The 144,179-nt window shown below is 32.9% G+C and overlaps 3 protein-coding genes across 4 annotated transcripts; 2 read left to right on the plus strand and 1 right to left on the minus strand.

Annotated features, from left to right (window-relative positions):
* The first annotated feature begins 5,513 nt into the window (after positions 1 to 5,513).
* Positions 5,514 to 91,505, plus strand: LOC132732356 (uncharacterized). Its single transcript, XM_060718770.1, has 5 exons — positions 5,514 to 5,607; positions 37,434 to 39,851; positions 56,310 to 56,408; positions 83,923 to 84,072; positions 86,858 to 91,505. Exons 2-5 carry the CDS (start codon positions 37,535 to 37,537, stop codon positions 87,097 to 87,099), a joined length of 2,808 nt encoding a protein of 935 aa, XP_060574753.1. The 5' UTR covers positions 5,514 to 5,607; positions 37,434 to 37,534; the 3' UTR covers positions 87,100 to 91,505.
* Positions 44,651 to 48,745, minus strand: LOC132732357 (pantetheinase-like). The gene is made up of 2 exons (XM_060718771.1): positions 48,314 to 48,745; positions 44,651 to 46,288 (listed from the first exon to the last, which is right to left on the minus strand). Exons 1-2 carry the CDS (start codon positions 48,518 to 48,520, stop codon positions 45,002 to 45,004), a joined length of 1,494 nt encoding a protein of 497 aa, XP_060574754.1. The 5' UTR covers positions 48,521 to 48,745; the 3' UTR covers positions 44,651 to 45,001.
* A 4,130-nt stretch (positions 91,506 to 95,635) lies between the features above and the next one.
* LOC132732346 (cytochrome P450 4F6-like) lies at positions 95,636 to 113,683 on the plus strand. Of its 2 annotated transcripts, none has more exons than XM_060718752.1 (11): positions 95,636 to 96,071; positions 98,536 to 98,686; positions 101,909 to 102,090; positions 103,263 to 103,390; positions 104,121 to 104,307; positions 105,243 to 105,372; positions 106,203 to 106,332; positions 106,951 to 107,078; positions 107,976 to 108,126; positions 109,770 to 109,835; positions 110,700 to 113,683. In XM_060718752.1, exons 1-11 carry the CDS (start codon positions 95,886 to 95,888, stop codon positions 110,803 to 110,805), a joined length of 1,545 nt encoding a protein of 514 aa, XP_060574735.1. In that variant the 5' UTR covers positions 95,636 to 95,885; the 3' UTR covers positions 110,806 to 113,683. The 2 variants fall into 2 exon arrangements, with proteins under 2 accessions (XP_060574735.1, XP_060574736.1); XM_060718753.1 differs by lacking the exon at positions 98,536 to 98,686 and adding an exon at positions 98,750 to 98,897 and having other exon boundaries at positions 95,638 to 96,071.
* The last annotated feature ends 30,496 nt before the right edge of the window (positions 113,684 to 144,179 follow it).

The following is a 144,179-nucleotide window of genomic DNA, read 5'->3' on the forward strand; positions in this document are numbered from 1 at the left end:
GAAATCTGATAAAGGTAATAAAATCTATGTTGTCTTGTTTGTATAATTATGCATTTATTGTTATTGGTCTTAAAAAAGTATAATTATCATGATTGTATCTTTTATCAGTAATTAAGTATATGAAGAAATAAAATCTTATTTTTGTTTCTCATTGCAATGACTTGCATCTAGTTTACTTACTTTTGGGATAAAGTTTCGTATTTGTATTTGTTGTTTTAGGATCAAGCAGTTATATGTTATCACGTGTAGTTGTTATTCAAATACATACTAAAAACAATTGTAATAATATGTCGGAAAAAAAACTGATGCGGTGTGATATTTCTGATGGAAATCTGAGTTTCTTGCATTATTTATAGTTTGATTTGGATTTATGCAGTCACGGTGGATATGAAATCTGATAAAGGTAATAGATCTATGTTGTCTGTTTGGTATAAGGAATGCATTTACTGTTATTGTCTAAAAAGTATTACAGTTTGGTAATTTTATCAGTATTTTTTTTTAATGGGTTTATTTAAGGTCGCCGCCGGAAAGCCCACATGGGCGACTGTACACTCAAGTCGGGCCATCCTAGAGCGTCCCGCCGAGATTTTTTCGTCGATTTTTTTCCAGCTTTTATTGGTGGAGGAAGACCCCAGGTGCCCCTCCGGGCATTATTTCAGGCACGAACGGGCACCCGGGTAGAAGCACCGACCTTCCGTAAGCCAGCTGGATGGCTTCCTCACATGAAAGATTTCGACCAAAGTGAGGATCGAACCTACAGCGATGAGGGACCAGTGATCTCAAGTCAGCGACCTTAACCACTCGGCCACGGAGGCCCTTATGGCTCTGTTTAAGCCTATACTCGTATTTATAATACGACACATTGGATACTCGTGACGTTAATATAGTTTTATATACATGACTGCTGTCAGTTTTAATGAAATCTTTTTTGTCCTTAACAAATAAAGTTTATTGAATTATCTATTCGTTATAAAGATTCTTGACATGTTATATGGCCGTACATATACAGATGTTTGCAATATAACCCTCGCATAGCGGCCCAGGTTATATCTACAGTCATTTACATAGGACCATATAAACTGTCAAAACTCTTTATAACTAATAACATATATTATATAGGCGATTGTTATATTGCAAACAATTTGTCATATAACATATCAGATTTCTTCTTAATTAAATAATTGAGCCATAAAGTTATGTTCCTGCGTGTTTAATTTTTGTACCATTGTGTGTGATTCCTTGAATGTCAAATAGTTCTCTTTTTTTATAAATGACATTTTCCAAGATGAATCAGTAAATCATCGACAAAAAGTCACATTTTTCATGTAAAAAAATTCAGTTTGGTTTAATGTATCTGTCTGTCATTGTCGAGAAAACTTTGGTAATGGATTTTATGAATTATGCTTATTTGCTTGGCTTTTATGTATTTCTTTTGTTTCTTCTTTAAAAACCTAGCTAAAATATGTAATTTTAAGTACCGCTTTCACTGATTTTTGCCATATTTGCTGTCTAAAATTGTTGTTCTGAAATTATTTTACTTATACACACCATAAGGAGTATATGGCATATATTCGCATTTGTTTTTCAACATTTTTGTATAATTTTACCTTGATAAAAAAAAACAGTTATTACTATTAAAGCATATAAATTTTAGTGAAAGACATTTCTTTACAAATCAGATAAAAAAGCAAAGATGGATTGTTGCAAACAAGTTTTAATTCGGATTAAGAGTTGGCTTCATATATTGGATATAAATAATAAGATATTCCAAACAGAAACCCTGATTGACTGCTTGATTAGTTTCAAACTATATATTTAAAAGTTTGTATAGATTCGAACAATATTAAAATTTAAGACTTGGTTTTAAATTACCACATATATTGCAATCTTCTCGGGACAACCCTCTTAGAACATTTTACTTATTAACTTCTTTACAACAATAGTATGATTTCGTCCTACTATAACGACTCACAGCATATCTTACCTCTCTGGAACAACACTCTGTAAAACAATAACTTCTTTACAACAATACTATTGGTATAATAAGGACGCATAGTAAATTTTACCTTAAATACAGTTACACTCTTTAGAACAATAACTTCTTCACAACTACAGTATTATTTCGCCCTATAATAACGACCCACAGTAATTTTTATTTCTAGAACAAACACCTCTCAACAATAACCAAATCGTTGTATTCCAAAGGGTGTTGCTCAGGAGAGATTATACTGTATCGGAATCTATGTGTATATTACTGTACTGTTACACATTCTCGGTATTACTTTAACCTGACAAGATATTAACATATTCCTAAACCATTGTACAGTTTGTAGACATTCTTATTTGATCGTTTTTACATTAATTTTGTACTTTATGAAATTGCCTTTGTCACTGAAAGTACTTATATTTACGTCATAAGCAGGGAAATTGCAGACGATGCCAATGACAATTTTGAATTGATTTTGGAAAATGTCTGTCCTTTTAGTAATATCAAGATTCTTTTTTTTCCATACTCCTTAAGCGAAACCTTAAAAGAGAGCATATTGTTTTTGATCTGTTTGTTTGTCAGTTAGTCTAGCTAATTTGAGGCCAATTTTAAGCATTATCTATGTTACTTTTATTGAGATGTCTGTATTCCACGTCTTTTTACTCTCATGATTACACAATCTAGGGAAATATTGAGTTTACACTGTTTGTCTGTATCTCTGCAGGCAATTTTAACCTAAGCCATATCATCTTTGTATGAATTTCAGCCTACATAATCATACGAAACATGTTTTTTGTTCAGATCTTGATTTGGACGCCGCTTACAGCGATGTCATGAGTGTTTAAATTACTTATAAAAACATCAACGTGAACTATAGCTTTCTTTTTCCATCATTTAAGAGGGGCGTCCGTGGCCGAGTGGTTAAGGTCGTTGACTTCAAACCACTTGCCCCTCACTGCTGTGGTTTCGAATCCCGACAGGGACTTTGGATTCTTTCATGTGAGGAAGCTATCCAGCTAGCTTACGGAACGTCGGTGGTTCTACTCATGTGCCCGTTCGTGCCTGAAATAATGCACGGAAGGGCACCTGAGGTCTTCCTCCACCAGTAAAGCTGGAACGTCGCGATATGACCTATACTGTGTCGATGTGACGTAAAACCCAAAAACAAAAACGAAACATCAATTAAGGAAAGCAACCCAAAGTAGAGATATGGTTGAATGGCACAACATAATAATTTGATTAATTTCCATTATCCAGTTAATAGGATAGTCATAAGAAACCAAAAAGTGAGTTTCAGTATGACAGTTTGAGATATTATGCTTTCAAATCGGTGACTTTTCTTGTCTTCTGTTAACAAAATATGACAATCATTAGGGTATTATATTGAATATTTTATGCTTACGTAGATATTAAAAATACATTAAAGGGACTCCTGACATGACGAGAGCGGAAATAATTATTACCGTTTCGAGATGAATATTCATTAATGTCACGACTCAATAACTTCTGTTCAAAATTTTAGAATATTCGCTCAGTTCACTTTTCCGGAATAATTGTTCAAATTAAAAAACGTTGCAACTCTTTTGCATATCTTTCTGCCTTAAGTGACCCAGTTTATCTCTTTATGTTTTTAGACTTTTCGACCTCAATGGAGTTTGTTTATTTGTGTTGAGTTCTCCAAAATGCGTTAACAAAAGATTCATGATTATTTGAAATGGGTTAAAACAATATTGAATGCGTCTAATAATGGTGTACGATATTTTGACTTTTTGTTGGTAGACAAGCATTTCCCGCTTATATTTCTCAGGGGTAGTCTGTGCATAATTTCAGGCATCAGCACGCACCTGAGTAGAACCACCGACTTTCAGTAAGCAAGCTGGATAGCATCCTCACAATAATGAATCATCCTTAGTCCTTGGCGAAACTGGAACCCACAACGACGAGGGGCAAGCAAGTAGTTTGAATGGAACTACCTTAACCACTTGGCCACGGACGTCCATAACAAAGTCAAGAATCAAGGATTTTCTTACATAGAAGTGTATATAGACGGGTGTAAAAACTGAATTCTCATATGAAATATATTAAGGCAGAATACAGTTTAACACGCGATGAACATGGAATATCACTTTATCTAGATGCTTGGCTCATGGGTTGGCTAATTAGCAGTAGGTCGATTTAGAAATATTGTAAGAATCAATAGTTTATGCGCTTATTAAGGTATTAAAAATGAATTCATTTTTTTATTGTTAGTATGACAATTTTATTCTGCTTTAAGATCACTTAATTAAACAAGTTTTTATTATTATGCATGGCCTAATTAAAATAGTTTTTAAAGGTTCTTATGAAATTGTCATAGAAAAATAATGCAGAAAAGGCATATTAAGCTATAAAACAAAAAAAAACATAAGGTTGATGAATCCAATTAGCAAATGAAATATTATTTTTTCTTTCGGGAAATTTTTAAAAACTGATATCATCTATTCCATGTTATTCCATTTCATTGTTATGTCAAATTCATCATCATACTTTTTTGTATTAAAGGTTCTGTATTGTATACAAATGTTGAAATATAATCCGTCAATATTGATATCTAGTGATTCACCAGTTGATATCTTGATAAAAAATGTTTGTATGCTACTCGTTTATTAGTATAATACATATATCATATTCCAAGATTGTATGTATATAAATTAATCAAATGTATCATCACCATAATTCATTAAAAAGACATTTCATTTCTTTATGAAAGTATGTTTAATAAATTCTAATGATAATAAATATTGTTTTTATTAAAAGCATGTTCAACAATTTTATATAAAAATTGTTTCTATAAAAGTATCATAATTATTGTTTCTATAACAAGTATGTTCAACCACTCTAAATTGTAATTGTTTCTATAATAAACGTTTTCTAATAATTTAATAGCTGAAAACATACTAAAATTGGCTTCCGTGGCCGAGTGGAAATGGTCGTTGACTTCAAACCAATTGACCCCTTACAGATGTAGGTTCAAATCCCGCCAGGGACTTTGGATTCTGTCATGTAAGAAAGTCTTTTCATTTGGGTGCTTTTAAAAAAAAAACATTTTTGAGTGTGTTTATCCTCACTATTCGCTTATGTAAATAGTCCAACAATTATCATTGTTAAGTTATATTTCATAAACACTCAGAAATAAAACATACATTTTCTATGAATTTCGCTTAATATACGCTAGCATGTTAACCATTTCTCAATTATGAAACAGATTTGGTGTTAATATGTCCTGATTTGAGTTTTTGATCTATTAAATCAAAACGAAAAGGAAATTTGCATACAAAACATTAATGAGATCGGTGCATTCGAATTTAAAATGCATTTAGTCTTGTTTATTGCGTCACTAATACCATCGCTGGCTATAAACATGTGTTCAATAAATACAATTTGTGTAGAACCGTCAACTGCAGGAGTGTAGAAATCGTAAAACGTACTAGGCGAAACAAATATTTCCCAATGAATTATTAAACTATGCTATGCATGTGGAAGATATCTTCGATAGACATTTCTGTCTTGTGAATTATATAACAGAATATCTGTGTTTATTAAAAGATTGGATTGTCTAAGCGGATATGTTTGGATAAGAAGTAAGTCTTTGTTCCGATGACAAAAAGCGAGCTTTTTCTTGTTTTTGTGTATGTTATATTTCATAAAAGAACTATAAACGCAAAAGGATAAGAAGTACTATGTATTGATTGCATTGTCAGTTGAAGTAAGTTAATTTGTTTTTCGCTGAATAAAAAACCTTACTTTTATTGTTAGTATGTGACTATTACATCATATAAACACTATAAACACAAAAAGGTTCGTCTTGGTATTGTTGATATTTGTTAAGATTATTTATTTTACTATTATTTGAATTATATCTTATAACTTTTCATACTTATATTAAAAAAAAAACAAATGTTCTAAGAGCATAGTGTTCAATAAACATATGCATAAAATATACATATAAGTTCTTCTTACTTCATTGCAATATGTAGAAATAGACTGAGGTCTCAATAAATGCTAACTTATTGTGTATTACATGTATATTTTTTTGTTTCTTGACGTTTTTTTTTTCTTTTTAGGGGGTGAAATGTGAGGTGGGATTGGCGGAGGTTCCCTTTTTGGGGGGTGTAGTTTTTTTTTTTTATGTTGTTTTTTTTTTTTTTTGGTTTTTTTTTTTTTTTGGTTTTTTAATTGTTTTTTTTTTTTCCTTTTTTGTGTGTGTGTTTTTTTTTTTTCTCGAAATGTTTTGAAAAGTTGTACAATGATTTGCAGATTCGAGAAATCATTTCTTTATCTCTTTATCCATTGTATCGCCATTTTATTTCTACGCAGCACTTCCATTGAATCGTGCTGATAGCTCATCTCCAATTACCAATTTCGGAAATTAAAATAAAAAATAGGGACAGTTTTAGTGGCAATCTCCTTTGACGTGATTAAATGGATTAACCCAGAATTTCCTGAAAGCAATTAACAATTATTTGCAGTTGTCAACACTTTGCAAAAGTACAAATCTATGTTTTAATAATTATATAATTTTAAATGAGTTTCAAACTAAATAAATCTGAAAAATGTGTATGAAAGTATACTATAAGACTTTAAATTACCTAAAACTGCACAGTAGTAAGGTGATTTCATTTTTATTGATATATGATATATTTCATAAAGTATTTATTTATTTATTTATTTTTTTATTTATTTATTTATTTATTTATTTATTTATTTATTTATTTATTTATTTATTTATTTATTTATTTATATGTATAGGGGTTATAATTAAAACAAGTGAAATGTATTGAGAAGAAGAACTATTTAGGAAAAAAAACAATTACTTATTAATGGTTCAATATGATTACAATAGTGTGATACAGAAACAATAGCTTTAAAATACGAGGTAAATTAACAAATGGGATGATTTAATGTATACCATATAAACTATATTTCATAATAAGTGGTAAATTAACAAAGGGGATAATTTAATGTATACCATATAAACTATATTTCATCAAGTTGTTGCTTTATTCTACTGGTCCTTCGGGATCATTGAAACCAAAACAACTACTGTCGAGGATTGAATAGCGCTTAAGCCGGTGCTAGGGGGCATGTCAGATTTTTCACTTTCCATTATCTCTCTTGAAGAGACCCAATGTAACCGAATATATGGATGTTAACAATTCGTTCTTGCTGTCATTAATCTCGAGGGATTTTCACTTTCATGTTTTTTTTCCTTTCAGTCATGTTTTTGTTTTTTATTTACACCTTTGATAAGCTATATGTTACATATTTCTGTTTAAATTGGGTGTATGTTAAGTGTCATATCAGATAACTTCCGATCTTTGAAAATTGTGGGGTTGTATTCAAGGTGATTTAACTATCGCCTTAGCTCTCGTAAACGATAAAAAATAATTCGAACGTACAAGCCTTTTTTTTTGAAAGAGTAGAAATCGTAATATTTGTTTAATAAGAATATATCATTACTGTTACTTTTAATGTTTTAGAGAAAATACATAAGAACTTTAGTTCCGCCTATTGTTTTCTCGTTTAGGGAACACACATTTTTTAATACGCCGCTTTTAATGGAATGGCACTAACGTATCACATTGGAGGGTCCATGATTGCAGATTTTTTTTTATTATTAACCTATTCACTTTAAAAAGAGTGTCAAAGTAAAGTGAAATAGAGTGTCAAATATAATTATGAAATGTCGTATAATTGATTGTCAAATATAAGGCTCATAATAGTATATAGTAAAATAGATTGTTAAGGGTGTAAAACATAGTTCAATTGTCAAATATTGAAAAACAGTAAAAAGTGTAGTAAAAAATTTCAAATATAAGAAATATAGTAAAATATATCGTCAAAATTCATAAAGTATAGTAAAATGGATTGTCAATATAAGAGATGTTGTAAATAGATATCTAGATATGACATAATTGTCCCCAGTATACCAGACTACGGGATATTTTTTCAACGTGAAAGAAATAAAACATTATCCGCAGGCTTTCGCAGCAGACGACATTGCGAATTAAATTATGTGTCGCGACATGCAATGATATCGACTAGAACACGCCGCATTATTTAATTCTGTGCAAAATTACGGTGCATTATTTACGTACAATTGTGTCGTAATGCTCAGGCTCACGCGCGGCTATAAATTCTCAAGCAGCAGTAAGTTTTAAGAGTTTATATATAAAATGATTTTTTCAGCAGTAACAAAACAATTTTAACTTTTTGGAATTTTTCTGTAATGAGTTGTTACCCCGGAAAGAAAAAACGCACTTAAGCATTGTTTGTTTTGACATCTATGCAAATCACTAAATTCTAATAATTCTAAAAGTACAGACTTTTCAGAAAACAATGAAATTACACAAAAAAGTTAAAAGCTTTTACATAACATGTTACCCACTTCGCACATTGTGTAATGGACATTGAAACATATTTCTCATATCGGGATAACAGAAATAATTTACATGTACATGTAAATGGTCAGGCAGATCAATATGTTAATTATAAAACAGGCGGCAAAATGTCCCTGTGCATATTTGCTTATTTTTGATATTCGGATATAATCACCGATAACAGTGTTTCCATTGTTGTGGGAAGTAAAGTCGACAGGGGCATCTTTGATGATCGACAACTTTATAACGAAATAGTAGTGAGCAAATATATGGCAAAATCTTTACTAAACTTAAGTTACGATTTCCAATTTACCCTGGTGTAGTAATCTTATTTTTCAATTTTTGTAAATTTTGTAAATTTAAGTTGAGCATTTTTTACAAAATAATTGCTTTACTTTAGCATTACCATTTATATACTTCGACAAATATCTTGTAATAGATATCTTTCTTGTTATTGTGTGTTATATAATCATGTAGGTACAGCAACCTTTGCTGAAACGTAAGATATTGTAACGAAATACAGGCAAAACAATACTCCCAAATCCTGGTCAAGCTTTAATTTCACCAATATTAAAAATCTAGACCATGCATGTGTGTTCACATTCATGTCAAAATCACTATCGCATAAAAGCGTTAAAATATCACTTCACTGCAAAATGAAAACAACATGCATTAGTTTTATACCCTTATTGCATGACGCATTATCTAAGACTTGGTTTGAAAAGAAAATTATAAATGTTTACAGTCTTTATGTCCCTAATTTTGGAAATTGGTTTCACTTTTAAGACATGAAACAAAATTAAGGATACTTTTACGTTATTTCAGGTAGTGTAGCTTATATTGTAGATAATATGAAAAGTTTATAAATAATTGGGTTTGTTTGTGTTTTGAGTTGTATTTTTTTTAAATATTATTGTTGGTGTTGCTGTTCTTGTTTTTGATGATGATGCTGATGATGATGATGATGATAATAATAATGAAGTTAGTGGTGATTTTATTCCCTCGGGATCATTTTTTGGTTAAAATTGAGTAAGCCTGTAAGGGGAGGGGGCAAGAGAGATGTTGCACTATCTTTAAATTCTCAAGAAATGCCTCAACACGTTTGCAGTTTGTTACCATTTTTCTCGAAGAATCTTCCTTAGCAGGTCTTTACGCCAATATGAACATTATGTGCTTCAATACATATAATTATTCATTAGCGTTAATATTGTTTGTCCGAAGTAAAGATAAGAAGACTTTATGCATTCACGAAAGTATACACACAAGCTTATTTGTCAGCATATGTCTATACCCTATAATAATTATACTAACATAAGTGTCAAACGTTTATAACTTACAAGCAAACAAAAATTTATATCGAAACATCGGAACGATTTACATATGTCTAAAAATTATTCTATCTATTGCAAATACCAACCAGAGTTCAGCGTAGTCATTTTTCAAACCAAAACCGATATATGACAATATCCTATTTCATTCCAATGTATCACGGCTCTTGTTTAATTAATTGCGTTGATAGCACCGATCATATTACCAATTTAGATATGAGAATAAAAGCATTGTCGAGACATTTTAATTGCTCACTTTTTTCTAATGGTTTGTAATGTAGAGCTCCATATACAACAAGAGAGAATGTTTATCGTTTGGCAACACACGTGTTTTAGTCAAGGTTAAAAGCAGATGAACTTTTGATGAAAAAGATAGTTGACCTTTAACATATTGACCTTTAAACATAGTTAATTTTGTATATAAGGTTGCTGATGTTGTAGTTTTTTATGTTGTTGTTTTGTTGTTGTGTTTTAGTTATTGTTGTTGTTGTTGCTATTTATGTTGCTGTTACCGTTCTTTTTTTCATGATGATGTTGATGTTGCTTTTTGTTTTTATCTGTTTTGTTTTTGTTTTGTATATTTATGCTCATGTTATTCATTGCAATAAATCGGCCGTAAATTGTATTTAAGTTTATTCGAATGTTATATAAAAAGTAAATTCATGTAATACATGTAATTTTTTACACTGTATCAGTAATTAACTTGTCGGCGACAACATAGAGAAGATAAATTTATTATAAACATTACATTAAAACAAAACTAGGCACATAATTACTTTCAGATACTAAGAGAACAATGTATTGATCAATGTAAAACCGACTTTGACCCTGCTGTACAAATGTAATACAAATTAAACAGCCAATGTAATTGCTTCTGATGCCAGCTATTATCTCTAACTATAGTATCATTTGTCAGTATTTAACAGTAATTTATCATTGATGTCAACCACATTTGCTGTATATGGTACAATAATGAAGGTTTTGCTCGAACAAAAACAGGTGTTAAGTTTTGTGTGGCAGCTGTAAAACGTTTCCGTGCTCGTTTTTCCTGTCGGTCATTGATTTCTTCAATCTTAGTGTTCAGCATTGAGTACAGCTTAAGCAAAGCTAAGCCGGTGTTAGGGGGCATGCGAGATATTGCAATTTCCATTATCTATCGGAAACAAACTCAATCGTAGTAAGATACGATTATTTTTTATTTTATATGCATGTACATTTAAGTGTATATTGGTAAGTATTATATCATCAAGTTTTATAAAGTTCATTAAATTATTAAAAGCAATGTTCAAAAGTGAATAAACAACAATAGAAGCAGAGAAAAGTGCTTTTAACAAGGTTTATTTTAAATATAGAAACATTGATCGATATATACGAGACTGAATAACACCACTTTGCCAAACTGTATTATTCTCTAATCGTCAAAGCGGTGCCTTCTGTATGGAAATTTTATAGCAGTAAAATTTTTAAATGACTATAATGATATATCATGCGATATAAAGCTTAAACAAGCATTATAATATCCGATGCTATGTTCACCTCTTACAGCAGCAACACTATTTTGCAACAATGAGCTACTTCATTATAATACTATTTAGGTTTAGACGTATGTACATTTTGATATAATACTATTTTTGGCTTAGACGTAAGTTCATTGCGATTAGATACTCGTTTTGTCTTAGATGTTACATTTTGATTTAATACTATTTTGGCTCAGACATGTGTAAATTTTGATTTAATACTATTTTTGGCTCAGACGTGTGTACATTTTGATTTAATACTATTTTTGGCTTCGACGTTATAAAACTATGTACATTTTGTTGAAATACTATTTTTGGCTTCGACGTATGTACCTTTTGATTCAATACTATTTTTGGTTTAGTTGTATATACATCTTGATATACACTGGTGCTCGTTTGTGCCTGAGATAATGCATGAAGGGGTACCTGAGGTCCTCCTCTGCAAGTAAAGCTGGAATATTGTGAAATGACCTGTACAATGTCGTTGTGACTTATAATCTAACAAAACAAACAGTTTGTTTAAAATGCTTCAGTTTATTTTAATTTTCTGTTTATATTCTTTTGCGTTATAAACATGCCAGCTTAATTGTTTTGTGTTAACGTTTGTAAAGTTGTTAGATGTTTGATATATGTATAGAAACATTGGCGTAACTTCACTCTCAATACCTTTGGGACTTGAATATCACCAATGTTATAAATCCAGACATTGTATTAAGCTCTTTTGATATTCGTGTTGTGTCTGCAAGATTTCAAATCTACCATAAATAAGTCGATCAATGTCATTGCTGAGAAACATTTATGTATGCATAATAACATGTTATTCCGTTCTCCAACAAAATGGCAATCATCAATTCGATTTCTTTATTGCATGGTCCATTAACCGATGTGCACGTATGGAAATTATAAACCAAATTATAGGTTAATGGAATGAAATGCTCTTTTTTCTAGAAATTGAAAATGTTTTTTTTTTTAATTCTGACTTTAATTACCAAATGATGACTCAGTGATGCGAAATGTGCATCGTTGCAACTTATTGAAGATGTCAGCACATTTGTTATTGTTTACATAGATCTTTACATTGACATTAGGCAGTGAATCCAGCCTGGTAATCTATGGTATTTGAAGCTTACAACATGGAATAAGCAAATTTTATGTGGTTTTATCGCGCACCAACACAATTTAGGTCATACTGCGCCGAAACAAGTAAGATGATTTTGGATAACTTCGGGTGTTACAATTTTAATGCAACACCAGGAGTCAAAACCATCTTACCTGCTGGAGCTAAGAGAAGCATAGAGTCCAGTCATTCGAACCCATTTAGTCGCCTCTTACGATCACGCAGGGATAAACAGTGGATTCAATTCTTATGCCACTACCCTTGAAGTCAAGCGCTCAGTGATATGGGGATGAAGAAAGTAAATCATGTCGCTCTTAATAACACTGTATCAATTACATGATTTTACCGTATTAATCTGGCATGTATCACTGGAGTAGAATAATTCAATAAATATTGAAATTTCACTCCCCGAATTTGTGTTTCCATTAATATGGCTTACGATACAATATGCAGATACTGTGGGATAGTACTAATGTGTCACATAGAAGGTGTCATAAAAAACCGCCATATGGACACCTCTGTAGATGTCTGCCAAATCGAAATGTCACCACTTTCTTACTGAAATGTTGAATTCTGCTTACGCCGGTATTAGCTGGCGTTGACGATAGCTTTGCACTTAACAGTACCTCCATGAACAAGCTTAATCAATTCGATTCTGATCAAATAAACAATTTTTGCCGTTTTGGGCGTTATTTAGAGGTTCCGTTTTTTTCCTCCATTTAGAAACACAAAGATGTATTGCATTGTTTCAAAGGACATATTTGATAATAAGTAAATGTTGACAACAATATTTCCAGTATGTCCATACTGTGAAATAATATTACTAGTTATTGAACATGATAACCTAAATCTAAGGTAATAGCTTCCATCACAATTTACTACATGTATGTGTGTCAACATTGGTATTTACCAAAATTGAGTATATTTTTAGTCCATTCGACAATAGCTTTGCTATCTACTTGTCTTTGTTTGTTACTGCATACCCAAGCCTTTTCTTACAATACTGTCACTTGGAGATACTTATAATTTCTTGATTAATTAAAGTTTCGGCTCTAATATCTTAAAACGTATGATGTTTGTCACCTTGTGCAATTACTTAACTTGACTGCAATTTACTCCTCTAAAAAGACAGTTATTTCACCAGACACAGTAACAAAACAATTTGAGTCACACGACAGCTGATAATAGTCATTTGGCTCGCTTATATAAAATTTTTAAACATGTGCGCTTTTTGTTTTGTTAAAATTGGTTTGATGGAAAATACAGTATAATGAAAATAATCGATAAATATTACAATTCGAAATATTTTCATCTAAACTTCAGCCGCTTCTAATTTTATGAATTTGTTTTTATCTTGATCAAAAATGTTGTTGTGAAGGAGGAGTTTGTTGGTCTGGTATTTAAGATATCAGCCTCGAGATCGTCGGTAAGAATCCTTCTGGGTTTACGGCCATTTTTGCTTCATAATACAGTGATTACAACAGTACAGGTCAATTCCAGAAAGGGACTTTATTGTATGACTCAAATAAGCTTCAGTCCTACATTATATTCGAGCTTAAACAAATAAGTTTAAACTAAATTGTGCAGTATTTAAAAAAGTGGTTATAAAGCGGCTGTATGCGGCTAGGGTGCTAGGGGGCGAGTACGATAAATTGCACCGTCCATAAACAGGCTCAATAAAACCGAGCCTACAATATTTTAAGCGTTCTTTAAGGGATTCCGGTTTTTTTATCTTTATTCAAAAAGGCTAAAAATCGCTTTCGTTTTTAACTTGTCCAAAGTCTTTACAGCTAATTTTGTAACTCTTATGAACCTGTTTGTAAGTTTATCACTCCAATAACATTTTGGTCGGCTCCCACTTAATACATAACAGCATTATACCACAACCTATCGATGTCTCATTTAGATTCAATAGTAGTAACTTTGTAAAACTAGTTCATTTATCACAGTTACTGTATCTGTGTTACTGTTAAATCAATATACAACTTGTCATATTCCCCTGTAATTCGTGGTAAAATGAAAATATATGGGAAAAATCCTGTCGGAGAATTCTATTCAATGCAATGACAGCTAATTCATACATCCACACATTAATTTTTGCTTCCGTTTATCTTCCTAGGTAATAGGGAATGGATTGGTTCGTGTTTCAGTTAAATAGATAGATATTTTGTTTATTATGAAAGGTCTGTCATGCAATGAATAATAACGTTGATTGTATTAAGTATCAGGCATAAGAACAAATCACGAAAGAATTATAAATGGAAGTTGTTGGCAATTGTGATGTACATGATTCATATAATTACATATATTTATGTCCTAGAACATACTTTTATCTCTCATGCACAGACTTACTCGAATCGAGTCTGAAATTTTCATATAATATTGTTGTTTTCGTTGCTCTTTCGATGGATTACGCTTTTTCCTGCTTTTTACTATCACCATTTCAAATTCGAACGAAAAGTGGTCACTAGCACTTTACGCCTAAAACAGTTTGCACTTATCTATAATTTAATTTGTTTTTATAGAACTAGATAATTGGCACGAAAGAAATCACGATATTTGTCTTAGCTTATAACACCATTTTAAGGAAGTTTTATATAATTGCTGACAAAACTAAAAGCATACAATCTATCAAAGTGACATTTGCATTTTGCGGGGATAAAAGTTGCTTCACCTTTTATAAAACTACTAACCTCAGCTTTATAGATAACAGCTAGACAAACGTGTTGGCTCAGGAAATGTGTATCAAACATCTTTTGTGAGAATTATTGAACGATTCAGAGGTATATTTGTATAACAGTCTGTTAAATATGTGCTCACATATCTGTATCGATGTAAGGATTAATTGTTTGTGTAAGTTGTTCTTTCATAGTTTTCCACATTATCTGTTGTTTTGTGTTGTTTTGTGATCTTATAAACACAAATAGGTAAATGTACAAATAAAGATAAATATATTCTAATACTCTTATGAAACATTTTTCAATTTAGTTAATATATTGTAGAAATATTATGTTTTATCCATCTTTTAAAATAAACCATGTTTTATGACGTTTATGCGGTGCCAGTTATGCAAGTTCTTTCGTAGAACAATGACTTGGGAATGAATGCAACTGCATTAAAAATACAGTAAAAGCATTGCAATAGATAGGGATATTGAATTTATATAGCCATCTGCTTCTGCTTAATTTTAAAACAAACTTAATGTCTACTTTTGTATGAAATAATCACTCATATTCATCTAAAGGATTTTACTGATATTAAATGATTTTGTAAATGTTTTGCACTGTTTCTCGGAAGTAATAATTTAAAACCTATGACGTTTTATATATGGAAAATTCCCATAGGAATAATTTATTCATTTCGCTGTCGTAATGAAAAATGTGTTTCTATTTGATATATTGTTTTCGTTTATTTAAATGTACAATCATGCACAAAAGTAGATGATCAGTGAATCATGTATGTTAGATATAGAATCATCAGAATATGAAAGTGAATTATTTAATATTTTTACAAATAAACAAGCATATAGAATATAGAGTTCTATGTTGCAATATTGATTTTTTTGTTTTATGATAACAATAGTTGTTACAAAAATATAACACATTTTTATTTATATTATATATGTATAAAGCAATTGCTACAGTTCATCACTAACTTATAATATTTATACTATGTTGTATGTTTAGTTTAGCTAGTTTTAAACTGAAAAAAATGGGGGAAGATTCCTAGGAAGCAGTGATAACAGCAAAAGTACATGAAAATTGCAGGCTCTTAAATTTGTGATTGAATCTATTCTTACCACATAATGTAAATGTGCAAAATCTCTCATGACCCACCCCAGCACCGGCTTAATGAGTATTCAAACTTCAACAGTAAGTGTGCTGAAATCAATGATTCTTACAGAACAGAAAAATAGAACAACACTGAAAATAAATCAGTTTAAAGATGATATATTTTTATAATCAAATTGAATTTTTTGTACTCCGCTTTATTTCGTTATATAACATCTTCTTCAAGAATCTTATTCTAGCGGTGCCGAATGAAAATGCCCCTTTCTGTGTAGCTTGTAATGAAAATTTTACTGTGAAACATTTTTTTCTTGAATGTCATGATTTTTCACAGGCCCGTAATAGATTTTATCGTGTAAACTCACTCAAAGAACTCTTTAATACAATTCCATCAAAAAAAACATCATTGATTATTTGAAAGAGATAAACTTGCACTCTAGGATCTAATTGACTCATTTTTATTGTCATTTACAAAACATTACATAATATTGTAAGCCTATTATAGCATTCAGCACGATATGGCCAGTTATGTGTTGACGTGCCGTTAAAATACAAAAAAACAAACTAGCGGTGCCATGCACCCAATGACATATTTGTTATCGATCATATTAGTGTACAAACTACGTTTTATTTGTTGCACTAGGTATATAATGAACGACATTGCTTGATAAGGCTTTCAGTATAATCAGATATATGTGTTCAGAGTTTGTCAGCAGATACTTATTGTCTGGATGCAAAACTATTGAGAGACTGGTAGATTTCAGAAGAAATATATCATCCAGATAATAGTTTGTTTTCAAGGCTTCTGCTCAAACTAACACCCAAGAAAAAAAACAATTTTGTAAATTCAGAGTATATCAAAAGCCCATTATGCCTAAAAAAGCTATCATTTTTATTTTTCAATAACTTTTCATTTTTGGTATCTTGTTACAGTTTTAAAAAGAAATAGTCATTTGTCACATAGATGAGCAATGTTTTAATTTCGTTGCTCTGTTGACAATTGTTTTTATTTATAGTGAATTAGTATTTTGTACGGAAGTCAAAATACTACTTTGTTTACATTTTGCTTCCTTTATGACACATTACTGCATGTTCAGCGCTACTTTCTTCTGTTGTAAAACATCTTACAAGCTCTAAATCTATTATAAAAGCATTATTAAACACAAGTTTGGCATTTTTAAACACTTTTTGAGATATAACTTACGAAATGTGCATTTAAAAATCAATAAAATCAATAATTGATACAGACATAGATATGCCTATTTCTCGCTTTTTACTTCGTACAACATTTCTATCACGTTTTGTTTTTGAAGATGTCGACAAAGCTAAAGAAATGCCGATTTGTCTGAATGGCATTTGCATTTTCTGTTGTTAAACTAAATAAAAGCCATGTCTGCCAATAACAGCTAGGCAAAAATATTTATTGTCTTGGGAATTATGTCAAGCTAGCAAACTATTTTTTTGAGAGGTACTGAACATTACAAATTTACTTATGAATGTTTTTATTGATAAAACGTCGGGGATAAAAGGCGAAAATTCGTCTAGGATTGAAGGCGAATGAAGTTTAGTTTCGTACAAATGTAGTTGTATTTTTCTAAAATTAGATTCTTGATAATCATCATTTCATTACAAATATACATATAAAACACTTCAATGATACACTTATTCCATATTATTCTTTAATAATGAAAATACTGACTTTTGTGCCTTTGACTTAACTCATTTTATAAACTGTAGAGAGAATTCATGTTTTTCCCTAGTATAAGTGTTAAACATGCTTCATTGATTCAAACGTGTAAATTCAGTTTATGATACAATGAAATAATGAACGTTTTCTTCAAGGAAATGTGGAAAGTCAAACCTTAAGTCAATTTAGTATTAATTAGTATTAATTATGTATATCATTCTAACAAGAGATTTTGGCAGTTATTTCCATATGCAGATTTATATAAGTAAACGCGATTTACGAATTCGTCTTTCTAAAAATAAATTTATTTAAATTGGCACATTATGAGGCACATTATGCCTCAGAAATCAAAGATTTATTAATTCTTTAGAAAGGTCAAACCAGTGTTTAAACATGTTTTAGTAACGGATTTGTCATTCTAGATGTTAAACAACTGAAGAATGTAGCACTGAATTAGCCGGAATGTATTGGTAGGGTAGTAAAATGTAAACAAGGCAGTATTTTGACTTCCATTCAAAATACTGAATCACTGTAATTTTAATAATTATCAAAGGCCAAAAGGAGCAAAAGATAAATAATCTATGTAACCAATGAGCAACGTTTTTGCAAACTGTAACAAAGGTTCAAGAAATAAATAAAATCTGAAAATAAAATTCTGAGGCTGAATGGGCCGTTTAGTATTGCTAAATTTGCAATGTTTTCTTACCTTTTTCATTTGGCATTTATTCATTGTTTTATTCGAATCACAATTGAACAAGCTGATATAGATTATAAAAATGGTATTATGGGATTTTATCAAATTTCTTAAAAGTTTTGCAATTGATTTTAGTGACAAACTTTAATCATTTTTAAGCTTTGGCCTAATGCAGATTTTAATTTCCGTCCTGCAATCTTATCATCACATGCGCCTCTATTCTGAATCATCATCATAAATATACATGTACATTCTTTCATTGAACATTGCATTCTAGGAAGTAAACAAGTTTATTTGTTTGTTTGTATAAAATTCCGAGACGGATATATGATATTACATCGCACTACATGTAAAATAATAAGCATATTTCTATAATTTAATTTGTTGTATAACCATGTACGGAATTGTACTAGCAGCTCTAATGGGACCGTTTATACCAAATAGACGCAGACGATAAATGTCTGGAGCCTTGAATTGCGAAATTATTTAACTCACTATGGGATGTAACTTTTGATTCAGCCAGTTTTTTGTTTTGTTAGTGTTGTTTTCTGTTGGATTTTTTTTTCTGGGGGGGTATTTATTTATTTATCTATTTATTTATTTATTTATATATTTATTTATTCATTTATTTATTTATCTATCTATCTATCTGTCTATTTATTTATTTCTTTATTAATTGCGGTACCCGCTCGTCAGCATTGTTATGGGACTTGTCTCTATATCAGCGAATTGCATTTTCATGTTTATGTAAGTGAACCGCTTTTCTGTTTATGTCGGCACTCTTCGTAATTTATCCTACGCAAATAATACATGTATCAGCTGTTTATATAATTGACTGCATTATATAGATACAATATTTTCATATGAATTATTAGCCGTGCCTTTGAACGTTATTTAATGGCTAGAATGACATGAAATGAAAAATATGGATATATAATAGCTTAAGTGCCATTTAAGTAATTTGATAATTAGATTGGGAAAAAAACTTATTTATATTTTTTATTCATTATCTAAAAACATTTGTGTTATTTTTGAAATTGTTTAATATTACCCATATATTGCTGGCACAAAATAGATACGTGAAAAGGCATCTTTTATACATCTGCAATGTAAAGTTTTGAAGGATTAGGGATAAGGAAAACGTATGTATTGTTTTTATATAAATAGTTTATATATTTATTCACATAAGGATTATTATAATAATTAAGTAAACACATTTCAATACATTGCATGAATACAATATATGCATTAATAACACTAAAGTTTTCTAATGTAAAGAAATCTCATAAACTGGAACAACATGGTAGTGTGCAACCTATAAATTTGTTTTTAAGTTCCAGCATTCCTTTTATTTTCAGTCTAAAAATGGTGTCGTTTTATGTGTACGTACACTTTGATTCTGAAGCTATGCCAATAAATATCATTTAATTTTAGGAACTCGGTAGACTTTTATTTTTTTTCTTAGTTTTACTCTTTTACTACTAGCAGATGACTTGCACTGACTTGCCAGTGCCATTTAGTATACATACAGTCATCAATCAGGCGTGTAATCTTAACAATGACAATATTCTTGACGGCTGAATTTTACTATTTTGATATTGAAATTCCTAAAACTCACAACTGGAAGTATCAAATTCAAAGCTTTGTAGTGTAATTTTTTATTATGTATTGTATTGTATCTTAAGAAAACGATTTATTACTCTGTATCGTTATCTTATCATGTCATATCTTTATCAAATCCTATCTTTATCATACCATACCACATCATATCATATTATATTATAATATCATTACTAGTAGTATATTATTATTCTATATCATAATATTGTATTGTATTGTATTTATTGTCACATTGTTTCATATTTTACAGTATTTTAAGATAATGAATATAATAGCAATGTATTGTATTGTTTTGTAGTATTGTATTGTATTGTACAAATAAATTTCTGTTTTCCCAGCTATCTTTAAAATGGAAAAGGTCGAAAGAACTAAATAGATTTGCAAAACAATACAATAACATTTCTCGTGTTTCATATTTTTTTCTCTGGACCGTATCAGTCAATTTCAGCCAATTCCCAGCTTTATTGTTGACAAAGCAAAAAGTTGTCGATTATTAAATGACATTTGCATGTCATTAAGATAATTGCTGCCCGGTTTTATAATGAGCGAAAAATTGTTTGACATATGTACTGGTGATTTGTTGTACATAAAACTTCTTGTGTGTTCATACTATTAACGGAAAGATAGTTCTCAAGGCAAACAAAAGGTTTTTGTAGGTTTGTTTCTTTCTTATTTTTACTTCATTTTTACTTCAATATTAATGATGTTTTATTAATACTTAGTGAATTTGTGGATCATACGCTTTTATTGAAATAGTTCTAAATAGAAATTCATTTACTCGTTGTTTCGCAGTGATTTATTTATCATTTTTATTTATTAAAGATTTTTCAAGTATAAACTTTGCGGCGTTAGACCTATTTGGTGTTCAGGGACAGAAATGTATTTGCTATATTTAATAGTTCGTTAAGATATATATTTTAATAAATGAAATATTATTGTTTTATTAATGAAATACACGATTTATTGACAATTATATAAACTGTTAGTATCCGGGCATTGCTCTATTTACGGCTAATTGAGTTGCATGACGTCATAACAACAACAACAATAACAACAACATAATAACAATTCTTAATTTACATAACCTAAAACAAATTATATAAATAATGGTTATTTCTCTACATTGAACGCAAGTTATATGACCAACTGCGTTCTTGCAATGGGATAGGCCTCCTTATTGTCTTTCAAGCATGATAACTATATATTATAATAATTTATATTGTTTAAAAGGAACTGTGACCACGATGTCATACTGTCAGGGTATCTAAATTTATTGTGTCAAAGTTTTAAAAAAAATACCTTACAGTTTGTGCTTTAAACCCTTAAATAAAAATGAACAATCTTGAAACAACATAAACATAAATAGGTGTTGATAAAGGAGATTTATAAAGTATGCATAAACGAGACAGGAACCCCCAATGTTTTTGTTAGGTCACTCTATTATTTCAAGTACAAAAGCGTACGTGTTTATTGTGAAAAGGGTTGACGTAAACTACATGTATAAGACTGACTTAAGCGTCAGTTTGACTTGATATATATTGAAAACAAATTATAAAATATGCATAACAGACTGTTTTTGTCAGATCATCCTATGATTCCCAGTACAAATGAGCTATTACATATTGCATACGTGTTTATTGTTAAAAGATAAACTAATTGGTTTAACAAGCAAAAATTCCTTCGTTAGAAGTGTTTATTCTCCAGTAAAGTGTTTTATTGTTACTGCTTTGGCGTTCAAACTTGCTGGGTTTTTTACTTTACCTTCTTGATTATATTTTCGTACAAAGTGATAACTGTTCTAAGATTATTGGATAATGCTTTGTTAGCAATTTATAAATTTACTCAATTGTTTTATTTATTGCTTTTTTAGTATTGAAATATTCCATAAAATTCAAATTCCTGAGACATGTCAAAACATTTGTTAAACTCGACGTAAAAAAATACAAATGAATAAACAAAAAGTTTTTTAAAATTCAAATTTAAGACAATTCAAAATTTCAACTTGATAATATTTTAATATCAATAATATATGAGCCGCGTCACGACAAAACCAACATAATGTGTTTGCGACCAGCATGGATCAAGACCAGCCTGCGCATCCGCGCAGTCTGATCAGGGCTTACATATCATATAACAAGTAAAGAAACTGATGGCGAACAGCATGGATCCTGATCAGACTGCGCGGATGCGCAGGCTGGCCTGGATCCATGCTGGTCGCAAACCCATCATGTTGGTTTTGTCCTGACGCGGCTCAAATAGTTTTGTTTCACATACATTTTCTAAAACAACCATCTAGAAAGAAAAAAAACAATTTAAATATTCTGAACTATTCTTGCATAACTTAAGTTTTCAATGCTTTGGCTAAATTTTCCATATGTGTTAAAGTACCATACACTCATTTGTTTATATGAGTGTTCATTTTAAATGTTTACAGATGTTTTGACTGTTGATTATCTTGCCATTATTGTCTCTATAAATGATTTCCCTATGGAGTTATGATGTGTATGGTGATGTAATAAATGACTGTCATGTTTGTCTTCATGAGCACACCTATCTTCTTTACTCGTTGACATCAAAATCGCCATGATTCATTATCAGTTTGGCTTTTTAGATATTGACAAGTACTTATATTTTGTAAATTACCAATCATAGTCTAGTCATACATTATTTACAACAATACATGTACATTTATATTTATATTCTTTTTCTAGCCTTTTTCTCAAGTTGTACTCATAAATACATACTACAAGCAACATAAATGTTCGTTTTGAGGTATTACTTCATCTCAAGTTATGATGTTTAAGTTATTTTACTGGTCCTTTGTGGTCATTGGTGGCAGTTCATTTATTCTTTAAGATTGGCGTCGGTGTGAGAGAAGTTGCATATTTGATGCTCTATCATGAACAAACCCGATCAATTTAAGCCTGCGATTTTCGCATATTAATTGATGCTGTAATTGCTCTCTAAGGATCACCCATGTTTCATAATTGCTTTACATTGGAATCATACAACCAAGTAAATGTCACAAAATAAACACCGTGACATTTTCTCCTTTTCCTTGCTGTTTCGTAATCTATACTTAAGGACAATGAAAACGCACGGTCGGGATAATTGCATTTTAACAAGGAAAATATATTTCTTTTAAATATTTTTTCACTGTTTCATAAAACCGAACGCATTCCGGTCATTTAGATACCAAAGTTATGAAATATGATTGCATTTTAAAGAAGTTATTGCATAATAAAGACAGTACCCAAAAAATCAAAAGTAACAATTTTGGCTAATTGTGATAAGATTACAACAGAAAACGTATTGAACCAATTTATGGTTACTTTATGAAATGATTTTTTAACTGTTGATTATTTACTTGTTTTTCACACCTTTCTAGAAATGTTAAATAAGCAATTAAAATCTTTATGAAAATGAATATTAAGCTATGCCAATGGTCAGTTTTAGAAATCGTAAAAGCTCACATTAGAAATTACATATATATGTACACACTTTTCCTCTATAAAAGTTGCTAAATTTCAAACACTACTGAAGACTTGCTAGCAAATTGTATGCAATGGTTCTACAAAGAAATAACCGCTGGGTAGATTTAGCACAGATTCAGACTGGTCTATCTTACAAACAAAGCGCCAACCTTTTTGGTGTCCATCGGTCTACAATTTATCGGCTTCACCAGCGTTTTCGCAATTCACTACCGGCCGAATGGCGTCAGATTCCACAGGCGACTATCCGCACCGTAAGGTCTATGAGGCAACGATGTACATCTGTAGAGACGCTGATGGAGAACATTGTCTAAGGATCCCGACGGTGACATTACGAAAAGACATTTATGAGTGACTTTTTTGATTTTCATTCTGGTTTTTGCCTTTGTTTAGTTTCCATTACTGTGATGAAAAAGTGTGATTTTGAGATTTTCACCTAAGGTTATTCGATTTACTGGTGTACATTTGATTTTAAACATTTTGAATTATTTTCAATTGTTATGTTTGCGTTTTGTATTAAAGTTATAATATATATATCTAATGGAGTCGCTAGTGTTTTGTTTTCATGTAATATAATGCATATAGAGCGAGCGTGCGTTTTCATTGTCCTTGAGTATATATCAGTTTACACACTATTTATAGAACAAGTTAAAACCTGACAATTTATGACATTGACATTTGCAAAATTATAGGGATAATAACTGTTCTTAAGAGTTTATATAAGGTTAAAAGCACTATTTTTTTAAGTAAAGTGAAGATCAAGCTCCAAACAGTAATGCAAGGGCTTTTCTTCAACGAAATCAGATAGATGTGTTTGAACGGTTGGCAAAAGAAAATGGTGTTTTTTTTAAGAAAATTCATACACTTTATACATGTATAGTGCTGTTTTTTATTGTGTAGCTTTTTGTTGTTGTTGTTGGGGTTTTCTGCTGGATTTTCTTCTTTTGTGTGTGTGTGTGTGTGTTTTTGTTTGTTTTTGTGTTGGGTTTTTTTACATTCCTTTCCATGATTATTCCAGTTATTTTGTTAATAAAATAATGATTTTTGTACAGTGCTGTTACTCGGCTCGAAGAGTGTGTTTGTTTTGATTCATGCTATTTGGCACGACAAAGCAAACTGCATCATTTTAACCGTTTGCCCTGCTTTCCAGTAACAAAATGCGAAATTGAGCTGCCATCAATAGCAAACTGCGTCGTTTTGACCCTTTGTAATGCTTTGAATAAACAATAGACCGTTTGAAGTTTAAAGGATTTCACAATCTAAAGGCGAAATTGAGCCTTTGCGATTCAGTTTCTATACGTGCAGTATAGGGCCAAGTTGTATGTAGCAAATGGTGGTCTTTTTCGGTTTCGGTAGATTAATAGTTAAGGGAAAACCTTTGTTTTTTAAAGGTCCGGTTTGCCCCAGAAATGCTTCTATTCTTACTCCTCAAAAGATTTTTTAATTTTTTGTGTACTTTTATCGTTTATAAAAAATAACTCATTGGCCTTCATGTGTTATTTTATGGCAATTAATACAGCTATGGAAGCCAAAATACTACTTCACTATTGTTTACACTTTGCTACTTGTATGACTAACTATTTCACATTTAACTCTAAATTATTCAGGTTACAAGCATAATTGATGTTCTGAAACCATAATATAAATGTTGGCCATTTCTAAAGGGGTAAAACTTCTTCCTTCGTTTCTGAGGCATAATATGCCTTTAAACAATAGCTGTAAATATATGTCAGTTTAGATAAGATGCCTGAAAATGTCGTGTAAACTATCAATATATTAACATTTACCCGGCTAAATATCATAGATGGCCTTGTCATTTTCTTCATAATCATGTTCATTTCAAATTATTTACTGACTGGTCTGTCCTGGTCGCAGAGGTAGAATAAATTGCCGCCAGCTTGCCCAGAATTAATTTCCCTGTAGAGAGCTATTGTTTTTCACGCTAATGTAATAAAGAAGTCTCATTTTGGTCAACATGTGTTTCATACCAGACAGACATCTAAATTGCTAGAATTATGGTGGTGAATAATGGAAAAGTTTAAGAGTAATTTAATCAATAAGATTTTTTTATATAATATTTTATTCTCATGGTTGCTTATTTAGTTTAAATAATTGAGTCTAGATCACTTTAAAATTTTAATAATGTGCATTTTATGTCATTGTTAACATTTTACATGTGCTTATTTGAATTTATGATCATAAAATGAAAAAAAAAGTTTAAATTTGAAACTATTTATGAGATTTTGTCAATGACGCAAAAATATCAATCTAAACAATATTAAAGATACCTTATGCTCAAATTTGATATTTGAAAAAACTGATAATTTCTATTTATACAGTCTCTTCTGAAATGAAAATATATATATTCTGAATACACACAGAAAAATATGTTACGTTTTAAGTTATACACACTACAGGTAATCACAGTAAGATTACATAGTATCAAAGAACTTGCAGTTTTTATAAGAAAAGACTCAATTACTTTGTCAAGTAATAGGCATTAAAGCTTCCAAAACATTATAACATTTTGTATTTGCAATGTTTGACATGAGGCAAAATATAGATATACATATATATTCAAACATTGACCCAAAGTGAATATGCATTCACTACATGTTTCATATATCTCGGTAGATATTTTATGATCTCTTCCCATTTTATTTCATGTCACTCAGTGATGATCAAGAGATTATTTGATCATATTATATGAGATTGCAAGTTTTATTATTTCGCCCACACAAACAATATTAGAACATAAAGAATAATAACAATTTCATTCCTCAAGCTCAATTTGATAAAATCTGTCGGATTTAACGGAATTTTTATTACTTTCAGCAAAAATTAGAAATAACAAGAGGGAAAGCCTCACTGAGTCTTTGAGAATCTTTTTTTTTTTTGTGAGAATTCATTTATTTTAGCCAGCAGAGTTTGTTGCTATAACGATGCATCAATCTAAGTTAGGCTATATTCTCATAAAATAAATCGTTTTATCACATTTTATTGGGCTGCTGTTTAACTATGTTGTCTTACTATGTAAAACAGATAATATTTTACATGCATACATAAGACAAACAACTTAAGAATAGGTTAACATATTACCACGAATGTTGTTGTTGTTTATGAAAACAAAATGGTCAGCAAAAGTTTAAATAACATTGGAGAATTTTCGCCCTTCCAATAAGTTTAAAGCAATGAATACATCTATTTAACATGGAAATTGCAGATAGATTCGGCTTGCTTGAGTCTATTCAATACAAATAAATTAAACGTAAAAGTGCAATATTCATCATGCCCCCTGACACCACCGGTTAATCATGATATGAATTGGTGACATGGATAGAATGGGTTGCCTCCAGCAGACTCAGGGTTAATTTAAAGTGTTAAAACCAAATAATTTCGGATTAGTCATCATGACTATGTCCAGAATACGTTTGATTTGAAAGTATACTTTTTTATACAATCTTTTAATAATTTGACGAGTTGCAAAAACTCATGTACATTAGTCCATACTATGCTTTATAAGGCAATGTAGTCTTAAAAAATTGATATTTTCAAAAAGAGATATTTTTCAAAAATGATCAAGTCATGCTGTACATAAAAATCTAATTACGGTCGAACTTGTTGTTGTTGCTGTTATTGTTATGTTTTGTTTTGTTTTGTTATCAATTATGAGATGGTCATTCCAGTGACGTTCATGTTGTTTACTCCACACAACTACTGCTTACAAAAACCAAACTAACACAATTATCATGGTAACACGCAACTACATAGCTGCATGCAAAAAGAATTAACAAGGTAACATTGAATTGTTTACGTAAAGTCAGTGTATCAATTTATGTCAGATCAATGTAACGATGTTTGATGTAATGTAATTATACAATTTCTAACAATTGCTAGATTTATGCGGGTGATTCTGGGGGAATTCAGAATTAAAACCTGTTTTGTATATATATGCAACTTGGTCAAAGCCCGCATATCAATATTATTAATATGGCTTCCGAAGATTTTTACTTAGTCAGTATGTTTTGAGGAAATCAATTCTTGAAACGAACGTATTTAAATAGTTATAATTTAGAACTACATGTATTTTACTTCTTCGATGTATTTTAGAAAGATAAAATGACGGGAAATATCATGCATTATTAAAACATTACGAGGTAAATGTATGCAAAAATAAATATATCAGTAAAGCAAATGTGTGACGAATAGGTTTTCAAAAATATGAAATGGACCAGACAATTACTATTTTACTTAGACTTAGTGTCCTGTGTGTAAGGTCAGTAATTGAGTAGTGTCCTATGTGTCAGTAATTGAGTAGTGTCCTGTGTGTCAGTGTTTGATTAGTATATTGTGTGTGTCACTGTTGAGTAATGTCCTGTGTGTCAGTGTTTGAATAGTATATTGTGTGTGTCACTGTTGAGTAATGTCCTGTGTGTGTGTGTCACTGTTGAGTAATGTACTGTGTGTGTGTGTCACTGTTGAGTAATGTACTGTGTGTCAGTGTTTGAATAGTATATTGTGTGTGTCACTGTTGAGTAATGTCCTGTGTGTGTGTGTCACTGTTGAGTAATGTACTGTGTGTCAGTGTTTGAATAGTATATTGTGTGTGTCACTGTTGAGTAATGTCCTGTGTGTGTGTGTCACTGTTGAGTAATGTACTGTGTGTCAGTGTTTGAATAGTATATTGTGTGTGTCACTGTTGAGTAATGTCCTGTGTGTCAGTGTTTGAGAAATATACTGTATGTCAGTGTTTGAGTAGTATACTGTATGTCAGTGTGTGGGTAGTGTCCTATGTGTGAAGTCAGTGTGTGAGTAGTGTCCTGTGAGTCAGTGTGTGAGTTGTGTCCTGTGTGTCTAGTTTTCTGTGTGTCAGGTCTATGTGTGAGTTGTGTCCTGTGTGTTGTGTCCTGTGTGTTGTGTGTTAGTCATGTCATGTGTACCAGGATATTGTTTGTGTAGTGTCATGGTGTCAGTGAAGTGTCCTGTGCAGGTCAGTGCGTGACTAGTGTCATGTATGTCACGTCTATGTGTGAGTTGTGCCCGGTGTATCATTATGTCAGGACAGGCTTTGAGTAATGCCCTATGTGTCAGGTGATTTTGTGAGTAGTGGCCTTTGTAATAGGTCAGTTTGTGAGTGTCCTGTGTGTCAGGACAGTCTTTAAGTAGTGGCATGTGTATCAAGTCAGTCTGTGAGTAGTGTCCTGTCACGTCATCTGTAAGTAAGGTCAGTCTTTAAGTAGTGGTCTTTGTATGTCAGGTCAGTGTGGGAGTAGTGTCATGTGTATGTCAGGTCTGTCTGTGCGTAGTATTCTGTGTATGTCAGGTCAGTCTGTGAGTGATGGTCTGTGTATCAGGTTCGTCTGTGAGAAGTGGCCTGTGTGTCAGGTCTGTCTGTGAGTAATGTCCTGTATGTCAGGTCAGTTTGTCAGTAGTGGCCTGTGTATGTAAGGTCTGTCTGTGAGTAGTGTCCTGTGTCAGGTCAGTCTGTGAATAGTGTTCTGTGTATGTCAGGTCTGTATGTGAGAAGTGTCCTGTGTAAGGTCAGTCTGTGAGTAGTGTCCTGTGTGTCAGTGTTTGAGTAGTGTGTTGTGTGTCAGTGTTTGAGTAGTGTGTTGTGTGTCAGTGTTTGAGTAGCGTGTTGTGTGTCAGTGTTTGAGTAGTGTCATGTGTGTCAGTGTTTGAGTAGCGTGTTGTGTGTCAGTGTTTGAGTAGTGTCCTGTGTGTCAGTGTTTGAGAAGTGTGCTGTGTGTCAGTGTTTCAGGTTAGTATTTGAGTAGTTTTTATTAATTAATTTTAATTTTTATTATTTCTTAAGCGAAAGATTGTTAGTAATTTTAGTGGAGTAGCGGGGGATCGAACTCGCAACCCCTAGACTTGTAGTCAAACAGTGTTACCACTGCACCACAGCGCCCGCTCTGATTTATAACTATTTTGGAAGTCCTTTATACATTATCGCATTAGTAAACTTGAAATTGAGTAATGCAATTGAATTTTCACACCTAAATAGTTAATATAGCTGTTAGGTCTAAAGTGTTTTACAATGGCTGACATTCGTGTCCTTGCTCGAGGGGTTATGATAAAGGACTTTACACAAACGAGTAGTAAAAGGAAAATAAGTAAGACTGTTGACAGGCATTGGCAATTAAGAACAATACCATAAAAAGCCATGTTTCGTTAATTGGAATCGCAGTTCTAATATTGACAATAAGTAAGCTGAAATTAATACTTGTTGTTAATGATGGAGGTTGGTTTGAGACAAGTTTAATCTAATTTTCACATGTTAAAAATATTACTGTTGGTGGAAATTAGGTGAAAAAAGGATGTTACAGCAGCAAACCTCCAGACTCATGCTAATTTTCATGAAAATTTTAAAAATCTAATCTAAATTAAAGGTAAAATATTTTCGAGTGAACACAGAAAGTAATTTACATATTGCAAACAACACTTTCAATCCACATGAATTACTGTCAAAATATGCAAAAAAAAAAAACAAACAAAAACAGATATATGACAAGATAGATGAAGTTTACCAAATGTTTTCACCTCGCAGTCTACGTCCACTAGGGGACACAGTTGGTTATTCTCGTGAATCCCCATGTACTAACCAGAAGGTAGTTGGTTATTCGAAACAGAAAGCACTTTTGCGGAATAAACATAACAGATATATAGCAAGATAGATGTGTTATACAAAATGGTATCACCCCGTACTATACGTCGACCATGAGACTCAGTTGGTTATTCGCATGAATCCTCACCTACCTACCAGAAGGTAGTTGGTAATTCGGATACTGTATGCATGTCAACGGCTTACAAATTTTACGGTTATATAACAAGATATGTGTTTTCTATAATATGGTAACATCCCTTCACTATAAATCGACCAATGATCACAGCTGGTTATTCACTACCTACTAGAAGGTAGTTGGTAATTCGAACTTTGCATGTTTAACCCTTAACACAGGTATAAATATCACGATAGATGTATTCTTACAAACTCCTCACAGTGATTACCTCCCTTGGCAGAATTGTAATCACTGCCTTCACAGACGTCACATGATGATGAAAGTCACATGACGTAACGTCGAAATTTAAATGTAAATATCGACCGTTACATAGAAAATATAACGTCAACTTTTCTATTTCTGTTCTATTTTTAACTTTACCTACCTACGTTCGTTATAGTTTATCAAAAACTATCAAAAGTATACAAAATAAAAAAAATTAATTCAAAAGCTAACAAATATCAAATATTGATAAAAATGTTTGTAATGGCAGAGATCTCTGTACTGATAAGGGGAGATCACTGCGTAGGAGATTGTTAGTCTTCAACATTGAAACACCCTGTCTCCCTATGTCCTCCAGGGGACTCAGTTGGTTTTTCATCTGAATACAAAACTACATACTGATAGGTAGTTGGTAATTCGGATAATACATATATTTCACAGAAAACGAATTGTTTTTCTGAAACAAATGTTACAGTTATATAACTAAAAATATGTGTTTTTCTATAATATGGTTACACCCCTTCACTATAAATCGACCAGGAGACTCAGTTGGTTATAAGCGTGAATCCCAAACTACCTACCAGAAGGTAGTTGGTTATTCGAAAATTCTGTTTGTGTAAAAAATTTGCCGAAAAACACAAAAAAATCAGTTTCTTAAATTTTGTGGTTTAATAAAGTTGAAGGGTTCCAACACTTCCATGTGGTTTTAATAGTGGAATCTGAATTAAAACCAACTAGGCCCCTTTTATAGTTGGGAATATCGAATAACCAACTAACGTAATGCTTTGTTGGTTATTCGAATATCCAACTACCAACTAACTACCAAATTGACCCTCATAAGTTTAAATCTCATATGAACAATTTACAATCTCTTGCCAATTATGCTTAGACATTTACGCAATATCATTTCTTTAAATTATTTAATGCCCTTACTGAAAATAGCCGCCAAACTTAATCAAATAATAAGTCATATAGAAGCAAACTTCTCATTGCTTTACATATTAGATGAATCAAGTGTTCAGACAACCCTCTAGGGGCAACTACAATCGGGTTATTGGAATACTATCAATTCATCTAATTTCGTCAGCAATAAAAATGGGAGTATGGTCTTGATCACTGAGCTTCGTTTCGTCTGATTTTAATGATGTTTCAATTTCTTAAGCAATGCATTGTATAAAATGCAATTTCAGTAGATCATTTTCACATACCAATTATTACCTCCCCTGGCCGCTATTTAAGAGTCAAAATCAGATAAAAAAATCATATTTTCCTTCATATGGACAAAAGATTTTGCTAATTCACCTAAGTCAGCTGTTAATAATGTTGTTTTTTTCATATTTTATATTACATTATACAGACTATTGACCCAAAATAGCTGCCACTTTGTCAAGGGAAGTAAATATTGTAAAAAACGAAACTATTATAAAATATTGAGCAAAGTACCAGTTATTGTAACAAAAGTCCCCACCCCCTGGGAAAAGTGAAATTGGGGGGAGAAATTTTCCCCGTTTATTCATTCGGATGTTCTCGGCGCAGGGCAGCCCATTGTTTTTGGCCAAACAGCGGAGTATTTATTTAACTTTTTTATTTGGTTTTTTTTAAAAAAAAGGCCCAAAACCATATTTTAAAATTGGCGCCTTGCTGGTCGTAAAAAAACCCACGTCAACAGCGACATTTTAACCTGTATTTCTTTTCTTTTCCTTCTTAAAAAAAGCTCTTTTCCGGGGGTTTCACCCATAATCTTTTTACAAAAGGCTTTTTTGAAAAAATTTATAATTTTTTTTTTTTATAAATTTTAACAGTCACATAATTCCGGTACCTATTTACTTAAAAAGTAATTTTTCTGTTAATGAAGTTTTCCAAGATTTCAATCAGCTTGTCTGGCTGTAAATACTCTATTGTTTTAAAACGGGTATATAAAAAAAAAATTAAGCTGAAAAGTACTCATATAGCAGACTATTTTTTATAATTGGTTTTTTTTTCAAATAAAAGATTAAATTAAAGAAATAATAAATTATAAATCCCAAAAGTTTTGGGAAAATTTAAACGGCGACAACTGGAAATATCTTTTCCAAAAACTTTTCTGGATAGAAAACCTCCAAAAAAATTATGGAAACCCGTTTTCACCTTTTTACATTTGGGGCTGGGAAAAAGTTTTCCCTACTTTCGTAGAAAATTTAAAAATAAAAAGGTACATTTTTTGGCCCTAAATGAGTGAATTTTTTTTTACATCAAAAGGTTTTAGTGGTTAATTTTTCCTTTTTTCCCTTTTTTTTTTTCTTTGGCCCTTTTTCCCATGTTCTTGGCCCTTTTTTTAGGACCCATTTTTCTTATTTAAATTTTGGGGCTTTTTATGGTCTTTTTTTTTAAAGAAACTTTTTCCTGGCCGGGGTTAAATTTTATTCCACACCCAAAAAAAATTTTTTTTTAGAAAAAGAAATTAAACAATCCTTTTTGAGGTTGGAACCAATTTTTTAAAGAAAAACTTTGATCAATTTAAATTTTTGAAAAAAGGCTTTTTGTTTTACCCCGAAGGGTTTTTTTAATGCTTTTAATTAAAAAATTTATGCCCAAAATGGGGCTTTCTAATTTTCATTTAAAATTTAAAATTAAAAAGGGTTTTAAAATTTAATTAAACACTAATCCCCAAAAAAAAATTAACAAAATTTTAAGGGTTTAAAAAAAACCTTTTTTTTTTAACTTTTAAATTAAACTTTAATACTAAAATCAAGTTAAAAATATTTAAAGGTCCCATGACCCTCCCCAAAAACCTCATTTTGGAGTTGGATATTATGAATAACCTCTTAGATTTGGGATACTGAATTGTGTGTTTTTTAAAAGGGGAAATCAGACCCAAAAGTTTCAGTGAAAATTTAGCAAAAAGTTTTTCATCATTGTCCCTCTTAAAAAACAAGTGAGAAAGTGTTTAACTCCCCTTTGCCTAGTATTTGGAATTCCCCCCTTCTCGGAAATTGAAAAGACCCTCCTTGTGGTAAAAAACCTTGGGAATTCGAGCAGGCTCTATTTGAACCATATTTCAGACTGACAATGGTTGTTGTTTGAAAATTGTTGTGCATAGACGAAAAACAAACTATTTAAAAATACTTTATCGGTTAATCAAAAGTAAATAAATTGTTCAATTTATTATATTGGCTGAACTTGGGGGTTACCTCCCCCTAAAATTAAAATTTTTGTAAAAAGCCAAATTTTATAATAAAAAATTTTTAAATTATATCTAAGAATATTTTGGCCCTTTTTTTTCTAAATTGTTGAAATTTTTAAATTTCCTATATTTACTGCAATTTTAAAAATCCCAAAACAATCGGGGTTATTTTTTTTCCCCTAATACGGTAAACTGGGAAAAAATCCATTTTGTTTGATCGTGTTTTCCCGGACGAAAACTTTCGAAAAGGGCGAAAACACGAAAAACACTTTGATTATGGGGGCATTTTCTTTTTCTTTATTGACTTTTTGGGGATTTTTTCCCTGTACAAAAAAGTGCACCTTTCCTGTCTTTGTAAATTAGGAGGAAAATGCGGAAAAGACGACAAAAAACGGAAAAAATCAAAATTTGGGAAAATTTTAATTTTTTTGTGGTGTTTGGGGTAAAAAAAAGTCTAAACCCGCCACCATTTTTTTAAGATTGTTATAAAAATTTCCTGTCCCTTGAAGTTCAAAACCCCCAAAAAAGGGGGCTGCGTTATATTTGATTTAAAAAAAAATTTAAATTTTTTTTTGGAGATGAAAAAATTTTTTAAAGGACATTTTTTAATTAAAAATCTTTTTTATTAGCAATTAACGAAAACATTATTTTATTTATATAAGGGTTTTTTTTAACCCTCATCTTACTAAAAGTATTTATTGATAAGTAGCCTTGCAAAATTTAAAACGTTTGATGTGTGTTGGGGAAATTTTTATTTGTTATTTCTTGATTAAAAACTTAACTTTTTTGTAACCAGAAAAACTCATTTGCCCAAATTTTGATCTTTTTTCTTCTTTTGCTCTGTTTTTTAATTAATATGCTTTTAAAAATTTAAGTTATTTAGTATTTTGCATAGAAGTCAAAATACTACTTTGTTTACATTTTGCTACATTTACGACACGTTACTGCATTATTAAAACATTATTAATCACATGTTTGACATAGCTTAAGAATTATTTCTGATGTATTATATGTCTTTAAACTGTGTAAAGTTAGTTGTGTCTACCAATATCTGAATATAGGCTTCTGATATGGCATTAATTGGCAATTTTTCTCAAAAAAAAGTTATTTGAGCTTTGAGCTGTTGCTAAGTGGTACGGTGCCTGGCTGTCTCTCAAACAGGGAATCATGGGTTCAAGCCCTAATACTGTCACGGCCACGTTTCCTCACATGACACCAGTACCGGTTAGTCCTAGGAAGCGGACTCAAGGATGGTCCAAATGAGCTGCAAGGTTTCTTCACACTCGAGCTTGAAGACATAAATAATTTAAACTAAATCAAATAATAAGGGCTGCAAAATGTATTTTCAGAAATACAAAGAAATGCATTAGCTTTCATGTTGCACATAATTTTCTTTGATCTTCCCAGATAATTAGTTATTGATGAAATTTGTGAAAATGAGATAATTTATATCTGAATTTTGTAAAAAAAAAAGAATCAAAACAGATAACAAATTTTGCTGGCACGTCTAATTAAATAAGGTCTTTTTTGCTTGGTAAAAAAAACTTCGTTACGGTGAGCGCAAGTTTTTGCTACATTTCTGTATAAATTTATATTGAAATCAGAGGGAATTAATAATTTTAATAACAACAACAAGGACAATCAAAGAAATTGAAAATGTGGATAATGTACATAGAAACTTTTCTGTGTTGATTTACTAGTGATATCAAAAAGCAACCAATCAACAGACGCGGCGATTCATATTTCTTTCTAGACATACATAAATTTAGGCAAATAACTTTATTTTATACATATGACTTTATTATACAGTAATTTCTATAAGGTATAATAAAGAAAACAGCAAATGTATGCTTGTCTCCGATGAATTATTAGCAGACGCCGCGGCATATTTTTTGGCGGGATGAGGTCGGCATGATATGGTATTATTATATAGATTAGTCAATTCCCTTGCCGATAGAAATTGTCATGGTTAATCTCATTTCAATCTACAGACACGTGCCGATGCTTGATTTAAATATTTCATGAATCATGCGCTGGGATAGGTCACGTGGGATTCTTATAATAGATTAATCCCTAACCTGCTGAATTTGTATAATGGATTTTCCCAGCCTGCTTTATGTTTGGAATAGTCCATTCAAAGTCAAGGGGTGATACAACATCAAAAAGTTACCAACGGAGTGCGGAGTCTGTCCGGCGGCGCTATACTGGTGGCAAGAATCAAAAATAGCATTCGTTTCTAGAAAGTTACGGCTTGAATACAATTCTTTCGGAAAATTGTAATTCAAAGTACTTTGATATATTAAAAGTGGAACAATGACTTTTTCCACAAGCATTTATAGGAAATTTTGAAATTTGATAAAAAAAATCTCCTTGAAAATATGGCATGAAAAAGTATCTTATCTAATTAATATTAAAGATTTATAATAATTATTAAAGTGCATGTAATCTGATATTGACTACACATGCATAAATAAAAAATGATTTATCGTTTATTTCACAAGAAACATGTATGCACATATCCATACGTGCAAAATCTAAATAAAAATGATGATGATATTCTATGTTATGAACCATTTATCCTATAGATAGTGTTATGCTATGCTATCCCATGCTTAATCTATGCAATGCTATGCTATGCTATGCTAAGCTATTATATGCCATGACATGATGTGTTGTGCTGTGCTTTGCTGTGCTTTATTTTGCTGTACTGTGCTGTGCTGTGCTGTGCTATGCTATGCTATGCTATGCTATAAAACTTTAATCCTAGAGAATTCTGACGATGATCATAATCAGATATTGATATGATAGATACGCACGTGATATGGTGTATACGCACGTGATCAATAAGTAACTTATATCATAGTTTATATTGATGTTAATAATAAGATATTAACCTGATGTCATAGAGAACATGTGATATTTGTTATATGCTATGACAAATATAATAATTATTATTGTTGATAATGACCTGGTAAAGGCCTGGAAAACACATGTTATATTTATTTTATTGTGTAGAATATGTTATTATATTCAAGATAACGACACTGATGGGATTAAAATTATTACAATATATTCTGAAAGTGTATTGACTTTTAGTTTAAGTGTGCTATTAAAATATTCAAATACAATGGATTAAACACCTTTCAAAAATTTATGAACAGAAATTTCAAAATTGAAACCTAATTTAACGTGTATTCTTGGGTTATTTTAAATAAACATCGGTATTTTCATAATTTTTCTCTCGATATTTATGTTGTATAGGTATTTTTCTAGATATTTAGGCTATAATTATATCTATATTATATTATATCTCTATTATATTATATTATGTTATGTTATGTTATGTTATGTTATGTTATGTTACGGTATGTTATGTTATGTTATGTTATGCTATGCTATGCTATGCTATGCTATGCTATGCTTGCTATGCTATGCTATGCTATGCTATGCTATGCTATGCTATGTTATGTTATGTTATGTTATATTATATTACACTACGCTACGCTACACTACACTACACTACACTACACTACACTACACTACACTACACTACACTACACTGTATTACATTATTCCGTCAACTTGTAACTAATGATTCCTTTTTTCTCTCTTTTTCAGGACTTTAAATCAACAAGAGATAAATCAAAATATTCTGACCGTCCTTGACCTTTATAAAACGGGCTGGTCACAGTGGCCAGTTGACCTTTGCTCTAGCGGACATGTCTACTCAACAACATCCTGGACGTCAGTTTGTGGAAAGTAGAGCATCTCCAAACAAGCCAAAAGATTATCATAGACAAAAAAGTCTAGAAATACAAGATCGTGAAAAACGTGAGTCTTCAGCTAAAACGGCAAGAAGTCTTGACAAAAGTAAATTAAGTAGCGGTAAACATACGCCCGAGGCGGTAATTCCATCAATTGACCAACAAAAGAACAGAGACAATCAGTTGAAAAGGAGGACTGAACAAACAACTGAAAAAGTTAAGCTCAAATCATATGTTGATGATAAGATTCAAACAGGCGTATCTCCTACTAAACGTGATTTAAAAGATAGTTTAGATACTGGCGTTAAGTCAAAGAAAAGGCCTTTGGTTAAACAATCAACTCATGGTAAATTTGAATTAAAGGCAGGTGAAAATGTAACTGAACAAGACAAATCACCACCTACGATACAGGTAAAAAATAACGAACCTATTTCCAAACCGAATCAGCCCAAGGATACTGTGAAATCACACCGTACTCTTCCGAATACCCCTTTTTCAATTTTTCGCCGGAAGGTATCGGCTGATGAGCAACCAGATGAGACTTGCTATGGATCTATGCAAAATTCAGGACCTATACTTAGTGTACAGAATAAAAGTGACCAGCCGCATGAAGAAATTGTGACCGCTAAGGGTGAGCACATTTTGCGAATCAACGAAAAGTTCGCAATACCTGATTTCCGGTCTAAGACTGATTTAAGCAGACGACAGTTTTTTTCTAGGGCTAATTCCGACACGTTGTCCGTTCACGAGTTTATCCCATTACGTAATATAAGAGCAAAGCAATTCCCGTCGCATGGTACTCTTAATACACGGGAATATGAGAAGAGGTACAAAGAGAGGATAAGATTAAAAGACAAATCATTTTCTACGGAAGACAGATACAGTGACAGGGGATACAGTGGAAGCAGAAGTGATTATCCTGACGGTAAAAAGTCGGTTGCATTCTGCTCAATACATTCTTCTAACAGCAGTTACGATGGAAATGATAAAACCAGCATTCCTGGCACAGAAAATGATTTTCTAAAGCCATTATCTAAGGACGTACAAAACAAACAATTTCTGTCCCCGGAAAGCGTTCCCATGCTTGAAAAGTCGAAGAGCCTACAACGCCTTGCTAACCAGAGTTCGACTGAAACTAGCGGTCTTGGTGAAACAGTTACATCAGGCCTGAGCTCCCAAGAGAGTATTTTAAGTTATTACAGCGGTGCCAGGACTGGTGTTACGGAACAAGCTTCTGCTCATCAGGATCAAGGTATCGATTTGCGAGAGGATACCAGGAATATACGCCACGAAGGTAATGGTACGTTTGGGACACGAAATATTGATTCCGATAATATAATTAATCATACAAATGAGCTTAAGAAAAGCTATAGAGATACGTATTGTGTTGAATCTATCGACAAGAGTGTTGTAAGTATATCGGTACTTGATACAGAGGGGAAACAGATAGAAAAAAGTCATGGTGCTAGTGGTATTACTAGTTCAGATGGACAAAAGGAGATAAAAGGTGTAAAAATGACTACAAAACCTCTTGATCCTTTAGGTAAGCGTGGCTACAAGCCACCCTTGGATTTTAGGAGCAATGATGTCAAGAAACCGGATAATCTGCCGATGTTTAGTGCGAATGTGGGACCGGATTTTGATTCTTTATTCACACAGAGCAAGAACCTGAAAGTTCCACCAGCTGCCGTTGGAATTCAAATTGATCAAATAAACAACGAATGGAATAAACACAAACGAAGTTCTTCCATAAAAAGTCGATCATCGCAGGGATCGTTCAGATCACGATCTGGCTCAACTCGAAGATCAAAACGCTTCCTAACCCAGTGCGAGTCTCAATGGATGAAATGGGGACGGGAGAGGCGCCAGTCTTTCAGACGGCGCATGGAACAATTAGAAAAACCACCGGAACCGGAAATACCACGTGCTTCCACGCCTGTCAAAAAAGCGCGCCAAGAAGGATTAATGTTTGTTCACCCGGATTTAGGTAGTAAATACATCTCTGAAGACGATATAAATTACATAAAAAGACATAAACAGGAGCGTTTAAAAACGTGTAAACTCATCGAAAAATCAAAAACAAAGCTTCATCACGAAGCACACGATATAAATCGTCTGACTCCAGACGAACTTATGACTTTGTCCCGCTTCTGGGAACATCGTGTGTTCGTGCGCACGAGATACGTGTCAATTCTGCTCAGTCTGGTGACGACAGTGATCTATATTCTCAGTATCTGCTCAACACAGTGGGTAACATACCCATCACCAGGGGGTAAGTTTGATCCTCATTTATTATCTTCTACTTTATATATATTTAAGCTACTGTTAGGATATCAATGAGATATATAACATATCACACTGTTTTTTATTGAATGACATGATTTTGTAAAATTTCGATTTATACATTTACATATCGAAATATTAAGCGCAAAATTACAAGTAAAAGCGGATGAATACATATTTGTATTTTGGCGTCACGTTTACGTCATGTGACGTGACTAATGAATAGTCTACACAATTCAGCTTAAAATAAAAAAAATATGTGTTTACCTTGAGAAATGGCTCAATATGGCTGAATATACGTGGCTTTATATATATTCAAACTGGCATTGTAAGAAAATGGTCCTTTTTAAATTTGGTATTGTTACTTTAAAACGTGTGTAACTAATATAATGCAATACTTAATGAAAACACGCAACATATGTGATGAATATATTTTCCTACAGCGTGAAAAAAGAAGATGTTGCATCATTTTACCTCATATATTATGATAAATCAAATTGATGACACTGACAATTTATCATAATTATGTAACAGTCATGGTTGCTGTGTCATATTACGCATTTTCATGAATAATCAATATGATCCAAGAACTTCTGACCACATTTTTTTCCATTTCTTTCTTTCTTTTTTCTTTCTATTTCCTTTTTTCCTTTTTGTCTTCCTTTTTTTTCTTTTGACTGATAATTATTTCATTTCACGTTCCTTTACATCTTAAGATTAAAGAAAAATATTTTAAACCAAAGTAATTGTCGACGCTGGCTAAAAATACCATAAAACCTTCATTAAATAACCACCCTTTTTATAAAAACCGTATACAGAAAAGCTTTTAATTAATGGGTCAATTTTAACTGTTTCAAGATGCACAACCCTAGTTCGGAATGATTTATTTTGAGATATCTTAATATAGTAAATAACCTATAATTTGTTGCTGATGTTGTTATTGTTTTCCTATTAATGACTGTGTATTAGATATATTCATCCAATAATGCGACGACATGTGTCGCTACTGAGTGTCAAATACGTGAATTTTCTGACGATACCTAACGTAGTTATTGATAAACCTCTAGAAATTATATATAAATATTTAATTGCTTTATACATTATGCTCATACGAACTGGTTCCGCTATCTCGACCCGGTGAAATCGTCTTTTCTATTATTTTTTTTTATATTTTCCGATAAAGTAGTGTACCGTAAAATGTACGGAAACAAAGCGGAGACATGTTTATGAGAGAACATGTACTTTGAACATCAATTGCATTTTTTTATTTAAATTTGGTGAAATCTTTTGTTCTGTCAAAGTTTTTTCTTTCGTGTACAAATATACGAAAAAAGGAAAGGATTCGTCCACTTAAACCTTCTATGCGGTCGAATCTAAAGATTACCTGAGCGGTTGGTAGCGATCTGTTTTAAGAGGGGATATGGGGTATCTTACTTAATCATACCATATTCTTCAAACATAAGTATGACTTAAGATCGAACCCGAAATGGTACGTCTTTGTCACCAGCATAAGTCGTGCAGCCTAAACTTGATCTGACTTACTTTAACTTGAAGTTGACATGGCAATTTTCTACTATTTTCATAGACATTTGATAAGGTCTTGCTTTTATTGATATCCACAAAAATTGAAAAACTGGACAAAAAAATCAGCAACGCAAAACCAGTAACACAAAACCGATAAAAACAAAAACCTTTTATCCTCAGGAAATGCTGAACAAGGCAATTTATTAATCTCTTCATTGAATAAATGTCAAATTATTTCAACTAAATCAGAATTCTGTACGCACGATTAGTGATATCTATGAAATATGCATGAGCGCTCAGTCTTTCCGTGTTTTTCTTCCCGCCTTGATGCAATTTTCCGCGAATAAAAATCAGAAATATATTTCGTGACAAATAATGCTTACATTTAATGTATTTCGTAATAAATCCATAATGCAGGAACTGAAATGAAAGAACTAATTTGAGCCGCGTCACGACAAAACCAACATAATGGGTTTGCGACCAGCATGGATCCAGACCAGCCTGCGCATCCGCGCAGTCTGATCAGGATCCATGCTGTTCGCTTACAAACCCTATAAGAAGTAGAGAAACTGATAGCGAACAGCACGGATGCGCAGGCTGGTTTGGATCCATGCTGGTCGAAAACCCATTATGTTGGTTTTGTCGTGACGCGGCTCATTTCAGCCTTATCTTTCAATTTATTTCGCCCACATATTCTGCTGGCTGTCCTCAGACGTAAAAAAAAATATTTTTATCTAACCTTACTACACTAAATATATATAAAATGGACTCGTCAATCGATTTCCGTCCATCAGTTTTTAGGGAAAATTTCAACATTTGCGTCCGCGCCGAAACGCGACGCCCTTTTTGGAATGAGAAAGGGCAATTGCAACTTCTCGGGCCTTTTCGTCGGTCATAATAGCCGATCATTCTGATTGGTATAATGGTGTTTGATTATCAAAAATGAAATGTCGCTATATGTACAATGAATAGCGAACTGGAGAATTTCTCCCATTCATAAATATTATTATACAATTCTGGTAAAAACCAATTAACCGTTGAAAAGTTTATAAGAATATATGGCCATCAGATGTCTACTAGTTCATCTTCACTTGCTGTATTTCTTGCTTGGACGCCCTTTGATGCTTTGCATCAATGCTTTTCTTGTTACTTACTGAATCACGAACAGCGTCTGCACGGATGTTCAAGCTGGTCTTGATCTTTGGTGGTGGTGGGTAATTGATTAAATCCCGAATCATGGCAGTAAGCCAGAACACAGTCCAGCCACAACATACAAGTACACATTGTCTTCACTTTCGCAAGAAACTGATAACTTCTTCTGTACATTCCAGAGCAGAGGTACAGTGCGAATGACCATAGTAAATATTACATGATCAATCACAACAAACTGAACCGCACCGTCCGGGAATCGAAATCGGGTTTCCCGATTCAAAGCTCTGCCTATTGAGCTTACCGAACGGTCTGCCCTGGGTCCGATGTTATAAAGAAATTCTCTCGGCTCAAACTCAAATCTCAGGTATTTGATTGGTCAGATACTGCAAAAACCATAATTTAACCAATGTTTGAACTTTCTAATGAAGTAAACATTTTATTAACAGTTTTGAGGCATTTGTCCCTTTAATGGTTAAAATTTCACGAAGTTAAGATTTACATTTTTTCATTCGCTTTTCTTCTTTTTTTTATATTTTCCTGTAAAAAGAATTCATCGTACATCTCATTTATTTTTAATTTCTAAACAAGAAAATTTGTGTTATTTTACTGTCTATCTTAGTGGAAATTGGAATGTCAACACGTGGCATTCGAATGATGTGTACTTCTGATCAGGCGCCTACACGACCAGGAACAAATGAATATTTTATTTCAGCAAGCGCTTTTACAATGCCACTACCACTTTCTACTATTTTAAAGAAAATTAAACTTTTTATATTATGAAAAAACTTCTTTACAGATTATAAATCAGATCATATAGTCGCGTATGTCCGTATGACTTAAAGGCACATTATGCTTTATTATTATGCGTTGTGTCATTTTTTCTTCTTCTTTTTAAATCATCACTCATAGCAAACAATAATTTTGTAACATTTAAATACATGTAACTGTTTTAGACATGTTAGATGTTATAATAAATGACATGAAGAAGTAGCGCTAAATGCGAAATTATTTGTCACCCTAAACTTTTTAAAGCAGCATGCCTTCAGATTCATGCTAATTTTCATGAAAAATTTAAAAATGCATTTAAAAGTTTAACATTGTGAAGTAAGAAAATAATTTGCACACACAACACTTGCAATCCATGTAAAATGCCAAAAAGGTCAAAATAAGCAAATTGCCCTTAATGCGTTAGTAACGCAGTAGAAATATGGTGATAAATACTGCAAAATCAGTCCTAAATAGCACATAACATGAAAATTATTACTTGAATCTTAAATCTTTTAACTTTTCTTAAATTATTAGTATATTTATCTCATGTTTAATTTTCTCGAAATAGTTTGACTCATCTGCAGACATGCTGCTTTAAGGCTGATAGATACTGATATCTTTTTAACAGATTCAGCATTGACATTTTCTTATTTATAAAATTAATCAAGATATAATGTTTAGAAATAAATAAAGCTAATTTCCACTATTTAAGAATCTCATATATTTAAATTTCTTCTTAATTATCCACGCTGTTTTAAAGAACTTAATATTTAAAAGGTATATAAAGCTACATGCATAGTATGTAAACTGTTATCTGAACAGTATTTGTTAATTAGTATCTTGATAATACAACCATACAAAAGTACCTAAACTTGAAAATTTATATGTTGTAAAATGAGCAGTTGTCGCATGCGCGTATTTATCGCTTTACTACGAAAAAGGCAGTTGAAAGAATCAAAAGAACGTTTTACTCTGATTCCTTATGTATTCTAGCGCATTGAGAAGCAGAGACCGTTTAAATGTGTGGGATCGCTACAGTATGGCCCTGAGGAATATGAATACGTTGTGGCAGTATATTTTTCTCTTTTTAAATGATGGAATATCATGCATATTACATTTATTAAGCCATCCATCTTGATTGATCTTAATCAGCTGTCTTACATGTATATATCTGGTTTGAATTTAGAGACTTAAAGATTAAGATTTTTAAAAAAGCATATAATGTGGTCGTGTGGAAAGGGAGACAACTGTAGACATCGCTTCATATGTTGATCACTTGGTTATTTCCCTTCAACAATAATCAGTCGGCTAAAATACAAACAGAAGCATTTTTTAATTTAAGCATTTTTATTTGATTTTAAATGTTGTTATTGGATTTTAAAAAGTCGCTACGAAAACTATTTTTTTCAACTAACAGTATAAGTTATTTTTCAGATACATGTACCAAATTAAATAAAATGATCTACGTTTTCTTTGCTTTAAAAATGTTGAAACAACAGATATAGGTTTTGAAATTAATTCTGATTTTCAACCCAAAAAGGATTTGTGATTTGTTCACTAAGAAGCATCAATGAAATTTTTAAAACCGATCTTGTTTCAATTTCAATTATATGATGAATTTGTAAAGAACCAAACATTAGAACTCAAAGAAGGCAACACCCAGCACCATGGTTTAATGTCCGCGAATTTTATCCCTTAGTAAACTCCACATGTCATGCAATCTTTTCTATACACACGACCAATCAACGCAGCGTGTATCAGTGGCTTTTTGGTAGCCGACCCTGTCAGTCCAGTGGCGTCATATTTAAATCCTCCGATAGGTGGCAGGTCGAGCTGGTACCCTGGTCCCGATAGCACAATCTGCGGCTGGATAAAGGGTGACGAAAAGCTTCCTTTGATATGAAAATGGGAGAAATGCGTGTGAGCGTTTAACACGTACTGTCCGCAACTCAACGGGTTTTTGGTTTTGCATTTTAACAAGATGCAGACTTGTTTAAACATCGGTTTATATGCTGTCTGTATCCCACTGAACACACCGAACGCGTACGTTTCGTAACTTTGAGCCTTTTTATAGTTCAGATAGCAACAAAATCCGTCCTGGCATACGGTGACAGTCCCCTCTGTGCCCTTTACGCGTACAAAGTTGTACCAGTCTTTGAATATTTCGGCTTTAAATTCGGGCAATGCCACAGCTTTCATATTAGGATGTCCGAACATCAGTGGATTCACGTCGCACGGGATTTTCTCGGGCAATTTCACATTTATTGGAACATCTCCTATTATAAGAATACCAGTAGGTGAAATAGGATCGTACACGTATTTAACAGGACCCACTGGGGTATAGAGGCCGCTCCCGTATACAAACACGTCACGGTTATGTGGATCCCGTATATTAGCGTGTAGGACGTTAACGTTGTGTCCGACGGCAAATGACGACACAAAACCTATGGAGGAATAGAGAGGTAATGCTTCGGGCCAGGCGGTCGGGAAAATTATATCTGTAACATTGTACTCTCTTATTAACTCGACAATAGGGTCATAAAATATAATGTCATTACATATAACTAGGCCGAACCTGCCAAACTTTGTGTCAAAATACACGTGTTGAGGGTGGGCAGGGGAGTTGAACTGAGGTTCAAGGTAGCGATTCTGTTTGTGGTATCTTGCTATGAAGTTTCCTTCTTTGTCGTAAGCGACATTGGTATTGTACTGGTACCAACCCTCTTTAGGGCATCGCGGATCACCCGGCTCACAAAGTTGTATGTCGCCCATGTTAGCGACTATGTACATTTTGTTCCTTTTTGCCATACAGCTAAGCTCAACTTGGATTTCGTCTTGCGGGAAACGCATCGGCTCATTGCACGGGTTCCACATGATAACGGTTGGGTCAGGTATTGGCTCTAGATAGTGCTTGATCACGTGACGATATCTCATATGATACCCGTACAAACTGTCTTCTCCGAACACCATGATGTCTACACCCTGAAAAATAATACTTATAATCAATACATGCTTCATGTAATATGAGCCGCCATATTGATATTTATGAAACAATGACGTCATCATTTCATGTGGCATAAATATACTAAAAAAAATATTTAGCAAAACTGGCGAAAGCAGGCGACAGCGTCGTCGGGTTTGTTACGATACTATCCGATTTATTAAGGTTTGTTATTTTTAAGATTAAATGTCGTATATATTCTAAAAAAATCGGCATATTTCGACATTTTCCGCGTCTTATTGTTATCAAATAAGCTTCGTAAATAACCAGAAACATATCTCTGTCAAATAAACGCTTGTTGGAAATGACATTAATGGTCCAATAAAATATACACTAATTTGCTTATTATAATTATACTATTTGGGGAAAATACCTTAATCGTGTTTTTTTTTTCTTTATTACATACTTCAACGTTATGGTACGTCACGTTACGTTCGTTTTATTTACTGTAAGATAAATTATTTAAAAACGCACTAACAAGCTGTCCAATTGCTATAAAGTTTTATGTGTACATTTATCTTATATAAGGTATTAAAATGTTTGTAACAGTGTAAAGATAAACATTTGATTTTGTATTTATTTCTAAAGTCTTCTGAATTAAAGCAACTAGATCATATACGTAGGTGATTTTTTACCGGGTTAACTCTTTATATTATTTGATAGGAGTTATCTCGTTACTAGACTAAGGTGGCGATATTAGCGATACATACGTTTTATTTTATGAATTTTAATAGAAAGAATTTATACATAATTTATTTTACTTCTACTTTGTCGAAAGATATAAGCTTATATCCATTTCTGCAACCAACTATTACTGAGTAAGCAATAAGTGTAAAGTTTCTTGATCTAGGAAACAACGTCTTGCCGCTGACGGGATTTGAACCCAGTCACCAACGCAACTATCGATTATTAACCCGGTGCTCTAACCATTCGGCAATACCGCCACAGAATAGAGTTTGACCAAGTACTATGTAAATGGGGAATAGATTTTCCGAGAATCTGTCATGTATTTGATTTATCTGTGCAAGCAAATATGCACAAAGACTATTTTTTAAAAAGTTTATTTTAAATTCAATCTTTATGTTAGCGGAAAGCTTTAAACTTCCGCAAAAAATATGAAATCAAAGAAAAATAATAATGACGTAAGCGTCGCAGTACAACGCACGATTAAAACGTGCACGTGTACGTGGGCTGTTGTGCTGCGTTGCGGCCGTAAATGACGTCACTTACAACTCTTTAGATTTAAAAAAAATATGTTAGAACATGCGGTCATATATGTGCATTACTGAAACATGTGAACATGATTTAAAAAACAATTTATAGTAAGTTATCAATTATATTCTGATTGCATATACAACATGGCATATGAATCACTGCTTTAATAGGTAATTTATCATCATTTACAAGATATATTTCGTAATGATATTTCTTTTTTTTTTACATTTTAAATCATTTTTACAAAAATTGACAGTTATACGTTGTGCAATATTGTTAATAAATCTATAACCCTTGGCTTGAACTTTTAAAGTACATTTATTTATTTATTTATTTATTCATTTTATTTATTTATTTATTTATTTATTTATTTAGTTTAGTTTAGTTTAGTTTAGTTTAGTTTAGTTTAGTTTAGTTTAGTTTAGTTTAGCTTAGCTTAGTTTACTAAAGCCTTCCGTCTTCTACCAAGAAAGATACGGCTTTACCCCGTAAAGCAAATATTTATACAACGTCAAATTAAAGCTTTCGGAACATTTTTCCGACAATGGACGGAAATGGCCAAAAAGTTGCAGCATACTTTATTTCTTTCATTTATTTCTTCGGGGGAAAACATCCTTAATTATATGTATGTCAGCTAACTGAAATCGGGAAAAACAACAACGTTTTTGACAATATGCAGTAAAAGCCCCGACTCATTTTTACAGATGATTAAACGTACAAAAATACATGAATTGATAGTATCAAACAAACAATATTTTTAGTAAATGTAATGAAAAGAAATATGAACTCACTTGTTTGCCGGCCATATGCGCCTTTGCGTGGAAAGTCTTCATGTTGACCATCATCTGGGCTAGTGCCATTGGTCGGTTCGATGCCCAGGGCCATGGAAATATCACCTTATGTTCATACACAGCGGCCCGGTATGTCTTCTGCGATGATACATAGTTCATTAAAAGAACACAAGTACACAGGATGCAAAAATTTAAACTTCTTATCATTTTTACAATGTCCTACCATCAAGTCCAGGAGACCATCTAATTTTCAATATTTTCCCAAATAAATGTCGTTTTCAAGCTCGTCGACGTTAAACCGTTACGGTTTTTTACGTTAAACGTATTACATCATTGTAAAGAACGTGAGCTACATTTTAAATACGTGATGTATTCACGAAAGCTTCACTGTTACAGTGTGTGGATGTTGAAAGGCGTTAAAGGTGAACTGGACCGCAAATTGATAAGCATATATTGTTTGTAAGGTTACAAAATGTACTACAAAGAAAACACAAAGAACAATAAAGCGTTTTGATGCAAAGATTCATTTATGAAGCGTCTAGACCGCAAGATCAGCGTTAATTGCATTTTTTCTCTTAATAACGTCAAAATAAAAAAGAAAACTTATCACCAAATTCAAGAAATGAATTATTCACAAGACATTTTTATTGTGTTTTGAATAATAAATAAATCCCAGAACACAATCAGTTTCGGAGCTTTTTGTTTTACACATCTCATGACTTTTTTCTACTGCAGGCGCAGATCTAGGGACCGCCACACCTCTCCCCCAAGCCCAAGCAAATCCAAACGTAAATTTCAAAGTTTAACTATTGTTTTCAAATTGAAATTAGATATTTGTAATTTAAATGAGTATATCATCTATTAGTCTTAGACTTCTATAAATAGATTCTCTTGTGTATCATAAGCCAACTACAGCACTGACTATTTTAAGATACTGTAACATGTTGTTGTTGTTTTTTTTCCGGACCATTAAATACTGTATAGTGAAAATATCGGAGATAGACGACACTGATTCTGAATTAAATTCTCATGTTAAATGGCAGAATAGTTTCTGTTTATTATGATAAACATTTGAGTGTCTGATTGCAAACATAATTTACCAAAATGCACCAGAATGTACCATTTTTCATCTCCATTTCCGCAAATTTACCACCGCCAGCGCGAGGGAAGACTCCTCCCATTACCATAGTACACACCCCTACTTGCAGCTTCTCGTACCTCTCCCCCGTCGGAAAACCTTTATCCGCCCCTGTTTTGTCTTCAAACATTATAGGTTAAGTACTTAGTAAGGTCATTGCCTTTTACAAAATACTGACATGAGGAAATATATCTAATGAGTGGTGAGGTCAAAAATATAAGTGTATAACAGCTGCTCAAATCTTGGAGGGGCAAATTAACCACCCACAAAAAAAATCAATATAAATCATACGTATTTTGCATGGACCATGCTACCAGACGGCGGCGACTACGTCAGATATTTACAAAGTGTATTCTACAAAATATTTAGACTAGTTGAAAGTACAAAAATATTCATAGTCACTTTTGATCACTTTTGCGGCTCGAACCACCCACCCTATCACTCGAGAGTTTGAGTTGGAAGTACGTTACTCCAGAAAATCATAATTGATTTAATTAAACAAAATAGCTGGATGGCGTCAGTGGGGTAGGGCGGCCAGAAGGCACACCCCGGATGTCATATTCATATAATTTATTACCCACCCCCCTTGTCCGAATATATTTATGACTGCTATTGTGTTACTTGAGTAAGTCGATGTAACCACTTGACTGAGCCAGCTACGTTTAAATATCGTTTAAATATCGTTTATAATTGGGGACTTATAATGTAGGCCGATATACACGTGACAAAAACACCTTTTTAACGAGTGGAGCCTGGTCAATCGGCATCCGACCACGGATAAATCCATGATCCGACTTTCTTTAGCAAAGAACGTGGATCATCGGCGACGATTCACTTTCGACACCGAAATTAGACGGAACGGTATGAACACGATATTTGTTTATTTATTTATTTATTTATTTATTTATTTATTTATTTATTTATTTATTTATTTTATTTTATTTATTTATTTATTTATTTATTTATATTTTTTTATTTATATTTTATTTATTTATTTATTTATTTATTTTTCATTATGGAAATTCGTGAAAATGTTTCAATTCAATGCCCTGAATCATCTTGTGATATGACAACATGAGATGCGCCACCCCTACCACTGACGTCAATTTTCTTTTGCACATTTATCAAGAATAAGTTTTGTCAGACTTATGTATACGCTTTCTTTCAGCTGAAATCAGGTGCTAACGTAAAAGAAATATGTCCACCAAATTGTTTTAAAAATATATATTTTATTGAATATATATACCAATTTGATTATTCACAATACAAAAACATGAGACAATTACATTTGTAATAATAAATGATAATAAACAGTCACGTGAACATGTGAGGGCAATATTGTATGAATATATTAGATGTTATAAAGATATGTTTAGGTATTTTAATAATGACATAATATAATACAATGAAAAGAAAGAGAAAGAGCACAATATAATCTGTCGAAATGTGCAACTGTGTCTGCTTAATTATTTTTTTTTTTTAATTTGTAATTTTACAATGCTTATGTATGCTTAATTATTATTGTTTTATCGTTTAATCTATTCTTGCTAATGATCTAATTGATGTTACACTTGATTAGTCAAGTTTGGCCCATCAGATTTTCGAGAAGAAAAAATGATAGTTTTGTATAATCAATTATTTCTTAATTAGAAAAAAATGCAACATATGAAAACAAAACAATACCAAAACCGCAAGTACGTAAAAATGCGTGCAACAATGCAAATGCAATAACAGCCATTTACAACTTGTATCAATAAAAGCAAGTTTTTTCAGAACATGACTTAAGGATTATGAACTTATGTCAAACATTATTTCTTTATAACATTATTTCGCAATAACCGTATTTTGTAAGAATTTCGAAGACGCCCTGGCCTTCTTCCTGATAGTTTTTGTATATCTATATCTAATACTATAAATGGACTTTCTGCGGTGACGCCTACATTAAGTAACAAGATAATCATTTGTTAGAAAACGAATATGAGTCCGAATAACTCGATATTTACAAGTACGTGGTTGTCACATTTCAGGCTGATGAATGTTATATAAAAAAGGCAATAAGACAAAAAAAACATCATGTAAATATTGCGGTTCGAACCACCTTAGCACCAAAAAGTTGAGATGAAAACTGCACCAGCGTACGTTATTCTAGTAAATCATTATTGATTTATTTAAACAAAATAGCTGGATGGCGTCAGTGGGGTAGGGCGGCCAGGAGGCACACCCCGGTGTCATATTCATATAATTTATAACCCACCCCCCTTGTCCGAATATATTTATGACTGCTATTGTGTTACTTGAGTAAGTCGATGTAACCACTTGACTGAGTCAGCTACGTTTAAATAACGTTTATAATTACTTAGTGATTATAAGTACTTTATAATGTAGACCTATGTGACACGTGAAAACAAATCGGAATTTCTCGTTTTAATCCGTCTAACTTCGGTACTGAACGTGTATCATCGGCAACATCCGAACGTTGTCACGTCGTCAATTCTGTAAATGTATACGCTATACTCGTCTTAGAACAGAACAGAATAAAACGGGCAGATACATAATAATAGATTAAAGAAAATATCATCCGGGCTGTTCGTCGTGGTCGCACTATTAAAATGACGCCAACCATGCAGCTATTGGTTTATGTATGTCTAAAAAAAATTTAACTTTTTTTCGTATAGAGTTGACTCGGTCTTAAATCGAATCATGTAAAAATTAGTTGTTTATTTATTTATTTATTTAATGTGTTCGTTTGTTTTTGTTTGTTTGTTTGTTTAAAGAAAAGATATGTTGTACATAATCAATTATATTTTAATCATCAGAAAAGAACATAACTAAAACTAAAACCGCATGTACGTTATAAGGCGTGCAATCACGCGAAAATGCTATCACATATAAAACGTGTATCAATAAAAGCAAGTGTTTTTTTTCAAGAACATGAAAATTAAAGATTACGAACCCTAACGTCTAGTTGTTTTATATGTACTTGATTCTTACATTTCATCATTCACCTTCTAAATTTCTTAAATGGACTTGTGAAGCTTCTACTTTTGGAATTGTCCATCATTTTAGGGATATCAAGATTATAATGAAAGTAAGTCAGCCTGGTCAAACTGCACACATGTGTAGACAGTTTTGTAGATGGGTCAAATGTTTATAACTGTGTTATGTGTTACAAAAAATAAGAATTCAGAGAACTGATTTTGCTTTTTTATAATAACAAAATCAAAAAACAAATATATACAAATGAAACTGATACAAAACGTGATACCTTTGCGGGTTCAACCGGCCTGGTATCGACAGGTTTTGATAAAAACTACATAAGTATAAGTATATTTCTCAAAATTAAACTTCCATATATACATGTAGTTTAATCTTTACGACTATAGATATCTGAAATGGACCTGTCCATCTTTCAATCTTGACCAAACCATTCATCATTTTTTGGTGAATTCCGAATACGTATGTGACAACAGACCACGACAGAATTATATATGGAAGTTGTTGTTAAGTTTGAGACACATGATCTGGTATTACCTATCTACATGTATATATAGCAGATAATAAATTGTTCTGGAACAAATTGTTATCATATTAGTTAAAATATTAGAGTGGCCAATATTCTACATACATGTACGTTTTTACATTTGATACAGAGTATCATGCTCGAAAAGACCATCGGTTGGCAATGACATTTTATATGTCATGATAGAACGCTGGTCGCTAAAGACAGGTTTAACTGAGTGTCATATCTCAGCATAAATTTTGATGTGTTTTTCTTATTTTTGGGGATATTGAGTAAGACCAGTACAATGTATGTGATAAAAATGTACTCGTCGAGCAGTCGCGTTTTTTTTTTCGGCGTTAAGTTACTTTAAGGAAACAAAGTGTGAAATATTTGTTACAAAAAAAAGATATACTCGCCACAAATGTCAACCGACGTCGAGGTTGCGGAAACAAAATGTCGTTTTGTAAGCAACGTTCTGATTGGTACGACAAAAATGACAATATTTGATGTAAAGTAACCGCAACAGCTATTATATATCATATGATTATATGATAATATCCAAAAGGCCTTCTGAGTGTCTGTAGTCAAGTATTATACATGTATATCATAAGCCAAAGATATAGGTATAAATCTACATCTGATGAAATATCTTCATTAATTTTTAAAACAGGGGTAAGGGGGTCATGATCACCCCCTGCCCCACCCCCCGAATTTTGCCAGTATGTCAAACTCCTAACCTTAACCCCTGAAAATTGGATATCAAATGTCAAAAAATGACACAATTTTAATACTAAATGATTTATGCTGTTGCAATTGTTATTATGCCAATGTAATAAAGAAATACAAAAATATGAGAGGATGACAAGCGAAAAAAAATATCATTTAACAATTGACAAATTATTCTTACAAAGCAAAGTTAATTTTGTTAATTTAGCATTTGAATGCTTTAAATGGGGGGGGGGTAAATCAAGATTTAACTATTGAACAACCACTGACAGATTAATCTCCCTTGATACAATTGAACTGCCTTTAAATGAATGATGAAAAATATCATTTGTATAAGTATACGTATATGCGTTTATTATTATCTGTGCAATTAATAGGTTTGCTGAATTATCACTTAATTTTTAAATTTACGTATTTTAAAGACATGGCTTGACAAAAAAGTGAAATATTGTTTCGGTTGAAATAAAAAGACATAATAATTTTTGTTGATAATCAGCCCATGTCTTTTTATGATATTTGCATAACATTTGAAATCAAACGTATCTACGTATCGTATCGCTTCATTTTTTCTTCCGTCAAGCTGCTTTCTGGAAAGTCCCGAGAAATCAGTTGGTCACTTTTCTACTATATACTAGCGCTGAAATAACGATAATCTTTTGAAAATTCAGCAATCATCTCTAATTAAAGTAAAAATGATTATTTTACAAATATGTTTGAACACTTATGTAGTGAAATGTTTTAATGGGAAATAACTCTTGATTTAAACTATTGCGCAACTGTGGACATATTAATCTCCCGTGAATCGAATTAGTATATCATGTACTTTTAAGGCCATTATACTTGTAGTCGGCTTAGTTGTGTGGGTACTTCGTTCAAATATTTGATACTTCAATAAGTATTTACTCCTGTTCATGAGAAAGACATCGTCTGACAGATGAAGAGGATATCTGGGGTGGCCCTCTGGTCACCCTGTCCCACTGACGCCGTCCGACTACTGTTTTTAAAGCGGCTTAGTCATCCTAATTTGGGTTAAAACAGTGGCAACAAGAGTGCAGGCGGGCAGTGGTTCAAAACTAGCCGTAACCCTTTTCTTTCTTTTTTTTTGAAAGTTTAAATACGCGCTTCAACCCTACAGGAAAATCTAAATTTGGAACCATTTGGTTTGCTATCTTAAGCTGCAACTTGCTCATTGAGGATGCCAAACGTTTGGGCTTCGAATCCCGGTCCAGGCAACAGAGATTTTCAGCGTCTTTTTTTAGAGAAGACTTTTTTCTCAAGAAATTTGTCAAGATATGCAAAGAAAAAGAATAGTTGCGTTTTAAAAAAGTAATACCTTATAATGTCTAGAAAAGAATAAAAGTAATAAAATGCTGATGCCAGATTGTGCACATTAGGGTCTATAAAACTTTAAAGCTGCGATACTTTAGAAATGAAACACTATGAAATTAATGGGACTTTATAAAGCAAGATCACACTGTTCATGTACTCAACGATTGTCATCTAGTTAGGTTTTACGAAGAAACAAATGAGTTTTTTCGTTCGTTCGTTCGTTTGTTCGTTTGTTTAATAAGTTTTCGTCTATCTTGTCGTGTAGCAAGTATGAACGATGTACCTTTCACATTTAATTTATATAACTTAAAAATGGAATTTCGGAAGTCAAAGTGAAATAGTTAATATTTAAATGCTAAGTATTTATATATTGATATTACTACATTAAACCAATATCTAAATCGATAAACGTACGCTATACGTTTGTTAATCTTCGTACGTCACAGTTTTATGTGCACAGATATTATCAATCAATACATATAGGTTTATATATCCGATTGTTAACCGTTGACTGGCTTAGCTTCGCGGATACTTCGCAATTACTTACCTGCTTATTCTAGGACTTGTTGATCCATCATCAATGGGGGTTCGATCCCCTGATCCGCCGGCGCCGTCCAGTCGTTTTTTTAGTCTTAAAACCTAAGATATGATGTATCAAATTAAGGACTAGGTTGAACATATATTGCTTATACTATACGAGAAAGGTTGTTCAGTTAATACTTTGAAAATTTGTTTTTAATTATGATATTTGGCGTGTTTCTCTCTTATTTTGAGTGTTATCTTGAGGTAAGGGCCAATATTTTCAAAAGTAGACCACTATTATCTTTTATTGATAGTTATGGACCTTTAATATGCAATATGATCTTGGTCTTAAATTATCAGTTGTGAACAAATATGGTCTTTCATTTTCAGTTGTGAACAAATATGGTCTTTCATTTTCAGTTGTGAACAAATATGGTCTTTTATTTTCAGTTGTGAACAAATATGGTCTTTTATTTTAGTTGTAAACAAATATGGTCTTTTATATTCAGTTTTGAACATATATACTCTTTTATTTTCAGTTGTGAACAAATATGGTCTTTTATTTTCAGTTGTGAATAAATATGGTCTTTTATTTTCAGTTGTGATCAAATATGCTATTTCATTTTCAGTTATTAACAAATATGGTCTTTTATATTCAGTTGTGAACAAATATGGTCTATTATTTTCAGTTGTGAACAAATATGGTCTCTTATTTTCAGTTGTGAACAAATGTGCACTTTTATTTTCAGTTATGAACAAATATGCTCTTTTATTTTCAGTTATGGACCACTATGCTCACGAAGGTCTATGGTTTAAGTGCCATCCTGTACAGAAAAATAACCATTACACTGAATCATGCGAGGACCCTACCGGTAGAAGTAAGTCTCAAAATAGTCTATGCATGTACTTTCTTTGATTCTATTTTGATAGATACGGAATAAATTCTTTTCGTTTGTTTCATTTTCTTAAATCAATCATATAGATTGATATTGGTCTTGTTTCCATCTATATTGAACTTGCATATAATTATGTTATTACTGTAGCATTTACAAAATGTACATTAAAAGTATTGTTATGAAAAGTGCTAATTATGTCCGTAAATTTATGAAAACCAAACATATATGTATATTTTGTCCATCAGATTATCTAGGAATTATATAAATATGCTAGCTTTCTTGACACATTTTATGTGTTTTTACTTTTCTATTTGTTTCATATTTTCATTCAGTTACTCTACCATATTGTTGTCGTTTGTTATTCTTCCATTTTATCAATATTGATTCATTCATTCTTTCATTCATTCATTTATTCATTCATTCATTCATTCATTCATTCATTCATTCATTCATTCATTCATTTCATTTCATTTCATTTCATATAATGTCAGTTATTGAATAAATCGTTCATTCAAATTTGTTAGTTCGTTCGTCCATTCATTTATTAATTCAATCATCCATTCATTCACTTATTCAATTTGTAATGTTATGTTATAAATCATTCATTCGTTTCATACGCTATAAGTTCTTCATCTGTCTGTTCACAAAACAACTTATTCATTAAATTAAAAAATGATTAATTGATTGATTCATTCATCAATTTATTCATTCATTCATTTATTCATTTATTAATTCGTTACTTGATGAATTTTCACGTGGTTGTGGGCGGACAATTAAACCGAGATTTTAACGCCATATGAGTATAGGAATTCTGCCCATACATAACAAAATAATGGGTAAAATCATGCATAAAAGAAGAAAAACATCTTTTCTAAGTAAAAATGATGGATAAACATCATGCGGAAAGAAAAATTGACAAAAAATGGATAAACATTTTGTTTAAGTAGAATTAAATAAATGGATGATTATCGTTTGTAAGTAAAGTAAATTAAATGGATAAACATGTTTTGTATGTCAAATAAAAGAAATTGATAAACACCGTGTATAGTGAATTTAAATGGATAAACATCACTTGCAGAGAAAATAAAATCAATGGATTAACGTAATGTGTAAATATTTTTTAAAAGAAATGTGTAGACAAAATGAAAATTGATAAACATCATGTGTAAAATACAAAAAAATGGATAAACAGCATGTGTAATGGATAAACATTAATTGAAAAGAAATTTTGAAAAAAGGATAAAATGATGTGCAATTAATTTTTTTAAAAAGCATAAACTTCATGTGTAAAGAAAGTAAAAATAAATTGGTAAAGAAAAAATATCTATGTAGAGATAAGGGGGAAAACATGGATAAACATGATGTGCAAAAGACAATTAAAAAATGGCTTACCATCGTGTTCAAATAGAGTAAAAACAGTGGAAAAACATATTGTGTAAAGAATTTTAAAAAGAGATAACAAATAGTGCAAATAAAATAAAAACAATCGATAAAACTCTAAAACAGTAAATAAACACCATATGCCAAGAAAACAAAAGCAACGAATAAATTAAAATTTCTAAAGAAAATAAATCAAAAGAAAAAAAGTCGCATCTAAATTAAAAATAGAAATAAACCTGAATTATTTATCGTGTGTAAAATATAAACAATGGATAATCATCGTGTGCAACGGAGGTAAAGCATAAAAAAACGTCGTTTGCAAATGCTTTGATATCGTATGTGGATGGAAATCTTGTTCCTAGAGGAATAAGGGTGCGTAGATATTTATAGAAGAATTTAGGACAAAGACGATTGACTTACGAGGATTGATGAAAAAGTTTTTGGCCCGATGTTCTTCCGGGAGTCAGAGAACCCAACTTATGGTCTTTCTTTTCAATATAATCGCTCTCTACATCAATGCACATTGCCCACCTGTGCTCCAACTTGTTTAACCCTTCAAAATAGAACTCTCTATTTTTGTCCTCAAAGAACTCATTGACCGCCTCCATGACACCTTTATTGCTTCCAAAACGTCTACCACGGAGCTTGATTCTCAGTTTCGGAAACAGGTAAAAGTCAGAGAGGGCCAATTATGGAGAATATGGGGGATGGGGAAGAATTTCAAAGCCGCAGTCAGTTGCAGCAGCCATCGCAACTTGGAATGTGTGAGCTGGCGCATTGTCGTGCAGGAGCAGAACGCATTGAGTCAGTTTGCCCCTCCTTTTACGCGCGATTTCTTGACGCAGACGTCTCAAGTTGTCTGCATAGTACGTATCGTTTATGGTACGACCTTGCTTAAGATAAAGAATCATGATTATTCCCTGACTAACCCAAAATCATCTTCCCTGCTAATGGTACCCTCTTGAATTTCTTAGGAGGTGGTGAGCCAGGGTGCTTCCACTGCACGCTCTGTTTTTTTTTTGGATTCTGGATCGAAGTGAAGGACCCATGTTTCATCCTCAGTTACGATCTGGTAGATAAAATCAGGTTCATCCTCGAAGCGAGACAAAAGATATATTGAAATGTCAAGCCTTGTTCTTATCGTCAGTCAACTGTCTGGGGACCCACCTTGCGGAAACGTTTGACATGCCGTAGACATCAGTCACAATTGACTGAACTGAACCAAAACATACCAACTCCCCTATCAATGCTTCGCAGGTCTCGCCTTCTGTCGAACATGACCAGCTTCGGCAGTTTCATCGTTGGTGACCTCTTTTGGCCGCCCAGACCGCTCATCATCTCCAATGTCTCTCTGCCCCTCTTTAATTCAGCAGCCCATTTTTCACAATGCTACAGGAAGGGGACTCCTTTCCAAGTGTATCCATGAAGTCTTCATGGATTTCCTTGGATGTTATCCCTTTCTTACAGAGGTACTTAATGACGGCTCTGATTTCAGCTTTCTTCATTTGGTCTAAATGTCACACCCTCTACTTGTCAAAGTGTGTTTTATGTTACCTAACTTGTGTAAAACCGCGTGTTACTCGGTTAGTAATCATCAATAAGATATTGGTATCGACGTATCGTGTGTAAATGTTACTGTAGTGGCTAGAAATATATCGGGTCGAGAACTTTTTGATCATACCCTGTAAATAAATTACATGTTATTATATGCCTTTGAGATGTAACATCATTCATTAAGACTTTTGAAAGATTCAAGTGCATGCATTCCGCATTCCACGAAGATGAAGTCCATAAAGATGTATAAATTATTATAGTCCGCAAAATGTATGTTGTATTCCTCAAAGATGTTTTTTGTGTTCCACAAAGATGTACCCCGCATTCCACGAAAATGTAGTCCACAAAGATGTATGTTAAAGTCCGCAAAGATGTATCTTGTATTCCACAAAGCTGCGCCATGAAGTTCACAAAGACATATGATATATTCCACAAAGATATTTCCTGGAGATTTACAAAGATGAATAGTATGATAGTATAAAACTATACATGTATATTCCAAAAAGATTATATTTTCCACGACAATGTATCTTTAAATGAAAACAAAATGAAATGTATTCCACAAAAAAGTATCCTGGATTTCTCAAGTCCATAAAGATGTATCATAATGTCAACAATGATGTGCCGAGTAATTTATAAAGATGTTCATGTATCATGTATTCTCCAAAGATTTATCCTGGATTCCAAAAAGGGTTACCCTGGATTCAACAAATATTTGTCCTAGATTCCATATAGATATAACTGGGATTTACACAAAGACCTTTCATGGATTCCACAAAGATGTATCATGAAATCCACAGAAATGTTTAAAGATTATCTTGAATTCCTTAAAAGTTCATCTTATATTCCATTTAGATGAATAGATTAAACAAATATGTTTCATGAATGCATTTTTTTTTACATACACAAGTTAACTATAACTGCCACTGTCATGGCGTGAATATCCCCGCATACCACTTTGTCAGAATCAACAGTGGTCATTTAGAGAGCTCAAGGACAACCTCCGTGCCAAATATGAGGGTAGTAAGCAAGTGCATTGATAAGTTATATATTCTACGTGTTTTTAGTGGCAAAGATCAAAGTGACCTTTACATTTGACCTACTGACCTCAAAACTGAATGAATGTGTAAGAGGCCGCCGGACATTTCAGCCGGTAAAGCCGCAGAACGGAGTTGGGAGGCTGCCTTGTCAAAATGCATATACTAAAATAAAGCATGAATTTGCGAAGTCTGGCTTGACTGCATGATGTGCAGTCGCATGACTTGATTCTTTACCACATCCGAGTGCGTCATTTTTACCATTTGTCCTCAAAGAGTTGATAATAATACCCCCGCACAACACAGTTGTAAGGGGGTATACTAGAATCAGCTTGTCTGTCCGGTCGTTCGGCCGTCTGTCCGTCCGCCGGTTTTTCCTTGTCCGACCAATAAGTTAAGAATTCTTTGACCCACAGTCTTCATGTTTGGTATTCAGATTGGTCATGAATAGTAGATGATCACTTTTGATTTTGAGGTCACCAGGTCAAGGCCACAAGGGCCTTGGCTAAAAAAGCTTGTCCGCCCAAGAACTTAAGAATCCTCTGACCCACAGTCTTCATATTTGGCATGGAGGTTAGTCATGTTTATTATAATTATGATCCCTTTTGATTTTGAGGTCACTGGGTCAAAGGTTAAGTTCACAAGGGGCTTGACTAAGAAAAGCTTGTCCACCCAATAACTTTAGAATCCTTTGACCAACAGTCTTCAAATTCAGCATGGAGTTTGTCATGACCATTAGATAGCCCCTGTTCCTTTTGAGATCACTAGGTAAAAGCTAACAGGGGCCTATACTTCAAAAAGGTTGTCCGCCCAATAACCTAAGAATCCTTTGACCAACAGTCTTCATATTTGGCATTGAGGTTGGTCATGACCATTTTGTGACCTCTATAACATCTGAGGTCACAAAGTGGTATGCGGGAATATTCACGCCATGACAGTGGCAGTTCTAGTAAACTTCTTCTGTTTATGTTAAGTATAGCAACCAAAGCCCCGGCTATATTTAGCCGTGTCCCTGTTACTTACAGTACATCGTACTAAAGATATCGACCAATCCGTGTCGTAATGCAATTTCTATGTCATGTTATGTGTTGTTATTGAGAATTTGTTTGAATGGAAACTGTGGATTGTATTGGCAATAAACTCAATAATTGCACATCTTCTGCGAATGCAGAATTCATCAATGAACTGCATGAGAGGAAGGGAGAAGCTGAAAGAATGAATCGAAGCAAAAGATGCTTTGAGAATTTACAATCAATATTCTGTCGGATAATCTCATTTCAAATTATTGCCTCTCACACATAATAAACATCAGAAATTGTGCTTGTTTAACAATATTGCTCGACTGGCATTGTTTGAAGACTGATAAATTTTAAATTCAGTTTCGTAGAAGTATGGTTTGTTTACGCAATTATATTGCGAAGATTAAAAAGTTACTATATTTAAACATCTCCATGTAATGTAAACTTGAAAATCATTGTATTGCATTGTACTGAAATCATAGTGTTATGGGCAACATAACATATGTAAAGGGCAAGTATCATTCGTGGCCTCTTTAAAGGCAAGCATTAAGTATGGTCGTGTTAAGAACAAGCATTTCACATAACAAAGCGATGGGCAAGCTATACACATGGCCACGTTTAAACCAAGCATTTAACTTGCCTGTGTGAAGGACAAGCATTTTTCATAGCCGCGTTAAGGACAAGCATTAAACATGCCGGTGTGAAGGACAAGATTATGACATAACCCCGTGAAGGCAAAACATTAAACAGGATCGCGTCAAGGACAAACGTAACCGCATTAAAATTAAACACTTCAAAGGCAAGCATTAGGCATGACCAATGGAAGTACAATCACTTAAAATTAATTGTGAAGGACAAAAATTATACATAACCGAGTGAAGGACATAACCATGTCAGGTTTAAGACAATCATTAAATATGATCTTGTGTCGGGCAAGTAATAAACATGACCATGTCAAAAACAAGCATTACACATGACCACGTGTAGTACAAGCATTATTCATTAAGCAATACAACATGACTGCGACAGGAGCAAGCGTAAAGCATGACCTTGTCACGGGGAAGCATTATTCATGGCAGCGTCTAGGTCAAGCATTAGGCGTGGCAGTATAAAGAAAATCATTAAGAACAAACATTACACATGACGTCTAGACCATGTAAATGCCAAGCATTTAACATGACCACGTGAAGAATGAGTGAGCATTTAATTCAACTACGTAAAGAATAAACATTAAAGATGTCAGCGTGAAGGGCAACCCTTAAACCACGTGAAGGACAACTGTTAAAAATAACCGCGTCAAAAGAAGGCATTAAACATGACCGCGTCAAAAGCAAGCATTAAACATGACCGCGTCAAAAGCAAGCATTAAACATGACCGCGTCAAAAGCAAGCTGTAAACATGACCGCGTCAAGGGCAAACATGCACATTACTGCCTCAGAAAATAACTCGTCCAGAGAAAGATTTCAGCAAGACAACGTCTTTGGCAAGCATTAAGGGTGACCTCATCATTTTCAAATAGTTCTCGGATTTGCAATGAATCCGAGACTAGTCTAATCAATTATTTATAGCGTTTATATCCATTGATTATTGGTGATTTTAACTGGTGTCTGTTGGGAAAGGTTATTTTCATTACGCAATTTACTTGACTTTGCGGGCAAAAGTGTGTTATCAAAATAGCACCAACATTGTGATTGGATGTTAATCTTTGTGAAGCATGTATATGCAAACATCGGCATAATGTGATTATGTGAACTATTACATTTGCAGTACATAGAAACAATGAAACATTCAAGAAAATGGATAGGTTGAATAAACAAGAAAGTCTGAGAGGTAATTGTGTTCGATTAAATTGACATTTCAGAGAAATTGGCAAAGAGCTTTATTAATACAGACGCGCTGAAAAATCTGTCTTGTGTGGCGGATGTGTTTTCCTTTCTTTATATACTCGGGGCTCTTGTTTTTTTCCATCACCACATACAAATCCACTATCGCTTTGACACATACGTTAGTGTGTGCTGTATAAGTTATTTCAGTATTGATAAAATCAGCCGGTGATCACAGTGTCAACGACTTACGAACACTACTGTGTCTTGTCGCGCGGTGATTTCATTTAATGCGGTTGCTCAGGATTGATACGTTGCTTAGCAACAAGTGACAGAGTTAGGCATAATGCATTCAGTGGTGTCAGAATCAGATTCGTTCAGAAGACTGAATAATGACTGGGACATATGTGATACACTTTAGACTGGGTCTAGCTTTCTATGTGACAAGTTATAAGGCCGAGATAAACAGTTGTCGTCTGCTGTATGAAACAAATGTCGGAGGGGAAGGGATAAATGACTAACGACGTCATATCTGTCAGAAAAACAAAATTCACTACGGCAACTAAGTTCCAATGTTACAATTAATACGAATTTGCGAGATTGTTTTTCCCTCAAAAGTAAGTTTTCCCCTATGGTATTGGGAAACAGCTCAAACAAGTATATTAATGTCACGTGAATAAGAACTAATTGTTTTGTTTGCGTGGTGTACACAAGTTTATTAAGTTATACTTCCATTAATTAGGCGGCATCTTGGCAGATTTGTTGATCTACATTGAACTTTAAATGTAGTTTGTTCTGAGTGAATATTAAAATAATTCCAAACAAATACGCTGAAATGTATCCTTGATTTATTTTAGAAGATATTTGACAATTGCTCTTTGTGTTCACGTAGTGATGAATTTCTTTTAGAAAATATATTACATGCTTAGAAAGAACCAAAATATACAAATTCAATACGGACATAAAATTCAATCAGAAAAAAAAGATATGAAATAATTTTTCAAATATATATGTTTTGAATTGTTATTACACAAATTTATTTCTAATTCGCGTAATTTTTTTCTCATACAACAACATTTTTAGAACCTATTTATTTTCAATCACGTACAGAAAAGTGACTTGAGGTCAAACGGGTGCTGAAGATAAAAGCTATAATTAGATTATTGACAAACCGTGATTCTCTGAGAGAAGTGTCGTAGACAGTCGAGTGTTTTTTGTAACATGTTACATTAAACAGCATAGTGTGTGTAATAATATATGAGTGAAATCTATTGAATTTTGAGGCGGAGTGATACATATCTAAATTTGTGATTGAATTGTAAATGAAGGAAAATTGCTAAACAAAATTGACTGGGTTTGAATTTGTAGGGGGAAATGTCATTTAATGAGAAAGTAGAATATTTGTCAATAAATGGAGCTTGAATGAAATAAAGGATAGATTAAATTTGTCAAAATGTAAGGAATATCTGTTCTGTAAAGTGAATTTGTTTGATATAAAATATCTGTTTTTATTATGAAAATACAGATTGAATAATTGTGAATGAAAAAATAATTTGATTTTGAGAGGTTAATTTATCTGACGTTATCTTGATAACATGTTGCGAAACATTTAGACTGAGTGGAACCTAGAGGAAAAAAGTTCGTCATGTTGAAACTCAAAAAGTAGTTCCGAACAGCAGTACAGGCCAACCTGTATTTACGAAGGCTAATTATTAAAGGGGTTGTTGGTGTTAGACTGTGCTTTACAGACGGACAAACAAGATTCTGGTCTTCAATATTAACAAACTTTATTGGTGTACTTAATACGTAGATGACTTTATACGAAGGTGGACTTAATTTCGGGTTTGACTGTATCTGAATCGCAGTAAATAAGGAGACAAAATTTGTGCGTCAATGAGGTGTACTGATTTGCATGTGGGTCATCAAAGTTTCCAGAAGTTCCTGGCTGGTTTTAAAACAATCAGCATAAATTCACTAGAAGACGTTCCAGACACGAATATATTCCGAATGTCCTGTTCTCACATTTATCCATCATTTAAGAGACAGCCGTCTTCAGGGTACCATAGCTAATCAGTGTCGTCGACATTTTTGAAAAGATTGCGTTAAAAACGGAAGAAATCTAGCAGGTGTTTGATTTATTAGGATTTAAGATACATATTTAGGGGCACGACTGGATATTTCTTAGATTGTCGTCGGTGAGTCGGTTGTATTGAATGTAAAACAAACGTTTATTGTGACAACTGAAAGTTGCTAAATGGAATGTTGATGGACGGAGTTTCTTTAAACGCATGTACACGCAACAAGAAATGTGCAATATGTGGATATGTATACGTTTAAATACGTAAACTGTTCGTTTTACTTGTGAAACATTTTCATACTTATTGCGTTATTTAAATAGTATTTCCGGCACCCGAAGTAACAATTGCAAATTTAATTACTTTTATTTAATAATGAACAATAATTTACTCAAATTAAAATATTACTTATGTAATTGTGAGTAAGAAAACAATGGTTAGTTATTTTTAATGCGATTTCTTTTTTATCTAGTTCCATATTCGATTAAAAAATGAGGAATTCACGACGATTTGAGAGAGAGAAAGAAAGACAAAAACCAATTAAATTAATCCCTTTTTTTATTTTTGCCGTCCAATGACATTTCGCTTTCAGTATAACGGCTTTTAAAATGCCGCCTTTCATCATAGGATCGATATGGAATGAATAGAAAGATAGAAATCTGAGGCAAATTGACAATACAAATGTATAGATATTGATAATGCGTACAAAATACACGCTCTTTGGTGACACCGACTCGGCCTGTATTAACGTATTGTATGTGTATGCGTGTATATATATGGTATTAGTGGCGGAGTGTGTACATATTTAAACGGAAGGAATATTTTTAATTGAAAGGAGAAAAAGGTGGATACGTTTATTTATATTGAGGATATGGTTTCAACAAAAGGCTAGGGTCGTTTATTAGGCTACAATCATATTTAATCTTGCTAGCGTGTGAGAGGAAATTAAGAGTACGTCTGTTTACGTTGGATTTGGTAGACATTGTTCAATTGTTCAATATTAACTGAATTCCTTCCGTTTAAACAAATCTTTCCCAGCTGAATAAACGTAAAATAGAAGGAAATTAGATTTTTTGTTTTCTTTTCTTTTGTTATCTTCTTGTTTCGGAGGATGTAATACGTCTGGATATGAAATACATCAATGTTTCAGGAAAAGTTAACGTTTAAAGAATTTATTTGAAAGTTATGTTTGTGGAAATTAAAACACGTTTTACGAAAAACGATACAGTGTGACCTGTGTGATTCCGTCCCTCTTCGGATAAAATAGTATTTTCAATGAAATACAAGAATATTATAAAATGAAAATCTACAGTGTAAGGTTGATACAGTCAAAGTAATGACTGACATCTAGTTACGTTATTTGCTTGGATTAAGTGAAGTTACCCTAGCTCGGTAACTAAAAGAGAAGTCCGAACTAACTCGGCAAAGGATCGAACTTGCTCGGCGGATAGATGGTGACAAAAATGAAGAACTTCCTCAAGTTTAAGACCGGGGAAACACAGCACGACGCACGCAAATTCGGCGAGGAGTTTTATCTTCGCGAGGCACGAATATGGCGGCCCTTTCGGTGGGCCGGGATGCTGTCGACGCTACTTGCACTGGTGCTAACAGTCGCTTCCATATTTAACCAGTATTGGCTGCATATAACATGTAAGTATAACCATTTTGTAGATGTCAATCTTATATTAAACCATTTATAACATATAGCACTTTTGTATGAACTTTTTCTGACACAAGTCATAGATCAACTGTTATAATTAATGTTCAACTAGGGCTAATGCCACAATCGAGGTTTTTCGGAACTCTCCGTCAAACTCCGGATAAGTACTGATGAGAGGTCGAGGGTTTTCTTTTCATACATGTATCATATATGCTTTTAATGTCCTAAGAAAGTGATTATACTGCATTTTAGACTGTTTACGTATTTCTTAAATTTATCAATAACAGGCTACTAGGCTCCAATCTACACCGACAAGATACCATGCTTGTACTATAGAATGTGAAAAATATAATGTTATTTACTAGTACATTCAAACTAGTACCCAAAAAACACCCCTAAAACATAATGGCCAAGTATTGGAAATACGTATTTAAATTATTACATTTGGGTTTACCCAATAAAATTTTTTTATCAAATATAGAGTTTTAAAAAAACACCTGTTAACTATGGTCACGAAAAAGTGGTCTTTCTGTCCAGGTTTAATTGTATTATGACATTTGCAGCCTCGTACAAAAATTCTGTTCAAATAATTGATTAAATTTGAGCGTTATTATACGCTTCAGCCCTGAATACATTTTTACTGGATGCATAATTGAAAGTTGGTAGGAAATATGAAACTATATTTGTGTATTGTATTTTACTATACCTATTCAGTTACAAATACAATAATTGCTAATACTACAGTAATAAGAATGTCATTATTTATATATCTATTCTTTATAACTTAAAATTCTATTTTTGTGTGCAAAGAAATAATTGGAATGTCGTCATAAATTAAATTTGTACATCAGCCATGGTGTATTGAACAGTTTTTTCCACGCAAGTGCTTTAATGTTTTACCTTAGGAACGGAACCGCGGATATTTCCGTTCCTATAACGGCTTTTAACAATGTTTCTCCTATATCTTAATATAGTTTCGTATTATCCGAGTGAACGGCATCTAAGAATATAAGATTACATGTAAAGAAATTTGTCAGACATATTTTCAATCAAAAGTGTACCGAAAAAGACGTTATTTTCCTTTGCAAATCAATATATACAATCAAAGATTACACTCTTTGTTTTTGTCAACATCTAAAACCACTTGTCAATCGGTATCAAGTCTGAGGTTATTAAAAATAAAAGCCGAGGTGTTCCTATTGCTAATGGAAATTTGCAAATACCCTGTGATGTGAGAGGGTCTTTTCTAAATTGTCATTTTTGCTCTGTAGTTGGTCAAAATGGGTATACAGTTCAACCTCTCTAGAGAAACACATTTTGTGAGTTGGGAGCCGCTCTGTCGGGGTTTAACGGTATGTTGTATGTTCTACTGTGAAATTGTTTCCCGTGCAATTTCAGTCTTTGGAAATGTTAACTGTGAATGTGTAGATGGAAATATTGTAAACTGAAGACTGTGGAATTACAGAATGTGAAATTGTAGATTGTAGATTGTGGAATTGTAGACCATGGAATAGCACACTCTTTAATTGTAGATCATGGAATAACACACTGTAGAACGTGAAATATTACACTGTAGACTGTGACCTTGTACAACGTGAATTATTACACTGTAGACTGTGCCCTTGTAGAATGTCAAATATTACATTGTAGACTGTGGCCTTGTACAATGTGAAGACTGTGACCTTGTACAACGTGAAATATAACACTGTAGACTGTGACCTTGTACAATGTGAATATAACACTGTAGACTGTGACTTTGTACAATGTGAAATATAACAATGTAGACTGTGACCTTGTACAACGTGAAATATAGCAATGTAGACTGTGACCTTGTATAACGTCAAATATTGCACTGTAGACTGTGACCTTGTACAACGTGAAATATAACACTGTAGACTGTGACCTTGTACAACGTGAAATATTACACTGTAGACTGTGCCCTTGTACAACGTGAAATATTACACTGTAGACTGTGACCTTGTAGAACGTGAAATATTACACTGTAGACTGTGACCTTGTACAACGTGAAATATTACACTGTAGACTGTGCCCTTGTAGAATGTCAAATATATCATTGTAGACTGTGACCTTGTACAACGTGAAATATAACACTGTAGACTGTGACCTTGTACAACGTGAAATATTACACTGTAGACTGTGACCTTGTACAACGTGAAATATAACACTGTAGACTGTGACCTTGTACAACGTAAAATATAACACTGTAGACTGTGACCTCGTACAACGTGAAATATAACACTGTAGACTGTGACCTTGTACAACGTGAAATATAACACTGTAGACTGTGACCTTGTACCACGTGAAATATAACACTGTAGACTGTGGCCTTGTACAACGTGAAATATTGCACTGTAAACTATGGCCTTGTATAACGTCAAATATTGCACTGTAGACTGTGGCCTTGTACAGCGTGAACTATTGCACTGTAGACTGAGGCCTTGTATAACGTGAAATATTGCACTGTAGACTGTGGCCTTGTATAACGTGAAATATTACATTGTAGACTGTGGCCTTGTAGAACGTGAAATATTAAACTATAGACTTCGGCCTTGTATAACGTGAAATATTACACTGGAGACTGTGACCTTGTACATTGTGAGATATTACACTGTAGACTGTGGCCTTGTATAACGTGAAATATTACACTGTAGACTGTGGCCTTGTATAACGTGAAATATTACACTGTAGACTGTGACCTTGTACATTGTGAGATATTACACTGTAGACTGTGGCCTTGTATAACGTGAAATATTACACTGTATAGATTGTGGCCTTGTATAATGTGAAATATTACACTGTAGACTGTGGCCTTAACGTGAAATATTACATTGTAGACTGTGCCCTTGTATAACGTGAAATATTACACTGTAGACTGTGACCTTGTATAACGTGAAATATTACACTATAGACTGTGACCTTGTAAAATGTCAAATATTACACTGTGGACAGTGACCTTGTACACCACTGTAGACTGTAGAAAGGTACACTGTAGATTGTGGAATTATATAACATTGAACAGCACACTGTTAAATGTGTAATACGTAGAATAAGTGCACTGTCTTAGACTGTGAAATGATTGAATGTAAGACTTTATAAGGTATAGATTGAAAATTGTATAGACTGCAGACAGCTTTCGTAAAAATCAGCAACATGAAATCAACTGATAATGTATCGTTTTACGACAAATCTCAGACATGGGAATGACCTTGTGCTGACGGACTTTATTGTGTATGTTTTCTACTTCCCGTCTGTTATTTTTATTACTGGGAAGACTGGAGAAAAATCACCAGTCTGTCCGGGTTCTTAAATTCTTTGAATAATAGCAGATTTATAATACTGCTCAGTTCTTTGAGTTGGATATTAAGTGGTTATACGTTATGGCTTTTATGAAATCGATTTCATTCTCTTGTTTATTTGTGTTCATTTGATATGCATCGTACGGTGTCCTAATCGTGCCATTTATAATGTCGTCTGCCGCGTGGTACTTGGGCGCCCGCTCGTTCTTTGAATATTGTACGAGTGTGCGTCTAAGATCTTTTATATCAGTAAAATTGAAAAAAATAGTCATATGTCCTGTAACACAGTCCGTGTGACTTTCAAAACTTGATATCATTATGTATTTCTGAGTAAATGTCTGTCTGTTACTGGCCGTTAAGGGACTTCATTTTTTTAACATTACGGAACTGAAAATAATTTTTTTTATATCAATGTGCCATTTGATGGAGGTTTTTATAAGTAACGTGTGTGCAAAATTTAAGATCATTTGCTCTCTCCGTTTATCCAGAATAATAATTTAAATTGTGAAAAATGGCCTAATTTGAAAAGCGTTGCAACACTTTTTACTCTAGTCAGACAAAGAAAAGATAAAAAAAAATACGATTTTCAATATTTTGTCTGAGTACATTTATTAATTACATATTATATTTTGCATGCCTTTCTGTTTTAAGTGTTCCCTTTGATCTATGTAAGAAATTCAAATTTTAAGGCGGACTTCCTTTTATAGTTCATGTCTTTGATATATTTAATTATGACTTTTTCACACAATGTTTGTAACTTGATTTCTTCAAAAAAATCTATATTGCTATTAATACTCGGAAATCAGTTTTTTTCTTTCTTCATAATATTGACAAATATATTACCTGGATATAAAATAGTGCCGAGCGTTGTTAAACAGAAATTTATTGATCCAACTATCGCCAGTAGTCACAAGTTCTTTTATTTTTAAACCTTTAACTGGCTGTAATTTATCTGATGGATTCGCCCTGCTTTGAATTTGGAACAGTCCATTCATATGTGGAGGGATTTCAATGTACATATATTTATATATTATAAAGAATAATAAAAATTGAGGTATCATCAATTTGGAGAGCCTGGTCAAGGCTTGTGGTAAAGGTTGAGGTAAAGGCTTGTGGTAGAGGCATGTGTTAAAGGTTTGAGGTAAAGGCTTGTGGCAAAGGCTTACCACTTTTAGTTCCATCAGATAAAGACTTTAAATATACACTAATATGAGACAATTCATTTTTTTTATATCTTTGCCATAGTGGCGGAGGGAGGGGTAATGTCTTTACGGGTTTGGGCTTCCGAATTACAGCCACTGTTTAACCCTGCGTGATCGTAAGAGGCGACTAAATGAGTTCGAATACCTAAAGTCTATGTACCTCTTAGTTTCAGCAGGTGAGTTCGGTGTTGTTCAAGATTGTAACACACGAGGTTAGCCAAAGTCATTTTTTCTGTTTCGGTACCATATGACCTTAACTGTTGTGGTGCGCCGTAAAACCAAACAAACAAACATTATTTTATGTTCGTACACTAGCTTCAATTATTGGTTAACCTTCTTGTTACATCTCATACTAAATGTATACAACCGTAAAATACATGTATACTGACACCATTGGGTATTGAAAATTAAGTTACCTATGCGAGTTAATATATTCACATATCGTATTTCATCAATAATTGTTTACTTTTTCTACCGTGTATCGTTAAAAGTACGGAAGCCAAAAAGTGTCAATTGAAATGTTTTTATGAACAAGTTCATCTTATAATTACGAGCGTAAGATCCGTAATTAGGAAAAATAAGCTCGTGAGTCATGGAACAAATTCTTTCTTCCTTATTTAGATACATTGTCGGCAAATTGTTAACAAAAATGAAACTAGACAAATAACGTACTACAAACTGAATAACGAATCTTATTGTTAACATATATTTACAAAACTACTCGTATTAAAGGAACTTCAATGAGGTTCAAAAGTCTAAACACATAAATTAGAATTTCTTACACTCAGAAAGATACAAAAAAGATAATTAAGAAGTATACGCGTACATGTATTCAAAAATGAATTGAAAATCGTGTTTTGTGTTATTTTTAGCGCGGTTTGAATGAAAAGCGTTGCAACGCTTTTCAGTTTTTTGGTCATTTTACACAACTAGAATACTTATTCTGGGAAAACGAAGTGAGCAAATGATCCGATATTTTGCACACAAGCGATTACTCTATTTCTCTCCTTTTTTCATAAAAGTTTTGTGAAATAAAAATTAAACAAAAAACGATATGTTGGCTTCTTTTACATTGATATGGAAAATATTTCAATTTTCGAGTTAAAACTGTCTATATTTCACTTTCAAACGTTATCTTACTTCTTCTCCCTTCCATTTTATATTATATCATTTTAAATTGGTCATCTACATAAGTTGACCTTTTTACTAATTTTAATGATAATGCTAAAAGTGTATTTCGCAAAACTAATTTCTTTCGCAAAGAATGTTTATTTCGCAACACAGATACTTACAAATTATTACAGTATAAATATTGTGTGTGATTAATTATTCATGAAATTAGTCTGCCCATCATTTTAGATATGAATAATTAATTTCCGTTTCTATCTTGAGTCAACGGATATACGCTAGGTTAATATCCGCGTACGGTTTATACATTCTAAACAATCCCCCACCTGGCACCAAAATAAATAAATAAATGTTGTATACTATATTGTCTTTAAATTAACATAGGATTATCTGCTTCGAAACCTTAGTAATAAACATGTTGCAGTATATAACTGATATTTCCAAGTAGAATTTATAAAACCTGACAAAGTTGACGTGCATGTGACATTTACAAGTTCTTAATAGACAGGGCGAAAACGTTCAAGAGCGAAAACAACAAAACATTTGGCTTTTCAGTGGTTTCGTACATTCGCTATTCCGTCCCATCCAACTGAAAAAGGTGTACACGGTTTATTCAGCCACACCGTTAAAGTTGGATTCAAAAGCTTTTAATTCTGCATAACTTCATTTTCTGTGAGCGAAATATTCGAAAATTCGCTAAAAGTATGAGAACGTTATTTGAAATAAAAAATGTAATATTTTATGTGACATTTTTAAGGAGAAATGTAATGTGATGTCCGCATTTCATTCAGAGTAATCTTGAACAATTTTACAGATATTTCTGAGTCGTTAAATTAAGTTGTAAATAAATCAAAAGGTTGTCTAAACTCATGAATTAAGGGACAACATTAGATGTTTCCCAGGAAAAGTTAAAGTGAATTAGAAGTTAATGTAAAATATCAGAAGTTAATGTAAACTATTAAATGCCAGCCAGTTAATGTGAAATATTAGATGACCAGAAGATTTAGGCAATTAAAGATGTATTCAATAATAGTGGTGACATTTTGAAATTAGTATAGCGTTAAGATGAATGCCATTACCCCCCCCCCCCTCCCACTTCCAGACCCCCTCTGCGCCCCACACACATCACACACGCACACACTGACACCGTTCGCAAATTGGGACTCTGATAACATTATCTGAAGTTTTAAGATATCTTTTACTCATTTAGTCAACCATTTTGAATATAGTTCGTCAATATGTCCCTATTCCCCGCATCACATCCACCCCACGCGTACACACCTGAATTTCTATTTCTGGGGAAATGAAAGGATTATTAGGCTTAAATTGGGCTACCAAAACACACTACATTATCAGTATCTAGTTCGTCTGGTCATGTAATTCCCAAATGCATTTTAAATTTGATATTGCATAATGCTCATAAATGTTTAAACCTCTCAAATGTCAACATCATCACGTCGCTTATCAGAGATAATTTAATAATGAGTCACAATTTAATTCTCCATATCTATTTTGTGTGTATATGCACATGCAGTGCATTTAAGAACATGTACGATAATCTCAATGCCTTCAGAGTGCAATGACGCACAATAGCCCTTGTTGCGTAGTGTGGGGATAAATACTGCAAAATCAGTCAATAATCGCGCAAAACATGTACATTTATAAGTTATTACTTGTATATTTACTCTTTTTTAGATTTCTTAAAATCTTAGTACAATTTTCTCAAGTTTGAATTTTTTAAATATTTTGAATTATCTGAATGTATGCAGCTTATTAAAAATCTGCTAAATCAAAAACTTTTGATTGTACATATCAACAAATGAATTGCAAACAAATACCTTATGAATTCATTATTAGATAATTTATTTTCAAACAAAAAAAGAAGAAAATACTGAGTGAAAAACAGCAAATTCTTCGATATTGCAAGGTTTCAGAATTTTTTTGAATTTTTTTTTAAAATTTTTTTTTTTTTTTTTTTTTTTAAAATAAAAAAGGACCGTTTGTAAAGGGATGGTACCGGGGATAAAATTCCGATTACCGTTTCCGGAAAATAGGGGGCGATATTTAAAAATTCCAATTATTTTAAATTTTTAATTTTATCGAAATTTTAACAATATTTAATTTTTTCCCCTTTTAAAAAGGGTTTTTTTATTTAAATTTTTAAATTTTGGAAATTTTTGCAAAAAATTAAAGGGGGCCCAAACCTGGAAATTAAGAATTTTTTCCATAAAAAAACATTTTTTACATTCAATTACCCGGATTGGATACCCGGAAAAAAAAAATTTTTTTTTATATTTGATTACATGTTAATCAACCGTGGGTATCCGACGATAATCCACGGGAAAACATTGATTTCTTATATAGGCCTTCTTACGTAACGTTTGATTGTTATATAATGACGTTAACATTATAATATCACACAAGACGGATGAATAATTTGGTGATGACTTTTAAGTTTATAATATGGTATCATGTATAAAGTATCTGAAAGCAGAATCATATATTTTCCCGATCCTTATTTGTCTGATCTAAATATTCCCAAAAGTATTTAATATTTCATACCGTTCGCCATTATACAAGTCAATAAATTTGTTAAATTGGCAAGTGCATTACGTCACTGATCGAAACGAGAATTTATTATCACTGGCGAACGTTATTTTGCCCTGATGTGTCGCATTATTGATACATTTTGAACATTTTGATATATTGATATATTTTTAAAATATATAAAATATATATATAAAATATATATATTTTAATTTTTAGAAATCATCTAATAACTGAAGTCTATATTGGCGTTATTGAATATGAGAAAGTCCTAGCAATTTTCTACAAAATTGTGGTACATGTGTATAAAGAAAAAAATGATTTACCCTTAAGCAACTGAAAGAGAAAACAACAGATTCTGTCATCATTTAATGGTGGTTGATTTGTGTCATGTCGTATTTTTGTCCCAAGGGCGACGGACGAAAACACAAAAGTACGAAAAAGTCAAGATTTTGTCGTACTTTCGCTCCGCGGGGCACAAATGACAAAAACACGAAAATAGGACCAAGTACCACCATAATAAACTGTTGGAGGTAAAGTTTTAGACACGGTTGGGACATTTTGAAGGGGAGGGGGTGTAAATTTTTAGGGATAAGTGCATAAAAACATTCCCTGAAAAAATATTTGGAGTTTGGTTGTGTATGTTTAATAAATAAGTGTATAAATATTAAAACACGGTTAAATAAAACAAGATAAATTTCTCAAATAGCACAAGGTTTTAGATTTTCTCAGATAATGTCTATTTATAGCGTGAATGTCAAAATCAATTACATGTCATTACTCTGTGTTAATTACAGTAAGACGCCTTATTCTTGTAGTAAACGCTGCTGGTGATTGGGGATATAAGAAAACTGAAACGGCGTATTCTTTTGTGATACAAGTTATGTTCTAGACGAGTGTAATGACGCACAATAGTAAAACGAAGTGTAAACAGCCCTGTTTCTCTTTGTGGTGCTAAACCATACGCTAACGTTGAGGCTAGCTTTTGACGCTTTACCGTATATCGAAGGCACATGTAGACACTTCACCGTATATTGAAGAAAACTTTAGACGCTTTCCCGTATATCGAAGGTAACTTTAGACGCTTTACCGTATATCAAAGATAACTTTAGACGCTTTCCCGTATATCGAAGGTAACTTTAGACGCTTTACCGTATATCAAAGATAACTTTAGACGCTTTCCCGTATATCGAAGGTAACTTTAGACGCTTTACCGTATATCAAAGATAACTTTTGACGCTTTACTTAAGATGATAAGCCGTATAAAGTATGTATATGGAGGACGAGGGTAACTTAAGATGCTCTTCCATCTAGGGTAACCTAAGGTAATCTGCCGTATATGTATAGCTAGGCTTAGTGTGACATAAGGTAATTGGCCATATAAGTAAATCGTGGCCGAGGGTAACGTAGGGTAATCCGCCATAGTTACATGTATTTCGAGGCCGAGGGTAACTTAAGATGATATACAGTATATGAATAGCGAGGCTGATGGTAACTTAAGATGATATACAGTATATGTATATCGAGGCTGATGGTAACTTAAAATCATATACAGTATATGAATAGCGAGGCTGAGGGTAACTTAAGATGATCTACCGTATACATCTATATTGGGGTTGAGGGTAACTTAAGACTTTCTGCCGTATATGTATATCAAGGCTGAGGGTATCTTAAGATGATCTACCGTATACATGTATATTGAGGCGGAGGGTAACTTAAGATAATCTGTCGTATATGTACATGTATATCGAGGCTGATGGTAACTTAAAATGATAAACAATATACATGTATGTATATCGAGGCTGAGGGTATCTTAAGATGATCTACCGTATACATGTATATTGAGGCGAAGGGTAACTTAAGATAATCTGTCGTATATGTATATAGAGACCAAAGGTAACTTTACATGATCTACCGTACATGTATATAAAGGCTGAGGTAACTTAAAATGATCTACCGTATATCTATGTATATTAAGACCGAGGGTAACTTACGATGATCTACCGTATTTGTATATCGCGGCTGAATTTTGCCATTTTGTCACGATAACGTTATTAGACTAAGTTTAGACTGTGTATCGAGGAAATTGATCATTTGATATCATTTCCTGTTCAAAGCATAAATTTAAATTCTACAGTAATGATATGAAGAATTTCCCAGACGTATTTTCATCTATGAAATCTTACTTGCTTTTTTCTCTTTTTTATTGAAAATCGAACAACATCTTACAAATGAAAATAAACAGTAACGAAATGTTTCTGGTAAAATATTGAGGAAAATTTTGTCTCAAATATCTGATGAAATTCCACAATTGTTGGAAAATAAAACTTAAGATAGATATTATTTACATCGGATTGTTTCAATATATAAATGTAGAAGATATCTTTGTGAATGATGTGGTAATTTTGGATACAGAAGGCAAGGACGTAGTTAATCGTAATGAAGTTATTTACTACCTTATATGTTTGCCAAAACTGACAAAGTAAATTGTGAGTTAAAGCCACATTATGCCGGAGAAACGAATATGTATTTAGTTTTCAGAATAAATTATGGTTTTAGAACATGTTAAATGTTGATCACCGAAAGAAAGTTGCGCCGAATGTGAAAACGTTTGTCATGAAAATAGTAAGCGTATTTTGACTTCCATATAAAATACTTAATCACAGTTTAACTAATATTCAAAAAGCAAAAGATGGTTCAGGTAATTGGCCAATGAGTAATGTTTTGAAAATATAACAGGAGAGGAAAAATAAAAAAACTAACTTTTGTGAAATAAGAATAAAAGCATTTCTTAATAATAGTGGGGCTTTAAGCAAATCCGCCACTGAATAATGGAGCCTTATTTTCCACTGCCAGAATATCTGTCTAGTTTTTCGAGGAAATAAAAATGTGGATAATATCATGTTTTTGTTAAGAAAAAGAGAAGAAAAGATATATTGTCTTTTTAACACAGAAGTCAGCGAAGTTCATTTGATAAGGTCATGTTTTGCATTATTTGATTTTAAGGTATTTTTCAATTATTGTATAGTGTTATGGAATATGTGAATATTAATAAGCGTTCATTATTTAGGGTGAATATCTGATGGTCGCAATCTACAAGTTATTGTCCCCATAAGTAGGTCATCTTAATAATTATACCCACATAGAGTGATTGGTAGCACGTGACCTTTTTGTCAAGATACAGGCGTTATCTTAAGTTTTCCACTATCCAGTTATTAAATTATCTACCCATGGCGTTGTCTGAAATGTCCATGATCTAGTAATAATCGTAGCGCGTGCTGTACAATATATATTCGTAAAGTACAGCTTCAGTAGAAATAGATCCAATTATAGCATCGATATACACGAACAAATCAATGATAGACGTGTTTACGAAATCCATTAGGAAATTACAAGTGAATGTATCGTTCGGAGATAAATCCTTATAGCACTTTGGAATAAAATTACCGTACATTCGATAAAATCTATGTGTATTTTAATTCCGCGAGCATTTTAACTGTGTTAGATAAATCCTTACAGCACTTTGGTTTAAAATTACCATACACCCGATTAATTCTGAGTGCGAGCTTTTTAACTGTGTAAGACATATTCTTACAGCACTTTGGAATGAAATTGCCGTACACTCGTTTAATTTCATTCACATTTTATTCCGCGAGCATTTAACTAGTTTGGTGTTTGTTTCTGTTGGTATTTCATTCCGTAAGCATTCGATTAATGGAGCTTAATAATTCTCTGTTCTTTTTATTCTGCAATTATTTAATCCCGCGAGCATTTAATTGTGTTGGTATTTGATACTGTGGGAATTTCTTTCCGTAAGCCTTCGATTTTTTGATAACGTTCCCTTGCACCTAATTTTGGTAACAAATTGATGTTTTGTGACATTTTTTACTTTTTAATTCTATCTCAATCCATTGAGAAGATGCAGCACTTTGAAATCAGTTTTGATGGAAACAACAATACAGAATAGTGATTTTTTTTTGGCAATTTTGAGACGTCCCCCCGTTGCCATGGTAACAGGAAATTTACGATTGAGCATGCTGTTACAGAGGCTATGGTCCAGTCAACATTTGTGCCAAGTTTCATCAGTATTGAATCATTTTTCATAGTTTCATAGCAGTTTGAACTTGTAACAGGAGGCTTTTCAATGAAAACGGCCATTTTTCACAATATGCTCATTCGGTAAAAGATTAATTAAAAAATAAAAAATGTCACAAAACATCAATTAATAATTCATTCATTTTTTTATTCCGTAATTATTTAATCGATTGAGCATTGAATTGATTTCCATTAAACAATTGAACAAAATGTTGATTCTGAAAAGGACTTGATGTAAGGTGTTTGCAATTCTTAAAATGAAAAGATGATTGTTTCGTTTCCCTTGTGTTTGGATAATTGTGGTATGATTTACCAAAAGTTGAAACATTTGATGTTACTCCCCAAAAAGTGATTATTTATGGCATTTGTTATTACAAGTACAATGTTTTTATGTTTTCTCACAAAACTGGGGTCATTAAGTCAAGGGAAAGAGGAGACAAACCTCTGAATTTATTCTCTAATAAGTAGACATTACTTTACAGTAATATATCTTATTGTGACGGTTATTTTACTTAGTTCGCCTATTTGGTTAATTATGGAAGATTGTTTTTGTCTGTTTTGTTGATAATGACAAGGTTTTTGTATGTTTGTCAATTGTAACAATTTTTCTCTGCTTTATCAACCATGACAGGGGTTTTTTTTCAAATGTTGAACGCCGGTCCCAATTTCCAATTGTTATTTGAGATTTAGAACAAATATTCGGGAAACCATCAACTTTAAAAGACCTTCTATATATTGTTTTTCACCAGTTTCTCTAGAATTCAAGACCTCTTAATGTTTTATTTTTCAGACACATCCATAGATGGTCACCAAAATCAAATAGAAAGCAGCTTGTGGGAAAGCGCGTGCTGGAAACTTGATGCAGAAGTGCGATCCGAGGAATGTAAAGAATCGAAACCTAGTAAGAACCCGGATGTCTTAGAATTAGTCTGGCAACGCTTATGACCGGGTAGCATACTTCCCAAGGTGTCTGGGGAATAACAGTCAGAATAAAGCCGGTATAATTTGTACAAACTGAACGCTAAAATCGCGGTGTCAAATGCTATATAAATTCGACGCTAAAATGACAGCGTCAAACCCTAATATTCTGTGACTAAATGCTAATTTTTTCATTGTCAAGTTGCATTGAATTTACTATATACGTGTATTTTAAAAGATTGACTGTTATAATGGTGATTGACCAATAGTTGATACTGGAAAACGTTTGAGATAAAATATAAATCTCCATAAAATGTAAATAGCATGGCCAACTCTTTATAAACTGAACGTTACAGGTAATTTCCGTCGGAAATTTAAAGAAATTTTCTTGGGTCACGTGAATTATTTATCGTTTATGCAAATTGCATTACACAATTGAATAGAATTATGGCAAAATTTTAACTTATTTTTTACTTTCACCTGTTCACTCACTATGTACCCTTGTATGGGTATAATGTCCCTTCAAACACTAAAATTCCGTTTTATTAGTCCCCTACCGGTTTACCGGAGGGGACTTTAGGTTTACCCTCCGTCCGTCTGTCCGTCCGTCAGTCCGTCCGTCCACAAAACTGGATCCCGCAATAACGCAAAAAGTACTGAAAAATATTTTAATGAAACTTGATATATGGATAGATGGCAGTAATGGAGATTAGCACGTCTTTTTTTCTTTTCTTCCTATGTTGAAAATTCTGGTTGCTATGGCAACATAAATAGACTGAAAATATGGCAAATTTTACACACAACCTGGATCCCGCGATAACGCAAAAAGTACTAAAATTATTTTTATGAAAACTTGATATATGGATAGATTGGCAGTATGGAGATTATGCACATCTTTTTCCTTTTCTTCCTATGTTGAAAATTCTGGTTTGCTATGGCAACAAATAGACTGAAAAATATGACAAATTTTACACATAACCTGGATCCAGTGATAACACAAAAAGTTACTCGAAAATATGTTTATGAAACTTGACATATGGGTAGATGGCAGTATGTAAATTATGCACATCCTTTTCTTATCTTCCTTTGTTGAAAATTCTGGTTGCTATGGCAACAAATAGACTGAATTTTCAAGATTTCTGATCCTAGTTTTTAAGTTTTTTCACTATAAGTTCTTTATTTCTTAAGGTATTTTTTTTTCAAACTTTAAAAAATATAAGTTGCTTGTCATCAACCACATCATATGTGACAAGGTTTACAACTCTAGCAACAAAATTTATCAGAATTAACCTCCCTTGAACTTAAAATTTTCATGAAAAAAACATTTTTTTTTTTAATAACTTCTTTTTTTGAATGTATCTACTTCAAACTTCATATAAATGTTTCTTATTATCACTCAACATTTGTGAGTGTTCAATTACTCTATGCAAGGGACTATTTCCAGAATTATGCCCCTTTTGAACTTAGACTTTTTTTTGAGAAATTGGTCATTTTTTTACTCCAACTTCTTCAATCATGATAGGATTTTTTAAAAATGTTATATTTTGATAACAAGGGATGTTTTTAAAAAATAACTTTAGAGTGTCCCTTCAGTCTGTCTGTCTGTAACATAAAAAACTGTTTCCTGTGATTAACTTTTTAAAAACTTTTTTTTAACAAATTTACTTAAAATAGAAAAACATAAGTGAATGGCCAATGGCCCTTCAGAATGTTGCTTGGGCTCTTACCGGTAGGGGACTTATGGATTGCTTGCAATACTATGATAATTGCTTGTTTGTATAGTTTTATAAAAAAAAACGATAAAAACTAATCAATAAGGCCCCATTATTCTGGCAATTATGCTTTTTATATGAAATTAAAAACTGCTATTTCGGAATCCTTCGCGCATGTTCCGGTGCTACCAATTGAGAAATTTATTACAAAAATCTGCCGATGCGTTCGTGTTACAAATGCGCTTATAAATGAACAAACGCATATGGTTATTAATAGATTGGTTGGTATGCAACTTTCCGCAATCTTCACTTTTTATACCAAACCAACGCCTATATATTTTATATGTAAATAACTATATATGCATGTATATAGACATAGAAATAACTCTTGTGAAACAATACCAGTAAAAACAGAACAATATTTGTAGAGCTGGCAAAGAATCACCCTTGTGAAACATTCATAGTCAAACTAGCGCAGTTTTCTTGTATCATTTATTTCAGTGCAAAAAGGAACAAAAATGATATTGACATAAATGATAAAATGATAACTTTATCCAAAAATATCACGTAATGTTTAATTTAAGTTTTATATCCTGAAAACTTTTTGATGAATAATTACAAATGGGGGGGTCTCGTTATACTTTGGACTTTTTCAAAAACCAATGGCTGCCCTCAATAACATTTGGTCTGCTTTAAAATGTTATTTCATTTACCTTTCAATGTTTTCTTAAATGATAAATTCTATATCAGAAACTTGTTTCAGCTCTATTGCATAAAAATGATTCATTCTAACTTATAGTTCTTGATGTAAATCAATGCTAAAATTATCTATGAAAATTTTCTATTTCTTTTTTTTCTATTTCATTAATTTATTGAAAAAATCTTTTATCGTGAAAACTGATATTTCTGTTATAGTGAAAATCGAGATTTCATATACATATTGATCTATTCCCCTTGTAACAATGCGCTTTAACCAGTATCACATCGAGCACGGCTTTTCCGCGAGTTTGACATTTCTGTTTGTAACAGATAAGGCATCTCGTGTGTACACACTTTATCCTGGCACTGTAGACGGTCGAGAATGAAGGTTTGCCGTTATCCTCTATAGCATAACCTATGAATAATTTATCAGTGGTAATGAATGCGTAATGTTTTGATGCGCAAACCATTTTAGCTATTTGTCTAATACCATTATGGCAATCATTTGCGTCCTAATTTGTTCCTAGATATTTTGTCTCGGCGTCTTGATAAGTTTTATCCTTAAAATTATCAATGCCATCGCTTTTATTCATGCCGAGAATTTTAGTGTGTGTTTACAATGTTGCAGTCACCATCATGTTCGTCGTCGTCGTCAACATCACATTATTATCATTTTTGTCATCATCATTGTCATGAGCCATTCCATCAACTTGTTCGTTGTTTTTTCTTTAACATTTTGTGCCTAGTTATTAATATTGTTGTAATTATCAGAATCACCTTTATCACTGCCATCAAAATCATCACCAAAATCATCATCATCATAATCACCATCAATTTCATCATTATTTTTATTATTACCATCATTTCCATCAATATTTTCATCATTATTATCTTTATTATTATTAGCATCATCATTATCAACTTCACCCGTATCATTCTTATCCAAGTGATCAACGTAAACATGTTTTTTTAATCAATTTCCCTGCATACTTTCTTTATGATCATTATTTTCATTATCGTCTTTGTTAAGATTATAAGTTTTTGTTAGGCATCACCTATTCTATATGTTTTTTACCTTTTATTTTATGCACAATAATATTTTTGTTTTCCTCTTTTAAATTTTATGTTACATGTTCTACATCTTTTACTACCACTTTATCATTGTTGATATCGTTTTCTTGTAAATTAAATAATGTAAATATTTTCTTAGCTATGTATTTTATACTTTTACCTTGCTCTTTAATGTGTGCCTTTTCCCTTTCTCTAAGGTCTTTCCTTGTATTTCCTTGTTATTTTCTTATTGTGTTTATGTTCTTATTATTATTTCAGGTTGGCAAAATGCGGTCATAGGGCTCATGATATTTTCTGCGGCCTTTGGTTTTGTCGCGGCTATTCTAGCCATGTTTGGTGTATGTACATCACCATTACCGAAGAAGATATACTACTTCCATTCAGCCGGAGAAATATTTTTTGTTTGTGGTAAGATCATTAGTTTTCTTTGAATAATTCCTCTGCGAAAATGCTACATTTCATTAACAAGTAAATGGCACAGTATACTTCATTAACTTGTTTTTATGCCTTGATACATATATTGATGTATTCCATACTAGGACCAGATTATTCCTCATCATCAACTTCATCCTATATGACAAGGGTCGTAACTCTTGTACGTAAGTTCTAATAATTACGTCCCCTTTGAATCTAAAATATTGTATAAAGCTGATACTTTTTGCTTAATCTACTTCAATATATCCGGATGTATTGAATAAGTGGCGGAATGGCCGAGTGATTAACATGCGGACTGGTAATTCAAGGATTACTATCCGCTTTCTTTCTTACCCTGTCAGAGGCGAGCTGTTGTTTCTTTGAGAACAAACTGTACACTCATTGCTCGATATTGGTTGGTTTTAGGGACGGATTCTAGAGTGTGTTTATGAGCTATAGTCACAATCGAACTTAAATAAATTCTTCATAAAACAATGCATCCGGAATTGACTATAACTTAAATGAACTGTACCTTCTCGTCCTACATTAGATATGACAATGGTGTTAACTATTCAAGACATTGTATTTAAAAAGTTGAGCGTGTTGCCTTCTCTGACAGTTCTTTGTATGAGTCGAAATAAATAATCAATTAACAAACATACACTCGAGACTTTTTTTCTTATTGATGCACTCGCTGTTTTCCTATTGAATGTATATCTTCAAAGAAGGTCTAAGAATTGATATTTGGCTTGAGTGCATTCAAAACTGCAGATCTAGATGAAATACAAGATTATTTGTACAAACATGTCCATTCACCTTTCATTTAAGTGCTGCCTTAAAAGCAAACGTCCTCTTTATGGCTTTATTAAACAGTTTTGCATTTAGGCGTTCTTCATGAATTATGTATGCCTTCTGATGAATTAAGAGACGGTTTTGTTATTGCAAAACATGCATTTTTATATGTTCGTGGGCGGACTAAATTACCAGAACGTAGCATAAATAACACGTCCCGTGAGATCGATGGAAAAACAATCTTCAAAATATCCAGTTTCGTTAAGCAAATGTTATGTGCATCAGTGTAAAATATACCAGTATCGGTAATACGGACATCAGTCTTGCTAAATGAAGGCTATTTTCTTATTTGTTGGGTTTGACATTACTGAAGACACATGACAATAAACCGAGTTTCCGTCAGTCCGTATAGTTGTAAAGAATGAATCCAAATTTTTCGAATCTTTCTTTGATTCATGATCATGAGATCACCAAAAATGTGAGTTTCCTGTTGTACATGTATATTTGAGCATTAAACATTGCATATGGAACGCCCTATCAATTACCCATAATCCTTCATTAAAGTGCTTTAGCAATATGACGGAAATTGCAAAAAAAGTGTGATTGTGGGTCATCGGCGGCGAGGTGATACAATGTCAATAATTCATTATTTCTTCAGTGCTTTCAGGTCCGATTTTGTACCTAAATAAAAAGTATATAAAATGACGGTGAGGACTTGTTTAATGTATTGAAACGAAACCGAAACGACAACATAGCTCAAAATTATAACCATTTCAGCACAGCTCATATAATTGTAATAAACATGTCTTGCTTCGAGTTTGGGCTTTCCAAAGGCAGTTAAAAGAATGTCATTATCAAAAGTTATGGACATGATTATTCATTTGGGTAGCCAACAGAGACATGGTCAAATGGCATGGAATAGAAGCACAGCCCTGGTGATATAAATGTAGATTAGTTATGACGTAGCATTTCTAGTACTGGTATTATGCACGTAAGCAGCTTCTATTGTCATCTTAACTTTGTAAGATCACGTTAGCCATTCCTTTGCCTTTCTCGTGCAGCTAAACTAGAGTACATACATGTACGTAAATTCAAGTACGTGTTCTGTGTACTTTAATATTTTGCTGACAATGTTTTCTTATCTAAATTATGCACAGATACAATCCAAATTATTCATAAACAATTAGCATTATTCAGTGACTATGAATAATTTCTTGAAAGTCTTAGAACGATATATTTGGGCGTATAGTTTAACATATTCTGATTCATTTTCTGCGAACACTGATAACTTTACTCCAGGCAGTGATTCAATTGTTGTGGGTGATTTTAAGATACAAGTTTATCGGAGAGGGAATGCTGAATCGTAAATATTTGAAGTATGACGTCATTACTCGTTTCTAAGTTTAAAAGCAACACTATGCTTTTTAATCCCATCTTGCAACGGTGTTAATGTTAAGGATAACGGATATGTGAGCCGCCATATTGTTTTTTCCAAAATGACGTCACATTGGAAAACACCCCTTCGCGTGACAAAAATGTTCTAAAAATAGGTTATGCGAAAACTGACGAAAGAATGCAAGGACGACTTTAGATTTTATATGATTTTACCCATTCATTTGGGGTTCGTATAATCAGTATATAAAGTCTTCTATTTTGAGAGCTGTCCAACCAGCTGATGGCGGTTTGTTTTCCGGAATAAGCACCCCAATCATATCTGTAATTTAATAAAACTACTGTCCGAATCATGTATTCATTTCTATTTTCAGCATTGTCAGTAATTTTTGTCTAAATCACATTCTCTTTAACAGCTGTCCTAATTATGTATTCATTTCCTTTTTCAGCATTGTCTACAACTGTTGCCTTAATCACATTTTCTTCAGCTGCTGTCCTGTGTATTCATTTCTATTTTCAGTACTGTCTTCAACTATTGCCTTAATCTCATTTTCTTCAGCTGCTGTCCTAACTGTGTATTCATTTCTATTTTCAGCATTGTCTACAACTGTTGCCTTAATCATATACGCAGTAGCAATATCCATGGACGAAAGTATTCGTTCCCACACCTACGGCAGTGGCTATGGTCTAGGGTGGGGTGGAACTGCCTTTTTCTTTGCCGCATCCTTCTGTATGAGCCTTGATGAACTTGTGCGTGAGTCTGCACAAAATAAGTGCTGTAGATATTTATGCTGGAGGTCAAGGTCGAACGATAGAGACAATTCACAGAATGTATGACGGCGTAGTAATTGGATAGCTTTAAATTTGTGTACGACATATACAGAAATATTGCGCTGCTTAAGATGTTACGTTTGAAAACTCAAATTTCGAAGTCAGGTGACCACAAAATTTGCTTCTAGCCACTAAAAGTAAATAAAGTCTACAAACAAACTTGTCGAATCGTGGAAAGACAGTCGATTTGTGGATGAGGACAAATTCGTTATAAGAATTGCTATGTTGATTCTCTTAATTTTGTCAAATCGAAGTTTTCATTTTGTGCAGAGATTGGAAACTGGTCTAAATTTGTCAATTTTCTTTTTTTTTCAGTAAACAGACATCACACAATGTCACGCTTAACGTAACTGTACATACAATTTAGAAATATTATCTGAATTGATGAAAGTACGCCTTGCACACGTGGAAAAATGACGTTTCTGATAAGATATTTATCATTGCACTCAAGCTTCTCTTTATATACACCTTACATTACATACTGTGTTATATTGCCAACACTTAACTTTTCTTAGATATAAGTTCAAAATTGTTTTATGGTGTTAAGGACTTCTGCCCCTAATGAGCATGTTTGAAAGTCGCCATTTTGGAATTTTTCTCATATACTAAGTAACAGTAGAAAAACGCCCTATCACGTGATGTTCTAAAAACAGGTACATTTGTATGCGAACATTGTCGAGGCCGGCTATTACGATATTATCCGACATAGCCGGTATTTACCGATTCTTAAGGGTATGTAATTCTATTGGGTAAAATACATTAAAAGCATTTTTTATCAAAAAGAAAATGTCGCAAAGAGCGTTAAATTCTCAATAGTGTGTTAATCAATTATGTTGTGTAAGTTTCAAATATTTATATGTTATTGCATTTTACAAAGTTTCTCTTTTGTTAAAATAGGCACTATGTTATATAATTTGTTTTATTAAACAATGTTATTCTCTTTTTTGTGCTGACGGATTTAGATATTTATATGATTTTATTAATATACAAATATATATAGCATAATAATCATTTTTGTATACGTTTGTTTTTTTATTAAAGGTCGGGGTTTGTTATTCAACATTAATGAAATAAAATTTGTCTGATTTAATGACATTAATGCTAACTTTAAAAATCACTTACCTACTAAGTGGTTGAAATTATCTTTTAGATTTTGATACAATGCTCATATGATACAATGTTTTTACGAGATAGTTTTAAATAACAAGTTAGTTCCGATTAGACAAATCAAGTGCACCGAAGAATTAAAAAAGGAAACAATCTCTTGGGCAAAATATAATTTCAATCACTAACGCTGATTAATCAATAATCAAAATCATTTTATTCCAAAATCATGATTAATTTTCTCATATTAAAAATTCCATTACATTTTATTTTAACAGTAACATAGTGTATGTTACTATTTTTAGAAACATACATGTATATGTTACTATAATTAGTATCAGTGTGTGTTACTATATTTAGTAACATATCTGTCTTTTTATAGCAGTTTATGAATTATTAATATCTATTAAATATAAAAAGGTTTCACGGATTTTGGATTTCATTCTACACTATGAATGTTAATAGGCCTATGTCAAAAAGATATAAATATGACATCAATTTACAGACAGTTGCTACAAATTATATTTCACTTTTTTGCTTTTTTTTTAACTCATCATGAATTTATTATTGTAGTCTGAACACTATTTATTTGTAAACAAATTAATAAGTAGAGTTTTTAAAGACATCAAATGTGAAGAAAATATACATTTTTTCTCATTTGTATATATTTAAGATAATTATTAGAAACAAGAAAATTAAAACATTTTTATAACATTTAATAGAGTTTTTTTTCAAAAGCATGAATGGCGGCCGTGAACACTCGCCCATTTTGAAATGTATCTGGTTATATAACACCGTTAGTATTGGATTTAAAACAAGACTCATTAAAATAAAAGATAACTTTATTATTATTTCATAGAAGAAGAACTTCACTGTACTATATAACATGATGTTATCTCTTTTTTGAGTGTGACTAAAAAAAGGATTGGAGCACCACACTAAATACCGTATTCCGGTATATACCGGACAAGACGCTTGAATGATAAAATGCTAAAATCTTGCCTTTTCACCCAACGGAATGAACTTTAAAAGGTCTAATTCATCTTTTCACACCGATTTATGTATGATAATGCATGAAAAATGTAAAAACCGGCGAAAAAAAACGATATTTGTCTATTTTGTGATCATGATTTTTGCAAGCGTCTAAAGGTACTGCTCCAATCCTGTATTGAGTTAAATCCCTCTTTTTTTTTCACTTACATGTATACTTGTGTAACATTTGGCATTATCCAAAGTTGATTTTCAGTTATAAATATGGTCCCGCTCAATCCGGTGCTAGAGGGCGTCACAAATGTTACATAGTCATTTGTCATTCATAAAGTTTCTCAGTTACACAAAACATTCGGTTTTAATTCAGTCTGCGAGATTTTTTATGATATTATTTAATAATATATTGTAATGATTAATTTGTTGTTATAATATTAGTATGATCATAAACTCAAAATGATTTTTGATATTCAAAAGTTAATATTAGTGGTCAATATTATATGGTTAATATAATATATTATTCTCTTTTTGTTAAGATTTTGTTAAGTTTTCACTGCAAAGCAATAAATTAAATACATGTACAATCTGTTATTTATCCTGAAAAGAAACGTTTTTTTTACCTCAACAAATTACGAAAGTTTTATGCATTCAAAAACAATCTTACTTCAAAATATTGTTTCTAGATATGAGGTGTGTTTCCATCTGTCTGTGTGTGCCAGTGAAAGTTAGTTTTCTATTGTAGGTACAATGTACTTATAAAATATTATTCTGACATTTCCATTTGTTGTCTGTGAACTAACACATTATTATTATTATTATTATTATTATTATACCCCCGCACAACAAAGTTGCAAAGGGGTATACTGGAATCATCTTGTCCGTCCGGCCGTCGGGTGTCCGGCCGTCGGTTTTTCCTTGTCCGCCTAATAAGTTAAGATTCCTTTGACCCACAGCCTTCATATTTGGCATGGAGGTTAGTCATGATTAGTAGATGATCTCTATTGATTTTGAGGTCACTGGGTTAAATGTCAAGGTCACATGGGCCTTGACTGAAAAAAGCTTGTTAGCTCAATAACTTAAGATTCCTTTGACCTACAGTCTTCATATTTGGCATGTTATTCATGATTAGTAGATGACCCATATTGATTTTGAGGTCACTGGGTCAAAGGTCAAGGTCAGACGGGCCTTGAATAAAAAAAGCTTGTCCTCCAAATAACTTAAGATTCATTTGACCCTCTGTCTTTATATTTGGCATGGAGGTTAGTCATGATTATTAGATAACCCCTAATAATTTTGAGGTCACTGGGTCAAAGGTCAAGGTCACATGGGCCTTCACAAGAATCCTTTGACCCACAGTCTTCATATTTGGTATGGAGGATAGTCATGATTATTAGATGACCCCTATAGATTTTGAGCTCACTGGGTCAAAGGTCAAGGTCACAAGGGCCTTAAGTTCAAAAAGATTTTCCGCTCAATTGCTTAAGAATGATTTGGTCAACAGTTTTCATATTTGGCATTGAGGTTGGTTAGACTAGTAGATGACCCCTATTTATTTTGAAGTCACTAGGTAATAGGTCAAGGTCAGAAGGGCCTTGGCTAAAAAAAGCTTGTCCGCCCAATAACTTAAGAATTATTTTACCCACAGTCTTTATATGTGGCATGGAGGTCAGTCATGACCATAAGATAACCCCTATTAATTTTAAGGTAACTGGGTCCAAGGATAAGGTCACAGGGGCCTTGACTAAAAAAGGCTTGTTCACTAAATTGCTGACGAATGCTTTTGTCAACAGTCTTCATATTTGGTATTGAGGTTGTTAATGACTAGTAGATGACCCTTTTGATTTTTAGGTGACTGTGTCAAAGGTCAAGGTCACAGGGGCTTTTTTACAATAAGCTTGTCTGCTCAAATGCTTAAGAATGCCTGTCCGCAGTGTATTGATTTTCACATTTTCACATTTTAAGCATGTTGAACCTCAGATTTAGCAGAGAGGTTGTCCTTGGGCTCTAAATGGCCACTGTTTATTCTGGCAAAGTGGTATGCGGGGGTATTCAGGCCATGACAGTGGCAGTTATAGTTATTATTATTATTATCATTATTACTATTAAACCAGCTCCAGAAAATAACCATAAAGTTTTAGATGTCATATCCCATATTTAAAAAAAAAACAATGTGCTCAAGTTCAAATATTTATATATATAATTTCGAAACAAAAATAGTTTATCATATTACATTTTAGTTTTAAGGTACACATGTACATTATTATTTTTATGACAGTTTATCTTTTTGTGTTTTCCGAAACAAAATTTCAAAATGATTCTTTGTTATTCCTGAAAGATCTCGTGCTTTCACAACCAGTACAAAGTCAATCAAGATTGCACAAAAGCTTGCAGCCAGACGCTCTTTACTGTCGGTTGATCTGTTTCAATGTTTTTATGTCGAAATGTCCGAATATTCCAACCAAAAAAATATATACAAATTCAACATACTATTATAGTATCAGGGCTGAATGCAAAAAAAAAGTAAATTCACAGGCATTATATGTGTGCTTTGTAAGGAAATTAAACAAGTATTTCTATTTAATATTGCTGATGATTTGTTTTCTTAATGTCAAACGTTTATGAGTGTTTCAACTCAGGTTGTATGGTATTAGTTTTAATAGGGGGCTTTTGTTAACAATACATTAGTAGTTACAAGTATGTATGAGCCGCGTCACGACAAAACCAACATAATGGGTTTGCGACCAGCATGGATCCAGACCAGCCTACGCATCCGGCCCCAGTTGTCAAAAATCCATTCTGTTCGTTACAAAACCTTATAACAAGTTAAAAAAACTTATACCCAAAAGCATGATCCTGGGTCAGACTCCGGAAAGCCAGGTGGGCGATCCTTTTTGGGCGAAAAAGCACTTTTTGGTTTTTGTGACGCGTCATATATTTCTATTTGTGCTTGCCCGTTTCATTAAAAAATACCCGTCAACTTCGAAGAGCAAAATCCCCCTTTTTTTTGGTTTTGAAAAAAAACGAAAATTTTCAATTTTTTTTTGTTGAAGGGGTTTTTTCCCCAGAGAGGGGTTTAAATTTTATTATGAAGTTAATTTAGGATGATTTTTGTATAAAAGGGGACACTTTCCCGAAAGGGCCCCTCTGCTTTGGGAATTTCTGCTAAAAAAATTTTTTCCCGACAGATGTTGGTTTTTTTCTTGTTTTTTTTTGTTTTGTTTTTTTTTTAGAAATGATGATATTTTTTTAATCATTTTTATGGATTTTCAACTAGTCTTTCTATACTTAAATCAAAAAATATTTGTTTAATTTATGGTTTAACTTAACTACTATTTCATAATCAGAACATGTTATTGTACTACGAATAATTTATAGTATAGGAGGTTTTCTGATGGTACATGTAGATCATTTGACCTATTGGTAGAAATGAAAAGTTCGTGCAGGATGCTGTCTATACATGTACCAATCTATTTTAATTTTATTTATTCCCCCGTCCCCCACAACCCTACTTGCCCAATTCATTTTTATTCTGTTACATATTTCAATATATTTTATAAATATATATTTTATTTGCTCATAACCTCACTTCTTTTCCGAAGAAGTTTACCTGTATATTGACATGGAATCGGAAAAAAATGTATATTCTCAATTAAGAAACAATTGGTTAATTTGACATTGTTGAACTTTTAAAGGTAAAAGCACGTTATTGTGTATGTTCAGTGCTTTAAAGTTACAATTGTGCTAAATGCCGTCACAATGACGTTTTAATTAAAGTATTTTCCCCTCATTTTCTTTTCATTTTTTTTTTCATTTACAATGTATCATTTTTGGCCACATAGCATACATATATAAATTATTCTGCCAAGTTGTACCCTTTGAATATTTATTATATTCTGCCTTGCATAAATCAGCTATTGGCGCCACTTTCATAAAGCACATTTGCGTTCTTTATGCCAAATCAGACATTCTCACATTATTAAACCGTCATTATTATGTCATACTTATATATAAATCAAATTACAACACTGTCTTTCTTTTTATTCTTCGTTTCATTTGTTTACCAATCTATAAAGAATACATTGCACTGTTATTTTTATTACACTGTTTTTTCAATTGTAAATTGAAGTTTATTTGAAATAAATCTTTACTTTACTGTTGTTTGCTAGTTTTGTTGCCCCCCCCCCCCCCCAAAAAAAATAAAATAAAACGGTGCATGATACTTATAAACTGCACTCAAAACTTTGTATTTGACAGCCGTCTTTTAGACAGAGTCTGTCCCGTAGCCAGGGTGCATTTTTGTCTGCTTTATTGTTAATGAGATATGGAAAGAAAGATCTGCTACGGAGAATGACGTTCACGAAACGCAACCTCTATATACAACCTCCTTTGTCACAGAATATCAAAAACACCCTCGGTAGGGTACTGGGCAAAGAGTTATTGTGCCGTTATCAGAATGTAATACAATCTCCTTTAATGTCTAATGTAAGTCAATCTGGCAATCATATATGTTACTTAAATCTGGGTGGTTCTACTACTACTACTACTACTACTACTAATAATAATAATGGATTAGTAATCTTTTAGAAAAATATATGCTACATAATTTTGAAACCTGGGCAATTTAATAATAACTGTATTGACTTGTTTGCGCTGAAGCGATGGCCTTATGGTTAAGGTGTCTCCCTCTCATCTCAGGGATCATTCGTTCGAGCTCTACTGGGGAAAATATGACACTGTACCGGGTATAGTGCCCGGAAACGGACTCAGTTTAAATAAGCTTCAGGCTATCGCCATAATCTGATTTAAACTGAGTATTCATTCTTTTCAGAAAAGAACAAAGTTTTCGTTATTAAAGAACAAAAAAAAAGAATTATTATAGATAGTAAAGTATCAATTTAACGACGTAACTGCTAGCGAAAAAAGAGAATTTGTTGGGGGTTTACACAAAAAAATTTGGGCAAATTTGGGGGTTTAAAAGTGGAAAGAACAAAAATTTGCAAAGGAAATTTTAATTTTAAACTGGAAATAGACAAACTTTAAAACCAAACATCATTTTCCATAAACACCTCTCACCTCCTACATTTTTATTGGGGTTTCAAAAAATTTTAAAATCATTTAAATTTTTTAGTAAATTTAAAAACAAAGCGCCCAAGGGCGAATATTTAAAAATCCAGCTTTTAAAAAATTCGAGTAGCAATATGGAAAAAAACAAAATGCTTTATTTAAGTAGAAGGGTCAATGGTATATTATTCATGCTGTATTGTTAAGCTTGCATGGTGTCGCAACTGGTATGACCTGTGTTTTCTTTTTTATAACAAGCAATATGTTACTGATCGTGTAAAAGTGTTGATTAGAATAAAATTCAAATACATGTATACAATTAAAACATAAATTTACATTATCATGCAGTGGCGGATTCAGGCCCGGGCTTCAGGGCTGCAGCCCCCCCCCCCCCCCCCCCAGCGTGTCCCTAAGATATGTTTACCAGCTGGGCTGGATCATACTTTTTGGCAGTTTCAAACTGTATTGGCTGTAGTGTACTCCCTTATCAAAACAGTTGTTAATCTCTTGCCTGGGGGTGGGGCTTGGCAGAGATCTTTATCTATCAACATGCTTGACTGACTTTAATGTTTAAACTGCATAATTGATTGGTTAATTACTTTACAAAGGTCTAATGAAATAAATAGTCGCAGATAGTGGCAAATATATAAAGTACACCATATTAAACTATCTTTTTTTCCATTTTCTTAAGGAAAGTCCTATAATAAATAAATTGAAAATTATTATTTGTAAATTAAAAAGATGGCGAGTTCCATGAAGATAATATTAAAGGAATCGCATTTTAATAACTAAGAAATTAACTAACTTAGATTTTTATCAAGATGAAAAGATTGGTCATTTGCTTTTAGTAACTTTTTATGACAGTTATATTTTTTAAATTTAAATTGTACTGACCTCTGGATTCATTGATGGAAAAAATCTTATTGAATATTAGTGTTTGAAATTATGTTTTTGCACAATAGAAAGGCAGTATTTTAATACCACTTTACTTTGGAAAATCGTCTATTATTCATATGAGAAAATTGATCAAGTGTTTGAAATTATTTTTTTCAACGGTCGCGCATACAATGCTTACTACTAAACACCAGGGGAATTCTATTTGAAAGACCTTGCATACAAAATATATGCAGTGTGATGTAATAAAACACATCAAATAGCAATTTTTGATGCTGGCCCGATCTTCAAACAAAAGTGCACAATTTTTCGCCTGTTGCGTTATTTTTATAAAAATATTCCACCCATATTCAACCCCCAAGGAAACCAAGTTCTGTATCCGCCCCTGTTATGTTTCTATATCTTTGTGGCCTTGGTGAAAAGTATAAAAAAAAATGAAAAAAAAAATTCAAACTCTCCGTATGACCGGATACCAGGTTCTAGCTTTGGGAGATGATTCGCTAGATAAGATATTTACATAGTCACGGTGACGAAGAAGGAAGTTTTAAACATTTAAGGACAAACCAGTAAAAATGCAGATTTAAGCAATGACAATCATGTAAATGATGAAATAAGAGGACAGATTAACCTTTCATTGCTGATTTCCATGGTTTATGCAATGAATATACATTTGCCACTGAAATTGATTGGAATAAACATATTTGAAACATTTTTTACTCGTGCAATTAGTCCTACCTATATGTAACATGGAGTTCGTGAAAAAAAATTTCATTGAAAACAACCTAACCATACCAAAACTGCTGGTGTTCTCCGCAGTTGCTTATGTTGTCTATCTTTTAGTTAAGTTTGTGCTTTATTTACATGAATTAAAGAGAGTATTCCGTGATGTGCCAGGACCGGAGAAACATTGGTTGTACGGAAATCTTCACTTGGTATGTATTTTGTTAAAATCCTTATAATCATTTTTCACCACTGTTAGTCCAATATATCAGATGGCTTGTTATACATGTATTTAAGATGGCGGGATAGCCTATAGTCAGTATAAGACCACTGGCTGTCACTCCTCAGGTTCCGGGTTCGATCCTGGGTAACACCATTGGGATTTTTCAGAGACACTTTCAGTGTTTTCCCCACCTAATGAGAGGTCTACTGGGAAAAACATAATCTTCCCAAAGTAGGGGCTATACACTGGGGAAAGAAAAAAACCAAGGGGGTCTTTTTAATAAGTCACAGGGGCTGATTCCAATTCCCCCTTTTATCTCATAGCTTCCCCTGAAGGGTGGTCTAGGGGGCATTGTATTCCCTGAAAGGTTTTACATTTAAAGGGAAATAAAATTTATAGTTAATGGGTTTTTAAAAAGGAAAAAAAATCTTTAAAAAACCCTCATATGTTTCAAAATATATAGGCCCAATTTTTACATTGCTTTAAACTTTCAATCTTATTTCTTTAAAAAATTTACTAAGTTCAAAATATGCAAAGGGAAAAATTTATTTTTCACCAGAAATAACAACCTATAAAAAATCTTTTCCCAAAATTTAAATTTTCCTTTTAAAAACATGCAGAGTTCAAAAAAGTGTGAGCATACACCAGCTTTTTTACTTTCCAAATTAGCAATTTCAGCAATAATTCTCCCAAATCAAGAGGGCTATAGCCTCTTCTAGTCTTAATAAAATTGAGGGGCAACCAATGTTCATATAATAAAAACGCCCTGGCGCACAATTTGTTGGGCTGGGGCCTGTTCCATATTAAGTGGGAAAAAAAACATTGAAAGATAACAAGTGCATGAGAACAATGTTCACTTGACGCAGCCCTCAAAAAATACACATCCACTCAGGACCACCTGATACATAATGTAACTATGCAAAGACAGACTCTGGCTAGTTACCATCAAATTTGTGCATTAATGAGAACAAATTATAATTATACCCCCAAAAACGAAGTTAGGGGGGGTATATAGGAGTCACCCCGTGGTCGGTTGGTCAGTTGGTTGGTTGGTCGGTCCAGAAGTCCGTTGCATTTTCCTTGTCCGAGCATAACTTGAAGACTAATGGTTGGAATTCAATATAACTACATACAATGGTCAAGCACATTGAGAGGAAGTGCAGTGCACAAGAACCATAACTCTATCTTGACTAATTACAGAGTTATTGCCCTTTGTTACTTTTCCTTGTCCAGAGCATAACTTGAAAAACTACTGGTTGGAATTAAAAACAACTTCATACAATTGTCAAACACAATAAGGGGAAGTGCAGTGCACAAGAACCATAACTCTATCTAAAGTAATTACAGAGTTATTGCCCTTTGTTACTTTTCCATTGCTTTCTTTTGTCCGGGCCATAACTTGAAGACTAATGGTTGGAATTCATTAAACTTCATACAATGGTCAAGCACATTGAGAGGAAGTGCAGTGCATGAGAACCATAACTCTATCATGACTAATTACAGAGTTATTGCCCTTTGTTACTTTTCCTTGTCCAGAGCATGACATGAAAACTACTGGTTGGAATTCAAAACAAACTTCATACAATGGTCAAGCACAATAAGGGGAAGTGCAGTGCACAAGAACCATAACTCCATCTTGACTAATTACAGAGTTATTGCCCTTTGTTACTTTTCCATTGCTTTTTTTGTCCCGAGCATAACTTGAAGACTAATGGTTGGAATTCAATATAACTTGATACAATGGTCAAGCACATTGAGAGGAAGCGCAGTGCACAAGAGCCATAACTCCATTTTGACTAATTACAGAGTTATTGCCCTTTGTTACTTTTCCTTGTCCAGAGCATAACTTGAAAACTACTGTTTGGAATTCAATACATACAACTTCATACAGTTGTCAAGGACATTAAAAGGAAGTGCAGTGCACAAGATCCATAACTCCATTTTGACAAAATACAGAGTTACTGCACTTTGATACATTTCCTTGTCCGGTGCATAACTTAAAAGGTACTGGTTGGAATTCAAAACAACTTCATACAATGGTCAAGCACAATAATAGGAAGTGCAGTGCTATAACTCCATCTTCAGTATTTATAGGGTTATTGCCCTTTGTTCCTTTTCCTTGTCTTTCTGGACTTATTACAGAGTAATTCAATAAAATTTCATCAATGGCCAACCACATTGAAAGGAAATGCAACATACAAGAACCACAACTATCTTTAATTGCCCACAACCATAACTCTATATTTCAATTCTTTTTCAAGGTATTCTGTTACTACTAACATCCTCATTTCCGAAGGAGTCTTGTGGGGGTATTAATCACATTTAGTGATAGTTCTATTTTTTTCTGTCTTGATAGAAATCAGCGTTTGAAAAACAATACTGCAACCAGCTGTGAAGTTTCGGCACACTCAATAAGCTTTTTTTCACCGGTGTCTTTGATAAACTAATTCCAGATTCAAGGTTTGGACAGTGATGAACAACTAAAGTTAGATCTAGAATCATGCAACACTTTTGTACGCTATTATGCATGGTGGACATCATTTGGGAAAGTACACATCACAGGCTGTCATCCAGATATTGCCAGAATGTTTGCAAAAACTTCAGGTTAGTAGCTCTATACAGAAAAAGTAAAAAACAATCCATGGATAATTATCCTGATATTTTCAGCTTCCGGGCAACAGTCATGACCGAATTATGTTTGGACTGAGTAACTGTAATATCTACAAACGATACTACGTTTGGTGGACGACTTTCGTTAAACCGTCTTTGAGTGTGTGCCATCCAGATACCGTCAAAATGATCATGAAAACCTCGGGTAAGTACTAGCGAGATGCTTTGTATGATTCGGGAAAGGAAAAGTAATAGCGATGTATTTGGAGTTTGGATTTATATCTAAATATAGTAACCGGATGTTGCTCAAAACTTTATCAATAGTTTGATATTGTTATACGGGTCTTGGCAATTCAGCAATTTTAAAACTTACATACAGCTACATTTGTTAAATTTCATATGAGGAAGTCTTTGCAGTCCCCGAGCTTTGGCTTGCCTGGCTCTAGTCTAGACTTAAATGTGTATTATATCTAAATAGGAATCAAATAAAAATCAATTAAAAAATGCAAAGATTTCTATACCTTTCAGTAGAATTTTCAATGTCATCTCTAGTTGGATGCGGCTATTTTTAATATAACTGAATGATAATTGGTGGAAATTTCAGATAAGGGAACAATAACAACTCTTCTGCTCAAGAATGATCATCAGTGTGTTCGATTGAAACCAGAAACAGTGCATGAAACACAAAATGAAAACTTTAAAACAAAAAACGTAAAATGGAAAATGAACAAAATTTTTTTTTCATCCGACTTCCCTATACTTAGGCTTTGTGACGTTTGTCTTCTTTTATATTAGTCTTACAATGTAAATGATAAATGGTCTTATTTAACAGGGTAATGGCTAATAAAGAACTCTAAATACCTGAGATGCAGATTTATTCATAATTGGATAAAGTTTTGTGCTTGAAATAGTCTTGCTTGAAACTACTGCATGGAACATTTATTTCTTACAGCTTTCTTAAAATGCTTTTTATTTCAAGGAACTCCACGGAGGTCCAAAAACTAAAAATTTGATTTTCTTTCATAGATCAACTAGGGCATTTAAAATAGAAAGATATTCAAAAGATGATTAAGAAATATACTCAGAAATTAATCGAAAATCATATTATTGTGCTAAGATTTGAGTGAAAAGCATTGCAACACTTCAATTTTGGGTCATTTTTCACAATTATTACAATTGTCCTGGAAAAACTGAGTGAGCGAAGGATCTGAAATTTTGCACACAAGCTATTGGTCTAGACTTTAATCAAATGGAACATTTATATTGAAAAATTATTCCCAATCCTCTCATATGAAAAAACCTCAGTGGAGTCGCTTTAAAAGCTAGATATTTAGTTTGAACACATTGTATTACACATGTACCTAGTGGCTTATAAAAATAACGAATTCAGCCAATAAATTTTGGAAAATTAAGATGTTCTTTTTGTCATAATTATTCTTGGAACAAGCAAAATTTTAAAAAAATAATAAATTCCAATAAACAGTTTTCATTCTGTCAATATTAGTTGTCTATGCTGACTGGCCTTGGTCAAAATTTTATTTGCATTGCTTGCTTCAATGTTTATTTGTATGTCTTCTCAAATCTATTTTGTCATTATGCTGTATTGACAATTTCAGTCATTTGTTCTATTGTATGAGATTCCTTGTAGATTATATTAAAGCTGCATGCCTCCAGATAAGCCAAAATATTTCAATAAAATCAAACCAGAGTAAAAAGTACCGTAATAAGATTTAGAAAAGATTTTAAGTAATAATTTACATGTTATGTGCCATTTGTGACTGATTTTTTCATTATTTAAAACCATATTTCTACTGACTGTTACTGAAGCAGTAAAGGTTATTTTGAATATTGTGGCCTCATTTTGTTAATTTACTTGGGTTGTGAGTGCTCCATGTAATGTGTAACTTGCTTACTTTGGTTACTTCACACTATTTTACTTTTAAATATACATTTTCAAAATTTTCATGAAAATTATCATGAATCTGGAGGCATGCTGCTTTACATGAAATGCATGTCAAGGTCATTTTTTATAAGTATTATGTAGTTTAGTATGAAATGATAAAAATCTTGATCTTTAGATTTATTTTATAAATTGAAAGAATGATTTAAATTGATTATATGAAATTATTAAATTATAGAAGATTTGATTTTTGTTAGGTCATAATTAGCACCCTAATGCATTACCTCCGCGTTGAAGAGTATTCAAATAGGCTAGAATTACTGTTAACTACATTGAAAATGAGGGCCATGGGTTCAATCCCCAGAAGGGTCAACTTTTTTTTTTTCTTTCTTTTTTTCCTTTAACATTATTTATGTATCTCTCATGTCCCATATGGAAAGAAAAAAGTGTTTAATTTTGAATTTTTAATTTATATAGGTATTTATTGGCTGAATTATGCTAAATCTAGTAATAAATATGGTACCTGATATTTTCAAAGTGTAATATAATCAAAACTAGACGGTAAAAGTATTTCATATTTTACAAGATCAACCAATATACTTTTTAAAAAATTTAGGGAAACTTTGAAAACAGGCACTCATTTGGGTAAATTTTAAGAATTTTTTGAATTAGGCTCACTTAGTAGAAAAATGGTCAGACATGTGGTAAAAATGGGTGGGGTAGGGCAACATTTTTATACAGATTTCATAAATTTTAAGTAGAAACCATAATTTTGCTTATGTGGATTGTTAGCTGAATGGTACTATTTGTTTCTTACCAAAAATTCATGGGAAAACATTTTTCATTAGAATGTTATTGCAGATTATTTAAAGGTTCCTCATTTCTAAAAAAGGGCCCTCATAACATCCTAGCTTGAGTTCAGAAAAGTGGCCATAACTTGATTTCCGTACGGTAAACTTTGTTTAAATTTTGCATACAGGCGTACTTTAAGGTATACATCTGACCTATGATGTCATTTCTTTAGTTCCTGATAGTGCCCATTAGGGTCCTAATACCTTACAACAATATAATACTGCACATTTGTAACATCGCTTTTCATTGGATAATTGTGATGTTTATATAATCTTTATACACTACTGCTGTCAAGTTTTGAGATAATTTCATTTTTCTCTCTAAAAAAAAATTTTGACGGGTTATATGGCCATAATTATATAAACATTATTTGCAATATAACCCTTGCCTGTACAAACAATCTTTTATATAGAGCCATTTAATCTGTCATAAATCTATTACTAATATTTTATTGTATATTACAGAACCTAAACCGATCGGCTTTATGGGAATATACCGGCTAGGTTTGCCATGGTTAGGGGAAGGTTTGCTCATAGCAGGTGGTAAGAAATGGGCGCGAGCCCGTCGACTTCTGACGCCAGCATTCCATTTTGACATTTTAAAGCCATACATGTCCATATATAATGATGCTGCAGATTTACTTGTGGTAATTATCAATGTTTTATAACTGAAATATTAGAAAATATGAAATATATTTCATCTTTGTTTTAAATATCAGTTATTGATATTGATGAAATATAGAATATATTTTATTTATGATTGTGATAACTATTTGTTATTTACTGATGAAATATAATCTATATTTCATTTATATGAAAATAGTAAATTATTTACAGGTGAAATATGGAATACCTGTATATCTCATTTGTGCAAAAAAAAATTCGACGAAATACATAGAATTTATCTCATTTTATGGGTTATTTTATGGCTTTATAAATAAGAATTAAATATACAGTGTATGTCATTTGTGTGGTTTTTATCAATGATTTGTAATATATATCACTCGCGTGGTTATATATACATGTGGTATATCAGTCAGGGCCAAAAAACCCTTCTTTGTAGAGGCCGAATATAGGCTGCTTCCCCAACCAAACTAGCCTCTTTTTTCCCCAGTCCTCAAAATTCCCCAGTCTTTTGTAATTTCCCATATAATTTTATTTTAGAACAAAATTAAATGATGGTGTTGAATTAAGGTCTTTTACTGCCATATTAGTGTTACCCAGTGCTTTTTGCTTTTCTATTTTAAAGAACTTACTTTTCCCAAAGTATGCTAAAATCACGCATATTTTCCCCAAGAAAAAGGCTAAGGCCCCTTCCCCAAATATGGTGTTTTGGCCCTGTCAGTTATCAACACATGCATTTGAAATATGTAATATATCTAATTCAAGTTATTCAGTAATAATTTATTGATAAATATTTGAATTAATTATACTTCTCGTCTGTCTAAAATGATGAATTAAATTACCGAATGTCATTTAAGGGGAAACAACTGTTTGATTATTATAGCTAAGTTATTCAGTGATTACCTCCCTTAACACATAAAGTACTTAATTCTCACTGTAAAATGGGTTAAAAGAGAGTACTATTAAATCGCTGATGGAGGAAGACCTAAGATGCCATCTGTGCATTATTCAGGCAAGAACCAGCAACTGAATAGAATCACCAAACTTTTTGTACGCACCTCACATGAAAGAATTTAAAGTCCTTGTCGAGATTCGAACCCACAATAGCAAAAGACAAGTAGTCTGAAGTTAGGGACCTTAACCACTTGGCCATGGACACCCCACTCATATGATGTGATTCTATATTTAACTTCAGGGAAACTTAGAAAGATACATGGAGAAAAAGGAGAGATTTGAAGTATTTGACTACATCAGTCGCGCCACGTTAGATGTTATCATGAGATGCGCATTCTCCTACCAAACTGACTGCCAGAAAGACAAAGGGTACCTATTTTGTTACCACATTTGTCTATCCTAATTACTGATGCAGAGGGGGGCGTCCGTGGCCGAGTGGTTAAGGTTGTTGACTTCAAACCACTTGCCCCTCACTTTGGATTCTTTCATGTGAGGAAGCTATCCAGCTAGCTTATGGAACGTCGGTGGTTCTACTCAGGTGCTCATTTGTGCCTGAAATAATGCACGGAATGGCACCTGAGGTCTTCCTGCACCAGTAAAGCTGGAACGTCACGATATGACCTATACTGTGTCGATGTGACGTAAAACCCAAAACAAACAAACAAAAACAAATAATGATGCAGACACAGTTTCACAAATTTATTTTGATTGCACCCTAAGGCCAGCTGTGTTGGTTGCACATAAGGCCAGATGAAATTATTTTTCACATTTTCTTGACAGTATTCTTTATGCAGGCTTTTGATGCTGACCAATAGGTAGAGGTTAGGGTGATATAGTCGCCACTTTCTCATTTCATCTGTCCATCGTTCCGTTTGTTGCGAAATTAATAGAGAGCCAGGTAACTGTAAACAGATCAGTTTAAATTGATAGGCCAAGAAAGCATGAAATTTTGCTAATGGCCATTGACAAATATGCAGGTTTCGGGAGTTTCCATCGCTTAAACATTTTAACAATATGTCTTGCTTAAAGCATTAATGTAACTTCTATCTCTGTTGCCCAAATAAGTGTATCTCATTATATGACTTTATATTTTTTGTAGAACAAGACATCCGTATGTACAAGCAGTAGAGGAAATAGCCGATGCGTGGAATTATAGAGCTCGGAAACCCTGGCTGTATCCAGATTGGCTGTATTATATGACGAGGCACGGAAAACAGTTCCGGAAAAACTGCGACTATGTACATACTGTTGCTGAAGATGTCATTAAACAAAGAAAAGAAGCATTGGTAGGTTAATATATTAATATGGTATCAAATAATCTTTGTTGATCAAATGTACTGAATCAAAAGTAATGTTTGTGGATCAAATGTACAAGCTTAAATAAAGTTTGTGGATCAAATGTTCCGGGTTAAGTAATGTTTGTGGATCAAATGTACCAGCTTAAGTAAGGTTTTATGGATCAAATGTACGAGCTTAAGTAAGTTTTGTGGATCAAATGTACAAGCTTAAGTAATGTTGATGGATGAAATGTACGAGCTTAAGTAAGGTTTGTGGATCAAATGTACGAGCTTAAGTAAGGTTTGTGAATCAAATGTACAAGCTTAAGTAAGGTTTGTGGATCAAATGTACGAGCTTAAGTAATGTTGATGGATCAAATGTACAAGCTTAAGTAAGGTTTGTGGATCAAATGTACGAGCTTAAATAAGGTTTGTGGATCAAATGTACAAGCTTAAGTAAGGTTTGTGGATCAAATGTACAAGCTTAAGTAATGTTGATGGATCAAATGTACAAGCTTAAGTAAGCTTTGTGGATCAAATGTACGAGCTTAAGTAAGGTTTGTGGATCAAATGTACAAGCTTAAGTAATGTTTGTGGATCAAATGTATGAGCCTAAGTAATGTTTGTGGATCAAATGTATGAGCCTAAGTAAGGTTTGTGGATCAAATATACAAGCTTAAGTCATATTTGTTGATCAAATGTACAAGCTTAAGTAAGGTTTGTGGATCAAATGTACAAGCTTAAGTCATATTTGTTGATCAAATGTACAAGCTTAAGTAAGATTTGTGGATCAAAGTACAAGCTTAAGTCATATTTGTTGATCAAATGCACTAATCAAATTTTCTTTGTTGATCAATTGCATTGAATCAAATGACTTTTGTAGATCACATTTTCTTTACTCAACACATGAATAAAAAATCACATCTTGTTATCACTTGTTTTAGGACAGGAGTGGGAATTCTGATAGAAAATACCTAGATTTTCTGGATATACTTCTTACTGCAAAAGATGAAAATGGTCAGGGCCTTACTCCTTTGGAGATTAGGAATGAAGTGGACACATTTATGTTTGAAGGTAGATTCTCTTTATTTATAGTACAGTAAAATCTCAACAGAGTGAGCATCAATTTAGCAATAACCTCTTTATAACAACAGCAGTTTCAGTTATTACTAGAAGTAAGACATCACAATAAATTTATCCTCTCCAGAGCATCTGCCTCTCTTCAACAAAAAAAATGTTGTACATCCCTTAAGATTAGTGAAGATGTTGCCCAGTATTACATTATAGTGTAATACAAATTTTTATATATCCATAAGTGCTTGCATTACAGTCCAATATAGGATTATTTTCTGTATTAGATGCTGCTGGATACAATATGTCTTATATTAGATGATTGAAGGCATATTACAAGTTTCTTTTATCCTTATCGATAAAAGTCATAATGTTGTAATTTAGTTGAGCACTTTGAAATCTAAGGATAGAATAATTCAAATATTTATCCATATTTTTGAGAGCTCATATTGCAATTTTTTTACACCTTAGTGTGATATGTATAGTATTTTCACTTAAAAACAGACATATGTAGCCAATTGGTTATGGTCATTGTCGTCAAACCATTTGCCCATCACAGCTGTGATTTCGAATCCAGACAGGGACTTTGGATGTTTTCATGTGAGGAAGCTATTAAACCTGCTAATGGAATGTCAGTGGTTCTACTCAGGTGCCCATTAGTGCCTGAAATAATGCACGTAAGAGCGCCTGAGATCTTCCTCCACCAGTATAACTGGAAAGTCGCCATATGTTTTGTACTGTGTTGCTGTGACATGAAACACAGCCAAAGAAAATAAATAAAAATTAAACAAACATAATTATAAAATTATAATCTATCTTATTATAAACTTCAGGTCATGATACTACAGCAAGTGCTATATCTTGGATCCTGTACTCTCTTGCCAAGTACCCGGAATATCAGAAAAAATGTCAGGAAGAAATCGATGAATTGTTACAGGGCCGGGACACGGACGATATAGAGTGGTATGGTCATTTCTTATATACAGCCATCTTTCTGCTTGGCCCTTACTTCTTCGGGTTCAAGCCCTTTCAGGAACATTTAATTTCTATTATTTTAATATGTAAAAAAAGAAGTAAAGCAGCAAGCTTACAATGTCAGTGGTGTCGCTCAGGTTTCTACTTATGTATCTGTAATATATGTTGATTCAATTGTCATAAAGTTACCAAAATTTAAAAAAAAAATGTAAAAAAAATATTTTGAAGATGCTATAGTAAGGAAAAAAGATCAAAATAATCATTTTCAAGACAAAGTAGTGTGACGTAATTTTTTCTGACTAATTTTTTGTTATTATTCTGCAATTAAGCAATAAAATTTGTTTTATCCATAATCAACCGTTTGCCTGCTGGTGGCAACTGAATCTACCCATGTGACTAGTGCTGACTAAGATCAACCAGGGCACATCCCTGCCATCTGATCATGGTCTACACTGTTTGCTATCCAGGCAGTACTTATTTTGAAATTTTCACCAATAAAAAATGACAAATGAAAGATGGACAAGTCCATTTAAGATGTTTAGCAATGGTAAAGGGTTTAATTTGTATTTGTTGATTAAAACTGTAAATGTTCTTATTATTTTAAAGGTCAGATATACCTAAGTTAGAGTATCTTACAATGTGTATAAAGGAAGGAATGAGAGATCATAGTCCTGTGCCATTTATACAACGAGAATTTACTCATGATTTTGAAATCGATGGAAAGACTTTTCCAGGTATGTTAATAAATTCAAATACTAGTAAATAATAATTTATTCCTTAGTTCACTGGCTGTAACAGAAACTACCCATGCAACCAGTGCCGATCAAGATCTATTGTTTAAATAATTTGCATTGTTTGCTACTCATTCAGTTCTTCTTATAAAATTGTCCCAAAATAATGATGAATGGTTTTGTCCACATGGAAAAATTTATAATGATCAGCATTGTTTGCTACTCGTTTAGTGCTTCTTTTGAAATTGTCCGTAAATAATGATGAATGCATTTGTCCAGATTGAAAGATGAACAAGGCCTTAAAGCATCTTAATGGTTAAATGAAAAATTTATTTTTATTTATGTTTGTTAGTAAAACTGTATTGACTCATTTACAGTGGAACCTGTCTTATCCGAACTTATCCGGACCAGAAGAAAAGTTCGGATTAGGTTTCCTGACCAGAAGGTTAATTTTAGAGTAAAATAAGAACAAAAATTGAAAATGTCGTTCGGAATTCGGAGTAAACAGGTTCCAGATCCGAAAGGTTTTTTTACTATTGAAAATAGAACAAATAAAATCGGGACCGGACACTTCGTTCGGATAAAAAAGGATTCCGGATTAGAAGGGTTCGGATAAGCAAGGCTCCACTGTATAAGACAGAATTTTCCACTTCAATTTAGTGGGCTGCACTTTACCCTGTGTCTTATATGTGGATCATAACAGTCCATGGAAACAGTGCAACTTTCAATAAAATTTTATATTTCTGTTACCATATTCTAAGATCATGCAAATTTTAAATAAATCCTGTAAAATTACATTACACTTCATACTGCCGATATGTCTATATTTAACTTCTAGCAAACATCTTTAAGCAGAATTAAAACATAATACGTTACATTATTTCATGTATTATATTACAGCTGGTACAACAGTGTCATTACATATATTTGGTCTCCATCACAATAAAAATGTCTGGGAAAACCCGATGGAGTTCATACCTGAACGATTTTCCAAAGAAAATATAGCTAAGATGGACACATTCCAATTTGTGCCTTTTTCTGCAGGACCAAGGTTTGTTTATATCTTTTATCTTGATGTTATGTGTTTGACTTTTATAAAGTGTGCTTCATTTATGGTAAATATTTGTAATTTTGGGCCTTCATTGCTGAGGTTGATGTGGCTTACTTAAGATTTTCAGACTCAAAATTTGTATCTGTAGTCCAGCCTGGCTGAAGTTGAGGTATCAGTTTTAAGATCACATGAGTCACATGGTTGGGTGGTTAATGCATCAGACTTGTAATATAAGGATTGCTGGTCCAATGGGTTTATACCCCTTGAAGGGCTAAGCTGTTGTTTGCTTTAATAAGAAACTTCATACTCATTGCTTAGTACTAGTTGGTTCTAGGAATGAATTTGTTAAGTTTCTATTTAAGCATATAGCTTCCTGCACAACTAAAATAAATTCTATTTAAACTAAGATCAAATGACATACTTCTCACCAATGTAGATTCAGAACATTTTAGTGAATAGGATGTTCAACATTTTCTTTTGAGGGAACAGTTAAGCCAGCTAATGTAGTAAGGTACTAGTGGTTGTTCCTGCTCATGCCAGAAGCAGTGAGAAGCAGGAGGTCACTTTGGGTCTTCCTCTGCCATCTCATTCATTTTACTCAAAAGCCAAAACAATTTGTAACAATAATGATAACTTTCATATAAGTATGTTTGTTCTTATTTCAAATGTTATCCCCTTTGTTAGATTAATAAATAATATATGTTTATATTTTGTCATAAATTACTAAGATATTATTATTTTTCTAATGAAATAATCAAGATATTGTCATTGCTGGTATTATTAACCAAACCTACCATCTATTGATATAACCAAGGTTGTGCCACCTTCATTGCATTTATATGAATAATCAAAGTATTACCATTTTTAGCTCGACGATTTGATAAGAATAAGTAGAGCTATCCTAGTCACCCGAGCGTCGGCATCGGCGTAACCACTTTGTTTAAAGTTTGTTTTTTTTTTAACTTTTTTTTAAACTTTGCACACTTGTTAACCATCTTGATCCCAACCTGTAGACAGGAGGAGGTAACTCTATCAACCATTTTGAGAGAATTATGCCTGTTTTTCAACTTAGAAAACACTTCAAATATTTTCAAAGTCCATTGACATATGGCTTTAAAACTTTGCACACTTGTTCATCATCATGCCCCAATCTTGTAGACAGGAGGAGGTAACTCAATCAAGCATTTTGACAGAATTAAGCCCCCTTTTTTATTTAGAATTTATGTAATAGTTTGCGAACCACCTCAGATATTTTCATACTTCATAGATATCTTGCTTTGAAACAAGTTGAATTTTTGTACACTTCTTTTAGAGCATAATAGGACACTCTCCAAGACCTATAACTGATTGTAACATGGATTTGAAAAAAAAATTGGCCCTTTTGGGAACTTACAAAATTTTACATAATCAAGGCTCTTTTACTACCAAGCACTAAGAATAGTCGAGCATGGTATCCTACTGACAGCTCTTGTTAATATTATAAACAAAGGTATTGCCATAATTTGATATGGTAATAATATTCCAATATTGCTATGTTTCATTATACATCATATTATCAATGTATAGCCATATATATGAGTGTACCACCAACTTATTGCCATATTTCCATGTATTAAGCATTCATAATAATGCCATATTTGCAGGAATTGTATTGGCCAGCATTTTGCCATGAATGAAGAGAAAGTGATCATCAGTAAATTGTTAAGAAGGTAATTAATGTCCTGAACAAGGTTTTATTCATTACTGCAAAATCATTTTTATTCTACGGTCACTTTTTTTCCATGGTTTTCATGGATAGGTCAATCCACAAATTTAAAATCCAAAGAAATTTTATTTTGTTGGTTGTAAGATTACATGTATTTTTTGTATTTCATAGTTTGCATTTTTTTTCTTCAAAAACCAAACAAATTTACAAAATTTTAACAAATTTAAAAATCCACAAATGCCCTTTTTTGACAAAACCATGAAATTATATGCCCATGAAGTTAAGTGAATTCACAGTTTTAGTTTTAGTCACTTTATCAGAGAATTTTGTCAGTGAATGAAAGTGTATTGGTGCAAACAGGTTCTTGATAAATATTAATTTTAGCAGATCTTTCTTTGACCGAGTGATTCATGTCACTTACTAGCCCCTCTTTGATATGATTGTGATTTATTTCTGATTTAGATTTTAAATTAAATTCAAAGAAACAATTCAGCCATGGTCAAATACCCATGGCCGAACTATAAACATTGATCAGCTATGTGTTATGTTACATGTTAAACAACCGTGGGTATCCAATGATGCAATTCATCTAGCTACAAGTCTGTGTTTCTGTCTGTGGTGACTGCATGTGCTTTAGGTTTGTTTGTTTGTTTGATTGGGTTTTGCGTCACACCGACACAGTATACATGTAGGTCATTTGGCGACGTTCCAGCTTTACTGGTGGAGGAAGACCTCAGGTGTCATTCAGTGCATTATTTCAGGCACGAACGGGCACCCGAGTAGAACCACCGACGTTAGGTACTGCAAAAAAGAGTTAAAGGTACCTTCATCGGGATGGTAATACCTTTCATACATCTTGTTCTTTCAGGTATTGGTTTGAATTGGATGAGACGCATTCAGTCAGGCGGAAAATAGGCGCAGTGATGCGGGCCGAGAACGGCATTTATCTTTATGTTAGACCACGAGACTTGTGATATAACAGCTTATAAGCCAAGACAGTTACTTGTACTGTTAAATAATCGGTTTAAAGCTATAAAAGGTTGTCTGTTACTGGAAGATTATTTGTTTGTATTGTATTGAAATTTTTAACCCTGACCACCCTAAATATCTTAAATGGACTTGTCCATTTTTCCATCTGGACAAAACCATTTATTCAGTTTAAGGAAAACTTCAAAATTTGTGTGGGCTGAATAGCGAACAGTGCAGACCATGATCAGATTGCACAGATGTGACAGCTATTCTTGGTCGGCACCGTTTGCATGTGTAGATTTGGAATTTAAAAAAAAATGCCTTCCAAAGTCTCAGTATGTGTATGAATTTATTGCCAAATTCATTTGAAATGGAGGATGGTACCTTTGAATTTTGATCAAGTTAACATGTGACTTTTATATGCTTTCAATAATGCATATTTTTGTTAGAGAATGTTTTATTTGGATAACTTACAATTTACATCATGGTTAAAAAGAAAAGAGACTTTTTATGTGAACTCTTTTGAGAAACAAGGACAAGAGAGTTAAAGGAACTCCACTGAGGTCCAAATGCCCAGCAAAATGAAATTTGTATTTCTTACACAGATCAGCCGGGGAACTAAATACAAAAAGATATGCAAAAGATTATAAGAAATATACTGAAAAATAAATTGAAAATCGTTTTTTGTGCTATTCATAGCCATATTTGAGTGAGAAGCATTGCAAGGCTAATCAATTTTGGGTGATTTTTCACAATTAAAATAATTATGCTGGGAAAACAAAATGAGAAAATTATCTGAAATTTTGTACACAAGTTATTGGTCCAGACCTATGCAAAATTATTTTCAGTCCCGTCATGACAAGAAACTTCAGTGGAGTCCCTTTAACCAAAAACAACATAAGGTTGACAGTTTTCTGAAATTTAGGTTGTAGTTTTCACCAATTATAGATTTAGATCAAGGTCCAAGGGACATGTGATGAAACTGGTCTGCATACCAAAATTTATATTCTGTGATACTTGATGTTGTAATATGCAATTTATAAGTATTTAAAGTTCATTTTATAATACCTCAAATAATACTGGAGGAATGCATGTTGAATAAGCTCAGAGTATGTGTGTTCTTTTGAATATTTTGTATTTTTGAATATTTAAGAAAGAAGTATATTTTTTAAGAAAATAGTGTATTTTGAATATAATGTATTTTGTATTTCTGGATATTTAAGAAAGTAGTTTATTTTTGAATATCTAAAAAGGAATGTATTTTTAAATATTTTTGTATTTTTTTTAAATATTTACGAAAAGACAGGAGATTTCTTTGGTTAAAATAAAGGCTGAATGTAACTCCTTTTCTTAGTGACAGAACTATGGACAAAATTGCTGATTAATTAAAAAAAATCCCCGAAATTAGGAAGATTTTCTCTAAAAAAAATTCAACTGTTTAGGCAAATATGACTTTTTATGAAGATGACTATTTATAAATTTAAATCCTAATCTGACAAGGTTATTGTCACATGATTGATAATCATTAGCTGGTGAGAAGAAACAAAACGTTTAAAATTAGATTTATTCCATGGTTTTAGACCTACACATGTATTTGTTTGTTATGATTTGCTATCAAAATATGTACATAATATTCATAACGGTCTCATTTTTCATGATTATACAGAAAAAAAATCAAAAGTTTTACTTCCCATGGTTATATATTCCCACTTATATTTAAATTCCTTGATTTCTTTAAATGTCATTGATTTTCTAAGGCTACAGACATGTTTTCCAATTTCTAACATTTTTGCACAACTGGTTTCTAAGCTCACCTAGGCACAGAGGTGAACTTTTGTGATTGCAGTGTGTCCAGTGTTCATTATTGTCCACATTTCTTTAAACAACATCTTCTACAACACTTGATGGATTTTGACCAAACTTTTATAGGAATGATTATGAGGTGGTCCTCTACAAAAGGTATGTAAATGGTTCTAGATGATGCATTAAGTAGGTCACAGGAACTAACAATAGACTTCAAAAATGAGATCTTTAAAAACTTCTTCCCAGAAACTACAAAGCCCAGAGCTTAGATATTTAGCATATAACATCACCTTGTGGTCATCTACAAATGTTTTGTAAATCATGCCTTCTTTTTTGAAACTACACCTTCCCCAGGAGTCACTTAGTTTATATAATATATAGACTTGTACTGGAAAATACAATTATGTCTTCTGGAAAATACAATTATGTATTCTTTTATGAAACTACAACGCCAAGAGCTTAGTAATACATATTTGGCATATTTAGTTGACAGCTACAACAGTCTTCTTCTCTGAAATAACAATGCCCAGAGCTTAGTTATTTGGCAAGTTGCATCACCTTTTGGTCTTCTACAAATCATGTCCCTAGCATCAAAACTGGCGCACCCTGGGGGTTACTTAGTTTATATAGACTTGCATAGTAAAACAATTATTAAATGTCAAGTCTTCTTGTGTGAAAATACAATTCCAAGAGCTTTGATGTTTGTCCTGAAACATTTTGTTTAAGATGCAGACATCTACAAAAATTTTAAAAATTGTGAAGCTTAGAGAAGAAAGACAAACCCAATGTGACTTCATAACTGGTTTTCCACTTTCTATCATTAATCTCAGGTGAGCGACCCACGGCCATGATGGTCCTCCTGTTACTTTTATACTAGCTATGTTCATGGTACATACTTCATTGACCAGGGCATGTACTAATTTGTCCTAAAATACTTCATGTATGTCTTATTCTTTATTATACACAAGAAACAGAAATTTAATCAATGTTCAAAAATGTTTTATTATATATTTTATTTACAAGATAGCTTGTTATTTTGGGCGAGCATATTTTACTATAATAATAAAATTGTCATTTGCCCATTAAGTATTCTTTTGTATTTTGACCATTAAAGCAGCACATCTCTAAATTCCTATCAATGTTCTTGAAAATCAAACCATTGCCCTGCTTAACTTGTCCAATGGACTCTTCCTGGTTCTTTATTTGGAACTGTCCATTATCAATTTTGGGGAAATTAAGTTAGTCAGCCATCAGTGTAGGGGCTGGGCAGATTTCAGGGACGTGCAGACCGGCCTGGCTCAACACTGGTGGCAGTGGCTAATCACTTTTGGTCCCGGCACGGAATTTAATAAATTCAATGTGAAAAGACACTTAAAAATGTAAGATCATCTGTTAATGTGATTTATGTATATTCTGCTAAATGTGAGAAAGAAAATCAAGCTTAATGGTTGACCAATTGTGCAAATGGAGAAGAAATGTAAAAAGAACCTAGGTAAGTAAGAGAACAAACATGGCCTTGGTAACTTGATTCTTACAGTAACTTCTATTTTGTGTAACTCCCTACATAGAACACACACACGAAAAATCTTGCTCATTGCTATGTTATTAGATCTATAAAATATATAAATCTATATATCTGCTGCAAAGAGATTTGTTGAATTTTGAAGTAAAAAAACAATTCTTTCATGAAACAAATATGTTTTTATATTGTAGCATATTTTGTTCAGGAACATTAGATTTATTTACCAGTTAGTACAATCTATTAATATTTGTTAAATAACAGACATTCTGTGTTATACCTCTTTTAGTGTTACACCTCTCAGTGTTGCACATCTTTCGGGAATAGGCACAATATTATGGAAATTACATAATTTTATTATCAGAATATATCATCAGAAATAGCTATGTACATGTACCCTGTGTCAGAACATAATTTGGCAAAGAGGGTGATCTAATATCAACAAGCTCATATAATAATGAATGTATTATCAATAATCTTTTCTAAAAACTGCTCAAGTTGATGGTCTTTACCAATCATAAACAAAGTCTTAATTGGTTCTATTATATCTTTTTTGCTTGCAACACATCAATCTACCCATCCCCCACACAACACTGCCCAGCACACAACTTTGTATCAATCAGTTGCCATAGAACTACAATGTTTAACGTCACAGTATCAATTCACATGGAGATCCTTTATCAAATATTAAACAACTTGTCCAGCATGCATCAGTCCTGTAAAATAAAATAATCTTTAATTTATAATTCATAGTGAATGAAACAGTTCTAAGTTTTTTTTCATAGAATTTGAGTCTTTGTCACTAAATGTATTTTGGTACTTATAGCATTATGTTATATTATAGCATTATACAAATATTTATACATTAATCAGCTGATCACAAAAAAGTGAAGAAAATAATACGTCCCTTTTTTCAATGGGCGTATAAAAATCATACCCAAAATGCTTTATCAACATTCATGTTTATTTAAAAGAAATATTTATTATAAATTTTTTCTTTATTTCTTAGTTTAAGAAAAACTTAAGAACAGGACAGCATTTATTTACTTACAATAATATACAATAATTATTATTGACTAGTATGTGTGCCATTGAATATGATGTGTTATTCACTGGCAGAAAGACATGTTGACAATATGTCATCCGCAAGAGAATATCACATCATATTCAATGACTTACTAGTTTTATTATATGAGTAGGCTAAGAATTCAAAATATCACAAAAAATACAACGTTAAACATGTACAACTTTTTCCCCCGATTCGTGAATGGGTGTGCAACGACTACGCAAACGCTGCGCATACAGAAGTAACTCAAGTTTATATTCATCATTGTGGTGTAACCTTTAACCCTTTCACTGCCATAGGGACGGCATATGCCATCCATATTATTTTGCTTTTGCTGTTTCTACAATAATAATAATAAAATATATAATTATACCATCAACAATAGTTGTTATTATACTAGCAGATTTGGAAACATATATAATTATCATAATACTAATTACAAATTATAATTATACGAGTATTAATGAATAATATAGTAATTTCTTAAAAAAACCTTCTGGCAAATAGGTGATAAATAAATAAATAACCCTCTGGCAGCAAAAGGGTTAACTATCATAGTAAAGTAATGCTATTTTAATCAAGAAATAGGACATAAAGATCAAAACGCAACAAATATTTTTTAATGCTCATGGGTAATTTAAACAGTCTATGATGTATGGTCATTGAATACGAGTCTCAATCTATTTTTAGACTTGAAAATCTAATTCAGCCAGTGAGTATGATACTATAAAAAGTTCTGTTGACTACTGTTAAGACCAATGAGATTGCAGCTATATTTAGATCTTATTATAAATATTTCAATTACATGCTTTGCAGTGAAAAGTGAAATTATATTTGATAATTTTCACAGTAAAATTATATTTGATATTTATAATAAATGTAATGTAGCCGGACTACATGCAGATGAAAATAAAATTTCATAACTAAATTGAATCATCAACAGGAATAAATTCTGTCATGTTAATTTTGCTTCTTTAGGAGAAGCAAGTATATTAACATTGTGTTAAAAATGAAACATTCAAGAAATTTTACAGACCTAAATTTCAACATTGGTACTATGACATGATGTGATGACGTCATGAAGAAGAGTGCAGGACGTTAACACGGCAAAACAATTCACTAAATCACTTAAAAAGCTTGAAATAAATAGAAAATTTGTTTGTTTTGCATGTAATATTGAAATATATATTACACTCATGAACACCAGCTATTTTATTTTCACTCAGTGAAATATATTTCAATCTTACTTGCAAAACATAACAAATATCATCTATAGTTAAAGGAACTCCAAAATCCTAAAAAACAAACTATGAATTTCTAACATAGATGAGCTTTGGCCCTTAAAACAGACAGATATGCACAAAATAATTCAACAAGAGCTGTCCGTAAGACAGCGCGCTCGACTTTTTTATTGCTTGCCAATAAAAAAAGTTTTTGCAGTAAAAGGCAATACAAGAATCTCTGTATTTTTAAAGTGAACAATGGCCATGAGCATTAAGATATTTAGTGAAGAATTATTTTACTGAATTGTGTGATACCCTTGAACACTGCAGCAAAGTTTGAAATGTTTAATGTGTTCTGTCCGTAGCTGGTCACTTGTCCACCAATCAAATAGGCGAGATAAAATGTGAAATATGCATATACTACTGATTTTAATTTCAAGTACAAAAAGAGAAAAATAACTAGTTGTTTGATACCCTTGAATATTACAGCAATGTTTATATGACATAATTTATGGTAAAGTGAACAAGTGGATAGGAATGATTTTTTTTAGATTTTTTAAGTTTTTTAGTGCTTGCCTATAATACAAAACATTGACAGTTAAGGGCCATAATTCAAATAAAATCTTTGACAGAATTACCTTCTCCTAGACATGTTTGGGAATCATGATTGTAAACAAGTATTCCAACTTTCAAATTAATATCTCAAACAGTTCAGTCAAAAAGTGGACTGGTACTAAAAACTTAACCAAGATTCTAAGTCGATAAAAGGCCTTAATTTTTAAAACAAATCCTTGACAGAGTTACCTTCTCTTGCGTACAGATGGGGGTAATGATGTGAAATAGCATTAAAAGTTTCAAAGCAATATCTCAAAGGGTTAAGGCAATAAGTGGATTTTACCCATATTCAATGTATTTTCTAAGTCAAAAAGGGGCATAATTCTGTCAAAAACCTTGACAGAGTTATGTCCTCTTGTCTGTTGATGAAGGTCGTGATGGTAAACAAGTATGGTCAGTTTCAAAGCAATACCTCCAATGGTTTTGAAATAAAGTGAGGTGGTACAAAAAACTTAACCAAGCTCAATACACTTTCTAAGTCAAAAAAAGGGCCATAATTCTGTCAAAAACCTTGACAGAGTTATGTACTCTTGTCTGTAGATGGAGGTTATGATGGTGAACAAGTATGGTAAGTTTCAAAGCCATACTTGTAATACTTCTGAAATAAAGTGGGGTGGTACGAAAAACTTAACCAAGGTGTGACGCCGACGCCGACGCCGGGGCGAGTAGGATAGCTCCCCTTTTCATAGAAAAGTCGAGCTAAAAATATATTGAAAATTGTATTTTATGTGATATTCTTACCCCAATTTGAGTGAAAAGGATTGTAACGCTTTTCAATTTTGGGTCATTTTTTTCAAAATTAGAGTATTACTATCCCAGAAAAAAGGAGTGAGAAAATGATCTGAAATTTTGCACAAAAGTTATTGGAATAAATATACATCAAACGAAACATTAACCTCGAAATATTATTGCCTGCCCCATTATAATGTCAAACAAGAGCTGTCCGTAAGACAGCGCGCTCGACTTTTTTATTGCTTGCCAATAAAAAAAGTTTTTGCAGTAAAAGGCAATACAAGAATCTCTGTATTTTTAAAGTGAACAAGTATTCCAACTTTCAAATTAATATCTCAAACAGTTCAGTCAAAAAGTGGACTGGTACTAAAAACTTAACCAAGATTCTAAGTCGATAAAAGGCCTTAATTTTTAAAACAAATCCTTGACAGAGTTACCTTCTCTTGCGTACAGATGGGGGTAATGATGTGAAATAGCATTAAAAGTTTCAAAGCAATATCTCAAAGGGTTAAGGCAATAAGTGGATTTTACCCATATTCAATGTATTTTCTAAGTCAAAAAGGGGCATAATTCTGTCAAAAACCTTGACAGAGTTATGTCCTCTTGTCTGTTGATGAAGGTCGTGATGGTAAACAAGTATGGTCAGTTTCAAAGCAATACCTCAAATGGTTTTGAAATAAAGTGAGGTGGTACAAAAAACTTAACCAAGCTCAATACACTTTCTAAGTCAAAAAAGGGCCATAATTCTGTCAAAAACCTTGACAGAGTTATGTACTCTTGTCTGTAGATGGAGGTTATGATGGTGAACAAGTATGGTAAGTTTCAAAGCCATACTTGTAATACTTCTGAAATAAAGTGGGGTGGTACGAAAAACTTAACCAAGGTGTGACGCCGACGCCGACGCCGGGGCGAGTAGGATAGCTCCCCTTTTCATAGAAAAGTCGAGCTAAAAACCCTCATTGGAGTCCCTTTAAGAATGCTTGATCATGTCCTTGACATCAATAAATAAAATGGTGGCCTCTATGCAAATCAAAACCAAGATGATAAAATATTTACTTAAGGTTAATTACTTTCTTTTCTGCATTACCATCTGAAGAAACACAAGCTAGAAGCATTTAAAATCCATTCATTGATGATAGCTTTGGAGCAAACACTTTTCTAAATGCATTGGAAATCTTTATTTACATTTGAGCCGCGTCATGAAAAAACCAACATGTGTTTGCGACCAGCATGGATCCAGTCCAGCCTGCGCATCCACGCAGTCTGATCAGGATCCATGCTGTTCGCTTACAGACCCTATAACAAGTAAAGAAACTGATAGCGAACAGCATGGATCCTGATCCGACTGCGCAAATGCGCAGGCTGGTCTGGATCCATGCTGGTCGCAAACCCACTATGTTGGTTTTGTCATGACACGGCTCATTTTTTTAGAGTGGTGGTACTTTGTGGCTGTTACAGAAATTATTTTGCACAACAATAATGCTTGACATTATGTTGTTGTTTTTTATACTTTGTAAAATAAAAAAACACAAATACAAGATTATTTTCTCCCCCTCTGCTTTTATCATGGCTTGGGACATGCTAGAAGTTAAAACTGCACACATCCCGGTATTTTACTTTCTTCAAAAAGAACCAATCCCATTGAATTCAGGCATTTTTTACTAAAACTTTGCAATTCAAGTCAAAATTTGCTTTTTTTATGACAAATTATGATATTAATGAAATAATATTACTTGTTGCTAAATAAAAACAAACACCTAAAAGGAAATATATTTACACTGTCTTAATTCTGGCTTTGTAAGTTTTCTTAAGAACATTAAATCATAATGGGACATAATAATAAAATAATATGAAGCTGGGAGTGTGCTGTTTTAAAACTAGGCAGCATTGGGAGAAGTGTTGAGATTGTCAAATTAACCTTTGAAGCTCTGAAATGTTGAATGGGTTTAAGTCAGTCACTGTACGTTGTAGGGTTGGTCACAGTAGAATGTAGGGTTGGTCACAGTGCGTTGTAGGGTCACGGGCAGTGAGTTGTAGGGTTCAATGTCTATTCTAGAAAAGTACGGGTGAATTTCCCCCCTCATTAAAATCAATATATGTTTTTCAAAAACAAGGGGTGCCAGTAGAAAGAGTAATTGCATAAAATTCATTGTTGTTTATATCAAGCCCGAGCTAATCTTTTTTTTTTCTCAAAAATTAAAAAGGTAGCTAGTTTGGTTTTTTTTTTTCGTAGAAACTTATCAAGGACAGCACAACTAGAATATGTCCGCAACTATTTTTATCATATTATTCTTAATTAATTAATTATGAGTAAGAGTTAGTGTTAAGGGTTAGGGTTAGAGTTAGGATTACAGAACATGAACTTTGCTGCTGACATATTCTAAAAGTGCCTTCATCAAATTTATAGCAAAAAGAGTTGTCCCAATGAAAATAACGATTTTATTAAGCAAACTCCTCACAGTGATTACCTCCCTTGGCAGATTGTAATCACAATACTAACAAGGGGAGATCACTGCATAGAGATTGTTTATTTAGTTCACAATTACCTCCCTTTGGCTTCCCGTGTTCATGTAAACAAATTATAGGTGTTAATTAGACATTTTTTTTATGCTTTTTGAGAAAATTTATCAATTAAGATGCAGGATTTTCACACATCTTTTCAAAATATGCGCAATCTTTGAAAAAGTAGCGTGAATCCTGCAATTACAAGTCCTAGAATAGACACTGAGGTTTAAGATAGTCATAACACATCTCCCACCATTCAACGGCTAAAAGAGCTTCAACATTTAAGGTCTCTGTCTGACCAATAACTGGAGAAAGTATTGGTATAAGGTTGCAATTGGGCCTACTAGTTAAAGTAAATTAGGTCAAAAAGCTTCCCCAATCAATAACTATAGGGCAAGCCATCGCTGGTTCGTATTCACTTGTAGATTGGTCAAAACGTCATTACAAAAGCTAGTGAGATGGACAGGTTGTCACAACTGGTATATGTCAATGACTAACAGTCAGTAACTACGTAAGCTTGTCTGGTCAATAACTAAAGAAAACTTTGTATAGATAAGAAAGTTTTGTAAAGATCAAGATAAAGTTAGACAAGAGTAAAGTAGAAAATCTGTCATATCTGCACTTCCCCTTCATGGTAGAACTATGATGGGGAGGTGCAAACAATCAACTATCATGGATGCCAGGAGACCTGATATTGACTTTCTACAGAAAGTTGATCTGTCTAGAAAGCCAATTGTTTTCACATCTTTTTCATCTACATTTTCTCAACCAAATCATTTTCCTTTTTTTTTTTTATTCATTCGCTTTTCACACATGATAGAATATTTTCACTTTCAAATTTCATTTCATTCAACTCTCCTCTAGTTCTTTCCATTTCCTTGACTCTATTTCTCAATTTTTTTCCATTCCAATTTCCATGTATTCTCTTCCTTTCCATATATTTTCATTCAATTTTCACTTTCATCTCTCCATTTTTCAAAAATATCTATTGCTGACCTCTTGTAGTTACTTCATTTCTTTCATAGTTCAAACAACGCTTTCCATTTTTCACTGCACTGACTTTTCATGTTCTATTTCTATTCTCAAAACTTCACAATGTTTTCATTTTCATTTCTTTCCAGATAATTCACTATATCCTTTTCTATTTATTTCACTTTATAACACCACATTCTTTTCACTTATAAAATTTATCACAAACCATATCATAATATTATTCATAATGAAATTTTTTTATGACCCTCCCGCCATAATAAATACAATATTACACCTTTTCAATAATTTACCTCTCTGTTCTGTACTTGCCTCGTCTTTCACAAAGTGACTACAAACATTGCAATTCTTACCGTTGTGTCTCCAAATGTCTTGATGGAATATAACGTCTAGTACTCACAATTTAACAAGCCGGAGTAATAATGCCTACTATTTTTAAAAAAGAGAAATGTTAGTTACTGTACATTATTCATTCTTTACTACAAATATATTCAAATAGATTATTTTAACTGATAAATAATTTACTTTTAATGATATTTTGCTAAATTCTTTAACTCATTTACTCGGAATAAATGTCAATACATTTGTATATCATTGAAACTTTTTTACTATAAAATGGAATCACTATCCCGTCAGATCAACACACACACACACACTACACCATTTTCCAATGAACCATCAGATCTCCTACAAGAAAAATACAGAAGAATTGGGTAATATCAATATGATTTAATACAAGGACATGAATGATTACAACAAATTATCAAAATAGCCAACTGTTAGCTCAGCAGAGCATTGGACTGTAAATTGGGCGACCCAATTTTCATTCAGACGGTGCAGGTCACTTTCCTTATGATTGATCATGAAATCCTTTGTATGGTCATTTGCACTGTACCTCTGCTCTGGCATATACCGAAGTTATCAGTTCCTTGTGAAAGTGAAGGCCACCAGTTCTGGTAGACATGCATGACACCCTGCCTAGGAACATTATGCAGTGGCCGAATCGAGCTCTGGTAAATTCAATGTGGCTTATTGCCGTGATCTGGAGTGAAAACTACCAACCACCAAATTATCAAAATAACAAGACCTGTCCACAGACAGCATGCTCCCCTAAAATACTCGGTGATAATAAGAAAGTAGAAAGGGGGGCGTAATTAATTCAACAAAGTGCCTGGCAGAATTACTTATCCTTAATAGCAGTCAAGGATTTAAAGTTAATAGCAAATGTGTGATGCTTTTTGTTTTTAAATATAAAGAAACTATTTTAAATTTAAAGTGAGACAATTAAGCAAAACTAGTCAAGAGTTATTTGTCCATTAAAAATGCATACCAATTTGATACAGCATTTTTCAAGTGAATTACACTTACAATTATATGATAGCTTATTAAATATGAATCTTTACAAAAAAGCTGACCGAGACAATTTGTCAAAGAAGAGCAAAAAATTAAAAACAAAAGGAGGAAGCATGTTATTCTCTATATTTACAACATGAAAATCATATGCATTTTAATTTGCTATATGTGTAACTGTGACAAATAGAAGCTGTCATCGATAGAGACAATATCAAATTATTGTTGATATTTTTGTAGATCATTAATCAATACATTTGAAAAAATCAATAATTTTGATTAATTAGAAAGGAAATGGAAATAACTAGAGGAGAATCAACTGTCCATATATTATGAAAATTCACACAAAACATATACAAAAGGAAGTGGCAAAAATTCTGACACTAAGCTGTTCTTACATAATGGGAACATTTCTAATGGTCCGATAACTTTACTTTTTAATTTGTTTTATATTTTCATAATTTTCTCAGGAAACATCACACATATTCACTTCAAACTAGAAATATTTGTTGAATAACAAGGCAAAAACTTCTGCCAAAATGTTTATCAGAATTGTGCCTGAGCATTTTCATTATTCAACTATCAAGTACTGAGAAAAGCTGAGCACGAGGCTCCAAGGAGAGTTCTTGTTCCTTAAAGGGACTCCACTGACGTTTTTTGACATAATAGGACTGGATATAATTATTTTTGTGTGTCATTTTATGTAGGTCTAGACCAATAACTTGTGTTCAAACTTTAAGATCATTAATTCTCACATACACAAAAAGAACCGGTGTAAAACTGCCAATAAAAAGGGATAGGGACTACATGTTTATGCAGCTGTCATTTTTTCTCCCTTGATTTAAAAGATATTGTTGCCCTAAAAAAGCTTTGTAAAGTATTGCATTTTACTAATATTTTTCTTATTATTTTTTTACTTATATGATGCTTAAATAACATCTCACATACACTAACGCCACAGGTTCCATCTATATCAAGTGATAAAATTTATATAAGGCTAATCGGCGTCAATTAATCTTGTAAACAGCATAATGACGTCATCCTAAGTACGCAACTCATTCATAAAGGTGACCGAATGACATCATTTTTCAACTGACAAAAAAAAAATTTGGTGGGGTTTAAAAATGACTTTATTAATCACTGATGTAAACACAAAACAATACAGTCTGACACGCAAGTTTAAATTGTTGAAAATTTGATAAAATTATTCTTGAATAATAAGGTGAAACATTGTTTTCTAATCATTTTTATTTTGTTTCATAACTTTTAAACCTTAGCGAGAGTAGGGTGTGAAATAGAACAATGTTTTACAAAAATTGGCAGCATAGTAATATCTACTTGGTAAAATAGCATTTGTCATCATGATGAGAGAAAATTTACAACTCATGCCTACAGCCTTTGTGTCAATTCCTATGCTTCAAAACACTAAACCAGTATTAAATAGTCTATAAACAATGCCGAAATGGATATTATTTCTTAAGTTACCTTTGATAAATTATGTTCTCAAAAATCATTCTATTTATGCATCAGCAGTCCTTTTTTTTATCTCTATATTATTAGTTATAAAGATTGTTGACAGGTTATATGGCCCTATATAAACCATTGTTTGGAAATATAACCTGAGTCGCTAGGCCATATAACCTGTCAGGATAATTTTAAGGAATTTATAATACTGCAAACATCTTTTTTAAAGAAAAAAGTGAGATTTCTTTATAAATTGACAGCAGCTGTGTATATATAAAACTATATGAACAATTATCCAATCAAAATTGATGTTACAAACATGCAGTATTGTAAAAATCAATATAAATACAAATATATTATCCGAAATGCATTAACTGAATACCTCTTATTTTTTTAAGTTAAATTTGGTCTGATTTTACAATTATAAAAGAAATTCACACCTATTATTCGAAGCCTGACAAACTGACGCTGATCCATTGCTGACCGTCCCAACTTGTGAAAAATTTTCTAACAACCGCATGCGTGTATTTAGACAATGGTGATAATTACATTTTTTTTTAATTTCTTTTATTGTCGAAAATCACCTGCAAGCCTGTTATTTCTTATTTAATTTAAATTGGGACGGTTAAATGCATTCAATTTACTTCTTATTAAAGAATGAAAGTAAACAATTAAAAAAAAGAAAGAAAGAAACAAGCATTTTTTTAATACTACCATGTTTTTGCATATGAATACTGAAAAAATTTTTTTTATTTCAAATCAGTGCATTATGTCCATTAAAAAGATATTTTAATAGTGAATATGTATCTTATTTATGATTAAAACTCTACACTGTGCTGTTACTGTAAATGCTTGAAGATAATTTTCATGTATTACTACATGTTCTACATAATGGAGAATAAAATGCAAATATTCATGCCTTCAATATGCCAATAAAACTTTTTGTACACATCTTTTGTTACAAGTTCTTTTTTTTTTTTTGACTAATGGAAACAAGTGTGTTGTAAACAATACTTTTGCTATGATTGGCATATGACCAAAAGTTGAATATTTGTCGTCTATCACTATATTCAGATTTTGATTATTCAAACCCATCGATTATCACAAGTAAATTTTCAATCAAAAGCAATTTGAAATATCAAGGATGGACTGTACTTTATTATAATCACTGTGTCCTGACTTGTTATCTATAATGAGACGAGTACCTGTGACATCCTTGAGTAGTTTTTTTAATCAATACACTGTGTCCATCTCTCTCCACACTGGAACAACTCCAAATCTGACAAATCTTCCCCAATGTCACACAACCATCCACATTCCAACATAAATCCATCAACACAACTTCCGACATCAATCTAGCAATCTAGCCAACATGTTGCAAGGGTTTTCTGAAATATTTCTGGGGTTAACAGAACAACATTGCAATCTTTAAAAGTAACAGTATATCCATTAAACAGATACAATTCTTTACAATTTTATTTTTGTGCCTGTCCAGCTTAAAGGTATAGGAAAATGTGCCTTAATGGCATTGTTTGGGACAAAGACAGACACCTGTAAAGAGTAGAACCATCAACGTTCCAATACATGGCTAGTTACACACCTAGAAATGGCAATGCCTTTATTGAGACTTACTTGTGACTTCATAACCAAATTTTACCTGACCATACAAAGTGTTCATCTCTCTCCACACTGAAACAACTTCCACTCTAACAAATCTGCCAGCACAGAGGTGTAGAAAGCTATATCCATAAAGCTATTCCATACCATAGTCCTCATCCATGTCCAAGTTTGCGAGTATATAGGCGCTGGACCTCTCGAAGAATTGATAGTCCTCGACTGTTAACAAAGAACAGACTTCCACCATGTTAAAAAATACCATATTTTTAACTAAACCAATGACAATTGTTCAGTTGGTTCTCAAGTCATATGGCGACTGGCCACCTTTACTGGTAGAAAATATATTTCAGGCAAAGGCTGGTACCAGAGGGCACCAAAATTACAGTCTACATACTTGTAGACTTTTAAGCTACAAAAAAGATAATTCCCCATCAACCCTTGAATGTGTAATTGATTTTATTACTTAGCTATTGAAAATGGAACCTCCATACATGTTGCGAACTCTAGCTGTTTCCTGTGATTTAAAAAAACTCAAATGGATAATTTACCAATGCATCCATCATGCAACATTTCCAGCAACCAATCGCACTTCACATGTTACAACAATCATTTCACCAATGTCACACAACCCCATTCCACATTCCGGCAATAAAATCCAACCAACAAACTTCTGACATTAAATCTAGCAATCCAGCTAAAACATTTGCAAGGGTTTTCTGAAATGTCACTGGGGTTAACAGAAACAACATTGATTCTCAAAAATTGTAACACTATAAAGCTAAATTTAGTTAGATTTACAATTTACTTAATTTTAAGGTTTAAAGGAAAATGTGCCTTAATGGCATCGTTTCGGGACAAAGAACAGACCACCTGTTTAAAGAGTAGAACCATTCAACGTTTCCAATACATGGCTAGTTAAACACCTTAGAAATGGCAAATGCCTTTATTTGAGTAACTTACTTGTGAACTTGATAACCCAAATTTTACCTGACCATACAAAGTGTTTCATCTCTTCTCACACTGAAACAAACTTCCACCTAACAAATCTGGCCAGCACAGAGGTGTAGAAAGCTATTCCATACCATATTCCTTCCCTTGCGAGTATATAGGCACTGGACCTCTCGAAGAATTGATAGTCTCGATCAACTTCCACCATTGCATGTCAAAGTTCTTCATTACTCTGGTCACATGTGTGCTATTTACCATCCACCTTTCTGACATCTTATCCATCCATCACATGTGATTGCCCAAACTTAAGGCCATTCAGACCCCATGATCTATATTTTACTGAAAAGTCCCCTGGGTTAAAAAAAACAAAAATTCCCAAATTTTAAAAATTTAAAAAAATCCCAAAATATTTTTAATAAACCAAAAAAATTGTTTCAGTTGGTTCTAAAAGCCCATTTTGGCGATGGCCACCTTTCGGGTTAAGGAAAAAAATATTTCAGGAAAAAGGCGGTACCAGAGGGCAACCAAAATTTACATTTCTACTATTTTAAAGATTTTTAAGCTACAAAGAAAATTTCCCCATAAAACTGAATGGGGTAACTGATTTATTACTTAGCTTTTGAAAAGGGAAAACCTTCCTTTACTGTTGCAACTCTAGCTGCCCTGTGATTTAAACAAATTTAAAAAATGGAAAATTTCCCCCTTTGCTCCATAATGTCATTTTTCCAGCACTTTTCCATTTCCCAACCAATTTTTCCACAATCTTTCCATTTCAAATGTCCCCCAACCTTTCCACATTCCGGCAAAAATTTTCCAAAAAAAACAATTTTCTGAAATCAATTTTCCCAATCCGCCAACTTTATTGAAAGGGGTTTTCGAAATGCAGGGGGTTAAAAAAACAAAATTTCTTCTCAAAATGTAAACATATAAGTTTAATTTTTTTTTAAAAAATCCCAATATTTTTCTTTAAGGTTAAAAAGAAAAATGTGCCTTAATAAATTTTTGGAAAAAGACAGACACCTATTAAAGAGTAGAACCATTTTCCAAAACTTTAAAAATTTAAATTTGGGTTTAGTTAGGAACCAAAAAAAAAATTTTTGTGGGAAATTTTTTGCCTTTTAAAAAATCGAGAAAAAACTTTAACCTTTTGGGTTTGGAAACTTCAAAAAAAAAAGCAAATTTTTACCCCTGACCCAAATTCCCCCAAAAAAGGGTGTTCCCTCTTTCCAAACATTTGGAAAAAACCCTTCCCCAATCTTTTAAAAAACAAAATTTTAAGGCCCCAGAAACAATATTTTAGGGGAAAAAAAAACCCAAATTTTTTCCAAAAAATCCCTACCCTACTTAATTTGACTTCAACTACAAAAGACAATTCCCAATCTACTGAATGTTGTAACTGATTATTAAATTATTAGCTTCTGAAAAAATTGAACCCACCAAATAGTGTTGCAACTCTGGTTCCATGTGATCACACAAACCTCAAAAATAGATTATTTCTCCATGCTCCATCATGTCCCTTTTCTGCATAATTCAACACTTCAACCATGTCACTTTCAAATTACCTTTTGTCACTAACAACACTTCATCCAAGTGTCACACAACCATCCACATTCCGGCATATAAATCCATCAACACGACTTCTGACATCAAATCTAGGCAATCCAGCCAACCCATATTGCAAGGGGTTTTCTGGGAAATGTCATTGGGGGTTAACAGAACAACATTTCTTTCTAAAATGTAAAAATATAGCTTAATTCTTATTCCATTAACCAGAATACCTTTAACTTTATTCTATTATATGACTTGTCCAGCTTTCCAAATAAGAGGAAAAATGTGCCCTTAAGGGCATTGTTTAAGGTTCAAGACAGACCACCTATTTAAGAGTAAGAACCACCTTTACTTTCCAAATAGATAGTCTATTAAACAAAACTTGAAATTGGAAATGCCTTTAAATTGAGACTTACTTGTGACTTCCCAAAAAAAATTTTTCCTGACCATACAAAGTGTTATCTCTCTCCACACTGAAACAACTTCCATCTAACAAATCTGCCAGCACAGAGGTGTAGAAAGCTATTCCATACCAAACATCCTTCCCTTGCGAGTTATGGCACTATGAAACTCTCGAAAAAATTGTAGTTTTTTAAATCAACTTCCCCCAGGGAAATTGTCAAGTACCCATTTTCGGGTAAAACGGGCAAAACCAATTTACCCCTTTTTTCTGACATCTACCATATCACATTTGAGGCCACAAAAAGGAAATTTTCAGCCTGCAGGGCCCAAAGAGTTTTACTAAAAAGTCATTGGGTTTAAATTAAAAAAACATTCAATCTAAAAATGTTAAAAATTTGACAAAAATTTTAAAACCCAACCCTTAGTTTAAAAAAAAGAAAAAATTGTTTTTTTGGTTTCTCAAGTCTTTTGGGCCCGGGGCAGCCCCCCTTTTTTGGTAGGAAAAACCCCCCCAATGTACTTGTTTCGGGCCCAAGGGCGGTACCAAACAGAGTATAGAAACCCAATTTCCAGTAAAAACCCTAGTTATGGGACTTCAAAAGCACAAAGAAAATTTTCCAATCTACGGAATGTGTAACTGATTTATTACTTAGCTACTGAAAAATTGAACCCACCAAATATGTTGCACTCTGGTTGTCCTGTGACTCACACAAACTCAAAATAGATTATTTACCCATGCTCCACCATGTCCCTTTTCTGCATAATCACACTTCACCAATGTCACATCACTTCACCATTGTCACAACAATCACTTCACCAATGTCACACAACCATCCACATTCCGGCATAAATCCACCAACACGACTTCTGACATCAATCTAGCAATCCAGCCAACATATTGCAAGGGTTTTCTGAAATGTCATTGGGGTTAACAGAACAACATTTCTTTCTCAAAATGTAAACACTATAAGCTTAATTCTTATTCCATTAAGCAGATACCATACTTTAATCGATTATAGTGACTGTCCAGCTTTACCAATAGAGGAAAATGTGCCTTAATGGCATTGTTTCTGACAAAGACAGACACCTATAAAAGAGTAGAACCATCAACTTTCCAATAGATAGCTAGTTAAACAACTTGAAATGGAAATGCCTTTATTGAGACTTACTTGTGACTTCAAAAACAAATTTTTCCTGACCATACAAAGTGTTCATCTCTCTCCACACTGAAACAACTTCCAATCTAACAAATCTGTCAGCACAGAAGTGTAGAAAGCTATTCCATACCATATTCTTCTGGCGAGTATATAGTCGCTGGACCTCTCTAAAAATTGATAGTCTCAATCAACTTCCACCATGCATGTCAAGTTCTTCATTACTCTGTCACTGTCCACTTTCTGAAAGATCACATCCATTTTGCATTTGATGCCACTCCATAGTCTGCAAGAACGCACTCGGCATCACATTTGATGCCACTCCATGGTTTGGCAAGAGTGCTTTCAGCCTCACATTTGATGCAAGTCCATAGTCTGCAAGAGCGCACTCGGCATCACATTTGATGCCCACTCCATGGTTTGCAAGAGTGCTTTCAGCCTCACATTTGATGCAAGTCCATAGTCTGCAAGAGCGCACTCGGCATCACATTTTGATGCCACTCCATGGTTTGCAAGAGTGCTTTCAGCCTCACATTTGATTGCAAGCCATAGTCTGCAAGAGCGCACTCGGCATCACATTTGATGCCACTCCATGGTTTGCAAGAGTGCTTTCAGCCTCACATTTGATGCAAGTCCATAGTCTGCAAGAGCGCACTCGGCATCACATTTGATGCCACTCCATGGTTTGCAAGAGTGCTTTCAGCCTCACATTTGATGCAAGTCCATAGTCTGCAAGAGCGCACTCGGCATCACATTTGATGCCACTCCATGGTTTGCAAGAGTGCTTTCAGCCTCACATTTGATGCAAGTCCATAGTCTGCAAGAGCGCACTCGGCATCACATTTGATGCCACTCCATGGTTTTGCAAGAGTGCTTTCAGCCTCAGATTTGATGCAAGTCCATAGTCTGCAAGAGCGCACTCGGCATCACATTTGATGCCACTCCATGGTTTGCAAGAGTGCTTTCAGCCTCAGATTTGATGCAAGTCCATAGTCTGCAAGAGCGCACTCGGCATCACGTTTGATGCCACTCCATGGTTTGCAAGAGTGATTCAGCCTCAGATTTGATGCAAGTCCATAGTCTGCAAGAGCGCACTCGCATCACATTTGATGCCACTCCATGGTTTGCAAAGAGTGCTTTCAGCCTCAGATTTGATGCAAGTCCATAGTCTGCAAGAGCGCACTTGGCATCACATTTGATGCCACTCCATGGTTTGCAAAGAGTGCTATTTCAGCCTCAGATTTGATGCAAGTCCATAGTCTGCAAAGCGCGCACTCGGCATCACATTTGATGCCACTCCATGGTTTGCAAGAGTGCTTTCAGCCTCAGATTTGATGCAAGTCCATAGTCTGCAAGAGCGCACTCGGCATCAACATTTGATGCCACTCCATGGGTTTGCAAGAGTGCTTTCAGCCTCAGATTTGATGCAAGTCCATAGTCTGCAAGAGCGCACTCGGCATCACATTTGATGCCACTCCATGGTTTGCAAGAGTGCTTTCAGCCTCAGATTTGATGCAAGTCCATAGTCTGCAAGAGCGCACTCGGCATCACATTTGATGCCACTCCATGGTTTGCAAGAGTGCTTTCAGCCTCAGATTTGATGCAAGTCCATAGTCTGCAAGAGCGCACTCGGCATCACATTTGATGCCACTCCATGGTTTGCAAGAGTGCTTTCAGCCTCATATTTGATGCAAGTCCATAGTCTGCAAGAGCGCACTCGGCATCACATTTGATGCCACTCCATGGTTTGCAAGAGTGCTTTTCAGCCTCATATTTGATGCAAGTCCATAGTCTGCAAGAGCGCACTCGGCCATCACATGTTTGATGCCACTCCATGGTTTGCACTCATGGTTTGCAAGAGTGCTTTCAGCCTCATATTTGATGCAAGTCCATAGTCTGCAAGAGCGCACTCGGCATCACATTTGATGCCACTCCATGGTTTGCAAGAGTGCTTTCAGCCTCAGATTTGATGCAAGTCCATAGTCTGCAAGAGCGCACTCGGCATCACATTTGATGCCACTCCATGGTTTGCAAGAGTGCTTTCAGCCTCAGATTTGATGCAAGTCCATAGTTTGCAAGAGTGCTTTCAGCCTCACATTTGATGCAAGTCCATAGTCTGCAAGAGCGCACTCGGCATCACATTTGATGCCACTCCATAGTTTGCAAGAGTGCTTTCAGCCTCACATTTGATGCAAGTCCATAGTCTGCAAGAGCGCACTCGGCATCACATTTGATGCCACTCCATAGTTTGCAAGAGTGCTTTCAGCCTCACATTTGATGCAACTCCATAGTCTGCAATAGCGCACTCGGCATCACATTTGATGCCAGTCCATAGTCTGCAAGAGCGCTTTCAGCCTCACATTTGATGCAAGTCCTCGGCCTGAAAGATAATACCTGAAATTGTTCAAATATTTACATATGAACACAAATATGACAAACTAGATCTATCATTGAAGGTGATTTATCAGGCTGGGGAATATTCCCGATCGAGCTATATAGCTCTTTGGAGCTATAATAGCCGGTTCGGGCTATAAAAAGAACAAAAGAAAGTGTCAAATGTCCTTTGAAAAAAATGACTATCCGAAATCGCATATCCAAAGTTTACCTAACCTACTCCATGTTGCCCAACACTACGATATGTGACATTGGTAAACACAAGCAGCCCACACATATAATGTTGGGAGAATATGTAAATTTATTTTATTAAAACATCACCTGCATCTAAATAATTATTTCTTTCGTGACTTTTTGACAAATAAGTAGTCTGATGAAAAATTTGAACTCAACCTATCAACTGTGTACAAAGAATTATTCCAATTAAGTTTAATCCCAAATGGGGTCTTCATATAAGCTTGCTATACACCAAGTTTGTTTACAATATCTCATTCCTAACATCAACACTTGGACATATAAGTACCAAATATAGGTAGGAAACATCAACACTTGGACATATAAGTACCAAATATAGGTAGGAAACATCAACACTTGGACATATAAGTACCAAATATAGGTAGGAAACATCAACACTTGGACATATAAGTACCAAATATAGGTAGGAAACATCAACACTTGGACATATAAGTACCAAATATAGGTAGGAAACATCAACACTTGGACATATAAGTACCAAATATAGGTAGGAAACATCAACACTTGGACATATATATGCACCAAATTCGTACATGTATTATGTCTGGGACATAAGCTTATGTCCCAGATTATGAACATAAGCGCACAGGAGACATTTTATAACCAAAACAGCGAACATCAAATTTAGACCCTCCTCTCAACTCATAAGTGAACACTTACAGCTAAAAAGCACATCATTTCTAATAGTCAATTATCACGTGCAAACGTACCTGGTTATACAAATAAACAGGCACAAATGAAGAATTTGAACGACACAACTCGTAAAAATCAACAATTATCACGTGCAAACGTACCTGGCTATAAAAATAAACAGGCACAAAACACAGGCTGAAATGAAGAATTTAAACACACAACTCGTAAAAAAATCAACAATTATCACGTGCAAACGTACCTGGCTATAAAAATAAACAGGCACAAAACACAGGCTGAAATGAAGAATTTAAACACACAACTCGTAAAAATCAACAATTATCACGTGCAAACGTACCTGGCTATAAAAATAAACAGGCACAAAACACAGGCTGAAATGAAGAATTTAAACGACACAATTCGTAAAAATCAACACACTTACTTTCCTGATCTTCCTCCTCGGTACGACTTTCCCTCCAAAAGTGACGTTTATTGTTGAAAGAAATCAAATGATCACGTGATCTTAAATCTGTGAAGCGGAAAATTTATCACGGGGGAGGAACTGTTACACGAGGTATGGAGTTCTTATGATGACTTGTAAAGGTAACTGTCACGGAGTTCGTCGGAAAACATTTGCATACACTACAAAAACAGTCGTCAAAAATGGTAAATTTTATCTTTTAGGTGCTAAATTAAAGTAAAATGATAAAGCTTTCAGTACATCTTGTATTATATGTCAAAAACTAATTCACAGGCCATTTATCATCCGCCTCTTGCTTAAAATCTGGTAGTTTTGGGTAAAATTTCTAAATTATTTGCCAATTCTTCTTCTTTTTTCTTCTTCCAATATACTTGCCACCTTCAACTAACTGAAGTTTACTGCCAGGTTAATGCGCAAGACGGAAAGAAAGAGTAAAAATAGTGAGGAATATATATAGTGCAGGTTAAAAACGGACAAGAGTGTGTTGGGACAGATGAGTACGGAATGACTCAACTGTACCGGCTGACGTAGCGTCTGGAGGTAGGCTGTTCCAGTCTTTGATGGTACGTGGGAAGAAGGATTGTTGACGATATTGTGTACGGCAGTAGCTAGGGTATCTTGAAGGTTAGGTTGTGTGAATTTCTTGTAGATGTGGAGTTGGAGAGTATGAGTTGTGAATTGTCTAGAGCGACCTTGTTGTTGATGACTTTGTAGAGCATGATCAGTCTGGCCTCCTTTCGACGTTCTTGTAATGGTTTCCATTCAAGGTCTGCAAGCATGTCTGTGACGCTGGACCTGTTGTGGTACTTGTTTTTAACATACCGTGCAGCACGTCGTTGGACCATGTCTAGACGGCGTATGTCTCCCTTCTCTGTTTATTTTTTGTTTTCATCCTTGCCATACAAAATTACCTAATTATAATGCAAATATGACAAATTTATACCCGATCTTTCAAATGTCCCGGAGTTTTGGTGATAACTCAAAAGCTGTCCTAGAGTTCTTATGATAACTTTTGTTACTGCCTATGTGTTTCTTGCGCTAAATAACGGCAATTTTTTGCGTTTTTTATTATATAATAAGGTTGTAAATACTTATGCAATATAGTACGCTCATCCTTTGCACACAAAAAATGGATAAAATGTTAGTCTTGAGAGTCTGCAAAGGATAAACAGGTGATATGTTATCATATACAGTAACGATTGAATCAGCGGCAGTATCATATGGCATAAACCACAAAACAAAAATGTCTCAAAACTTACACGTTGTTCTCAGTTACACATGTTTTAAGCAACCATCTTTCTTAAGCAGATAATATATAGTTGTGCATCGCTTATCTAAGGGCTAAGTAATTTGTATCATTTTATACCATAATAAACAAGTACAAATGTGCATGTATAAAACCAGGATAATCTCTTCAAACCTATGTTTGACATATGATAAAAACTCAACTGCGGTTGGCTCTATAAACTACCAATCTCTCGAACAAATTTGCAAGTCCCTCTGCGTTCGAGCAAAATAAGTTTGACTAAAACATATTTTTGTTATCAATTACAGCAAAATTAGCAGAGCTTCCTCCACTAAGATTACATAATGATTTACAACCTTATTGACTAATAAAAGACGCTAAAACGCGCCGTGATTTAGCACAAGAAACACATTGGCACATAAGAACTCCATAACATATTCTAAGTTATCACAAGAACTCCGGGACATTTGAAAAATCGGGTATAAATTTGTTAGCCGGGGCTATATGTTTGCAATTTTGCATTATAATTTGGTAATTATGTATTGCAAGGATGAAGACTTGAAATAATCAGGTCAATACTTGCGAATTGGTAAATAATTTAGAAATTTTACTCAAAACTACCAGATTTTAAGCAAAGGGAGATGAAAAATGGACTATGAATTAGTTTTTGACACATAATAGATTTTATTTATGGCGGTTTTTACCTCCCAGTTTGGTTATTTCGATACAAATATGTACATGCCATGTTTGTTATTATGTAACATTTGTCATGTTTGTTATTATGTAACATTTGTCATTTATGGCATTTAATAAATGCCCTATTTCATTCAACCTAAGTGTTGTGTTTTATCTCATACCAAACAAGTTCGTCTTGCCAGTTATATTTGCTTGACCTGGACAATACATAAAATACAATATGTAAGGCAAGCTTAATCATTAAAGTTTAATGTAGCACCTAAAACTCACTTTTTAAAGATAAAAACTAGAAATGTGTCCATAGGACACGGGTGCCCCCACCGCGCCACTGTTCGGTCAATCTTATGACTCTACGTCAAATAGTTTTTGAAAACTAAAAATCTTTTAGTAAGTCAAGGGAAATAACTCAACAAATACTGGATAAATCCACAAGCGAAACCCAAGGTGCAAAACTTAATATGCTGAGCAACTTTCCCGTAAGGTTTAATGACTCTATGTCAAATCCTTTTTGAGTAACATGTGACACAAGTTGAAAATTGCAAAATTTTACTAAGTCAAGGGCAATAACTCTAAAAATACTAAAAATATCCAGACGAAAATACCCAGGTGCACAACTACACATGCTGATCAACATTCCTGTAAAGTTTCATGACTCTATGTCAAATACTTTTTGAGTTACATGCGACACAAGTTAGAAATTGCAAAATTTTACTAAGTCAAGGGCAATAACTCTAAAAATACTAAAAATATCCAGACGAAAATACCCAGGTGCACAACTACACATGCTGATCAACATTCCTGTAAAATTTCATGACTCTAAGTCAAATACTTTTTGAGTTACATGCGACACAAGTTGAAAATTGCAAAATTTTACATAGTCAAGGGCAAAAACTCTAAAAATCCTAAAAATATCCAGACGAAAATACCCAGGTGCACAACTACACATGCTGATCAACATTCCTGTAAAATTTCATGACTCTAGGTCAAATACTTTTGAGTTACGTGCGACACAAAAGTGAACGGACGGACGGACGGAAGGACGGACGTTCTAACAGGAGAGTAATAATGTGGCTACTCTATTGTTCTCTCTATTGTTCTTTTTAGCCACACAAAAGAAAATAGCCACATAAAAGCATTACGGAATGAATGACATCAAAGAGAAAGAACAGTTACCTATTGTCCCTCTAGCCACATATATAATTACTGTCCTGTGAGTGCGGACGGACAGACGGACGGACAAGGGTAAATCTAAATGCCCGCCACTAAAGTTGGGACACAATTACCATTTTTGGTGACTGTTTTTGCAATATATACAATAGTTTTCCGACGAACTCCGTGTCAGTTATCACAAGAACTCTTTGACAAGTTATCATAAGAACTCCATCCTTCGTGTAACAGTTCCTCCCCCGTGTTTATAGTACATATGGATGAAATTTAAAAAAAAAAAAACAATTTTCCTTTGTTGATTATTGAAAATAAGATATTTTAAAAACATTATGAGTGAAAAATATTTTATTTGTGAAAAAAAAAAAAAAAAGTGGGCGTGGTCATGTACATGTATACTCAATCGCAACTACTCGGCCCTTTCCGTCAGTCTTCGGATATAGATAATTACAAATGTATATAGATAATTTCCGAGGCAGTTCCGAATGCATGTATATACTATCCAAGCCATGCAACGACTGCCTTTGGTTCGAATAATAAAGAGCATACGGAGCAGGCCATATTATACTTGTGTATGAGAAAGACTTTTGTCTCTTTTCTATCATAAATAAAAACACGTTCCCTGTTGTCACCATATGAAACCCCAGAAAAAAGTAACCAATGAACGATCATCTGAATATGATATTTCTTTCGCTATCCCATTCTTTGTCTGTGTAAAATGGGCCGATCAATGGACATGCTCTGGAGTGCGGTTAACTAATGCACTCCATTTAACACAATATGCATGTACATAATTATGTAACCAATTTAACTCTGACACATTTTCAACAGAAAGGTCCAAAAATTATGATACAAATGAAAGAATATATTTCATAATAAGGAGAAAGCTAATGAGGTTATCTATTACTTCAAATACCACCAGCAACCTGACAATAATACAATAACAAATATATTGAAACAGATACTTGATTAGTAATAGCACTAACGTGTTGAATATAAATAGCAAAACTATAATCGCAAAAAGAATTATTCTCATAAATCCACAATATTTCCGTATTTCTTACTGTACGCTTGATAATTGGTTCGATAAACTAACTGTACGCAGAACTTTTGGTTCCTTACGATGAGTGTCATGCATGACCGACTGATGTGTCCTCTAGGCATAAGCAATTAGTTACCGGTATGGTGAAAATAATTAACAATTACCTATAGCATATGGTTATATAGCACTCGAAAATAGACACATTGAAACTTTAGGACAGTTCATGCTTGGGAAAACGTCTTTCCTGCTCTGATACTAGGAAATTACCTCCTTGGAAGACTAAATCACGTGTGTTTTCTTTTTAGTAAACAGATTTGTGGTGTGATACAGTTCTAGACTTAATTTAGACATAGCTTCACACTGAAGAGTGTGTGGAATGTGTGTTACGAGGGAAAATGGCATGCAGTGGACATAAGCCTTCTTTATGTCTGCCTTAAATATTGAAAATCTTGCCAGAGTATAGTCTTTAGCTCGTATATGTATAGGAAAATTTAGCAGCAAAGGGCATTTTCACCAGGACATTCCACCTGTTAGCCAGAAATTGAGAGATAAAACCATATACATGTATTAAGATTTGATAATGATTTTATAAGAATTTTTTATAAAAACATAAACACCAACAAGAGGTTTAACGTTTATTTTACTATTAAACAATTAAAGTACATAGTGAAATTTACATATATAGTGTTCAAATTACAATGTATACTTTGTAGCATCTTCGAACTATGGATATACACATAATAGCTCCCGTATATCAAAGTTCACTATTTTCTTGGACGTTTGTTCAAATCCAATCAAATTCTTTCTTTTGACGAACCAAGAAGCACGCCCTTGGTTAAACTAACAACGGCAATATCTGTCTTTCTGCAACCTTTTTACGCATTCTAGATAATACATTGCACCCTCTCCCATTGACGTTTCATTTTTCCAAACTGCCTCAAAAGTCCTTTCTTAAGTTCATGGATTTAACAATATTTTATTGGAGTAAAACATTTAAGTGAAGAAGGATAAACAATATCAGTTATGGTAAATAGTTTACCTATTCAATGGATTATACGAAGGAAAAGTTCAAGTGTCAGACATAAACAATGGGAATTAAATGAAAATTTTGTTTTACATTTTCGATAAACTGCATAGAATTTGAAGTAATTTACTTCAGTAATAAAAAAGAAAGGAGAAAAAAATTTTACCAGGGTGAATAAAAAGCTTCTAACTAACTTTAACATCAAAGGGAATTTAATTCTTGAAATAAAGGTGACAAAAATAGGTGGATATACATAATTTTTAGCAAGACATATAATTTTCCACGGTTGAGCGAAAGCGAATTAGAGGAAAATTATTAGTCGCCGGTAGAAACCGGCGACTATATTTGTAACAGTTTAATATTATACCTATGGTAGGAGAAGGCATTAATTTCTGTAAATAAAAGCATAACAATTACTGAACAATTAAAGACTACAATTGTTTTCAGTAATCACAAAAATTCAAACATACAATAATGTTGCTAAATGAAATGAAATTTTTAAATACTGACATCGTAAAAAGCAACATTACAGTTTTTATAAGAATGAATTAATGACGTATCCCTATGGATCAGTCATTGAATTTAGGGATGCTTTTACTTTTCTTAAAGTGTCAAGCGTTGCTATTTTATGATAAATAAATCATGCATGATATTTGAAAATGACACTTTTAAATTATCTGGTTGTTTGTATCTTATAAGACCTATTCTATGTTTTATCTTATTTATTATAAACAGTTTCTCCCAGAATCACGTGACTACACGTTGTATGTTATTGTTATGAAATCTATTAATAGTAACAAATGGCTGATAAGATAGACATACAGGTAACATGTGAATGGTTGGCAGCTGATAAAGTGCAAATCAAAGTAATTTTGTATGAAAAATCTCGGTATGACAGTAGGGGTCGGAATCGTATTGGATACACAGAGAATTTATTGCACTGAAAGGCAATTAACATTAACTTTATCGTATGTAACGACAGGAATATTGATTTCAGCTAAATAATATATTTTTTCGATAGTGCATAAGAATAATTTGTTTATGCAGACAGCACTTTTACAGTAGAAAAACATTGTTTTATGCAATTATTAAGCATATATATTTTCATAGTCACTTTGCAAATATTCGATGATCGGTAATAATTTGTCGGTAATTATCGGATGCTGAAGAAAACCATACAACGGTATATATGTATAAAGTAGAATTACAAATAGAATTATAATCATATCACTTGCTTTACAAGCCTCGATGACAAGGTGTTAGATTTTAAGTTAGTTTCAAATTGAAGACTGTAGGTTCGATAAAGTGTTTTTTATGTTTTCTTTTATAATACTTTTTGTATTTTGCAAAACTTGACCGTTTATCAAAATTATAAAATAAAAAAGTGCTAGAAATGAAACACACGATTTATCAACTTATGTTTCATAAAGTTAAAAGATATAATAAAAATCAATTTATGAAAACTACACACAGGATTTGTCCGAGATTCGAACTTGCGCCTACTACATGTAGGTTACAACTTCGTCATACTTACCACTAGGCCATCGAGCAGTATTAATTGATATAATTATACATGTAATTATACTTACAATAAAATCGTTAACATTAATCACAATAAGTTATGTAAGCAAACGAAACAGCTCCCGAAAATTATTGAGTCTCGGGTAAATATTGCCAAACAATACTTGCTTATTGAATAATGATAACAGTTTCTTGACAAATTTGCTAAGCAAGTTTGCTTCAAATATGATGTTTTATTACAACATAACATAAATTTTTTGCATAAAACTTTCAGCAAGAAAGATATAATTGTGGCAAGTAAATGAAAACGTGTTTATGAATAAACATTACTCAACTTAAAATTATTGTTCCTCTTTTCTTTATACTCGAACCATTAAACTGATATTTTCTTTTATTTATGATAATACAATCATATTTCTATCCGGCGACTTGATGCTTTAGCATCAAAATCTCTACTTGTTTTCCATTGGTCGAATAAAGTATCCTATTGCATAGTTTTGTGCACGAAGTTTTCGTGCTAAAGTAATGTGTAGTATTGGTCATTCAGCTTTGGACGATCGACTAAGTAATATCAGCTTAAAAAATTGAAAATTGGCAAGAAATGTGTTTTGAATAAAGGTTTCAGTGTTAACCATCTAGATGAAATATATTTTGTAAGATGATTTTATTATCTGAATTTAAGATTATTGTCTATGAATGTGTTAAAATGAATATATATATTTTGATGCATTTATTATAGTAACTATGTATTGTTACATGTTATGATTGAATTGTGAATGCATTACACACTACACACTGATCGTCCAAGTGCTCCATACATATAATACATTTTCAAATAGTATTATATTGTTTGTTGTTTATTGTAAGGATATAGTATGAGTTAAGAGGAAAAATGACGTCGGCCACTAGAAGAAACAATGAGAACACCGAAAACTCTTCAGCAAGATCCTATTAAATATCAATTAAAGAAGATTGATAACGGTATATAGTTTTAAGTAATAATTAGCACTGTCAAAATTTGCGAACCTTTTTGCAGCGTACAGTAATCTAATCTGTACCAAAACCCATCGTGGAACAACAATTCCGTCAATAATTATCTTGGCTTAAAAGCATTTGCCTTCGAAATGAATAATGATTATTTAAGTAAGTTGCAAGTATAATTTACATTCACGATATTGGCTCTGATCTTATCATGTTTTTTCACCGTCACAAAAACAGTTACAGCCAATTTACCTTCAATAACTTTTTGACCATTGAACCTACACGCATATGATTTCGAGATAATATGTGTAGATCAGAGCCCCACATGAAAATATAAAATATGCACACGCTCAGGAAAAGACACACTGGGCTAATATTTGACAAGCGTGATCATACTTCACAATTATTTATGCGCATGACACGGAATCCCTCTATCTATATCAATATTTTAATCTTGAGATATTTTGAACAAAGAAACAACCATTCTCGCGGATTTCTCCAAATCTGTCATTTTTAATGCGCTCAAAACAATATTTTATGAAATGGTGATACGAGTCCAAAATTCCGTATCGTATCGATTTATTCAGGGTATAGACATAAACACATACAATGTTATCACATATATCAACTTGCATATATATCAAAACACACACATAAATGCAAGAAAATTAATTATAAGATTAATTAATGAGTATATATATCTTCTATGTAACCCTAGGATTGCCCATTTAGCTAAAAGCTTATTTCCAATGGGGTCCATTTACTGTAAAATTATCACACTAACTTACGTAATAATAAATGAATTATAAAGAAGCTAAAATAAATAACAATTTTTTTAAAAATTGTTCAACAATCATGACAAGACACATTTTTCAATATAATAAGACAAGTACATGTACATAAACAAAATGAAATAAATTTCGTTTAAACTAAAACATTATCAAGTACAACATAAACATGTTACAAAACCTTATCATAAGTTACACATCAATTTAATAATAAATAAACATATTCACTTGTTTATCATTTTCATTACTTAAAAAAGTTTTACTTTTGTTTTAAATGTTTGGAAATAATTGTCGATTGACCTAATGCTGTCTGGTAAAGAAATCCAGTCTTTTATGGCATTGTAGAAAAATGTGTTTGGCAAAACAAAATTAAATTACTAGATCTTAAATTGGATATTCTACATACCTTAAACAATTCCTTTAAATAAGAAGGGCTTTTGTTGTAATAAACTTTATGAATGTGGTTGAGTCTTAACAACGTACAGTATCAATGGACAGTGAGAATATAGCATTGAAATTGACCTGATTTGCATAATATTACGCACTTAATTAAAATCCGTGATAATATGAATATGCCAACCAAGTTACTCTTTCTTCCTCTCGGCACGTGATCTCATGGAGAGACACGGCTACATGTCGGGCATCGGCTTATGAAAGATCCAATGCAACGTGTTTGACGGTAAATTTGCATGAGCTACAGCTCGAGGTAACGTTTCAAGTGTGGCACAATTTAGTCTGCATGAAGTTAGCTGCCGATGTCCTGATTGAAGCCAAGGGGAGTTGCCCTAAAAAGTGGTAGATACAACGAAGATGGGTGCATGTGCGTGAGCGTGAGGCCTAGTACAAAGAAACGACTTAAAATTAAAGATCCTGTAACACAATTTTTTATGGTTTAAAATCATAAATATGATGTTCAAATTAAGATTTATCAATATTGTAGGTTCCAAAAAGCATTATTTATAAAGATATTACCGAATTAAAAATTTCATGTAAATAAAGGGAGGTAATAAAAAAATATTTTCTAAAAAGTTTAAGTTAAATTTTACAATAAGAAATGAATGCACATATTTTAATGATTACATATAATATGCACAAATATTTGTAGTACACATTTTACATATTCTTCGATGTTTGAAAATTGTTTTATTTGCATAATTATGTCCATATATATAATTTCACTTAATATGGTTTAACACTTTGATCACAACATACAGAATCTTTAAAGGTGGGGCACTTTTTTGGCAAAAGCAGCCCTAATCGTCCATTATCAGGCTAACATCTTTTAAATATCATTGTCACATGTTACTATTTGTATGTTTAGGTGCTCAATGACCTCTGTACAGTGACCTACTTGCAGCTCATTTCTTTGCTTATTACATGCACTGGCTGTTCAGCACAGGGTAGGCCTACGTCTTTATATTTAAAAAAAACCTGATAGTCGAAAAAGTGCAAAATCTAAATAAACCCCATACAGTAGGGGTCTAAATTAGGATCAAATAAAGATAAATTTGTAGTTGTTTAAGAAAAAAAGTCAAGAAATTATCATAGTTTTTGTGCAATCATAGATGTACCCCTATCATACGGTACCTGATTACAGGTTTTATTCACGTAGGCGGATAAAGGGACGGGAATTAAAGTCTACAACGGAATTTACATAATTTAGTTAAAAAATAAAAAAGAAGAAAACATACAGAAAAATAACATAAACAGGTTTGTTTTTGCGTAATTGTATCATGAAAATTAGTTGTTATGCATATGGTGATGTTTTTAGTATAACTGTAGCTCACAACTAACTTGAATGCCATTCTAGCAAACAAAATAATTATCATGTGTATTGGAGTTCGGATAAGGATAAATTTTGACAGCTGATTATGACTCACAGAGTTTTATGCAGCCTCACATAAAATTATTTCATTTTAATGTATTTTTTTAAATGTATTATTCAGTTCTGATTGGCAACTTGGCAACTTCTATCAGATATTTATATATGATTTAGTATGTCATTATTAATTGCTTTTTGGATGGATTCCAGAACTGGCCAAGTTTTATTATTTTGTACTAAAATTAACAAATAAGCAACTTCAACTAGATGCCTTTAATAGTGCAAAACGTTATAATTAAAAAAATTACTGTAATCAACATGTTAACAGAACAAGTCATGATAAACCAAAACACACAAAACATGGCGTTTAGCGGCAAAAATATCATTTTATTTTATATT

This window comes from Ruditapes philippinarum, unplaced genomic scaffold (genome assembly GCF_026571515.1).
Source record: "Ruditapes philippinarum isolate M1 unplaced genomic scaffold, ASM2657151v2 ctg1551_1_1_1_1, whole genome shotgun sequence".
NCBI classification, from domain to species: domain Eukaryota; kingdom Metazoa; phylum Mollusca; class Bivalvia; order Venerida; family Veneridae; genus Ruditapes; species Ruditapes philippinarum.

What these genes read in the sequence shown, in the direction of transcription:
- LOC132732356 (XM_060718770.1), top strand. Translation starts at nt 37,535, where the DNA reads ATGTCTACTCAACAACATCCTGGACGTCAGTTTGTGGAAAGTAGAGCA. An exon ending in CGAGGACCCTACCGGTAGAA is followed by an intron (nt 56,409 to 83,922) that starts GTAAGTCTCAAA and finishes TTATTATTTCAG; the next exon opens with GTTGGCAAAATGCGGTCATA. An exon ending in AGAAATATTTTTTGTTTGTG is followed by an intron (nt 84,073 to 86,857) that starts GTAAGATCATTA and finishes TTCTATTTTCAG; the next exon opens with CATTGTCTACAACTGTTGCC.
- LOC132732357 (XM_060718771.1), bottom strand. Translation starts at nt 48,520, where the DNA reads ATGATAAGAAGTTTAAATTTTTGCATCCTGTGTACTTGTGTTCTTTTA. An exon ending in CGCATATGGCCGGCAAACAA is followed by an intron (nt 46,289 to 48,313) that starts GTGAGTTCATAT and finishes ATTATTTTTCAG; the next exon opens with GGTGTAGACATCATGGTGTT.
- LOC132732346 (XM_060718752.1), top strand. Translation starts at nt 95,886, where the DNA reads ATGGAGTTCGTGAAAAAAAATTTCATTGAAAACAACCTAACCATACCA. An exon ending in ATGCTGCAGATTTACTTGTG is followed by an intron (nt 102,091 to 103,262) that starts GTAATTATCAAT and finishes ATTTAACTTCAG; the next exon opens with GGAAACTTAGAAAGATACAT. An exon ending in AACAAAGAAAAGAAGCATTG is followed by an intron (nt 104,308 to 105,242) that starts GTAGGTTAATAT and finishes CACTTGTTTTAG; the next exon opens with GACAGGAGTGGGAATTCTGA.